Source organism: Salminus brasiliensis, chromosome 1 (assembly GCF_030463535.1).
Source record: "Salminus brasiliensis chromosome 1, fSalBra1.hap2, whole genome shotgun sequence".
In the NCBI taxonomy this organism is placed as follows: Eukaryota; Metazoa; Chordata; class Actinopteri; order Characiformes; family Bryconidae; genus Salminus; species Salminus brasiliensis.
In genome coordinates, this window is record NC_132878.1 from 79,845,120 (window position 1) to 79,989,298 (window position 144,179).

General features: G+C 41.4%; 2 protein-coding genes across 11 annotated transcripts in view; both read right to left on the reverse strand.

Annotated features, from left to right (window-relative positions):
- Nucleotides 1-366: 366 nt before the first annotated feature.
- tnikb (TRAF2 and NCK interacting kinase b) lies at nucleotides 367-90,817 on the reverse strand. Of its 9 annotated transcripts, XM_072690441.1 has the most exons (34): nucleotides 90,434-90,817; nucleotides 70,493-70,558; nucleotides 50,269-50,325; nucleotides 49,911-50,036; nucleotides 46,285-46,395; nucleotides 44,527-44,617; nucleotides 42,722-42,852; nucleotides 40,602-40,656; nucleotides 39,915-39,993; nucleotides 37,727-37,902; nucleotides 37,325-37,391; nucleotides 37,030-37,228; nucleotides 33,444-33,560; nucleotides 29,875-29,961; nucleotides 27,723-27,914; nucleotides 26,366-26,692; nucleotides 23,521-23,685; nucleotides 23,165-23,410; nucleotides 22,724-22,833; nucleotides 22,309-22,427; nucleotides 21,415-21,512; nucleotides 19,613-19,636; nucleotides 16,101-16,282; nucleotides 15,189-15,303; nucleotides 14,657-14,824; nucleotides 13,984-14,080; nucleotides 12,702-12,884; nucleotides 12,476-12,619; nucleotides 11,224-11,358; nucleotides 10,905-11,005; nucleotides 10,482-10,631; nucleotides 9,431-9,590; nucleotides 6,272-6,411; nucleotides 367-4,908 (listed from the first exon to the last, which is right to left on the reverse strand). In XM_072690441.1, the coding sequence occupies exons 1-34, from the start codon at nucleotides 90,488-90,490 to the stop codon at nucleotides 4,825-4,827; spliced, it is 4,359 nt and encodes a 1,452-aa protein (XP_072546542.1). In that variant the 5' UTR covers nucleotides 90,491-90,817; the 3' UTR covers nucleotides 367-4,824. The 9 variants fall into 9 exon arrangements, with proteins under 9 accessions (XP_072546542.1, XP_072546557.1, XP_072546582.1 ...); XM_072690456.1 differs by lacking the exon at nucleotides 29,875-29,961; XM_072690481.1 differs by lacking the exon at nucleotides 26,366-26,692.
- Nucleotides 90,818-103,082: 12,265 nt separating this feature from the next.
- pld1b (phospholipase D1b) overlaps nucleotides 103,083-144,179 on the reverse strand; it is a 57,666-nt gene continuing 16,569 nt past the window's right edge. For both annotated transcript variants that reach the window (XM_072690521.1, XM_072690513.1), the window contains exons 2-26: nucleotides 132,021-132,197; nucleotides 130,386-130,552; nucleotides 125,697-125,839; nucleotides 125,489-125,594; nucleotides 125,291-125,356; nucleotides 125,053-125,111; nucleotides 124,824-124,916; nucleotides 123,880-124,032; nucleotides 123,619-123,768; nucleotides 121,582-121,665; nucleotides 119,852-119,933; nucleotides 119,232-119,342; nucleotides 118,949-119,137; nucleotides 117,323-117,539; nucleotides 114,144-114,272; nucleotides 113,831-113,949; nucleotides 113,586-113,699; nucleotides 113,025-113,135; nucleotides 112,829-112,917; nucleotides 111,807-111,920; nucleotides 110,753-110,802; nucleotides 107,209-107,343; nucleotides 106,033-106,186; nucleotides 105,603-105,720; nucleotides 103,083-104,915 (exon numbers count right to left, since the gene is read on the reverse strand). In XM_072690521.1, the coding sequence (XP_072546622.1) occupies nucleotides 104,691-104,915; nucleotides 105,603-105,720; nucleotides 106,033-106,186; nucleotides 107,209-107,343; nucleotides 110,753-110,802; nucleotides 111,807-111,920; nucleotides 112,829-112,917; nucleotides 113,025-113,135; nucleotides 113,586-113,699; nucleotides 113,831-113,949; nucleotides 114,144-114,272; nucleotides 117,323-117,539; nucleotides 118,949-119,137; nucleotides 119,232-119,342; nucleotides 119,852-119,933; nucleotides 121,582-121,665; nucleotides 123,619-123,768; nucleotides 123,880-124,032; nucleotides 124,824-124,916; nucleotides 125,053-125,111; nucleotides 125,291-125,356; nucleotides 125,489-125,594; nucleotides 125,697-125,839; nucleotides 130,386-130,552; nucleotides 132,021-132,165 (3,123 nt within the window). In that variant the 5' untranslated portion in view covers nucleotides 132,166-132,197 and the 3' untranslated portion in view covers nucleotides 103,083-104,690. The remainder of the gene's footprint in view (nucleotides 104,916-105,602; nucleotides 105,721-106,032; nucleotides 106,187-107,208; nucleotides 107,344-110,752; nucleotides 110,803-111,806; nucleotides 111,921-112,828; nucleotides 112,918-113,024; nucleotides 113,136-113,585; nucleotides 113,700-113,830; nucleotides 113,950-114,143; nucleotides 114,273-117,322; nucleotides 117,540-118,948; nucleotides 119,138-119,231; nucleotides 119,343-119,851; nucleotides 119,934-121,581; nucleotides 121,666-123,618; nucleotides 123,769-123,879; nucleotides 124,033-124,823; nucleotides 124,917-125,052; nucleotides 125,112-125,290; nucleotides 125,357-125,488; nucleotides 125,595-125,696; nucleotides 125,840-130,385; nucleotides 130,553-132,020; nucleotides 132,198-144,179) is intronic.

A 144,179-nucleotide genomic window follows, 5' to 3' on the forward strand; every position in this document is an offset into this window, starting at 1 on the left:
ATGCAAACACTTTTCTAATTGGACAGCAGCTATGTGTTTATTTGCCAAATTTTATTAAAACATAAGCTACATGCCACATTTGACATCTTGTTTTGTTTCCCTCAGTTTGAACAATTCATGAAATAAACAGTAAACGTGTATTAAAATATGTAGAAGTGAGATCTCTATAGAAGATTTGTACTTGTAAAATGTCATTTGACCCGGGGTGCCCAAACAGTTACATACGACTGTATGGTACTCCTTCATCATGACAGCCTTCTGGCCCAACACTGTTAATAGTTTGATTTAAAACAGCGTTCCAGTACCTTTGTGGGTGGTAGGTGAAGTTTTACTCACTGATGTTGTAAATAAGAAAGACAACACAGATTTGATTTGATTTGATACATCAATTTATTAAAAAACAGCAAAGTTCCAATGCTTTATGTTACATGGAAACAAACTGTGAATGTACTCGTCAAAGTTGGAGCTCACATGTCCATTACTATGTCCGTGTCATTTAGAACCCCTGAAATCCTGCCATCCCGCCAACTTCTGGACATCAACAATTTGAACATTGTTCTACTAAATTAAGACAGAAAAAGGAAAATACCAGAAAATCTTATCAAAATCAGTAACACACTTTTTTATTGCTAATAATCCTACTGTTTGATCTAGCTTAACCATCTCTTAGGTGATCTTTTCAGTAGTTACATTTACACCGTTGTCTCCATTCAGGCTCTTCTTCAGACATAAACAGGATGGACCAGCCCCCCCCCCCTTAAACCAGACTAGGAAAATTTCACCATACAAAAAAGTATCAGTACTTCAGTTTGGCTATATTCAGCAGTGAAACGTATCTTAAGGAAAACAGAAGGAAAGCATTGAACAATACAGGGAGAAAAGGAAACATAAAAGAAATCTGAAATAGGTTAAACTGTTATTACATAAAGCACTGATATTAATCTTCTCTGACATTCTAATATAGATTTCATAGCACTTTCAGACCAACAAGCTAATCCAAAATACAGCTATAGAAAAGAATCCCTTTGCAAAACCAGTAATAATACTGTTGCTTCCAAATACAATACCAGAAATGATGTACTGTACAAACCAATAAATAGGTCGGATCAGAATATCAAGCAAGTCTGGGTTCCGCACAAATGGGCTATGTCCATAAAATACTCGTTTTATGATAAGCCGGAGCTCAGCAGTGTGTTGGAATACAACCGAAAAAGGTGCTTTACATTGAGAGAATGAAACAGGTGAGCGCATTGGAGTGGTATACTGGACTCCATGTACACTAGGCACAAATATGACAAGATCAGGACCTCATTAAAGACCTAGCTACATGTTTGTCTAGTGTTCTTTATATCAGTAAAACCCATTTCTGTTTTGGCAGCATTCAGAAACATGGCATGGTACAACAAAATAACAATGATATGATATCCTTGAAGTGAATAAACATGGGTATGTCTGATTTCAGACACAAGTGCTAGCAGCGTCAGTGTGCTCAAAAAGGGAAGGCTTCAATTACTAAACCACATACCTTATCTACTTTGTGTTTGAATATGTGTACATTGGCATGACTGTGGATATCAGGGTTTTAAAAGGCGGGACAAGGTCAATAAGGCTAGATTCTGCAGAAGCCAGGCCTTTATGGGACTTTTAGCTACTCTACTTTAGGAGTAAGTGGATCAATGTCAAAGTATCGATTCTTCCAATCCTGGTGTTTTCTTTTTGAGAAATCCATCCCTACATGGAAATACCAACAGTTTCTTCCAAATATACGGTTTGATGTTCACATTTTTACTGGTTTTCACTGCAGAACTAATTGCATTCCTTCTTACATACTCATGACTTAAAAGTACAAATCATTTTGGAAGACTTATGGTATCAGAATATCCGCCATGTTATCTTTTTTAGTATCAAAAAGAAATCGAGTAATTTCACCCATCCCTGTTATCAACCCAATAGCCAGCATCCCAGTTTACACGCTGTTTCTAAATGTGTCAGACAAACATCCCTAACTTATTATTAGTACCAGTCACTACCAAACTGAATATTAAAGGACGTACTTACAGTGCAGACCGTTTTTATTATTATAAGTCCAGATTAAGACAAAGTGAGACCAAACACACACACACACTTTTATGAGAGTTCCATAGAAATGAGAGCAGAAATACAGAAATCCACATTTGCAGGCAAGAGAGTGACACATTTCAACCCCACATCACAGTTTTATGTTTTCTTTTTGTGTGAAGGTAAAATTGACCGTAAGATCCCAAAAGGAAATAAGGGTGGCTAGTGAAACTTTCCATACATGCATTAAACACATTCACACTCACTCACAATTCACAGGTTAATGCTGTAGAAAATGCACCGGGTACATGTAAGACGTTTGGTTCCAGGTCTCATGTGTAACCACCCAAGGGTGACCAAAATCTGTAACTTGGGCCAGTGTTTTCATTGTGTAGTGCTCTCATCTCAACCGCTGTTTGCAGAATGTCTAACGGCACTCTGTTACACAAACTTCCCTTTGACCTTCCAGTTTCCATTTTCTCTGCAGCGATCCCTGGTGTTCACAGGCGCTAACAGATGTCATGGCACAGGCAGACCAAATCAGTGAAAGGTTGTTTTAGCTATCTTCTTACTGTCTGAAGTTCATTTTGAACTAGTACAAATGGCAATACTAGTAAAATATGCAATAATAGTAGTAATAGTAACATTTTCCCAATTCATTAGAATAAAAGAAACTACATTTATCAGTATGAATTAAATTTGAATGCTAATTCTCTCATTTTCATGAGTAAAAAAATCTAATTTGACATGTTGAAGTGAAAAGGAGCACATTCAGGAATCTGTGGTAAGAAATTCAAACAGTTCAAACACGTAATAAATAAAATTTCAAAATACAAATTTCTATTCTGATTTGATGTTTTGCTGTCTAATAAATTCTACATTAAAATAAATGAATTAAGCTGAATTATATTTTTAGTGAGTGCAGCAGCACTCTTGCCTAAACGAGTCTTCTCACAGCGAACACTGACAGTCTGTTACGGAAAAAGAAGTGCAAAATATTCCCTGTCATGAGAAAAAAAAAGGTGTTTTCTGTTGTCATTCCAAATTAACTGTTAAAAATTAAAAACTTAAATTACAATATGTCATATTTTAACACACAAGTAATTTAGAGGAATTATTAGGGATACAATTTCTTGCACAGAGTATGGCTGTTGATTTGTTAATTTTGGCTAATTTTTGGCACTATTTAAAAAATCACTCAGTTTTTAGTAAACAGCTCAGGTCAAAAACTGAAAGGAAATATAAAAACATCACATTTCAGAGTCTCTGATTTACACTGTGGCCCATTTTTGCATGGTAATGTAAAAATAAAGATAATGAGGCAAACTGGAGATCTGAGAAGTTTTTTTATCACCTAATGATATTAAAAACACCGGCTGGTTCAAGTTTACTAACACGTTTTTCACCTACAGTCTAAATATTGCCTTGCCTTGTGTAAAATACAGTGAAAATGTTAGCCATGACCCGAATACAAAATCGCAATGGAACTACTAGATGAAATAAATGAGGTAGGTTTAGAGGAAGCTCGACTCACAAAACTCACCCTCCCCTCCCAAAACTAAGACCAACAAAGAAAAAAAATCACATTGGTGAATTACTGTAGTTTTGCAGGTGGATTGCTTGAAGAACCACGTACATTGTAAAAACACTGCTCTCACAGAGTCACAGTTTCAGGGTGTTTTGGTGGTCAGACGCTTTGTTCAGAAACCGAGGCGTGAGCATTTACAGGATGAGCAGGAACACAGAGGGTGGCGGAGAATATCACTCTAACTCACGGTTAGAAGCGATGGATCCATCTGCGGGAGAGCTGAGCACCTTACTTCCAGTGGTCTCCTCTGGCCTTTATTGCACTTTGCGAAGAGCACTAAATGTCCAAACTAAAATACAAAACTACAGCATAGTCTTATTACAATGTGAAACGGACCTTTATTTTCCCAGAATCCAAATAAAAAAAATAATAAAAGGACTGGAACGGCTCGTAATTCTGACGTGTCGTAAAAACAAACAAACAAAAAAACATCCAGGCATTCCTTTCAAGATTTGTCTTAACTATTATTTTTTGTTCTTATGGATGGTAAGCCTTTTATTTTCCAACATACAAAACACTCGACCGTACACACAGATAGGACATACGTACAGTACGCACTCTTGCACAGCTACAGTGTAACTGTAAAAAACAAAGTGGTGATGAAATGTGTTCCACGAGAGTTTGGAGTGTAAAACATACAAGGCTGAGCACCCACACACAGCCCACACAGCCACACACACATACCAACCTCTACAGAGAACTGTTCGGTATTAGAGGATTTTTCCCATGTATAGCCCAACAGCAATAAATTATTGTGTTGAAAGTGTCTAAACAGTTACAATATTTTGTTCAATAGTCAACAGTCACTCTACACAGGAGAGTCTGTCCCAGTTCAGGTCCATTCCACTAATAATAACCGTCTCTGGGAACATATTTGTCAATGGGAGGGGGAAAAAAAACAACAAAACAAAACGTAAGAACCCCACAGCCATAGGAGATTCTGGATAGAGGTTGTTCTTCTCTGGCGCCCCCTGGTGGTCTGGGGAGGGGGATCGGTCACTAACTGACTGTGGACTCGTGTCTGACCATTCAGATGTCTTCGGCTTTCTGGAGCAGCATCAGGCAAGTCTTTATCGTTATCCTAAACACCCTGCTGTATTCCACGCTCCGTGATTTGCACCTCACTTTTCAAAACAGAACACGTCCACAGACACAATGGAGGGGAGGGTGTGGATGGGTTACCAGTTCATCATGGAGTTTCTGTTCAAGGTCATGAAGAAAACTTGGCTACTGCCTCCCGACCTGACTGAGGCAAAGAAGACCTGCCAAAACAAGCAGAACGTAGAGAGGCATTAGGGAAACAGAGGTATTTTCACCTACAATAGGACAAACTGTTGTGTTGTCGCCTGCTGATCAGTTGTGGGGTGAAGTTTCCACTCACCTTTACACCTGTGTAATGTGATGAGACAATAAATGTGAATAAATGTGATCAATCTGATTTGATTTGATATATTTGACAAATCACATCAACAACTTCCAATCAAATAGGAGTTTCATAATGTTGAATATATCTTATAATCCAGTCTGACTCTCCTACCTGACCAGTTCCTTTAAAACACTGCAGTCATGTCCCTTTGTGTGTGTGTGTTTGTAGGTAGTGGTAGTTTTAGATACTCTGCTATATTCTCATATTCCACTGTAAAATAGTTTCACACTGCAGACTAGAATGTCCTTACTACTGCTGCCTGGGATTAAAGTCAGTTAAGTAGTCTTGAGGACACCAGATGGTGCTCTGAACACTGTGGTTAAACAAAGACTCTGAACTGGATTTGGATTAAAATATCTGATACCCAAACCATTAAAATATGCCTGGATTGGCCCCAATCCTGAATTCCTGGAACGGATTAAGACATCTTTAGTTAAACGAATAGAAAAAAGTTAAGTCTTAGAAGCTGTTTACACCTTCACACATCAACATGTGTTTAATGTCCAGATTGTATCTGGATACACTTTAGCCAGACTCTGTTTTTACTTTTGTCTGAAATGCCTCCCAGATGTGACCTGCAGAGATCTTATTTCCTATATAAACAAAAACACATCAACACATACGTTGTTTCCATTTTACTTCCATTAGAGTGCTGAAAACGTCATTTCTCATGTTACTATTAGTGCGTTACACTCAGTCAAATCTAGATTCATAGCAAATCAAGGCTATGAATCTTCCACATCTACAAGGCTGTATCAGATAGTAGAGCTCCACTACTGTCCAGCAGTGTTTCGACATAAGAGGTTTTGCACATTAAATTAAATCTGGTGGATACAATTGTGCCTGGTTTCACTTTTGTGCCTGGCATATTTTAACGTGGAATGTTGCGCGTCTTGGGTTCGTTTAAACTTGTTTTTTCATGTGATCAAGTAAAATAAAATAAAAAAGATCTGAATAAAAGCATGAAAGGATAAACATGTATGCTGATGAAGTGTGTAAACAGCATCTGTGTGTTCAAAAATGAAACATAATGGCAGGTTTTAATGGTTATTGATTGCAACTGATCACTGATTGAAAAAGGAACTCCTTACAATTGGAAGAGGTGACACAATTTCCGTGCAGTTTGATCCTTCTTAATACCAACCAAAGCAGTTCAGCAAAATCCTGCTATTCCGAGGCATCTCGGCATGTTAACTGACCTTGTCGTTTCGCTCAGAGAGAAACTTCAGTCGCTGAGCTCGCTTGTGCATGAAAACTCCGTCGAGGTGTCCCGTTTCCACTGAACGGATCTCAATGGCTTTCTCTCCCCAGCCCATGATCTGGTTGGAGTGGATGTAGGCTGCAGAGTGGGGAAGGGGACAGGACAACAGGACATGTGACAGGAGAGCGCTGACTCTCAACGCAGTTCAAAGCATTACACGTTAGTGAGAAACACCCCATTCCTCAACGACTTCTGACGGCCAACAGCAACCCCAAACCGGCCATGACCGGAAAAAGACAGGCTTGCCCTAGGCACCCCACACCATCAGGAGGTAATTATTGCAGCAGTTTCTGAGGCTCAGAAAATAGATCCTGTTCGGAATCAGTAATGATTATGGCAGATTTTGCCATATTTTCTGTTGCTCTATTGTGCATTCAGTGAAGTGATCAAAAACACTAAAGCACTGAATATAAGGGTACCCTATCTACGACTGAATGTGTTACGGGTCCTCAGAAAACCTCCCTGAGACTTATGGAATGTCAATAGCAGAGATGCTGATAGTAAACAGATTTTCTGTAAAATGTTCTGACAAGGCAGATCACAAGAGTTTTGGCATACAAATACTGGAGGGATGTGTATTGTAGGCTACTATTATGTTCTGAGTACAGAACCACTGAACAGTAATTTAAGTTGACTAATATCACCTTTCCATGCTCTACCTATAAATGTGCTTTTTCTTTGGACAAGTTTTACAGAACGCTGTCAAACATCACATTTAGTGTAAAAGTAACTATGTGGCACAACAAACTGTCCAACAAATTAGTCAGCCCAAAGGTGTAGCTAATGAAATATTTTATATTGTTTCTTTTTCCTTTTAAAAATACTGAATATTTTATCTTAATAACTATATTCTGCACAGACTGCATGTAACACTTTTAACATACAGCAGTTCAGACAGAAACATACAGCGTATTTATTTTCCTGGCTCTCCCATATAACGCTATTATTTCCAGTGGCATTCACAGTATGTGTAGTTGATTAGTTGGTGATTTTCAGTTTGTATAATAATTTTTAGTAAGTAAGTTTTTTTTTCTATTGTATGCAATTTTAAACTAACACAGATTATAATGACTGACCAAAAAAGAAGTGAAATATAATGAAATGTCCTGTATTAATCAGCGCAATATTTAATAATGCCCAATGTTATCAAGTAATCAAGATATTTTACAATAAACTTTTACTAGCTAGCAGCTAGCACAATTTCTTCCAGTGTTCTGTAAAGCTTGTCCAATTTCATGACTGCTGTTCCAAAAGAGTGCATTTATAGGCAGAACATGGATGGGCTAAATATTTAGGAAGAGGGGCAGCTGTTCAGTCTGACTCGGGACCCTCAGCATTGGCAATAAATTACATAACTGACATAAAATAAACCAGAACATTCACATTCAAGATGAGAACAAACAAACATCAAATGCTAAAAATTAACACCGTGGACCCAAGACACGAAAATAGATCATTAAACATATGATCGTTAGTTGTACAAAGACACCCTAAACGTTAATCTAGCGCTAGGTTTAGGTTAAACACCAGAATCAGCCTTTTTCAGCTCTCTGATGGTGGTCGCTCACAGATTTAAAGTGGATCTTTAAAGATGCAGACAAGTCCACATCATTCAGGATCCATTAGGCGTTCATCCTGCTTCACTATAACGTTCTACTCTAAAAAATGCATTTCAGGGTTCAAGTACATAGAAAGACAATAAGATATGTTACAGATTCACACAAAGAATGTGAAGACAAGTCCAAATGAAACTGCATGAAACAGCAACACATGGAGTGCTGAAGCCAGTGTCAGTTAACAGAGTTAGCTACAGACTGCATGTTTCCAACAAAGAGGAAGAAAGCAAACAAAACACACAAACATGAATTAACATACACATACACACACACACACATACACACACACATACATACACACGCATCACCACCACTGCACTCTGTGCCAGGACTGGAAGGTGGACTGGAGACTGGAGGTGTGGGGGACAGTGCAAGGGCACGAGGGGGCATGGAAAGGACTCTATACTAAGTGTGCATGGTCTGGTAAAGGAAAAGAGTGGGGAGCCCTATTAATTCCAGTTAGGTAGTCGGTTTTAACCCTGATCCTGGAGTAACCCTTCTGTGCATATTTTAGTGTTTCCTCTGCTAATTACTGAGCTGTTCCTGAGGTGGAGTGGGTGTGTTAGAGCAGAGAAAACACTAAAATGTGCAGGGCAGGGCTGAGGCTGGTTGCACCAATAGGTCATGATTACTAAATAGGTCGTAGCTACGACCGATTTACTAGAAAGGGGACTAGCTTAAGCAGTGCCCATCCATGTGAAAATATCGTCGCTTCCATATCTAAACCCTGTTGCTTCATCAACACCTGTACTTTACACTGTGTCAACATCATATGATGAATGGACCGACAGAAATGGTCCGAAGTAAAATTTCTTAAAATTCAGTGACATTACAATTTGACGTTCCTCCTGAGAAGTTCATTTGGAGATACTTGGGTGCTAGCCTGTTGCTAATCAGCCTATATTAGCCTATATTAATATCTGAAATTGGTAGTTACTACATGCATACCTACTACAAGCTAGCTACCTTACTAATTTAGGCTACTGGTGTACTAACAAACAAAAAATCCCCAGGCAAACAGGTACTTGAAACAATTGCAGTGGGCAATTCTGCCTAAGGTCTAAGTCCACTGAGCTTATTGTGATTAAAACATGACCTGAGGGCAAAAGGGCTTTTACTTTTATGGAATAAAGGGATGTCCCTCATGTTAAATGTTTTACCATTAATAAATGTGATTACACATTTGAAAAGAAGTGGCAATAGCTGCAACTTAGCGCACCACTAGGTGTAAGCCCTGTTGGTGCAACCCTAGCCAGGACCACTAAGTGTCTGGACTGGATTTGAGAACATGCAGTCACAATAATGCATGTGTGTACTGATGTGTTTACTGAGACTAATATATGTTTGCTTAGGGAGTGAGGGGTTTACTTAAAGGAAGTGCTGGGCTCGGGAGGTGGGTACTCCTAGCAGCTGGGCGACAGGGTTCTGAAAGGAGAACAGGGGCGGTTTTGTGTCCAATGAAAGAAACAACCACAACCTACCAACAGAGGTGGGCATCTCTCCCCATTGTAGCACCACGTCTTTAGTGATTCTGCCGTAAGTGTTCACATAGACCCCCTCATCTTCATAACACAGAAGCATCTCCATCCCGTCGGTCTTGGGGAGCACCACAATGGCGTGGGGGGTGACACTGCCCTGAATCTGGGGGAGGGAACACGGGGGGGAGGGGGGAAGGGGTGGGGGGGCAGATGAGCCTCGGGTGACAAGTACGAGCGGCAGTGCATAACATTCCCCTCTGCAGGTGACGCTCTCCCCCTTGCTGGCCCGCCGACACTTCTCCCTGCGAGAAACTGCTGCAACAATAAAGTCCCCCGCTCTCCTCAGCACCACCAACTGATCACCCCAAACCTGCTGCGTACCATCCGCCACTTTCTGGGTGCCGCCACATTGTGGTTGCTTTGGTGCACTTTATCAGACATGTGCTTTTTGTCTTTTTTTTTTTTTTGGTTGGTCAAAGGTCGTAGATCGGGGAAATGTTTTGCTCTAAGCAAATATATCCTACTGTGGATTAGGATTTTTAGACCAGTCAAAAGTTTTAACACACATAATTCCACAATCAAAACTAGATTTTTTACAGTAGCTTCATGAGGGGCCACCAGGTGTTCTTTTCCAACAATTTTCACTCTACATTTATCAAGCATCCAGATATACGTCTTTAGATCAAAGGGCCTGAAAAACACTTTAAATTGTGTATCCAAACTTTTGACTGGTATGGTATATTTCTATTATTATAAACTTTTACAAAAGGACACAGACATTACATTACTGCAGCTTCAACAACTACTAATACTACAAACCTACTATCACAGTATCTTATCTCCACTAGATACACAGATATGGGTGTTTATTAGTGGTATTAGTAGCAGTAGTAGCACTGTATTACACTCAACATCAGAAAACACTGCTTTCAACCATATACCAACACACTTTAATACAGTGTCCTTGTGGAGGAGGAGGAGGAGGAGGTTACCCGCCCTGACCCCTGAGGCTGAGAAAGGGGAAATCTCCTCTACTCAGCCCACCGTCACTTACGTGGGATGGGATGTAGATATCATAGGGGTTCCCAGAGTCAACATCTATCACATGAAAGCCAACGCTGGAGCCATAGATAACCTTTAATCTCTGGCCCTCCTCAACAGTGAGGTCAACCAGCTGGGGCTTGTGCTGCAGATCTGTGAAAGACTTTGGAGAGGAAGAAAGAAAGAGAAAGAGAAAGAGGGAGAGAGAGAGAGAAATAGACCACACCAGCAAAGTGTTAGAGCAATATCTGTGCCTGAAAGGTTGTTCTTCCCTGCATGTCTAAGTGCATTTGATGAAGCAGCAGCTGAAATCAAATATCTTCTCAAATGATCTGACAGCTAGATCTTTGAAAGTAAACGACTCATTCTAGATGATCTGACAGCTGAGGATTCTGACAAAAATCTCACATCAGAGAGAATAAATCCTGTCTCTCACCTTGAAAGCCATGAATTTGTGGTACGGTTTGGGAGCCCAGGCGTAAATCTCCACAGAATTCTTCAAGGCAATCACCAAGAACTTGATCCGCTCATATTTCACTTTCAAACGCAAAGAGACAGATGTCGGAAATGCAGTGAGTCTTTTCCACATGAACGAAGTGATATTCACTCATCCATCATCGCTTTGTCTGTTTGTTTACATACTTTTGGCAATAGCTGGGCTTAAATATTTAACTGACGTGGAAATGATGTTCACGGCCGTTTTATCAGCGTATGAACAGTTTGAGTTACAGAACACTGTTATCCATGACACATACCAACTTTGTAATGAACACAGCCCTCCAAGTCCCCCACAGTGGTCCAGCCCTGCTTCTTCTCCACCTCAGGATCATTGTGGAGTATCCTGTTCCTGAGCCATGACAGGTAGTACACCCTCAGTTTGTTCTTTTTGCCTGAGCAAGACAAGAGAAAGGGCAGTATTAGTGCCTTCAGCATTCCCTCTACTCATCTCCAGCAATCTGGACACCTCCATAAGCTGAAAGGGTTAGTAAATCATAACTTATTGCTTTATTAACTTTAAACACAAAAGAGAAAACTTTAACTAAATGACCAAAATTGACACTGATCGGCCCTAACATTAAACAGCCTGCCTAATATTCTGTAGGTCCCCCTCATGCCACCAAAACAGCCCTACAAGACCTCTGATGGTGTCATGTGGTATCTGACACTAAGGCATTAGCAGTAGATCCTTTAAGACCAGTAAGTTGTGAGGTGGGGCCTCCATGGATCACATTAAGAAGCCTTGGGTGCCCATCACTCTGTTGCCGGTTCACCGGTTGTCCTTCTTTGGAGCACTTCATAGATACTGACCAACCCAAAGACAATATCTGTCTGGTGTTTAGGAGATGCTCTGCTCAGTCGTCTAGCCATCACAATTTAAGCTCTTTAAGCCCAGTGTCTCCGATTCTTCCGCTTGACCATTTTTCCTGTTCATGTGCCTAATATGTGTGTCTCACCACTTGACACTGTAACCAGATAATCAACCCCGTCTGCGAGCAGCCAGTAGTCGGTTCAAGTTCTCAGCCAGGTTAAACCCACGACTCTCGTTCCAGCTAGGCGGCCCTCTGCCACACAGCAGTTCCAGGTTGGGTTGGCCTAACCAAATTATATGTAAATATACTTAGTATACCACCTGTGGGCTGGCCTTTTGGTCATTAAACCTTTGATGGCTGTGAAAACATTAATACAGCCTCTCTGGCTCCGCTCCTTCAATTTTGACTTAAATGTCCAGCCCCAAACCTTTCCTTTTCTTTTCCTACTCCATGCTGAAATCAGCCTCATCCTTTCATGTTTTGACTAGTCCTGGTCCTGCTGTTGGGATTTCCTTTATTTACCTTTCTGTATTTGTCTCCTGTTATGTCTGCTAGATTCTGTGTTATTGTGTCCTTGTTCATTTATGTATACTTATACCTGCCTCTATACAGTAAAGTGTCCTTGAGTTCTGGTAAGGAGGTGCTATGCAAATGAAACACACTATTATTATGTCTCGATTGTGTGATTGTGTCTTACCAGAGATGGTGACCAGCACGTTGAGGCCCTCCAACACGTCCATCTGCTGAAAGCGGCGGCGGTTGATAAGGTTATACACCTTGCCCTGACCACTGCGGTCCAGCAACATCAGGCCGTTTTCAGTTCCGACCAAGAGGTTCACCCCTACACCACAAAGATGCAGGATTACAGGTTAGTGAAAATCCGGAGAACAGCAGTAGTGTTACGTGTCGGCGGTCAGGCTCACCCCACAGAGCGGCACACAGGATCTCGGAGTTGAAGCGCTTTTTGTATTTGCGGATCTCGGGCGTGTCGCTGTGCGGCCGGATGTTGGTGGGGTTGACGTTGACCACAGAGATTTTGCGCGCCTCATTGAGCCGAGCTTGCTCCTGCTCCTGCTCCTGCCTCAACAGCTCATCTGCAAACAGAGCTGCAGCAGGAGAGATGCAGGAACATTCCTCAATTAATGATGACTTATCAATTTGCATAGTTTCCCCTTTATACCGGAATGCAGTCATTCAGATAGGAAATGGCTGGGGTTTGATTCTTACATTTTTAAGCTTTGAGCCATAAGGTTAATGTACACAATAGGTCCAAATGTTTGTAGACACTGCTTGTAATAAATGCATTCAGCTACTTTAAGTTGCACCCATTGCACACACAGATGTGCAAATGCAGCTAGACACAGCCTGCCTAGTTCCTGTAGAGAATATTGCCAACAGAATAGGAATCTCTTGAGCAAATGAACCTATCGGCACCATGCCTAGTGCCAGGCTCGGGCCAGTTTGCTGATTAACAGGGGAGTTCTTAAACAGGAAAAGCATAAAATGGAGTTCCCCATCCCCGAACTACAGGACACTTTTGAAGGTAAAGTGTTTGCTTTCTAAATTAAAAATTTCTATGCAGTGAGAAAAATGGTTAAAGCAGCATTACGTATGAACTAGCATATTTTGCTCCAGGGCTCCCCCTACAGTCGTGACGCACTTTATTTTCAACAGCAGTCACTTCTCGTCCAAAAGTGGGCTTTCAGTCAGCTGCATTTGTTCAGTAGTAAGCAGATTGTTGTCTAATGGTAGCCAGCTTCTCTCTCCTGATTTAGAGCAGTTTAACATTAGCAGTTGTCAGACTTACAATTTAACATTTATTGAATGACAAATATAAAACTGTGCTTCTTTACTTAGTCACCCTGTGCGCAAAGTGAACTTATTGGATTCTGTATTGGATCGTTTTTTATGTGATGTTGTACAAAAGCCACATAAATGTACAACAATTTGAACTACTTGCACAACTTACAGCCCCCCGGGCCCCGGTAATACCGTATACAGTCGTAATACCTTCAGACGGTGTGCTGGTATGAAAAAAGGGGGTGGAGGGCGCCCAACCCTAACTGTAGACGTTACATATGCATCTAGATTTTTTGTCAAAGTATCAGTTTAACCCAAAATCTAATAACAACATAACCCAACAGTCAGGTACCTTCATTATTCTATATCTATTTATTATACATATCTTAACAGAGAGACACTGACCTGAGGCGGAGTTCTCGTTATCGTCTTCAGTTGGCGAGGTCTGATACACCCGCGGGTCCACGAAGGGAGTGAACGAGGCTTTGGACCCACTCCCGTACTGCCAACGAGAGACCAACATGAAAAAGACACTCCCACACCTGTCTACACAGCTAACAATCCCATATGATGGACAGCAACTTAAGGAGTAAACAGCTGTATACAGTTTGCGTTATTATATGCCAACATGCATATAACTGTCAACATGTTAAGTCAATCAACATGTGAATCCAGACGTTTTTAGATAGGTCTTATAGAAGCATACGGGTTAAAGAAAGGGCGTAGTGATAGCAAATCAAGAGATGTTTCAGAAGGCATGTAAGAGAGCATCGTACATAAATGCCATGGCCATTGGTTTTATTGGTTCATGCATTTATAGATGACTCAGAAATAAGCATTAACGTAAGAGTGAGTAAAAGAATAATTTGAAAAGCAAAACGTGCTTAGAAAGGCAAGGATGGGAGCCTGGAACTGGACAAGAGCGGGGCACCCCTGAATCTACAGCCAGAAGACACAGCCAGATAAATATGCGTATTGATTGGACTGGACTGGATGGTGATGGTTAGAGGGTTGGGTTACGTTAGAGTTAAGGTTTAAGGGTTGGGGGTGGCTCGGACAGGCCTGCACCGTCACCTACTTCAGCCACAGCGTCCAGGTCCTGCGCATGCAGACTGGAGTGGCGCCCCGGGCCTTCGCTGGGCGTGGCCAAGGGGGAGTGGCTTTGCTGCACTAGATCGGGAAGATTGGCGTTACCAGGGAAACCGTTGCTCTCGGCATGACCCGAGCGCTTTCTTTCCCCAAACATCTGCAGGAGAGGAACAGAGAGAGATGGGCTACACTAGTGCTGAGCCCCATGCACTGCCAGTGCACCACCTAGTGGAGAAAATCTGGGGAAATGCAACCCGAGTGCCCTCCCCCCTGTCAGCACGAGCAGTGAGACCCCTCCCCTCCCTCAAGAAACATAGTAAAGGTGCTGGAAAACCAAGATGGTGACTGAACTGAACTGAACAGAAACACCAACTTATAACCAAATATAAAGAGAATGACCAAATCAGACAAACTTGAGAGAAATGAAACAGTGGCACACCAAACAAATGGGTGTAGGAGGTACTGTCTGGATTTTTCTAATGAATGATCAGAGGTCAGATGCCCACCCCCCAGGTTCTTACCTCTCTCATCATTAGGGTGCTGTCTTTCAAGTTGTTTCCATAGGACTCTTCATGGCTATCCTCTTGGCCAACCATTCCACCAAATGTTTCACTGCCACCTTGGCCAGCTGATGGCCTGTTGAGAGGATGAAACAACAACAAAAAAACACGTCCTAGATTGCTCTTCTATTTTTTTTATTCATATGTGATGTTTATACAGTGGCATGCAAAAGTTTGGGCACCTCTGGTCAAAAGCTGTGAAAATTTACAAATTAACAAACAAATAAAATTCAAAAGGACGCAAAGCAAATGTTTGGACACCCTGGTAAAACACGGTCAGTACTTTTACTTCAGTAACATTTTAAATTAGTAAACATTTTTTGTAGCCGACTAAGAGTATTTTAGTTCTTGCTTTCCTGGTGTTAATTCCCCTCTATACTCCCTGTGCCAACTAGCTCCAAGGCATGACAGATCCACCCCCATGCAGCTGGACAGGTGTTCTTTTCATGAAATTCTGCTCCCTTTTTCGTCCTAGCATATCTTTGCTCGGTGCATCAAAAACGTTTCATTTCAAATTTAACCTGTCCACAGGTGAAAATGCAGGAAAAGATTTCCTCTGATGAGTGCACAACCACTCCAGAGTCTGCTAAATCTTCCTGAAGGTCTTTTGCAGTCGAGCAGGGTTTCTGATTTGTCTGTCTAGCAAACTTCATTCTTACAACGTTTTCTTAGATTTCCTTAACCTAACCGCCACTGTTCCTGTTAACTGCCATTTTTTAATTACTGCAAAATTGACTTTGAATGATATGGACCCATTAAGACTGGGACAGGAATTATTCCAAAAACATATATGAGCACACCCAGGAATCCTACATTTTGCCACAATTCCATTTGATTCCACAATCATAATGAAAGAATCCATAAAAGCCTTACATGATGCGTGGGATATCGCTGACTGGCACCGTTCCATCATGAGCTCCACCCTCTCCCTCCTCTTCCTCGCTGCTTTCTGACTCCTCACTTGACGATGAGTAGTCGGTCACTTTGACGGGTGGCCGGTTGGTCTCCTCGTTGGAGCGCAGCTCCCGGAGTTCTTTGGCCAGAGCAGTGAGGTCCTGACAGTCAGAGGCCACAGAAACGATCAATACATCAATATCGCCTTTTATTTGGGCCTAACCTAACCTCTAACAAACATTCCTCAAAGGCCTACACGAGAAATGGCTAGTAAGTAAAGAAAATGATAAATACAATTTGTACAATTAATTTGTTAGTTGAGGTAATAAAAACAGTAAGGATATTCTTGTACATTTGAAGCAGGAGGTATTGTATTAATTTCATACACAAAGAATATCACAGACAGAAACAAAGCAGTCAACAGTGCTAGCAAAATGAAGTCTTGACAAGGAGGGAGAAAAATACAGCCATCATTTCAGCAAATGATGCTAGAACGCAGAGGGCAGCATCGTGCACAAAAGAGAGAGAACGCAGAGCAAGAAGACCAGGACCATGAGGCAGAGTGGCTGATTAGGCCTCTTAATGACATGCAGGAGGGTTAGTCAGGGTCAGTCCTACCAGCCTGCACCTCTTACCAGTTCCTCCTGATGCCCAGGCAGCCAGACAAAAAGAAAAGCCACTGAGAAAACTACAGTTCCACTGAGCTCCACATACTGTGCTCCATCACACTAAGAACTGACCTATTCCATGTTCCACTCTGCTCTTCTATAGCTACTGTTGAGAGGTTAGACAAGCCTTAGAGAACCTTTTATTACTTATTTCAATAAATCTGTTACAGCCAAAAATTACACAGATCTGCTGTAACATTAACACTATCTGCAGAAAAAATGGACATTCTGTATTTAATCTTACACTACTTCCAAAAACACAAATCACAAAAAAAAACTGTAATATGACATCATTAGGCATTAATAGTCAGTTTGTTTATATATTTGTATCAGTTATTTATTTATTTAACTGATACTATATATATATATATATATATATATATATATATATATATATATATATATATATATATAATATTTTATATATATATATATATAAACCTAAGAATATGAAAATTTCTCTTTAGTTGCCATGCAAACTTATGTATGTGATTTTAACAACAATGCTACACCAATTGTTTACTGGGTTCTGCTCTCTACTGAGCTTTATATGCACAGCAGAAACAAGCAGTTACACTGTACAATTAATTTCTTACTTTGCAGTTCATCCATTTATAGACAATCTTATAAATATCACTATAAAAGAAACAAAATAAATATATATATGAAAACACAATATTATATATTATATATACATACATATATAATAATATATATATGTATATACACATGTACATGTATCTTTAGTAGAGTCTCTCCCAGAGACTCAGGATCTATACCAGCATGCTTGCCTGGTCTGGTTTACTGAATACACTGAATGATAATATAGGCAACAGACTGTGTTTTTAAAGAAATGGAAAGTACATTAGTCTAACTAGTGCTGCGCTCCATTTACCTCAGAAGTGCATTTCCAAAAGACAGTTAGTTTAAGATGAAGTTTACCACAACTAGTTTAACAATTAATTTTTTACATCATGTTTTATGACAAAGCAACTAACCAAAATATGTCCCACTTTTTAAGTCCCAATTTAGCATTGTTAGTAATACCAGTTAACAATGCATTGTGTGGAATTCGCACATCCAAACACTATGGAAACATGCCCACAGATGGCTGGATTGTACTGTGTGTATGGCTGATTTAAAGATAGCAGTGCTAATAACTAATAACTTTACTACTGTCGACGTGCGGTGTGGTGTGGCAATCTTGGATTTTAAACTTGAGGTTCTGTCAAATTTCAATGTAGGAAATCTGACTTGTGGGATGCTTCCAGGTTAACTCGTAACTACTGGAAATTCCGACATCCCAGTTCAAATGGAATAAAGCATAATCACTGCACTAAAGATTTCTGGGCAGCAAGGCTGATGGGAAAACGTGGAAGAATTAGGACAATTCCTTTCAGTTAATTCCTGTCCAGTCTTAGTTTTAGCCGTTGACATGAGACCTATTGAAGTGTAAAAATCTGTACTGAAACACATGGTACACTTTGGCATCGCTAGGCTAGGAGAGGTTTATTTACTGTGTTGTGTATTTGTGTGAAAGGATACAATGTTATGAAAGGAAATTTAGTTGTGGAACTGAGCACCAATAGCATGGTGGCTTACTTTTTACCATTGTCGTTTACAACTTGCCAATATAGTCCAGCTTGATAATGTAGTCAAAGTTATGTAGCCAGACAAATATTTAATCCATCTGTATAAGAATAATTTACATATTCTTGCAAAAAGACATATTTGGAGCCATAAGTGTCTATATTAGAATTTATGAGATTTTTTTGCTAGTGGTGTGTCTGATCCCATAACAGCAGCTTAAAAAAGAGAGCATTTGTGGGCAGGGCATGGATAGGTCAAATCTTTGCAGTACATAAGTGAGACAAGAACTGATGAAATGGACTGGAAATTAAACTAGATTCCCAGCAGCCCTACGACAAGGTTTAGTGTTTGACACATCATTGCTTTAACACATTTAAGATGAATTTGTCTAGCTCATTATGAGGTCCTTAATGAGGTAATCAGGTGTGTTAGAGCCAGGAAATCATTAAACCCTGTAGGGCTGTGGCCATCTAGGAAAGTGTACTGACCCACTTCTCCTGATATATATATGGAACCATTGCTGAATCCGGCTGCAGATACTGCCAGCTACATCTATCAATATTTGACTGCACTGTTCCAGAGCGGGGCATTTTCCCCAAACTTAAGAACACTGCATCTTCTAGTCTGGGAGGTTAGGCAAACACACTCCTCCTCCTCCTTCTCCTCTTGCCCGGGGAGCGCTGTTGCCAAGGTAACAGTCAGAACCCGGAGATAGTGTCAGGGATTTATTGAGACTGTGAAAGAGTGTGTCGAATTAGAGCGACGCCGAAATGGGCAACTAATGAAGGTGACTGACATGGTGTGTGTGTGTGTGTGAGAGAGAGTGAGAGTGTGTGCGTGTACAAGCCTGTGGAGGAGAGGAGCAGCCAGTGCATTTATTACCAGCCGAGAAAGGGGAAAGTGAAGTGAAGGAAGGACAGAGAGAGAGTGACAAGGGAGTGACGGAGTGAGAGAGCGAGTAAATGAGTGAGAAAATGGCTGTGAATAAGTGTCGAAATTTGAGGTCTGGGGAGGGTGGGAAAGTCTGAAAGAGAGGAGAGTGAGAGAAAAGGGAAAGAGGAGAGAGAGAAATAAAGAGGAGAGACAGAGAAAGACAAGAAAAAGAGAGAAATCGAGAGCGGGAAAGAGACAAAGAAAAAAGGGAAGTGGAGAGAGAAAGAAAGACAAGAGAACAGAGAGATAAAGTTAGAGGGAGAAAAAGAGAAGAAGCGAGAGGGCAAAGGTCACACTAACCTCATCTACGGCTCTCTTATAGCTCTGAGGGATCAACAACAGAGAGAGAGAGAGAGAGAGAGAATTGGAAGAGGAGTGCGGAAAGAACAGAGAGATGAATGCAAGAAAATGGAAAATGAGAAAATGGTTAGTAGCACAGAGCTGAGGCACAGAGCAGAATGCACGGAAAATCAAGATGCTCGCTCTGCACCATAAAGTAGGGCTGCAGTGATCAATCAATACTACTGATCATGAAAAAATGTTGATACGTCATACTTCACACCAAAAGGAGAGGAGCGCCTCAATGATGCACCTGTCTAAGCATTAGCTCTGTTATAGGGGGGTTGGGCACTGGATCTTTGATGCTGCCCACAGCCTTCTGTGACCATGAATCTGACAAAGCAAAACTAGCCTCACTCTCTCTGATGGTCTTCTCGCTCCCCTCATCGCTCTGCACGGGTCGCCTGTTAGCTAGGGCTGTCAACTTGGCTTAGAAATTCTGAAAATCTGAACTTCTCATTACTTATGTGTCAAATATAGCAGCATTATTACTTTAAAATATCAACTTCAAGGTACTGTTGCTACTCTAGGCTCAGAACGGAGGCTAATAGCACTATGCAACTTTGGTAAAGCAGGCAGGAGAACTATGTAACACTGTGTATCTCAAGTCATTCATATAAAATAAATAGCATATGCTTCCTTTACTCTCAGTGATAGTTTATTTTCTCTACAAATCTCAAATTACACTTCCTGACTGTAGGGGGAGCTCCATCAAGCATCCTCCAAAAGCTGTTCTAAGATGGAGGTGCTAAGCAGTTGTAGTTAATAATAGTAATTATTTATGCTTTCTACATATATATAAAAAAACATTTACATACCCCCCACAGGTCAGCGATACCAATGCATTGGCTGTGCCTGTATGATTACATGCTTTTCTAAACCTAACAAACCAGCAGCTTGTATGTATATAAACATTTAGTGAGTATACTCTGCGAATAGCAGAGAGATCACCTTACTGACTTGTGTTTAGTAGAGTCTAAACTTAGAGGTATCTTTAAATTATTAGTATATTCAAAGTTTTTCTTGGGTAAATAGCAAAGCACTTTTGTAAGTCGCTCTGGATAAGAGCGTCTCCTAAATGCTTTAAATGTAATGTAAATATTTTTAGCTCACTGTGTTACAAAGAGCCGCATTTTGTCCATTAGTTGTGAGAAATAGTCTGTGGTGTGAAGCAGACGGTAAAGAGCAGAGAAGTTGCCTGAAGTTGTCAGATATTTGGAAAACTTTTGAACTGTTTCCTATTTAAACACTCAATTAAGGCTAGACCTTGCTAGGAGATGAGTTTTGGGCAGAACAAAAAGCTGGGGTGAAATCTCTTAACATTATGGAGAACATTTTTTCTTCCTTTCCTTTTTTTCTGCTGCAATACCCAATGCAGACTGCAATACCCTACAGGAAGTCGAAGGGGGCGACATGGCTTCGGACGTTTCAGACAGCATAACAGTTCAGTCAGACGAATAATATAATAATAGTCTACAGATTAATTACTAAATAATTAGTAGTTACAGCCCTACAATAAAGTGCAGATACCGTACTACTGAACACACTGTGGTACATTTATAGTCCAGACGATTTCTTTGAGAGAAAAATGCAGGTTCCTGATGATCTGGGCCCCAATGATTATGGAAGTGCCTCTGGTAGGGGACTTAGCAACTGTTCACATTGAGAATGATGTGCTAATGGTTACAAAGACAGTAAGATACAGCCTGCTGGTCATTAAAAGAACATGTGTAGAGATGTCAAGAAAGTAACTGGTCACTCACCGCTGGTCGGCTGGGTCTGGTCACCTCCCTGCTCTCCTCTTGGGTTTTGAGTTTGGTCTCCTGGGAAATGGCTGGGGAACCCTCTGGCTTACTGGAACCTGTGGCAGGCAGACACAACAAACAAGCAGCTGAGCACTGGTAAAGATGCAAACCACAATGTCTCAAACTCGAGGGCCAGTATCCCAGACATGGATTAAGCCTAGTCCTAGACTAAATTGCAGTGCCAATAATTAATCACCATTGCACATATTTTTTAGGCCTAAGCTTAATCTGGGTGTGGAAAACCAGCCTGAATGGAGATTCTCCATTGAAAGGAAAATGTAGTGCAGGATTTGGCTTAATTTCAAGGGTCAGTTTCTTAGACACTGACTAAGCCAAGTCTTAGCCTAAACTGCAGTGTCAGCTCATATCTCTCATTTTTACTGATTAATTAAAATAATATAAAACATACACAAATAAAGAACTGAAACTACTGAAAGTCATTAGTCATCTTGCTGCTGTTCCTAACACTGTGTGATACTGATGAATGTTTTCTGCACAACTGAAACTGCTGGACCAATCTGAAAACCATAAGCCGAAAAAGTAATGTACTGATTAATTTAACTGTCAGTGTTCTTCATTTCCACATCAGTAAATAAAAGAATAACTATTGCTAACAGTAAGTAAACTGAAACAAGAAGTTGAAAAGTAGATATTTTGTTTAATGTGAATAAAAAAAAATGTTAAACTGAATAAAAGAAATTCTAACATTTGTACCCTTTGTAGATGTATTTTTGATTAGACCTGTACCTGCATAGTGACTACACAGCCTCAACTGCAGAGTTCTCGTATGAGGGGAAAGTGCCGGTTTAGCTCAACAGGGCTAATCGCTGTGGGTCTCTGAGTGCTTCTTACCTCCCACCCGGTTCCTCTCGCTGGAGCCACCCTGGGAGCTGGGCGTGCTGGAGCTGGAGGAGCTCCCACTGCTCGTCCTCGGGAGACCCGTCTCCAGGGAAACACGCAGGTCTGGGTTACTGCAGCAACGGAGAACCATGAGCCAGAGGTGATTAGAAAGATTAGCAGCCTCTTAAAGGTGCTACATGTGGGGCTGAATGAGTAATTGGCCTTCTGCATCTAGAGGCTGTGAGGCGCTGTTGATAATACAAATTAGCCTTTTCACCTTTACAGAATTTTCATCAATCTGACAAAGAGTCAGGCCAGTTGAAGAAAAGAAGAAAAGCCCATTTATAACCCAGGACAAATGTTAATCAGTGTGATAATTCAGCATACCCAGAGGAGGGTACTGGGGTTTTGAGTAATTTGTTTGTACCTGGCTCGGATGAGATGAGAACCAGGTCTTGGCCCAAGACCTCCTGGTCCATTCCCAGGAGAGTTCTTCCTTACCAGAGCAGGAGATATAGAGGTGGTCCTCTGTGGAACCTGAAAACAGAGAATGTTACAGAAACCACATATAATAAAGCCTGTACTTTGTTGTCTGCCACTTTTAGCTAGCTAACTAAACTACTGCAAGTATAGCTAGAGGGTACCACAGCTCCAAAAAAACACTGTATTCGCTTTCTGTCACTCCAAAACCAACTGTTTGATTTTCTGTTCTCCCACAGGAGTTTTTATTATCTACACTTGTGTCAGTAGAGCTCCCCTGGCAATTTATTTAACAGAGCATTACCACACATACCAATTATCAGTATTTATTAATCGTATTCAAATAGTACAGAAATATATCTTTCTATACTGTGTCACTCAGACCTACCTTGGGTGGAACTTCGTCTTCCTGTCTCAGCCATGAGCTACGATCGAACTTCTCATCCCGGCTTGTGACGCGGGGCGGTGGCATGGGCGTCTCTGAGGTGGGGTCAGAGTTCTGGCGGGGCATCGGGGGCCGGTGGGGCGAGAGGCTCTCCTGGAAGGCAGAGACGCCCTGGGAAGACTGATCATGCAGCGACTGGGAGCCTGTCATTGAGGAGCCGTGAGACTTGACCGAGACCAAGTGAGCCATCTGTAGAAGCCAGATCAGATAAAGGTCAGATCAACATCTGACTTTATAGGGGACAAACCTACGACCAGTTGACATGAGATCCCGAGATTCTCACATCGGTAAGACTGTACCTGGGGCTCGACGGAGCGGTGCATGGGTGGGGTGCGGGCCTGCTGAATGCCGCCACTGCTGAAAGACTCGGAGCGAGGGGGCAGCGAAGGGTCAGAGATTCGATTGGCCACTTTGTGCTGCAGGGCTGGAGAACTCTGTCGGTTCAGCTTGGAGCGCTCCTCCACCTGGACGACAGGCAAAATCAGCTGTAGGGTATTTGAACTGAAATGCACTGTCCTTACACCTCAGTATAAGTCCTTATACCTTACACCCAGTCCCATGTTAGTGAAAGAAAACCCTGCTTTGACTGGTCAGATGTTTCTAATTTGAGTACCTTAAGGAACTTTAAGGGGTTCCTTTTTAGGGGTTATTCAATTTAAAACTGTGGATGTGCTTTAAGGAACCTTCAAGGAACCCTTTTCTTCTAAAAACCTTTCATTGAAGGTTCTGCAAAAGCACCTGAAGAGGTTCCTCCACAGTTCCAAATTGAAGAACCCGTAAAAGTTCCTCAAGGATGCTCTTGTTCTTGGATATGTTCAGAATTAGACCTCTTTAAAATGAGTGCCTAATACAGCTAAAAGCACCATAATCTGGCTCTGTCATGTCTTTTGAAAAGGCCAAGGAAACACTCAAATGATCAGTGTCTAATTACATGACTCTGACATGAGCTTTTCTTGATGAAGGGACAAAAGTATATTTAGCTCATTAACAGGAAGACAAAGCAGACTAAAGGGCAGAGTCTTGGGCCGTACAACTTTTCATATCATTGAGGAAAACACTGACAAAGGTCAAGCTTGGACAGCGTTGTCTGTACAGAATAATGACAGTGTTTCTTGCATCTGCTGTCTGAAGGTATTAGCAAAAATGTCAATACAGGCTTCTCAATTGAGGACAGAAGAAAACAAAGGGTGCTATTATGAGGAGAGAAAAAGCAGAGTTATCGACCATTTTTCATTCCCGTTAGTCAACAGAGAAGATGTGTGTGCTATATTAAAACAGTCTGTGTGAATCTGGTGTGTATGTCTTAATAAACTGATGTACTGACAGCCATTATTAGCACATTTATAAAGACTTTTACCAAATCTGATTACTCGATTAATCTTCCAAATAAGCAATACATTACTCTATTACTAATATAATCGATAGTGACATTCCTAAACTCGAGCTAATTAAGCTCACTTCCACATTATCTTCAGCATTAATTCTCATTACACACCCGAATCCCACTCTCGTTTTGAAGCCCACACACTCAAAACCCCATTTTCATCAGACCACCAGCCTTTCGTTGGAGCATAAGAAGAGGTGAGATTACGGAGAGGAAATGATAGAAGAAGCAGCTAAAGAGTATCCGAAAACAAGCTCTGTACACACCAAACCAACACACTGTGTAGGAGTGGCTGCTATAGGCTCTGGACAGGAGGATGGTAAAGGAGGACAGGCTGTTCCCAGAGGAATCATCCAAAAGACCCCAAAATGAGCAGAGAGGGATATGGAAGAAAGTCAGAAATATCTCCCCACAGGCAGCCCATTCAAAAAAGAAGCATGATCGGGCTCGTAGAAATTCCCATCATGACCGAAGGTGTTAAGACTGTCATGACCGGCTTGCTTAGCATACAGGCTTTGTTTACACTTGGCAATAACATGATCGCTGTGATCTGAAATGATCCTCAGATCCTCACAGCACAGAATGTGTATCTGAACTTGCTGGTAAGTGATGTTCCTTATGTGCCCCTCCCACAAATGCATTCTTTTGACAGATACTGTTGCTAGGTTGGACAAGCTGAACAGAATTTAGGCAATCCTACTCCCAAAATGGATCCCTAATTTACATTTTAGGGCACTAATGAGGATGGCGACCATTTCTCTTTTGAGTGTCTGAATCGCAAAGTGGAATTCAAACTCGATTTGAGGGCACTGCAATCTCCCACAATGCACTCAGAATGCACTCAGAACAGCAGAATTCTCTATATGGGCTTAACATGTACCAAAATGCAGCACGAGTCTCACGGCAAAGACAGTGGAACAAAATTCGGCCTACAGTGTTTCCTCAAATAAGCAAGTGACAGTTATGGTGCAGTGGATGCCGTGAATTCCCCATGTTAAAGCTGTCCAAATGCTTGCAGGGAATTCCAGGGATTTTTGCTTTAAATATAAACCTTTTAAATACAGATACAGGATTTGCTGTATTCTGCATATTGAGCAGAAATCTGAAATCTAGCCTGTGGCACCTGGAGGTGCTGTAAGCCCTTTGATAGTTGGCATAGACCGTCATTATCACTTGTCTAATAGAGACAAGAGAGAAACTGTGAGATGGTTCCACATGGCCAACATGCAGTTGAACTGCCGTTGTGTAACCAAGCTAATGTTAGCATAGGGTAAACTTTTCATAGTTTTGATTAGCTACAGCACTGTAGTTCAGTTGGGAAACACAGCATTTTACACTGTAAACCTTACGTTATAAAGGGTGCTACAGTTTGTCAGTTAAATTATAACATTCTGCTGCTCAGCTTCGCAGTGCTTGCTACAAAAGAACATGTTTGTGGGTGGAGCACTGGTACGTCAACTGAAGCCCACTGCTTTCAAGTCTGCGCACTGGCATCACTTCACATAGTTTCATGCATGAGTTGTGAAGGACAGTGAATGTACTGTCCTTCGCAAAGCAACCTGCACTGTGCTCGGATTACACACAGAGCTGATCACAACATGTGTAAGTACATCCCTGAAATCAGGACAACCAGTTACAAACACAATCCGATCACATCCGATGTTGAAAATGCTGTATATGGGCAACATTCAGGCACGGGACGCTGTTTAATGCCAAGTGTAAACAATGCCACTGACAGACAAAGGCATCTGTCTCTCTACCTCACTGTCTCTTGCAAAGGAGCGGCCGGGGCTGCGGCCACGACCCTCCTGGCCTGGATACAGGTGCGCAAGCTGGGCCAGATCCGGCTCACAGGACACCCGGATCCTGGGGACATTGGAGTTTGCACCCAGCTGCCTGAGCTGGACCTCAGCCCACTCCCCCTGTTTTTGAGAGGGCACGGCAGCCGGGTAGGAGGGGGGGCGGGCCGGGACGTGGCCAGGGGTATGGTCAGAGAGGCGTGAAACATGTGCCTCCTCAGGGTGTCCAGAAGAGTGCTGGTTCTTTGGGAGCAGCAGAGGCGAGTTACCTTGAGCTCGCTTCATCACCTGTGTAGAAATTGGCATTGCAAATGTGACTTAAGTGCTAAAAGGAAGGCATTGGTGTCCTTGCAGCGTTTTCTTTGTCATTGAGGGAAAAAGGTTCACATTAAGATATTTCAGACCCTTTTTACTGCCAAAAATGTTCTATGTTAGGGCTCGATATTAAATGTTAATTGCCACTGTAATGCAGAAACCCTGTATCTCCATTGTTTTGGAGTTTTTCACTTTTTGATATAATGTGAATTTGACAGTTGTTTTTTACATGGTAGAACCCACAGAATGAATGACTTGGATGGATTTCAATGTTTTTCCACTGACTTCCACTGATAGTTAAAAAGGTATTTTTCTTCTCTTGTAAAATTGCCTTTTTGGGGCTCCGAGTGGCTCAGTCGCCCTAATGCACTGCCACTATGGCCCAGGAGTCATGAGTTTAAATCCTGAGCCATACCGCTTTGCCATCAGCGGCCGGAGTCCAGGAAAGCACAATTGGTCGGCTCTCTCTTTACGGTGGCAGTTTGAAAAGAGGCGATGGCTGACTTTCCATCAGAGGAGGAGGAGATATGTCAAGTGTCAAGTCCTTAACTTCCTTGTGTCGGGAACACTGCTAGTACCAGGGGGAGTTATGAACGAGTGGGTTTACTGGCATTACCAAGATTTTTGTGTGACAGAACTATACTTTAATTATTAAAACCCAATTTTGTCCTGTTTTTAAGCTCAACTTTTTCAGGTTTTTTACAACAGTTCCGACTGGCGAGCTGTAAGGGAAAGAAAGCCTCAACAAAAATGTTCAGACAGCTGGCCATGTAAAAATATTGAAAGGCTCAAAATATTAATCAAATTTAACATGCCGTTTTCATAGAGCTTAAGAAGTGTATATGACAATAATCAATAACAGTCAATAATGAATTGATAAGACTTAATGTAATTTTGGCAAGACTGATATTTTGACTTTCTTTTTTGATACATTGCCCAGCCCCACAGTACAGAACCACTGCATTTCATCAGCAGGTTCCTTCAGGTGCATCAACCTCCGTACCTCTTTTGCCCAGGCAGGTTTGTCGCTGGGGTTGACAGAATCTTTGTAGTGATAGAGCTGTTTCTTGTCTGCAGGTCGAGGCTCCTGCTGCTGCTGCTGCTGGAGCGACACCAGGTACGCTCTTTCCTGCTGGAGCTGCCTCTGCAGCCTCTCTGCCTGCCTCTGTTCCTCCAGCTGCTTCCGCTTATACTCCTGCACCCACAGACATGCAGACATGTTAGATAACTAAATAAACAGACAGGCATGTAGACAGGGACACTCATAGTCAGGTAGATGGATGGACAGACAAACAAAAAGGGCAGATAGAAAGACAGACAGACATAGACAGACAGAGAGATACACCAATATAAGAGTCAGACAAACAGGTAGATGGACAGATGGACATTCAGAAAAATGGACAAACACAGTCAGACAGATGGAGAAACAATCAATCGGTCCGTCAGACAGACAGACAGGCTACAAGGTGGGCAGACAGACAGACACGCAACTGAAAGAGGAAATTAGGACATTCCTGCAATGCCTCCAGAATACTTGGATACACACTGATGTTTGGGCAACTTAAAGGCAAAATCAGGGCTTTCAGAAACCAAAGGCTTCTCTGGCTAATCAAAGATGCTATCTCTTAGCACTGCTAATAGATCCCTTTGCCTTTCTCCACTGGCACTTCACAACAATGCGCTAAATCCCGGCTGGGTAGCTAGGCAGATCATCAAACTGGATGCGGACCGAGGACAGTTTCTGCGCTCCTCTCAAACTTTTTAATTGAGGCCTTTTTATCTACATCCACCGTCTATGGGGAAACAATTTTATACAAACCCATTAGCTGTGTGAGATAAATCTATTGATAGCCAATTATCTCCCAACTCTAAATCTAATTTCCCCACAGCAATGAGGCCCACGCTACAGAGCTGCTGCTAATCACCTCAGGGCTGCCGAAAATCAATCTGCCTGGTCGATAAGACTCTGCCTGCACTGCAGAGGGAACGCATGACAGTCACACACACACACACACACACACACACACACACACACACACAGGCTAAAGAACACTCAACCAAAGGACCTTACAGACCACCACAGCTGTAATGCATGATTCTTAATTTAGAGAAACCAAGTTCTCGCTAAGGACACCTACCCACTTTTACTGCAGAGATTCTACACATGTCCAGGAGTTACTTTTACATTCCATGATGGCGAACCATTTTTCTATTAGTATAGGTGTAGGGGGAACTGCCCTAATGTGCGACACTGCCTATTGTGGGACACCTAACTTAGCTTTATTCAAATAAATGAAAGTCAATAAATCTATGGGTTAACACAATCTGTGAGGGCATACGACCAAAATCATGTGACATCTCAAATCTCAAATGTCCAGTCTTACATTAGGGAGGAGCAATCTTCAAACAGAAGGCATCCCAACACCCCATAACCTCTGTAAAAGGAACATCAGTGACGAAAATAGACAGGCTGTAAATAGGGTGCATTTTTCACCCCAACCAAACTGACATTGAACGTCCAAATGTTTATGGACACCCCTTCCTAAAAGATGCATTTAGCTACTTTAAGTTGCATTGCTGACACAGATGTGCAAATTGTCCAGTCCACGTAGAGAAATATTGCCAATAGAATAAGACTCTTGGGAGCAGATAAACATAGACCTATTGGCACTATGCCTAATGCCAGGCATGGGCTAGAGGGGTATAAAGCCCCCCAGCATTGAGCTGTGGAGCAGTGGAACTGTGCTCTCTGGAATGATGATGCACCATCCAATACTTTTGGGATGGGTTAGGGATGAGGTGGGGTGGTGATACTCCAACATCTTGACCTCACTATTTAGCCCTTGTCGCTAAATGTAAGTCCTTACAGCAGTGCTCCAAAAATCTAGTAGAATCTAGTGAATGTGAACTTTTGTGTAAAATTAAAATTGCGTACATTTACGCAACCTCGCTGCAGAATACTGTGGGCAGTATTCTTTCCTTCTGCTACAAAGCTACTATTTCAAAAACACAAGGGGCTGTTCTGAAAGATGTAAGCTACGTGATCAAAAGAATAAGGGCTTCATTTACCTCGGATTGGAATAAGGCCCATGCAAAAGAAGGGGAAGGATGCAAGGTTACGGTTAGTGTTAAGGGTCAGAATGGGGTTAGTTTACCAGGAGGAGAGCCTGCTCCTGCAGGAGCTGCTGCTGCAAGATCTCCAACTGCCTCTGCTCCTCCTCCAGCTGACGACGGATATACTCCTAGCAGCGGCGTGCAGAGGAGAGCAGAACCCAGCACAGAGAGAGATAGAGAGAGAAGCATAACAAAAGAGCAAGAATGAGAGAGAGAGAGAGAGAGAGAGAGAGGGACAAATAACCAGACAGAAAGAGACAAGAAGAGAAAGGCACAAGGCAATTGAGGTGGACAGACTTTCAGGAAGGAGAAAGACTATTGTAGAGAATTAGAACCTAAAATAGAGAAGATCGCATGAATATAAAGACAGGTGGATCCTGCAAAAGCAGAGTTCATCTGTAACCTACACTGACAGAGAAGCCCAAGAGAAGCGAGCATATTGTGGATGAGGAGTATTGGAAGTGAAAGAAGAGTGCATTTGGAGAATCAGCTTTTGTACGAGGAGCATCTTGACGTGGCAGTTTGGAGAAAAGGCGTGCAGAGACGTTGTGAAAAGAGGAAGACGAGCACAAGGCATTAGTCTCAAAGAAATTAAAGGGAGAAATGAGGGCATTTAGAGAAGCTGGAGGTTTCTCCCTGAATGAGATGGTTTATGGAGGCAAGGATGTTGTGACGATCATTAACTGAGACTTTTTTACTACATCTACTTTACGGCCACTGTTCAGAGGATGAACATTTATTTCTATTGCAGATTATTTGCTCAAATGTATCCAGATACCCTCACCCTTTCTTTAAGGTGCGCTCACTGCTGACAGAGACGTTCTGTTTCACACACATATTTCATAATCCCCAGAGAAAAGCACTGCCAACGATGGGCTGATCTGGAGCAGTTATGTATGATCCAAAGGTCACCATGTCCAAAGCTGATCATGGGATAGAGGAGTAGTAAGCCCCCCAGAAATGGCAGAAACAAGCTATGGAGTAGTGCAATTGCATAAAGGCTGTTGCTGAAGCAAGTACCTTTATTGTGCAAAAATTTTACTTATATGTAAATCCTTCAATATGTAAATATTTAAATACAGTTCAATTTACATTAACATTCAAACAGAAAATGTGTACATTTTACATGTAATTTACAGTTATTCCGGTAATAAATGAATGCGTCTATAAATTATTATATTTATATTTTAAATATAATCATTCTTAAATTAATTTAATAATACACAGTTAATTAAATACTTATCCAATAGTAATAATAATAATATTAATAATTAATAATTGTTATTCTGTAAATATGCATTTTTTTGTTTGTCACTTCAAAGAAAATGAAAAAGGTATAGAATATTCCTTGTTTGTAATTAATTTAATTAATACAAAACTAACACATGCTTTTGTATGTATGTAACTGTGTCTTTAGAGGTTTAAAGCTCAGTTCTTTACCGCGTGTGTTCTTTACAGTGTTCTGGCAGCCGGACCCTGGCTCTGAGTGCTGCCTGACTGTGAAATGGTTAGTGTGTGTGCATGTGTGTGTGAGAAAATGAGACAGGGAGATGAGTGGGACGCAGAGGGGCTGATGTGTGCCTGCATTTCACACTTCGACTAAAATGACTCTCTTCATTCAACACCTCTGTGTGTGTACATGTGCACTGGAACTGAGCACTTCCTCCTATTATACACAAACAGCAGCAGAGTCACTGGGTCACCAGGGCTGTGAAAATCAATCTGAAGGTGGTGACTCAAATGCATTGATCCAGGAAGGTTCTGATTGATTATAGAGGATGGTAACGGTAGTCAATAATGTATGCACTAATTATGTGCCCATTTTCAGACATTACAGTCCAAAATCATCTGGCAAATAGCTGTTATGGTCTACATCCCACTGCAAACCTGTACAATATGATTGAAATAGTATATAGCAATTATTCTGTGATTTATGCTGTGCAACACAATGCAGAAGCATTGGCGTGGCTTAGCCAAAGATTGGCCCGCTCTGTTATTATTATGACCTTTTTTTGCATTTGTTTGTTTTTGCATTTTTTCACATTTACAACCTCATGCCAGGATGCTTGCAGCAAAAACAAACAAACAAACAAAAACTGAGGTTGTTTAGAGTCTCGTTTCCATACATTGTGCAGCCTTTCTTGTGCAGCACTGTGTGAATCCTTCCTCCAGTAACACTTATGCGTTCAGTGTATTTTTTTATTATGTTGAATCATACTAAAATACTCAAATCCAATCAGCTTGTGGTGAAATCTGAGTCATTTCCTGAAGAACTGAACTGAACAGTTAGGTCACCGATATTGCTTTCTCCTAGTCCCCTGTGTCTGGGGGGAGGGAGGGAGGCGGGTGAGGAGGTGGGGAGGTATTCTCCTGCAGTGTTCAGCTATACAGATGTAGCATGAGGGGAAGTGTGGTGGGTAGTGGAGCGGTGGGGTTGGTGGTTCCTTCAGCAACACGTTTTAAATATGCATTCCTTCCTGCGGAACATTCCCCTCCCCAGGGGGCTGTGAGTCAGATGAAGGAGAGAGGGGGGGTTTATGTAAGGAAGTGGGCCATTAACAACACTCATCTCCACGTCACAGTGGTCTGTAATGGGACAGTGCATGAGGGGGTCATCTAACTAAAAGGCTTTACTGTCATATACTTATGACAGTAAATATAGTGTGTGTATGTTTGTGTGTTTAGTTCGGTCATCCAAAAAAAAAAAAAAAAGAATAAAAAAAATAAATAAACCAACATTAAAATAAATAATAAACAATAGGGCGTGAGTGTGTTGACTGTGTGCAGCTTAATTTCCAAAGTAAAAGCTGATGATATTTTGCAGACGTGACCACAAAGTCATGCTATATACAGTACCCGTAGCCTCCATCTTAATCACCCCTTTATTCATCCTATTCAGCCTTTATTTTCTGACCGACTGTGTTTTCCGTCTGCTCTTTTTGATACTCTCCTAATGTAGTAGCAATTTTTACTACCCAGAACAAGTATACCATTGACTCTTGGGACTTGTTTAATATGTATACGTAGGCTAGTAGATTATACATATATGAGGAGTAGCACTTTTGCACACTGTATGCTTTAGAATTGCTTCAAATCAGCCACTGATTAATATATAACTGCCCACTTATTGTTGTAATCAAGGGCAACCTTCAAAGCATTCACAGACTTGCAGTGTGTGGACAACAGATAAAATACTATGAAGCAGTGTTTAGAAGGGCAAATTTCTGACGTATTTTAAATGTAAAGACTTGCTGTTTCTCCACATATTTCAGCAGCGTGGATGCTCATTTTTCACAGAATGGATGTTCCGTTTATGCAAGTGTGCACATGTCCCAGATAACATGTCCTCCTGAGTCTGTGTGAATGTGTGTATCGCTGCTTGCTTTGTGTTTTGATCTATTCATCTCTCTCTGTGCGAGTGTAACAGTGGGAGTTTGTTCGAGTGCACAGACTGTGCTTTTCTCCATTTCTCCTTTGCGATGCCCTTCGTGTGAGTAAACGTGGGTGTTGAGCAATGGCCATCTATTTACACTCCATCACTCTAATCACTGTGTCAGAGCGTGTGTGCATGTCTGTGTGTGTGTGTGTGTGTCTGTGTGTGTGTGTGTACCTGCTCCCGCTCGGCGTGTCTCCTCTCCTCCTCTCTCCGCAGCTGCTCCATCTCCTCATAGCGCCTCCTCTGCTCTCTCTCCTGCTGCTTTCGCAGCTCCCTCTCCCGACGCTGTTGCTGTGAGGACAATATGAGAACACACATTTCACACCTCAGTCTATAAACTACTGTCTAGCACAGACTGATCGTTTCCCTTCCCAAATCCATCTATTTTCACTCTGCGGTTAAAGTGATAGTTTGACAAAAAAATAAAAAAAATAAAAAAGAATAAAAAAAAAATAAAAGTATTTTCCGGTGTCTGAAGTTTGATTCTTTAGATTTATATTGGATTGTCAATTTTAGTTTTACACTGGAGCTATAACTGTACCTTTACACTGCAGCACTAAGTATAGCTTTACACTGAAGCTACGTCTGTACATTTACATTGGAGCTATAACTGTACCTTTACATGGCAGCACTGAGTATAGCTTTACACTGGAGCTTTGACTGTACCTTTACACTGGAGCTATAACTGTACCTTTACACTGTAGCTATAACTGTACCTTTACACTGGAACACTGAGTATAGCTTTACACTGAAGCTACGACTGTACATTTACACTGGAGCTATAACTGTACCTTTACACTGGAACACTGAGTATAGCTTTACACTGAAGCTACGACTGTACATTTACACTGGAGCTATAACTGTACCTTTACACTGGAACACTGAGTATAGCTTTACACTGGAGCTATGACTGTACATTTACACTGGAGGTATAACTGTACCTTTACACTGGAGCTATAACTGTACCTTTACACTGGAACACTGAGTATAGCTTTACACTTGAGCTACGACTGTACATTTACACTGAAGCTATAACTGTACCTTTACATGGCAGCACTGAGTATACCTTTACACTGGAGCTATAACTGTACCTTTACACTGGAACACTGAGTATAGCTTTACACTGGAGCTAAGCACTACCAATACCCTTGATATGCTTAGATATTCATATTTGGTATCACAATTACAAAATGTATTACGATACAATAAAAGATTGTCATCTTTGCCCAGCTCCACTATTCAGATACACCTCAATATTTAAGCTCCACAATAGCTGCTTTACACTGGAGCTATAACTGTAATATATCCACTAAAACATCAGTAGCAGCAATCGTGGAGCTTGAATATTGTTCATACATTAATAGATAACAGTGTTTTACAATGTTAGTATCAATGTCTAATTGACATTACTTAACAACTGGACATGGTTGGATCATGTACGCATTAGACTATTAATTGCAACTAATAGACGAGTCATTAACTTATGAGCCAACTAGTCAATATGCTTTCTTTTTTTTAAGAGAAGCTTGCTATTATGGGTTAACATAGAGGCAGATGCTGCAGTTTGAGGTGGGAGGTATGCACTGCAGAACAGCTTTTGTCGAACTTTAGCACTTTTCAGCCTCAGACCCTCATGCCCACAGAAGCACAGATACTGTCTGATGACAACTGGATGTTAAAATCAGCACAACTTTCCGTCATGATCTGGCTTTTGAAAATTGTCTGAAGCTGTCAGTAGCACATAAACAAGATATCTGCGGTGTGTGCTGACTGGTGTGCCACTTCATTTAATGTGAGCTTGTTTTTGTCGCAGATCCGTTGCCCTGCAGGCTCTTTCGGTGCTTGTTTTGCATGCCAGTCAAATGGTTCAGCAGTTTTTTAAACCTACCTGGCCAGGCTTACAAGCTGTCTTACACAGCGGGACTGGTTTCTAGTGTAGCATTTCCACAGTATTGAAAACCGCAGTTCTGCTCCCACACCAGCAGATGGCAGTGCGAGTGACAGAGCGACAGGGTCAGGCAGCCATGCTGAGTGGCCTTTCTCCAGCTGGGGCTCGTGACAGGCGGCGTGCTGAAGCGTGGCAGAATGACAGGCAAGCAACCGGGGGAGGTACGCCATGAGAGAAGAGCTGAGGGACAGGCCCCATTCATCCAGTCAGATTCTACACTGCCTCCCCCTGCTGAGAAACCTCTACAGCACTGAGCTGAGCAGCCACTGCGCCAACCCAACTCCCTCTAGCTGTAACCACCCTCTCCCACTGTCTCTCTCTCTTTGAAGACGTCTCTCCATTCACTTTATTTGAAGACATTAGGTAACATTCCTCTGTGATGATCGTGAAATATCTCTGACTGGGGACATTAAAGAGCCAGAGTCGCATCGTGGGACCATCACACACACACACACACATAGAGGGAGACGTCTAGCATGGTGTGTATTAGAACCCCTGCTGTGTGCCACAGAGGAATCATTTTAGAGGGGACTGTATTTTTATGAGCTGATGAGCTACGCTCCATTCATACTGCAGCACAGTGTTAAAGAAAGCCTCTACGGAAAAGGTACAGACATTTTTTCACTGGGTCCCCAGGTCTGAGATGTCTAGGCTTTGCATGTTTTGTAACCCAGCCCATGAGGGGCTTCTTAAAGGGGCTGTAGCTTTGTTATGAGTTTAGCTTTTAGTTACAGACTCCTGGAAGAAATGAGCCATCAATGGTGATCTCAATGGAAAGATTTTTGCCTGACTGTCCGAGTATAATTCTGCAGCTTTTTAGCAGCACCATGCATGTGAATTATGCCAGAATTGGTATTGTTTGCTCCTGGGCTCTCTCTACAGAGTGCTGCGGAGTGTAACACACTTTTACTGCACTGCTGTAAAGACAAATCATGCATTGAGCTTCCCCTCATGGACAGCTGTACACATGCCTTTGTTGAAAAGCTAAGAGATACACCTGGAATGACTGGATAAAAGGCAGGAATACCTCCTGGACAGGGTACCAGTTCATCGCAGGTTACCATACATACTAAATCCTCGCAAACATGAAGGAAACACATCAAAGTCCTCAGACAGAGACCGGAGCAAGGTTCGAACCCACACAACCCCTGGAGCTGTCATGCCACGTTATTAGACATCAATGTACCATTATAATGATTTTAAAGGCGTTATTTTATGGTTGAAAAAAAAGTTTTTTCTGAGAAAAACTGAAATCAGGTCTTTCGAATAGGCTGAAAACTTGCACATAGATACATTTACCTTTATGGTGTTCAGCTGATGCTCTTATACAGAGTGACTTACGTTTGATTCATGATCATCTGTACCGTGTCTTGCACACAAACTCTTAGAAGTGTAGCGTGGTGAGCTTGCCTGATCAGGACTTAAGTCTGCCTTGGGGAAGACAGTATTGTTAAGCACTAGGCTACGCAACCACTTGGATTAGCGTAGGTGCCCCATGAAGGGGGTACATGTGAAGTGACTAGTCTTTTCTACAGCTCTTGGTTCGATTCTGTTTCAGAGACTGACTAATAACGTAGCTACTTATCATAGCACTTACTGCAGTTCAACCCCTGCCAGAAAATAAAAGCCTGTTTACACTGTTATGGGTACACCACTGCTGATGCATACAGCACTCACAGTCCTGATCATGCAGAGAAGTGGTTCATTTTCTTCCCCTAAAAGTAGCAGAGAGCAAGAATCTAACTGTGCATATTGTCAATGTCTCCAGGATGGGCATGAGGAACCCCTGTCGTAGTGCCCCCTTCCACCTACCTCCTCCAGCCTCCTCCTCTGCTCCTTCTGTTCCTCAATGCGCTTCTGTCTCTCGGCCAGCAACTGGCGCTTGTGCTCTTCATTCTGCTGCTGCTCCAGTTGCTGTCGCCGCAGCGCCTCCGAGCGCTCTTTGTTGGCCAGCTGCAGCCGCAGGAAGTCCCGCCTCAGAGTGGACTCACCGGGGATGTTGATGATGGAGCTGTGGATGGGCCGCAGGTGTGTCACAACATTCACAGTCACAGTGCAGAATGTACACCCAGACACATACGAACACGTATGGGACGGTTTGCTCTACCTGGGCTCCCCGATGTCCCGTTCCTCCTCTTCTTCCTCACTGCCGCTGTACTCGTATTCTGTCTCATCTGTGAAACACAAGGCGTTTGTGAGCGTTAACTGCTCACTAGCTACATAGGAATATCATTTTGTATGAATGTGTATGCTTTGTATGAGATGCTTAGAATTTACTATAAACTATAAACACCCTCTAAGTTCTGGAAGATTTCACGCTCGTCTGTGCTGTCACGAGTTAATGGTTATGGCTAGAGTAATTTTCCACTTTTACGCAAGTGGCAACCGTTCACTGTTCATGGTTAATGCTCATGCTTTAGCAATGCTAATGCTAATGAGTAAGGAACAGCATGTCACAGAATGCTATTGCATTCTACTCAAACAGACCCTCTAAGGCCCACTCACTCACCCCTCTCTCCTCTTTTCTTCTTGGTGCGGTCAATATGGTCTTTAAGCTGAATGCGGACCTGCCGCTCGTTGGTCAGGTCCCGGATGAAGGGGTGTTTGAGCAGCTGCTCTGTGCTGGGTCTCTGCGTGTGGTTCTTCACCAGACAGCTGTCAATGAATGACTGGAACTTCTTCGACCTGTTAAGAAAGCCAATAAGACAGATAAAGCTAGATAAAATCGTCTCCTTGTAACGGTTTCCCTTTATCTATAAACATGCTGATGTCTTTCACAGGCACTTTGATTTGTTTAATCGACACCCAGGAGGGTAAATCAAGGACAACCAACTAAAACCAAAACAACAACTTCGAAGGCAGCGAGTCAAAATCCGTCAGCGGAACATCGCAACTCTAATCTACATTAGCAGGAGTCAGTTACAGACGCTTCTTCACTGACAGCGACACTAACAAGCCTACTGATAAAAGGCAAACCCTGTTACTGTCTCAGCATAAAGACAAATAAGGGGAAACATAAAGAGCAACAGAAGATCATGTGTGCGTTTTTTGGGGGCAAGAAAGCCTCATTATAATGGTATTAAACTACAGTAAGAGTAGATTTTCCACATGTGGTGTCTACAGTGAGTGACAGCTTCTCACAGGCTAACAAGAACACCTTGATCAGGAGTCATAATCCCATCAATCATCCAAACATGTCTGCTCTAAAAACAACATTCTCTACAGGAATAAGACAGCTTCTTGACTTGCTAAAACAAACAAGGTCATGGAGTAGCATGCGGTCTGTCTAAAGACTCAACTATAGCTGACCAAAATTCTGAAACCAGCTGTAGACCAGCGAAATCTGTCGGAAGCCGACTGTAGACCAGCAAAATCTGTATGAACCAGACTGTAGACCAACATAATCTGTCTGAACCATAGACCTGTCTGAACCAGACTGTAGACCAGCGAAATCTGTCTTTTAAATTCTTGCAATCCGTCTGAACCAGACTGTAGACCAGCAAAATCTGTCTGAACCAGACTGTAGACCAACATAATCTGTCTGAACCCGACTATAGACCAGCAAAATCTGTATGAACCAGACTGTAGACCAACATAATCTGTCTGAACCCGACTATAGACCAGCAAAATCTGTATGAACCCGACTGTACATCAGCAAAATCTGTCCGAACCAGACCACAGACCAACAAAATCTGTCTGAACCCGACCATAGACCAGCAAAATCTGTCTGAACCCGACCATAGACCAGCAAAATCTGTCTGAACCAGACTGCAGACCAGCAAAATCTGAACCAGACTGTAGACCAGAAAATCTGTCTGAACCCGACCAGACCAGCAAAATCTGTCTGAACCAGACTGCAGACCAGCAAAATCTGAACCAGACTGTAGACCAGCAAAATCTGTCCGAACCAGACAGCAGACCAACAAAATCTGTCCGAACCAGACCGCAAACCAAGAAAATCTGTCGGAACCCGACTGTAGACCAAAGAAATCTGTCTGAACCCGACCATAGACCAGCAAAATCTTTCTGAACCAGACTGTAGACCAACAAAATCTGTCTGAACCAGAACATAGACCAACAAAATCTGCCTGAACCCGACTGTTGACCAGCAAAATCTTTCTGAACCCGACTGTAGACCAACAAAATCTGTCTGAACCCGACTGTAGACCAGCAAAATCTGTCTGAACCAGACTGTAGTCCAACAAAATCTTTCTGAACCCGACTGTAGACCAACAAAATCTGCCTAAACCCGACTGTAGACCAACAAAATCTGTCTGAACCCGACTGTAGACCAGCAAAATCTGTCTGAACCAGACTGTAGTCCAACAAAATCTGTCTGAACCCGACTGTAGACCAGCAAAATCTGTCTGAACCAGACTGTAGTCCAACAAAATCTGTCTGAACCAGACCGTAGACCAGCAAAATCTGTCTGAACCCAACAGTAGACCAGCAAAATCTGTCTGAATCTGACTGTAGACCAGCAAAATCTGTCTGAATCCGACTGTAGACCTGTCTGAACCAGACTGTAGACCAGCGAAATCTGTCTTTTAAATTCTTGCAATCTGATCCCAGATCAGCAAATTAAATATAACCGTGGGTTCCTCACTCTCAGCATTCAAGCTAAGCTTTTTTTAAGAATGGTAAAATAGGTGAGGAGATCTCTAATATAATAAGAGATCTGGGGACGAGAGACTCACCACTTCTTTGACTTGAGTCGAGGAGCAGGGTTTCTGGGAATAAGGAACAGAGCTCGCATGGGGTGCATATCACACAGAGCTAGATATAGACAGAGAGAGATGTTGGTCAGATGATGGTTAGGTCCTTTTTTGGACAAAAAACACATTTTAAAAATATTTAATTCACTAGCCCATCATAACCAAGTCATGTTTGGTGTCTTTAGTTTTGCACTGAAACTGAAATTAAAGATGCAGCAACCTAAGAGCACAGGGCTAAATGCATGCATACATCTTCATACACTTGCCTCAAAAAAAAAGGTGATAAGCATCTTAAACCACCTTGTTTATGTGGTTTCGGACACTGCATGACATATCTTTATTTAGCAAACCTGTCTGTTGCAGAACGGTAGTAGTAAAAAAAGATTGAAGCCTAAATTTCAGAATTACTTCAGTCAGTTTTATAGATATCATGAGTTAACTGAGATCCTTGCATAGTATTGTTAGGTGGGCTACACGCTTATAGGCTTACACGATTGCTAGTTTTAGTTCATTAGCCTTGTGGCTCTAGGAAAAAACTGTACTAGCAACCTTCAGACACCAAATATGCTTTAGCCGACTGATCACATTATAGTTTGGTAGGACAACTGCACTTATTTGCTTAAACCGCCTTAAAAGTGCTTAAACACAGGTGCAATGTGGGAAACTTACGAGGAGCTCCTTCAGCCATCTCAATAGCTGTGATCCCCAGAGACCACAGATCACTCTGAAACACAGAGCAGAAATCTGATCACACAGAGAAAGAAAAAGATCTACCCATACTTACAGCTTGGCAGAACTCATGCAAGCACACCTAAACACACAAACATCCTACATCTGTCACAACTACTCAATTGCTGGCTGAACTCAAACCACTGAATAATAATTCACATTAAAGAAAGAAATCACATGATTAATGACTTACCACAAATGCAGTCAACCTGATTATCAGATAGCAAGCAACACATGAAAAGCAACTTTCATTTTAAATGGCAGATGCTAGGCTAACAAACACTGGACTTATCAAATACATGACATTTTTTTGCTTCAGAAATCTATCAGAAAAGATTTGCAAAACTATCTTTTTAAGAGTTATACATGCAGGTGAGCATTAGCAGTAATGCATGTAGCATTAAGAGTCCTGCACAAGGACTCTTATTAGAGTAGCGTAGTAAGCTTGCCTGACCGGGGAAATTGAACTAACGTATGGCATTGGGGAAAAGACGGTACTGTTAACCACAACGCTACACAACCACTGGGATACATATTGGTGTCCCATTAAGGGGGTGGGTTACTGTTGAAAAGCTTGCATGTAAAAGGTCAAAAAGGAACACGTATAAAGTGACTGGTCTTTTCTACAGCTCTTAGTTGGGTTCGGTTTTAGATACTGACTAATAACGCAGCTTCGTATCACAGCCGTTACTGCAGTCCAACCTCTAAGGCTAATGCTGCGGACAACCACTGAACTTAGACTGTCACCTCATCAACTGTCAAGCTCAACTAATACATGCCATTTTTAAATTTTTTGCTTCAGAAATATATTACAAAATATACATAAAACAAAAGAGTTAGTAAAACCTTCTTTAAGGACAGACCTTTTAAAGTGAAACTGAAACGGTTATTTGGAATGGCTGCTCCAGTTTTGTGGAGATGTTCATTTTTACATTTATAGACTAAAGTCTAAGTCAGTGTCTCTCTGGAGCACCCTGACCTGCACATGTCAGTGGATTCCCTGCTCTAACACACTTCATGCGACTCTGAAAGGGCTTGTTAATGAGCTGATTAGTTTAATCGGATGTGTTGGGAGCTGGGAAAGGTGCAGGGTAAGGTGCCTCCAGGACTAGGGTTGTGAGTTATACCGCGTTCTAAACTACACTGAACTGGGCTAAACAATCAGAGATCTGGACGTGTTTTGAGTGGGTTGAGTGACGTGTTTTTAGTTCATCAGCCTGGCCTCTCTTTTTCTAAACTACAGAAGCAAACTTCAGATACCAAACATGTCTTGGCTGATCAACTGCATCTGGGGAAAGTGGTAAATCATGTTAATTGGACTTTTTAATCTGTCTCGTGTTTAGACGAGAGTTTGTATGATGACAATTCTTGCTTTACAATTGTCTTACCGCTCCCTTTTTTTGGTGAGATCTACTGAGAACTTTCATGCAAATTAACCCACTCAGTCGCTCTCAGACAAAAACTACTTTTTTGCTGATCACTTGTCACTGACATAATGTAAATCTATTTGCAGTTGTTTTTTACAATGAGAAATGGGCCAATAGAAATGATCCAAAAAGACTTGGAATACAAATGTTTTTCCACTGAAGTTAAGAAGGTTTTTTCCATTCTCCTGTAAAGTTAACAATTTGGAGATACAAGGTTTTAATGTGACAGTGACGGAATTTGCCACCCCCACCCCCCAATTTATACTCTCGAAAAGTCTCCCTGAGAGCAGTTGAGTCAATTTAGGAAAACACAAATAGGGTTTATGGTGGCAGATAATTAAAAATTGTATAAAAAAAATCATTTTTATATAAAAAATGAAATAAAATAAAAATAAATAAAATTATAAAAAATGTAAATAAAAATTAAATGAAATCCTTAAAGAATACTTTTTTAACGTTAATTTTACATTAAATCTAATAATTTTGGAAGGTGATGCACGGTTTGTTACAGTTCAGTTATGTCGTACTAATATTACCAGCAATGTCCTACAGTCTACACACACACAACACAGGTTTGAGAGTCTCTGAAGTAACAGTGAAAGTGTAATTAAACACGGCTGTCTGTTAAAATACCTTGAAGTCATATGTGGCGTCTGGATTCTCGTCACAGGCTATGACCTCTGGAGCCATCCAGTATGGCGTCCCGATGAACGTGTTCCTCCTACCAACTGTGCGATCCAACTGCGCACTCACCCCAAAGTCCACTGTTGAGAGTTTAAATGTGCACGCACACACACACACACACACACACACACACACACACACACTCAAAGAGTTGGCCTTAATATGTCACTGTATGGTAACAAGCCGAGAGGTCTTTGATGAAGTGTACACGACCATCTGCCTCAGCGGCACTCTTTCCCTGTCACCACAGGCAGCGTCGCCATGGCAACCCATCACGAACAGCCTCAGCAACTCAAACGGAAGGCATAAAAAAGGATAACAACACTTCAACCAACTCTGGGAGGGCTATGGTTTCAGCGGTCGGTTCCGTCTGAAGGATTAAAGGTTTAGTACTGGACTGATTTGGATCAATAAGAATTTCTGATAATAAAGCAATGATCAATATTACAGTGGTCCGACAATGATAGCAATATCTGATACTTTCACACTACAATTCTCATTATATGACGAGCACTGACCGGTTAAGCCCCTAAAAGCTGATTTATACTTCTGAATAACGACACAGAGCAAGGGTTTATGGGTAGTGTAGTTTAAAGAGGGCTCAACGTGCACACCTTGAAAATTGGAACAATTCATTTTGCAAACGCAGTAGCAGTGGGGGTCGGGTGAGAGCCAAACGAAGCTCAACCAGAACCAGAACTAGTGAGAAAAACTAATGAGGAAGGTCAAGGTCTAGTTGGCAGAAATAGGTGCAACATTAGGGACATTTCTGTTTGGACACTGCACCCTAGCTCGCACGTTCACGTTACTGTAAAGTACGAGCAGTGGAGTAGGCAGAATGCAAACGCAGGCCTGAGTATTTATTCATTTCTCGGTTAACAGATGTGAATCCCTTGAGAAGAAGCGTATAACAGACTAAATTGTTTGCTCTGGTCTGAATCAGTTAAAGGTTTGTAAACTTGAAGCGCTTCCTCTTGACTTGGTTTGTTTTTACACAGCAAAAAAATCCAAGCCCACTAAAATGCGTCACAACAAACCACATGAGAACGTTCTCTGCGCTTATTGGTCAGACCTGTCTGGGACGGGAGCAAGAAAGTAAATACCGGAAGAAGGTCCTGTGTTCTGGACTAATGCACATTTTGCTCATAGCTGTAGTAATTATCTGGGCAACATACCAGGTGAACACCTGAATACGAAAGCTGTTTAGCTCATACTTGAGGAGGACGCCTGATAGTTTGGTCGGTTTGAGGTCAGATCCTGTTATCACCACAAACGAAACGCTCCAAAGTTTGCCCGGAACTGGACCAAGACCACATCTTCTTAGGGGTCTTGGTGCAGTTGTTTTATTTTGCATTCGAGTATGATTACTTTATTCACACCAGCACAAACAGATTGCCCCAGTGGTAAAGAAAAGTGTAAAATTTAACCTGACTGAAAAGTACAGTTGTTAAGAAACGTCTCCTATCTATTTTGCATAACAATAACACAGTTGCTGTACAATTCAAATTCAAGTGCTTCAATACTTCAACAATGCAAATTTCCACCTCTTAATAATGCACACAAGCTAATGTCTTACTCGTATGTAATTCCAATATCAGACTAAGAATAGTAAGTAAAATCTATTAATAATAATCCGCATTGTGAATACTGCTCTATTGTAGAATGATCAGAATAATTACACACTCACACACAGACACACACATACAGGCTTTTTTCATTTTTTGGCTTCCCCTGCTCACAGTATCTGTGCTTACCCAGTTTGACCTCTGCATTCTCTGTGAGCAAGACGTTCTGGCCTTTGATGTCACGGTGGATGACCTTATGCTGGTGCAGGTGGGTCAGACCCTACATCATGAACACAATGATGGATATGTTTAGAACGTGAGCCTGTTGAGGCAAGACGTTAATGACATTTAACCACTTCTTGAGGCATGCAGAGTGCAATCCAGGGAGAATTATGGCGAGGTGTTACTGCGATACATCACAGAAACGCTTTGTTCCCAGAGCAACTCTGAATTCGAGTTTAGATTCTCTGCTTGAGCCCGACCCAATGCCCAACCCGAACTCGGGCCGGGGCGGGCCGAGATTTCCCACCACTTTCCTCTGGCCCTGTCGGGTCGGGCTCAGGAAAATGGTCTGTGACGTAGGCCTACGTTTTTTTAATGCTATTTTTTATTTTATATAAAGCTATGGCCTTTATTATTTAAAGAACATCCAATGTTATCTTGTTTTTTTTAGCTTGTAAATGATGTTATTGTTGTTGGCCTATTGCAGTTTAATGATTGTGCAATGTATAGCCGTAATGCTGTTTTTTGTGTTTTTGCCAAGGCCAAGCTCTTAATATAAAAATGTTTGTTTGTTCAGGAAGTATTTTTTATTCTTAAACCTTGTTAAATTATATTAGAGTAGAGGAAAGTCATTCGGACATCATTCCTGTGGCCTATTTTCCCGATGGATCATTGTTGGTGTTCATCATTTGGAGTTCCATTCTTAATAAACAGTTTTTTTCAATAATTGGTCTATGCTTCTTCCCTGTAGCACTGTTCATTCACATCTTTCTGAACAAATCTTTTCAACATTTAAACAACTCTGAATTGGAGTTAAAAGGTCTGTTATACTTTCAAAAAAAAACAAAAAAACTGTTGGGTTTAAATCAGGCTCTGGCGTTTATGGGCCGGGTCGGGGAGGGCTCCGACAAAACATGCACAGGCTTGGGTAAGGTCGGGCTGGATTTTTTGGGCCTGATCTAAACTCTACTCTGAATTGAGTCGACAGTTGACAGGCTATTCTGAGTGAGTGAAGAGTGAATCTTAGTCGAGTTGTGAGTCTGTAAAAAATGCATGAGTTGCAAGTCGTGAGTCAGTAGATTGTGTGACAATCAAGTGCAAAGTGCATCTGAGTCAAGTTAAGAACGAGTCTGAGTCAAGCTCAAAAACAGTGAAGAATGAGTTTAAGGCAAGTTGCATTAATCAAATAAGAGCAAGTCTGAGTCAATTCTGAGTCAGTAAAGAACAAGTCCAAGTCAAGTCGCGAGGAAGCAACAAATGAATCTGAGGGTCACAAATCGATGACGAAAAAGTCAAGTTTTAAGTCAGTAAGGACTGATTCTGAGTCAGGTCGAGAGTCGGTACAGAATGAGTTTAAGTAGAGTCATTAATCAGTAAAGAGCAAGTCTTAGTCGAGTTGCAAGTCAGTGAAGGACTTAGGTTGGTAGAAAAGCCACTAGTCAAGTTACTAGTTAGCGAAGAGTCCAATCTCAGTTGTGACTTTGAGAAGTGAGTCGAGAGTCAGTCGCTGACTCCGATCCCCATCTCTGACAGTAACTTTTCAAGCTACACAGTAACTGGATGTCTTGCCATTAAGCCATGACCATAATTAACCACACTTTTGCAAACTGCAGAAAAACAACAGATTATCGTACATATCATTTATACATGTACAATTAAAGTCTTTAAGTATCAACATTCTGTATATTTGCGATCCTGCCCGGCTTTAGCACAGAAATAACTCACCCTGAGGATCTCTCTGCAGATGTAGGCCGTCCACTCCTCCTTCAGGGAGTTCCCTTTAGTGTTCTTTATCAGGTCTGTGACTGAGCCCGCGCCACAGAACTCCATCACCAACTACACACGGACACACACATACACATACACACACACAAATACACTGATGCTGTAATAACCGTAGCGATATGGGTTTCAATTTTTTATTAAACACGAGGCCTTGAAAACCACATGATCTCTCAAGGACATCAGGCTAATTCCACCATTACAGAAGGTAGTACTCAACAGGACACAATGCTGATGACACTTCAGATGGGACTGGCCCCTTATAATAGATATTTGAACAAAATGAACTACAATGCAGTTATTCAAGGACGCAGTACCCCATCTGAATGACCAAATGGATGTCAGAACTACCGCGCCAGAGATTTATTAGATGATATTTATACAGCCTGGCTGGCACTATTAACAAAGAGGGGCGAGAGGAGAAATCGACTGATAAATTGAAAAGATATGCTGGGCATACATCATAAAGGGCTTATCCAGTATAAGCCATGGGAGGTCATGCGTTATAAGGGATTTTACCATGCCTAAGGGTTGGTATTAGGTACAACTCAACCCAGAGGCCCTTAGTGGCTTATTACTAAATAAAATGGTCCAAAGAATACAATATGAGACCCATGTATTGAATCCATTGCTTAATAAATACATTGTTTACAACTGATCATAATACAAAATTCATACTTCTGATTGGCAATAAAAATGATGATCAAAATTATTTTAGAAATATGACAATAGGATATAGGAATGTGGTGTAATTAGGTGGAGAAGGGGTGGGCAATATGGCAATATTTTACCATTATTATATTTCAATATAATAGTATAATATTATATTGCATAATAGGGTGTGTGTGTGTTGTACATCACAGTCTCCACATCTCTATTCATATATCGTGATAATGTCTTCAAGTGATATATTTTTGCTGCAACCATTTGTACTTTTCTACAGAATCCAACTGATGTGTTTGGAACATGGTTAAGCCAATCAGATTTTAGAATCCAAACATTTACATTCAGGTCATTTAGCAGACGCTCTTATCCAGAGCGACTTACAAAGGGGCTTCACTATTTATTCAAGAATAACCTCAGCTAGTTTGAATAGTCCCCAGCCTTCCTCCAATAGCACTCCTTCTTAAATAGTTTAAAATTCAAAGATATTAATCTGAGGACTTGTTATCCATTATGTTATCAGTTAGTTCTTGCAATCTTGCATTGTGATTGGCTAAGGGGAACTGTTATATTTCACAACAATGGGACAATTATTTGTACGTATTAGCCCACCTTGTTCAGCCTAGCAACGACCAGACGTTCTTAGAAAACTAACAGGCAAGTTTAAGATGACATTTACATTTACATTTAAGGCATTTAGCCGACGCTCTTATCCAGAGTGACTTACAAAAGTGCTTTGCTATTTACTTAAAAAAACCTCAGCTAGTTAGAATAGACTAATAGTTCAAAGAAACCTCTAAGTTTAGACATTACTAAACACAAGTCAATAAGGTGACCACTCTGCTATTCGCCCAAGTATTCTCTGAAGACGTGGGTCTTCAGTCTGCGTTTGAAGACAGCGAGCTGTTATCCGGACACCCAGGGGAAGCTCGTTCGTTTCCGTGGATTTTGAGGGATGGCGGTTCGAGCCAAGCTGTACTTGAAGCTCAAAGGGACTGTGGAAAAGAACCATAATCCAACAACACTGTGTCCTTAACTCGAGTGGCACCAAAACTCCCATTACAAGCATCGAAGAGCTAACTTAGACGCTGGTGGCGGAGTATCCCTTTAAATGGATGCCCCATTGCTGTTTTTGAAGTGCTGCATCAGGATGATGTTCCAAATCAACAGAAAAACACTGCTATGGTTAAGGTTTTATCAAAATATGGCTAAACTAAACCATGAGGCAGAGAATAGAGAGCTGAACGACCCTCCCTCAGTGTTTTATGCCGATAAATGACACTTCTGCTGTTTAACACCTGTCTAGTGCGCCCCCTAGAGGCGGATAATTCAGTTCTGCCACCACGGCAAACTCCACCTCAATTAATAGTGAGGATTTTCCTCGCTACTACATAGCGGTGGGTGGCATTTCCTACTGGTCATTAGCTATCGACTGCTCGCACCTTACTAAGCCCCGCCTCCATATGCTTAAAATATTAAAAAGACCAGCTGATGTTGATGAAGTCACTTTTTATGTAATTTTTATGAATGTACTCTTTAAATGTAGCAGTGCTTTCTTACAATTCTGAGCTCATTTCCTTATGGATGTAAGTAACCCTTCTGGTTAATCAGTTTAAAAAAAAAAAATACATGTAAGCTTTCCTCTAATGGCACCCCTTCTTGTGTATTACATTACATTACCTGTGTATTACTAAGTACCTATTTACAGCTACTGATTCCATGACGGTTCAGGGGTTAAAAGCAAGCAGGAAATACTGAAAAGCAACTTGCTATATTTCCACTGAAGCCTCTTCACACTATGAACTGTGTGTCTTAACGTACTTTCACACTATACTGCAGGTTTCACTATTGGTCACAGATGCTGACAGCGGTCATGGCTTCTGAGCAAGCTGACCTTGGAGGAATGTCCTCTTCTGAGGTTTGTTTGTGTGCATATGCATAAGTGTGTGCATGTGTGTGAGTGTGTGTGTGTGTGTGTATGCTTGTGTGTGCACGTCTGTCTGTGTTGCTTGACCACAGACAGTGATAAAGCATGTAGCAGCAGTCTTGTGACACAGTGCAGCATGTCATAAGTCTGCAGCGTGTTGTGCTGAGAGCACAGAATGCTTACCACTAGGGAAGTATATCTGTCACACACACACACACACACACACACACAGAGGTTTGTTTTTATGTAATGTCAGGGCTGAAATCAGACAAGTCACACATTTAGAATGCACACTACCTACAGTACTGTGCATAAGAGAAAGAGAGAGGAGGGTTCAGGGCCCAGCTCAAGGGCTCAACAGTGGCAGCTTAGCAAACCTGGGTATTGAACCCACAGCCCTAACCACTGAGCCACCACTGCCCCCAAGCTACTTTGAAAGACAGCTTCTAGATATTGCACCTAACGGCCTTTTTTACTGGAACTTAAAAAGCGAATGGTGGTCTTTGACTTGTTCCATTATTGTACGTAACAAGAGTTTAGTCTAGGACTAACCCTAAACCCAACCCTTAACCTTAACCTTAGTATCCAAAAAGAAATGGTTTTGCCTGTCTGCTTTTTTACAGACTCCATCACTTTGCATACTGTATTTAGCCCAGACTCAATTATCATGCATAATAATTCTGACACATTTTTCTGCACAGTTCATGTGCTACAGATGTAGCAGATTAGGATTAGGGTTAACACAGTCTGCAGCATTTCATTGGTCCTGAAAAGAGTCTTTTTGTCCTACAAATGTACAGAAAACAAGCACACACACACACACACACACACACTCCCACACACAGCACGGCAAAGTGCACACTCTTCCTCTCTCTCTCTTTCACTCTCTCGCTCTCTCTCCTTCACACACACACACACACTGAAACCCTTGGGTGCATGGGGGTTTCTGGTCCGTGCAGTCGAATGCATTAGGACTGACCCATAGCTGGTCGTCTATGCCTGGCGGATTCTTCTTGACGAAGGCTCCGTAGTAGGTGGCAATGTTGCGGTGGTGGGAGTACTTTTTCAGCATGTTGATCTCCGCTTTGATTTCCTCCTCCTCATCCTGTTGAAGGAAACACACACACGCACACACCACTGAGCACAGAGTGAAGAAACCAGTGTGCGCATCCTGCTGTCTGCATGTGCACCGTAAGCTTTTCAGAATGCAGTGCCAATACAGACAAAAGAGAGAGAGAGAGAGAGAGAGAGAGAGAGAGAGATGGGTTGAGAAAGGAAGATAAAGAGACAGAAAGGGGGAGAGAGGAGCAACAAGGGTGAGGGAATATTTTGCTTACCCCTGTGACATCCATGACCTTGATTGCGGCAAGCTGCCCCGTCTTGACATGGCGGCCCTGGAGAGAGGGAAAGAGAGAGAGAGAGAAAGAAAGAGAGAGAGAGAGCAGATGTGTAAATATCTGACCTTCCAATGATTTGATTGGATTACAGATCTTTTTTAAAGAAGTTCAACATTAATTATGTTTCTTTATGATTAAAAAAAACTTTTAAGCACTATTTTTATAATACACTTAATGGGCTCTTGAGTGGCGCAGCTGTCTGGGTGTTGGCTCTGACATGAGGAAAACTGAAGGTTTGATTTCCCTCAGCCAGTCCTACAGAGCATAACTGTTTTTGCTCTTTCTGGGTGGTTGAATATGACCTAATCGTGCAGCCCCAACACTGAATTAGGGGTGGGTGATATGTTAAAAATGTTTAACCACAATATTTAAAAACCCTTTCACAGTACAATATTCACCAGTAGTTGCAGATTAAAAAAGGACTAATTACACTCTGTCATATTTCCCACCCCTACACTCTGTATCAGTCCTAACTTTCCAGTGTTCTATCCTCACATCCAGATCATGCATTTTACATCCCACAACAGTGTCACTAGTATAATATGACACCAGTATTACAGGTAGTGTAATGGGCTTTGTGCTAGATGAAGCACAATCACAGGTGGACTAAGCACATAAGCTCCTCTGGCAAACGCTGCTGTTGTGTAACAGCTGAAAAAACCCTGAACGACTGAAACGGGCCCAAAAAGCACAGTGCCTGAGCTTGGCTAGGGCCGCTGCCATTTTATGCGCGTGTCACAACGGCACCAGCTGACTGTTCTGCTCGGGTTGGACGGGCCTCCAAAAGCGTTACGTAAGCTGGAGCGCTCGGCCAGGAGGAATTTCAGGGTGGACTGCGGACAGGAATGTGGAACTGGAGAGCTCTTTTCCAGGTTGCTGCTGATTGCCTCTTATTTTTCTATTATTCTCCACCATTTCCCCAGAGTTCATATCCAGGACAAACACAGGGCCTCCAACCAAAGAAAACAAACAACAAACGGAGGAAACGGGTGCCATGGATACGGATCACCTGAGCAGCCGCCGTGCCGCTGAGAGGAAGAGAAGAGAGAAGACAGAGGAAGATCCAGTGTCACTACTGATCATATAAGAGTGAAGTCTAATGACTATGGTGATGAATCAAGGAATCAGAGCTGCAAACGACCGTGAATCCTTTATTACTTCACTGTGAAAACAGACAGACTGGACTAGACTTCAAAAGGACCTTACCGAGAACATACGCATGTGGTATAAACCCTGAACTGGCTTTACAGACCCTGCCTATGAATTAGTACTGATGTACTGAGAAGGTCCATTTTCAATCCGTGGCATTTAAATCGAGGTACTGAGCTTAATCCAGTAACCTTGACAGCCCTCGTGTGCATTCACCTCTACTGGCTCCCTCTGACTCTCTCCAGACTGAGTGAATCACTGATAACTGCCTGCTGTTCTGAATGAATTCTACACCGCATCTACACCTTCAACACAGAGAAGGGCGGGGGAGAGATAAACAGAGAGGGAGAGAACAAGGAAGAGTGACAGTAAGAGAGAGAGAGAGAGAGAAAGGGGCAGATAGAGAGGCTGACAGAAACCGAGGAAGAGATTAACCGAGACAGAGAGAGGACGAGAGAGAAAGAGAGAGAGAAAGGGGCAGATAGAGAGGCTGAAAGAAACAGAGGGAGAGATAAACCAAGAGAGAGAAAGGATGAGAGAGAAAGAGAGAGAGAAAGAGGAGAAAAAGAGAGAGAACGAGAGAGAACGAGAGAGAGGGACAAATAGTGAGAATGCCAGAGACGCTGACAGAAATAGTGGGAGAGAAACAGCGAGAGAAAGAGAGAAATAGAGAAAAAGGGAGAGAGCTGTGTAGTAGAGAGGCGGACAAAAATAGAGGAAGAAATACATAGAGCGAGAGAGAGAGAGAGAGAATGAGAAAGACGGAGAGAGAGAGAGAAAGAAAGAGAGAGAGAGAGAGAGAGAGAGAGAGAGAGAGAGAGAGAGAGAGAGAGAGGGAGAGAGAGGGGATAAGAAAGTGTGTCAGAGAGAGAGGGGTAAGAGAGAGAGGGGGGCTGACATAAGGGGGAGAGATATACAGAAAGGGAGAGAACAAGGAAGAGTGACAGTAAGAGAGAGAGAGAGAGAGAGAGAGAAAGAGAAGATAAAAATGTGTGTCTGAGATAGAGAAAGGGGTAAGAAAGAGAGAGAGAGCGAGAGAGAGAAAAGGGTAAGAGAGAGATAGAAAGGGGGAGAGATAGAAAACCTGATCGAAATAGGGGGAAGACAGTGAGGGAGAGAGAGAGAGAGAGAGAGAGAGAGAGAGAGAGAGAGAGTAAGAAAAGGGTAAGAGAGAGAGAGAAAGGGGATAGAAAACCTGATCAAAATAGGGGGAAAACAGAAAGAGAGACAGAGAAAGAGAGAGAGAGGGAAAGGGAGAGAGAGACAGAAAGAGAGAGAGAGAGAGAGAGAGAGAGAGTAAGAAAAGGGTAAGAGAGAGAGAGAAAGGGGATAGAAAACCTGATCAAAATAGGGGGAAAACAGAAAGAGAGACAGAGAAAGAGAGAGAGAGGGAAAGGGAGAGAGAGACAGAAAGAGAGAGAGAGAGAGAGAGAGAGAGAGAGAGAGAGGGAAAGGGAGAGAGAGACAGAAAGAGAGAGAGAGAGAGAGAGAGAGAGAGAGAGAGGGAAAGGGAGAGAGAGACACTTGTGAGTCACAGGCTCACACCAGTCCCATCAGTCCTCATTAATGATTTTTCCACTGTCGGAAAGTATTAACGAACAGAGCAGCTTTAATTCACCACACAGCGGCGCAGTCACCATGACCACGTGAGCGAACTGGACAGGATCCTAATTACACTCCGATCGTAAAACACAGCCAAGCATGCACCTCGCCGGGCACTCAGGAACTTCTGCCCTGAGAACGACATGCCATAGCATCTGTCCATTACTCACACCCTGCTCCTCAGACCCTGAGGAGTGAGTCATCAGATTCCGCACTTCTCTACGCGGCGGAAAACACGTAACACCACCACGATGTTTTTATTGACCTCAAAGACCTCAAATCTAACCGATCAGCCAAGATAAGCAGTAATTTCACTCATCAAAAGAGCGGCTGCTGCTGTTTTTAGCTACGTGACATACGATATGATTTTTTATAGATGACAGAGTGTCGCGCTGTGTCAGACGCCACATCAGCAAGACTGGTTAAGGTTGCTCAAAAACTTGACCCGGTTTTGGGGAAGTGTGTGATTGTTTAGGAATGCAGTTTGCACAAAGCTAACAAATGGGTATAAGCCTTCACTGCTTGTTAGCTAGATTAGCCTTAAAGATCCAGAGAGAAACGAAAGCAGCAAAGTTCAGACACCAATCACGTCTTACATTCAGTGTATTTAGGGTAAACTGTGTACATATGATTTGGTCTTCAGGAGGCTACATGATGACAGAGTGATACTACTGTAAGACTGATGAGGGAGGTGGGGAACACCAGGTCATAGGGACAGTGTCACGCCCGCGCCGCCGCGCCTGCCCCAGGAGGGCATTTAAGGAGGGCTAGCGCAAGCAGCCAGGGCCGAGAATTGACTTTAGTCGACTCTTAGTAGCTCTGGTTATCTCAGGTCAACACTGGGTTGGATCTGGTGTCTTGTAGTGCTGGCATTATCCGTTGGGCTCTCCAACGGCCTCTGCTAATGTCAGCTAAACCTCCTCTGTCTAGGGACTCAAGTGTGGCTGCCGAACCGCTACTGCCTGCTCACCTTCGGTCACAGAGCACCGTAAGGAGTATCAGGGGCTTGTTCATGGGAGTGCGCTGAACTCTCCTCGCTTCGGTTGTGAAGCTCTCGTCTAGGAAGTCAGCTCTGGTGTGCGCTCTAGTTATCGCCTGTGCTCTGGTAAGCTAGCCCCGTCATTGTATCGGTTCTGTTGTTTGGGTTCGGCAGCGGATCCCTCAGCTCCGGAGGTCCAGTAAGTCTCGGAAGCGCCTGACCCGCGCTGTCTTTCTGTTTCACGGTTTTCCCCAGGCACTGCCTGTAGGTTTAGGTTTTCTGTATCGTTCTGGCTCAGCCCTGGCATGCTAGCCTAGCCCTCGTCCCTCACCAGCCACAGGTGTGCTCTTTTGTTTGCCCAGTTTGGTTGTCACATTTGTCTTTTGTTTATCGTTAACCCTGTTAATCTGTTGCTGCTTTTTCCTTGTTTTCTGCCCTGTTTGAGTTAATAAACTCTCTCGCCTTGGTCCATCCCCTGCGAGTGTTCTCCCTCATTGTCTGACCCAGTGGATCATGACAGACAGCAGCTATCCACATCATTTGACTTCATGGATGGTCTAAGCAGGCATGTCCACCATCAGCTACACAATATGCATTAAAGAGACAAAACGGCAGAACTTATCATTGCTGTCCAAGGAATAACACAGATCTGTAAGATGGTGACTTTACACACGAAGGCATGATGCTCTTAACTCTGAATGGAAGTCAATGTAAAATAAAGAGTCACTTAACTCCTTTCTATTGGTCTACTCATCCGGAATTACTTACACAGTGTACAGAGCAGCTACCGGGTTCAAACCATGGAGAAAACTAGAAATGCCTGTGTTATTTTGTTATTGAATAATGTCCAAATATTTGTGGACACCCTTTCTAATGAAAGCATTCAGCTACTTTAAGTTGCACCCATTGCTGACACAGATGCAAATGCACACACATCTTATCTAGTCCCTGTAGAGAGGTATTGCCAATAGAATAGAACTCTTTGGAGCAGATAAACATGAACTTACTGGCAACACGCTTAATGCCAAGCATGAGTTAGAGGGGTCAGAAGACCCCCAGCATTGAGCTGTGGAGCAGTGGAACCTTGTTCTCTGGAATGATGGTTGGTCATCCAACATTCTGACCTCACTAACGCTCTTTTCACTGACTGCAATCAAATCACACCCCACCTCACAGCAATGCTCCACAATCTAGTAGAATGCTTTTCCTGGACAGTAGAGACAGTCCTCCAACAATAGCAGGATAAACCCCTTTTACAATACCCTGTTGTAATGTTGAAAGAAATGGCGAATGAGCAGGTGTCCCAATACTTTTGTCCATATAGTGTATAGTGGAGTTTTTAACTCTAGAAGCGCACAATGTTTAGGCAACACTGGACTCCCTCATCAACCATCTACATTTTACGGCATCTGTAACCCTATAGAAGTAAGTGTTGTTCGATGACTTTTCGGTGATGCTAATAAAATGAAAGCACACAGAGAAGTGGTGCAGCTGTCTAAGCGTTGGTCTTTAGCATAGAAAATTTGTCAGTTTATTTTACAGTGAAGCTACAGCCATCTGTGGCCAAGCTGGCCTATCTCTCTTATTGGGCAGGCAGGATAGCCCTCCCTCTCACAATGGGATGCTAGCCAACATGGATGTCTGTTAGCTGGAGCAACAGTATAAGCAGTCAGCGCTCTAGTTTCCAATGTTGCTGCATTAGCGGCAATCTGAAAAGATATGGCCTGCAGGTGGAATTGGTGGGAATTGGTAATGACGAAGTAAGGGACACAACAGGGCATAAAACACAACAAAGAAACACTGAGTGACTGTAGGTTTGATCCTGCTGGTGCCATCCATGGCCAGGCCTCCAAGAGAGCAGAACTGGCCTTACGCTTTCCGGACTGGTAAGATGGCCTGCCATAATACAGCCAATGTGGGCTTCAGTTAGCTGTCTGTTAAACAGTGTAAGTGTCAGTTCTAAACATGCAGTGGTATTTCACATGACTCGGAAGGTAGCTTCCCTCTCCCAGCTTTTATGATGGGTGGTGGAACTGAAGGGAATTCATTGGGTAATAAAAACTGATTGGTTCAGACGGCTTATTTGCATGTTGCAGCCTTCGCTGATATCAGTAATGCCAAAGGTTTGTGATGACAATTTACAAATGACAGCCTATGCAGCCCTGTTCCACAGACATGTGGATCTGCACCTCTCCGAACCGTTTCACGAACCAATTGTCTATCGGCCGCGGCATGCAAACCCATTTGATATCCAGCAGCTATTGCTGTGTCCTGTGTGGGAAGAGGACGATGACCAAATTCCAGAAACAATTGAGCAGAATATTATTCAGAGCACACGCTCTTCTTCTATTTGCCAATGGCATTCTCTTTTACCGACTTCACTGGAGTAAAGCAAGACCATGTACAGTCACACCAAATTTGGATCCTACATGTGATTACATATGATCTGGAAGAAACATCAGTTCTGGCAAAGTGTTTAATACTTTCTCTAAAAATGTGAAAATACAACACACTGCTCTCCTTATGCTGCGTTATTCGTCTGTAGAAGGATCCTCATCCCCTTACTTACTCTCAATGGATCAATAAGGTTACGCAATGTCTTAAACTAGAGAAGACTCCCCCTTCAAAAGTCCATTCAGCTATTTTGTCACCCTGCAATAGTATTTCTTTTAAATTATAGTGTGTCTTGAATATGTCAAACATCCTGTTGCAGGTTTGTGGGGTGGGTGGAGTGGGTGGGTGTAATGCAGTGGGACTGTTTGTACTTTATCAAAAGGGCCATGACAAAAAAAAAAATGACAGCATCCCGTGAGAACATCTAGAGAAAACGAGGCACTGAAATGGTGATGAAACGGATTACTGTAGAGGGTCAGTGATGAGAGAAGTTCACTCCACAGCTGCCACAGATTCCTCAAGCTAGCTATTCCTTAAAAGAGCTAGAGAGAGGCAGAGTGAGTGTAGATGCACACAGTGTACCCTGTCGAGCTGAAGTACAGCTGCAGGGTTGCATGCCGTTACATAACAACAACAACAAAAAATTGCCGCCGCCGTCCTTGCCTTCATTACAGTCTTAACCGAATGTGCTGCTTTTCACAGGAAAGCTTCCGATCGCTTGTCCTCCTGTGAATGTGCGACCCATTTGCTACTGAGTGGAAAAGTATTCATTAAAGATGCCCAGTGCAGCCAATGCTAGCCTCTATCCTCTATTTCTCTTCAGAATAAGAGCTGGAATATTACAGCTACACCATATATTGCTCGCAAAACGTTATCGCATCACAGACCTTTGTAGTGCTAATATTGCTGAAGTGTGCAATGTGCAAACAAGCCTCTACCTCCACGGGTTTTGTTTAGCCTAATCTTTACTATGATATTGTCAGGCCCTAACTTGTACCTTCACTTGTGGCAAAATATTGGTGATGTTCATTCTTATGTAAACAAACAATCAAGTAAACACAATATGCAATAATGAAGGACAGCAAAAACTACTGAGGTCATCTCTATATACTGTGCAATAAGTGGGTCAGGTTACTATGGTGACAGGTTACAATATTTCTATTAATGATGCAAGCCACACCTTAAACATGTTTTTCAATATACTGAAGTGGAACAAAATATGGAACAAAATAATTGCGTATTTTCTCCATACTGCACAACCCTAATCAGTATATCAGATCAGTACCTTAATCAGGACTCCGCCCACAGTTCCAAATAAGGGCTTTCTCCTCATTGCTCACGATTCACGGACTGGGGTTTCTTAAGCCCAGTCCACAGACTGGAAGGTGCCGTGAATTAGCCTTGTCGTAACTACGTTGTTCAGTGTGTTCCATGGTTTCTGCCAGAATGTCAGATATGAGCAAAAAGAAATAGGATGTGGCATGCACCACAACGTCACTGCGCTTATCACCTGTTAAATCAACTACACGCTGAACTAACCTTCAAGTTCAATGAGACTACATCAGTGACAGTACACAGAACTGTAATCTGTCTCAGGGGTGTAGCAAATGAGGCCATGAAGCTAGCTGTCCAATGTGGTGCTACAAGCTGAAAGCTACACCACTGGAGAAGAGCTTGAAATGAGCCATGAAATAAACATGAACTTAAAACCACTGGATTGGTAAAATAAGTGCATAGGGGTCTACCGATCCCTGATTGAGAGCAGACTGTTTGAGAGCCCCTGTTCTTACTAACCACAGATATGCAGATGTTGAGGGTTTGGATGAACTAAAGGCATTCCCACAATTCATAAAACTGAATTCAAAGATCCAAGATGACATTTCGGTATGAGTGGGTATCAGTATTGGGCTGATATCAGCAGAAAATGCCGGATGGAATACTGAAGGGAAAAAACAATAAATCCGATCCAATTCAGCCTGAAAGAGCACACGCTCACAATGTGTGACATGATGCTGTTAGCTGTGTGTTTCCTCCTGTGCAATAGTAGACTGATCATAATAGACTACTTTCAGAGGCATATCTAAAGTGAAGTTCTTCAATAAAAAAAATCATTTTAGTCATTATATGCTTCCCTGGACCACCAGTGATCTTTAAAATTCATCACTGCTACAAGTCAGGAGTTAGGCCTGGGACAATAACAGTTTTTTTGGACACTTTATTGTCCCATAATTGCATTATTACACTATTGTTTGTATTGTCATGTTAAAAACAGTTTATGCCACTGATATAATGGTCCCACATAGGAGCTGTGGAAACCAAGTCCATTTGGACTTTGGCCATTTTCACTAGCATACTTTTTTAACAGCCCCAGGAGCACTGGCTCTGAGAGTCTGGTACGTTTGGTCAAGGGTGAAAGCTGTTTTCGAGCCCCAGAGAATCAATCTCTGGTCTTCCTGAAATCGTTCTCCTACAGAAACGATTCCTTGTTTGCAGGGGATCCTGCACGGTAAAATGCCATGACTCCATAACATTTGAGTGTTTGCATCCACGGAAAATAATAAATGGGTGAACCTGAATCCTACCATTTAGCAAGAATGTGCACAGGAAAGTGATATGTAATACTGCACACGTTCGAATGGAATTCTTTGGTGTGGAAGCAAACCAGTAATAACGAGCCCAGGTATCGGTCCTGGGTGCAGACTTGTGCATTCAGGACTATCTTCCAATCGTTCTGGCTGGAATTATGCAGTCTTTGGGGAGAAAAAACTATTAGCCACAAGTAACTTGTACCTTTACTAAATATTGCAAAATATTGGTGATGTTCATTCTTATGTAAACAAACAATCAAGTAAACACAATATGCAATAATCAAGGACAGCAAAAACTATTGAGGTCATCTCTATATACTGTGCAATAAGTGGGTAGCGTTACTATGGTGACAGGCCAAGGTATCGTACGATATTTCTATTAATGATGCAGGCCACACCTTAAACATGTTTTTCAATATACTGAAGGGTGTATTTGGGTGTAATATGTATATTGTGTATTTGGGTGTAATCACAATATGGAGCAACATAATTGCACAGCCCTAACCAGTATATCAGATCACTACCTTAAATTCCCACCCTTCCAACACACTGTTCGTTATTTCCATTAGAGAATCATTCATCTGGTTTAATATTCAACTCTTTTTTTATTTTTCAATTATGCCAAACACATATTTATCCCAAAAAACACAGATTTCACCATGTGTCTTTTTCTCTATTGTTTTTCAAGCCTACCAAACGTTAACAAAAGCTCCACTCCTGATGTCTGAAGTGTCTGGAAATGGCTCTCAGCAGGGTGTGTGAGTAGCCACTCTGCATTAGTGCCTGTTGAGGTACTACTGCTCTCGGAGTGATGTTAGCAGGCATTGCTGTGGTGTTTCATCACCAGTCCTGCAATCGGCTGTAGTCCCATTGACCTGGGAAAAGCACAGAGGGCCGGATGAATAACTCACAGAGCTTCCGTCCCGCAGTCGTGGCAGTTATGTATTTCCATGCTCATCTACGTGCGGCAATACCCAAACTGAAACACCGAAAGCATGAATTGTTTAGAAATCAGGAAGTTATTATGGTCTGTTCTTTTTTTGTTCCTTTTCTTTCAATGCTGCTCTCAGTCAGAACAACGACAAAAAAAAAAAAACACTACTTCCTCCACCGTAGCCTAGCAACAGGCCTGGCAGGCGGAGGAGGTTGAACATTTTCACACTTTTGGCCAGACAAGCTCATCTCTTTGCTGAGACATGCGACCTACCATGACCCTCTCAGATCCATCTCTACAGTACGGAGAGAGGTGAGAGGTTTTACAGTCTCTCAGCTCCCCTCCACACACAGATGACTCAATCAACAGAACAAATGTACTGAATGACTTTGTGGAACGAGACAGAACGGGTTGTTCCTTCTGTGCAGTAAACCGACTAGCGCCGTCACAACACAAGAAATCTGACTTCGGCACTGATATCAAGTGTAGGATCACAATGTTCAATATCAAAACCCCTGTAATTACAACCATGAAAACAGCTGTTCGTCTGAACGCTGTGCACCGGCATGGACGAGATGGCTGGGCCAATGTTAGCGGAAAATGCTGGATCAGATATTGGAGGAAAAAATATCGAATGAATCGGATCCAATCCTGTTACATATGTAGCCTCAATGTGACGCTGTTAGCAGTGTATTTTCTTGCAGTGTGTTTGAGTGAGTAGTTTTAGATGCTCTTCTCAACACTGTGTAGCATTTTTAATAACATGCTGATGCTCCACTGGCGTGTAATAAGGATAATAGCGTCTATATTAAAACAAATGTATTACATTTGCATCTCCAAAGGTATGGCAGGCATTTTATTCCATGCCATTTCATCACACAAATTTCAGCAATATTTTTTGAGCAGTTGTCATTTCTTTAAGTAAATGCTCTAAATAGAAAATATTTGTATTCGGAATTTAGGGGAAATGTTGTCCATGGTTAATAAAATGCATTGCAAAAGTTAAATTCTCCTAAACACATTTCCTATAAATAGTAAAATCAGAGAAACTGGTCTCTTATTTTTTTTCCCATAACCATATATTTGTGAGTCATATTTGTGTAAAACCCTGTAAAAATGCTTTCAGTGAAAATTCTGTATCTCGCAGTTTGTCCAGAAATGCATGTGTAAAGACTAAGGGGAGATCAGGGGCAAAACTTATTTTTAGGAGCTAAAAAATCTGATAACTAATAATATCAGCAGCTAAACACCTAAAATGTCACACTGCAGGTCTTTTGAGGTTTTGGGGTCTGCTTAGAACGTCTTTAGATCTTATTCATTTGCGTGTCATGACATTACACCCATGTCGAAGCGTGGATTTAGATTTAGACATTTTAGCATGATGGATTCACTGGTTCTGCCTCTACCACTATCATAATAGAATAGAACAAATATGGAGTTCCCCAGTGATAAAGCCACTGCAATCCCGGTAATGTCACATCCAAAGCATGCTAACTGTATAATGTCTGAATAGGCAGAATACAAGGTCATGTAGTGCCAGGGAATTAGCCTGCTTAAATAATTACTGAAGGTACACACAGTTAAAACGCTGAATCATTTACCCACTTATGGTTTTGAAAAATCATGTTCAATACACAGATTAAATCCTTCTCGGCTGACCCTGAGCCTCACAGCGGACTGCAGAGAGAGAGGGAGCACCAAGGCAAGTCCAAGGACCAGCATGCTTTGAGTAACCACTGCTTAAAGGCCTGGAGCACAGAATAAAAACACAAAGGCAGCCGAGCACCATTGACAAATGGCCTTTCTGTCTCAGGGCTACAGCACAGAGTTTGTCGTGGTGCGAAAAAAAATTAACAATCTTTGAAAGCATTCGTGGTGAAAAGAAATGGAAGTTGAGTGCGGGGAGAGCAGGCTGTCACCTCCTTTTTATCTGCTAGTATTTCTTTCTACCTTCCTTCCTTTCTTCCTTTCTTTCCTTCACAGCGGCTCACTTTCAAATTGCGCCACATGTGAGCTGGAGACATGCGGCCCTGACGCAGCACACTCTGACCCAGAATCCATTTCTACCTCGCACGGGGCACCTTTTTAATGGCTCGCCTTAGTCTCCCAAGATGGCGCTCCATCAGTAAAAGAGCCACAAGGGATTCAGCGCAAGGACACAAGGAGCAAATCAAAAGCTGCCTTGCTGCCCGTTGTGGTCAGCCAAATATAGCTGACAGCACAGCTTGGTGGAGATTCTGGTCCGTCGGTAGAGCATGACCTGCCCCGGCCGTCCCGTAACTGCCTACGCTGGCTTGTAGAAGTGCAGTTCAAATCAAGTGACCGACTGATGATGTCAGAAATGATGACAAATACTACACACTCATAAGTGCTGTGCAAATGTTCATGTTATCATATTACAGTTATACAAATATTGGTCCAGTGTTAATTATCAGTTATCAGTTTTACTAGTATTGATAACGAACAGTTAACTGCAGTGTATGTAATTTGCTGGGTGCTCCCTATTGTGTATTATAAGAGTGTCCGAATACTGTAATACGGTCCAAAATACATAATATACTGTAATAATAGCTAAAATGACCAGTGACCTAAATACAAAGTTCTGAGCATTATGCTGATTTTGCATTATAAAAAACACATTTCAGGACAAAACCTTCCCTCAAATCATCTGTACAACAGAGTCTTAGGCTTTAGGGCAGCCATGCGTGCTGAGAGCTGCCATGAAGGAATTGTCAGAAGCAGCAGAAAGATTTAGTCAGTGGTTCTGGCTAAGAAGGGCTGAGGTCAGGTGGGGAAGGGCAGCGTGAGACTGACGGTGCAGTATGGTGGGAAATATAGGCAAGCTTGGGGGGGGGAGTGGGCCTGGGACACCAGACTTCACTGTTGAGCCTTGGTGGGCTTAATTCAGCGAAACTCTGACGAAGGGAGGTTTCTACCTGATGACCCCTGTGAGGAGCTTGCAATGTGTACTGGTGAAGGGACTATTAGGTGTGGGATCTTGTCATCTTCCTTGCCCCATTTAAAGCATTGCTGGTTGGATCATGAATGGTCACAGCAACCTTTATTGATGTAGGATCTTGTCATCATTTTGGTGTAGTTAAATATGTAATGATATGTGAAAGTGTTGCTGGTCAGATCATAAACAGCCATAGGAACATACTTGATAGAGCCTGAGATATAGTGGGTGAGTAGGGTATAGGGGAAAAGAATGGGCTGAGCCCTATGTGCTAATTATGCAGAAAACATGACATATGGAATTAGCTATGCTGACTATCATTTTTCTTAGATGAATTAGATGAATTAGATGAATGTCATCCGATGTTATTGAGTACTGTCTTGCTCTAGTGGTCAGTCAGATTGCTTGTGTTTGCCGGGCTAAAGGACTAGGTGACGTGAACAAAAGCATGATCTGACCGGGGTAGTCCTACAGTAAGAAGCAGCCATGCTCAGATTAACCTATTTCTGAGGCTGACTTCAGCAGACGCCACTAGTGCACGGAGCTGTTCCCGTTACGCAACAGCAGAGTGAAGCTGGGTCAGGCAAAGTAGCCCACTCTGTTTAACGACCCAGTCTCAGCACAGATAGCCATCACGCTTGACCAGGGAAGCACAATAGGACATCCCCCTAAACCGTCCATGCACGGCACAAAGCACACAACCTAACACATTATGCTTATTCTGCCCTTTATCTTAGTTACAGTTCGTACACTATGCAGACAAAAGTATTGGGACACCTTCTCGTCCACTGCTCGTTCGTTTCTTCTGAAATCAATTGTATTAAAAAGAGTTTATTCTGCATTTGTGTGTTGGAGTAACTGTATCTTCTGTCCAGGGAAAGCTTTCTTGACTAGATTATGGACTGAATGCGGTCAGCCTCATTCCCACCTCATCCCCACCTCATCCCAAAAATGATTAAATGAAGCACCATCGTTACAGAGAACTCAATGCTGGGGGGCTGTATACTCCTCTAGTTCACAAACATTAGACCATGTAATGTAGCTGTCAATTCTGATATTGGGACCAAAATAAATCTGATTAAGATTCACAGTGTGAGTCATCTTCCTCCAAAAGCAGGTGACAGTTACATGCTGGCAACTGTGAAAAAAAAACCTGGATTGTGGCAGATTCTAATTCACACCACTGGCTTCAGAAAACAAGTCGGCGCACAGCAAGAAAGGGCTTAAAAGTGTCCTAGAATGGAAAACTGTATTTATGATTTTTTGTTGAGTTTGGTACCCGGAACTGCCATTGCCTGTAAAGAACCACAAACAGAGCTGTAAAACAGGGCAATTCCAAAACCCCAGGACTGTTACCTAAGGGTCTTGAGTTATTCACCCCTGCCCCCTCTTCCCACATGGGAAGGCTAAAAGCCTGTGAAGCAGTTAGATAGGCTAAAAGCTAACGCTAGGCCGACCAGAGAAGGAACACTAGCTGACCAGAAGCACCACTGCGATTACTGCGATGCTCGCAAGCCTGTGGAGCCACTAAATAGGCTAAAATTCAACCAGGCCGACTGCGTACAATCTCTTCAGCTAGCTTCAACTGTACACCACTCCGACTGGACACCAAGAGGACAGACACACTATCTGATAAAACATGGTTGAGGTGTAAACAAAGTCATGTAAAGTGATACTATGTGAAATGGTGCATTGCAGAGAAATGTCCAGACTTGGTTAGAACCAGGGGTCATGATATCTACAGTTGAACATACACCCATTTTATTCACTATATAAAACCATCAGTGACCCTACACTTGTGATCTGGGTTTATATGTACTGTTGTTGATGGCAAACTAGCAGTAAATCTGAAAAATTGAACTTTCTTTGAGGACTTCACCAGACCACAGTATGAGCGTGGTCTTCAAATAAAATGGGTGACTGATCTCACAGATCTAACCGAGTTTGCAGCCCATATATATATATACTGTAGATGCAAGCTCCCACATTCCTCCCATCCAGCGCCTGTCACCTTTCTGCTTCTCCGCTTTGGCGCTGTGCTGGCAGTTCAGGGTACCGGTGGGCGATACAGAGCGCATATCCCCGGCTACAGTGCTTTATTGGGACACCCCTTCTATTTCGGCACCCAGTTGCTAAAAATTCCGAGGTGGCGCGGAGAGGTGCTGGGACGATGGGGCACGCAGGGGGCAGCTGCTCCATCAGTCGTGGCTTGAGCTTTAGCTCACCGGGTTTAGCTGTAGCTTCAGCTCACCAGGTTGCTCATACTCAAAGAGAGGCAGAGCCTTGTGATTGGTGAGGGGAATGCTGACGTGTACCTGTCCCACTTTTAGGACTGCCTGTTCTACATCGAGAGGAGATCAATACTGGTGAAATGCAGCAGACACTGGAGGCCCTGAGGAGCCAGATTAACTTAATTACATAGAAAACCTAAAACGTAGGTTCCAGGGGCTTTAGGAGAAGAAACCAGATACCAGAAAACTACTAGCTATGCCAGGTGTGTAAACCTTTAGATAGCATGGGCTAGTCCACTCTGACTTTCTTTCCGTCTTACAATGATCAAATTTAGCACAAATGCAGAAACACTGATGGAATTTCCTTTAATCCGTGTCATTTGGCAATTTGCTTCAGCTCGAAAGCTCTAACCTAATTAGGAGTGAATTAAAAAAAGGGGAGAAAAGGGGCAAGAAACATCTCGCCGGAGCCAATTAAAGACCTTTCATACCGTCATTATTGTTGTTTTAAAAACATCATTCATCATTTAGCACACCCGCTTCACCCTGATTCTCGATTTCGGAGCCTGTTTTTTCTCAAGCATGCTACGGATTCAGCTAGAAATGACCAGCTGCAGCTTAAATGCACCAGCGTAACAAAAAAAACACTAAAAGAACTAAAAAAGCAAATCTCCAATTTCAAAATTAGCCTATTTATCACTGCACGCAACCTCACACTGCACACTGTTCTCCAGAATCTCTCATGCTGCCGCAATCTGCATGTGGAACAACATCCACTTATGAATGAGCAAGTCTGTTTTATGTCTTTTTTTTATTTGGGCTGATTAGCCCACGGCGCAGAGCACAGCGCTAGCTCGGCTGCTCTTTCTTGTTAGAATACTCTGAGAATTAAAGACGCAGCTCTCCTTTCAGTGGTTCAGGGCACTAAAAATAAGGCCGGGTTCTCTAAAGGGAAAGCTCGCGCAGCATCTGAATTCAGAGGAGCATGCAGAGCACAAAAATGCCATGAGATGGAGGAGCAGGGGGAATAGACAAGGTCTGCTTCAGCTGCCATGTTGACATCAATTTATACATTCCACCGCCTGCTGATCCCCTCTCTCCAGCCATTCCTCTCCCCCTTCTCCTCTCTCGCTTGGTTTAGAGAAGGACATGCATGTATGGGCCTGCCAGTCCCTTCACATCAGCTGGTAAATAGGTATCCCTACAGTTCTGCTATGCCTCTCATGCTTACTGCAGTTTTCCATTGTGCATCCAGAACCTCTAATTCATGGAGCATTGCCCATATTTAAATTTTGTCCAAAATATTCTCAGAATGTAGAATTGTATATCATGAGTTCATCGTTTCACCGCTGTGTATAATAGCACTTATTAATACCTGCAAAGTGTTCTTCTGCTCTTTGTCTTGCATGTTAAAATAATACTGGTGGATATTGACAACTCACAGTTTTACTGAGGATGTCCTAAACTGTACACAGTGCCATACAGACGTCTCTTCCTACAAGCGTGAAATCCATCTTCGGGAAAAGGCTTAAATTTAACCAGAACAGCTGTATGGTGTTACATAGGATATCCATTTACCCAACATGTAAAACAGTTGTAATAGGTTCATGTGTGTGAATAATAGGGTTAATGTCTTGCTATTCAGACCTCATATGTCTTGCTAGTCCAGACCTCCACATCACTAAATGTGAACCTCTAAGACAGTTCAAATCAGGAGGAGGGTATGTCCTACACTAATCTGTGTCCGGTTCCTCTAAACAGTTGCCTCCAGATCTCTCTGGACTCTCTTTCAAATTTGAGTTTGAATGATATTAACACTAAAATGCTTTCAGAAACCGAGCTCTGACTAAGCTCCGATATTCCAGGGCCCACAGATCCGCAAGGCACTGAGAAGGAGACAGATGGAGGGAGGCTGCGCTCCTCCTCAGCACACAGCCTTAAGAGGTGGGCTGGAGGATCCTCAAAGAGAAACACTAACACTTGTTATAGTTCAATTAAACCCTCCATCCTGCTGCCTTCGTTTCGTAATCCTGCTGGTGCTCGGGGACAGCTGATGTTCTCTGGGGTGTCACTGTTAACAGAAATAGGTCAATGTCATCTGAAATAACTTCTGAAAACCGCCAGGCTCTTGACTGACTGCTTTGCTCATGTTGAAGTCTCAGCGGCAATCCCATCGCCTTTCATTCTCTGTTCATACATCTTATGGCCTGAACTTTGCCTGCCGAGCTCCACGCATCTACAGTATCATAAGAGACGAAATGATGGTGGATGACACTGAGAGGGTACGCAGTCTGCGGCCGCAGTGACCCGCTGAATGACTTTCTCTTAAGGTTTACATTACAGCAGTCTACAGCTAACCAGTTAAACAGTCTGCCCCTCGATACAAAGCCTTCAACACCTAATCTTAGCACTTTAATCAATGTAGGACAGTGAGAAAACCTCATTACTGACAGTGGGAGAGGGCACAAGGGGTCATGATAAACCACATATACTTTTCATTGACTTTTCATTAAAGACCTGGAAGAAAACGGAGAATGGCTGTGGATATACAGCTTCCTGGGGTGCATGCATGCTTGAATATTCAATTAGAGGTGCCAGTATTAAAATACTCAAAGCACTACTGGGGTATTTATTACGTCTTGGGCCAAATGGCCAGTCTATTGGCTTTTTTTATTTTTAAAAAACAAAATCTTTAAAATGTGTGTGTTAGATTTTGCAACCACGAAGCATGAGTGCCTTTATATTAGCGTGCTGTCATTGATCTGTTATTATGGATATGAATAGCACAGGTGCTGCGTTTCTTTCACTAATTAGGCTACTAACTAACTATTCTAGCTGGGGCTCTAAGGCGGTCTAAGGTGCTACTATTATGGCCCGGGGGTTGCGAGTTCAAATCCCCAACCATGACGCTTTGCCATCAGCAGCTGGAGTCCAAGACAGCACAATTTGCCATGGGTAGAACTCCTCTAGCTAATGTTCGCTATGCCTGTATTTTTACAATGTTGCAACATTATCTACTCAGGAAAAAAAGACCTTGTGTAGAATAGGATAAGTCCTCACTAGCACTTAACATTTCTAGAATAGCTCTGTTAGCACATTAGCTAAACTAAAGAGTAGTTAACCAAATAAGCATTTAGTAGTTATTTCAATTGTTGTAAAGTTCTAAATTGTTTGTAGTATTTCAGTACTGAAACTGTCCTGAATTTTATGAGAGGTGTGCAGTTTTACTAGAGTGGATATTTGGCTTGAATTAGTGTAGAGCTGTTGGGTTATTTTTCGGAGGGGATAACGCAGGTGGTAGGAGGCTAAAACAGAGGAATCCATCAGAAGATTATTTTTTCAAGAACTGCTGAGGAATTGATTTTCTTACATTTTCAGACCAGCTATTGAGCTAACAGAGCTACATGAGCTAACCAATATCCTAATCGCTAACGGGGATCAGTCATGGCATTTTCTCGCTAGTTTGCCAGAGAAATACATTTTCATTGCGTCTGATCTGTAGCAATTACGTTTTTTTCTCAGTTATGTAAGAAACAAAGTCCACAATTTCAAAATTATATTTGTATTCAATTTAATTTCAGTATGGAAGTTTACTTTTTTCCTTAAAAGTGTACTGTACGACTGTATGCTCAATACTTTTTCGTCACTTTACCTAGAAACTGAAAGTTCCAGAATTCCTCTGCTTGTTTCAACGAGCTACATTAACATTTAGTTAACATTTTAATCCGTAAAACATTCATGACAGCCTTAAGCCAAATACCCGCTTCCAAACCCTATCTAGTCTCATACTGCGGCAAGAAATTCAGGGAAAATGTCTCAACAAACATTCTGGGTGCATCTGTTGGTGTGACACAGGTTTGCCCGTGTGTGAGAGGATAATAGAGTGGGTGAAGGATCGCTCTTAGAAACGCCTTGAAGCGTAAGAAAACACATGGGTCCTGACACGCTGCGGCATTCCAGGCATTCAGAGCAACTGCGCAGGCACTGCTCTGACAGGTAAGTACGAATCTGACAGCAGAACTTCTGAAGCTAAAAGCAAACAGGGACACTACACTTCTTCTCTTAACCCTCTAATGTTGAGGCAAAAAGCAGCGGTTTCTGCCTTTTTATCGGCTCTTCTCCTTTAAAACAGTGATTTCATAATGCTTTTGTAGCTGTCGTTTGATTTTATGAAGAAACGTAATAAACACGATCTAAAAAGCTTTTCATTTTCATCATTGTGAACCTTCTGAAGCTTTATTACTCTCATTAAGGGATAGTAAATGGTATAAAAACACACTGTTCTAGGGAATCATACTGAGACAGAGCTATCCACAGTGGGAGACTGACCCGAAATCAGGTGTTAAAAGTGCTTAATACTTCTAAAGGCAGCATCACAGAAAGCTATTACACTAAATACGCTGCCTGGTGCCTTATTGTAGGTATTGTTGTACTATGAGTTTAAGGTAAGATTTCAGATTTAATTTTCTTTAAATTCATTACATAAACCGTACAGTACATGCAGGGTGTTGTAAGGTGTGGCGCAACAGATAACACCACCACCTACCATTGCGTTACAACAACACCATGTGGGAGACCAGGGTTTGATTCCCGGTCTGGGTGACTATGCTGCGCTACACCAATAAGAGCCCCTGGGCAAGACTCCTAACACTACATTGGCCCACCTCTGTAATACGAGTAACCTTGTAAGTCGCTCTGGATAAGAGCATCTGCTAAATGCCATAAATGTAAATGTAAGGCAAGTAGCCCCCAATCTTTTGGATTTACAACTAATTAATCAGTAAAATCTGGCAGGTTCAGGTCCATTGGTTATTTTGGATAACAAATAAACTGGCTGTTGTTGCACTGTAGGCATAGTGAGCCCTGGTTCCTATCACCACCACTGTAAAGAAATCTGTACGATTCTCCAAAATGACACATTCTTCCTCAAAACACCCTGTTTTCGTATCTATATAATCAAGCTGTGAAGTTTTTGATGCTACTTGAACTTGAAAAAAAGGAATTAAGTTTTTTCAAGCATTTTCATGTGTGTGCACTCACTGAAACTAGCACAGTGCATCCAACAATAAAGGAAGCATTGAATACCAATTCCACATAACTATCCAACCTGGACAAACACGCAGCAGCCCAACTACTCGGGGGGCAGATTTTAAAGAAGTTAACTGGACAGAGACAAAGTTTCTTAGTGTATCGGAATGATGACAGGCTAGGCAACGCAATGTAAACCGGTAATGTGTGACTGAGTGTGAAGCGGTTGTAATCATATGGTACTAATCATGCAAACAGCACGGTCTTAAAGACAGCTAAATCAGGCCTGGTAAAAGCACTTACCTTGTACACTTGTCCATATGTCCCATTTCCTACAAGCTCCACTAGCTCAAAAATGCCCGCAGGGTCCTGAGGGGAGAAAATGAAAAAACAAAAACAAGATTAGCCACCATTATCTTCCTCACACAAGCATCGAGGAGATTTGCTAGATAATCCACAGCATGAAGATGCTGCTGTATGTGCGCTCTTTTTGCATACAAGGAAGGAAATGCACATTTAATTACACTTCAACACGTTCTACTGTGATTACAATTACAATGCTGGTAGATAGGCCTAATTAAGAGCCCTTAAGCTTGTCTGGATTCCTATGATTAGTCTACTTAAGGCTGAATTATAAGAGTCAGAAGAGTCATTATCACACTAGAACATGTTCATCTTATGAATTTCAGTTTTTTAGATTTCCTTTATACCCCAAATATGTTTTGTGGTTTATTAATAATATACTAATTATATGAGTAATTAGGGTATAAATAAACTGAATGACACCATTCAATTATAGGGATGTCCCCTTTCAGGTTTTAGCTTTACAATGCAATATAGTTATCTGTGTGTTTCCAAAATATAGTTCAAGTCACACAATTTAGGTAAGGTATGATGGTTATTAATGCTGAAGTAAACTTTGTTTTTTGAGTAATAATTAATGTAAATATAATAATATCAGATATATGTTTGTTTTTTGTCGACTAGTGAAATAACTGTGTCCAGTGGATCGGATTGGGACATTCCAATTCCACACATTTTTAACACTATTTTTGTTGTTAGTATAAGTTGTTATATAATTCAACCTCTTTCAAAAACTGTAAACAGACATTTTATTACACTGCATCAGACAGTACAGGAACTATATGATAAGAGAAATACTCCAGTCCTTTTTACCCAGATCTATATTTGCTATATTACCACTATATTACCATCATTTCCATGTGTTTCCCTATATTCAAAACCCACTGACCCAACAACACCGTACTGTAAGTCAACGTGCAGTTACAGAACACTCCACAGTATGATACCAATGCAGCAAATAGGTTGGAAAATGAAGGAGGTTGTAAAATTCTGAAATACTCCTTTAGGCAAAACAGGAGCCATGTGTTTTACTGTGACTTGGCATCAAAACTGACACCACACTTCCCCTAGTCTCTTTTTACTAACCACACAAATTGGCGTAATGAGTCAGCTCAGGCTTTAAGACCACAAACATGGGACCTGAACGACTACTGATCTGAAAGAAAGGTAAAGTTGACAGCACTCCAATCTTTCACTGACCGATTCCATTCGTCAATACACTGTAATGGGAGTCAATGGTTCCCTTCAAGCAGATGGGAGAAAAAAATATGACATCAGGGCCTCTTGTCAAAAGGGAGCTCGAGTAAAAAATAGTCAGCAGCATTTGCATCGGCACGCACCGAAGCAGTTATCACAGCTGACAGAGCAGCGACGTGCATCAGCGAGCATGAGGCTCATGAAAAATCAGTAAATAAATAATGCAGCAAACCTCTAACAATGAGTATGAAAAGACAAGTTGCCATGGCAACCCAACAATAGCTGCCATTCACGTCACCGGAGGGGGAATCTTTTTAAAACTTGGCATGCTGCACCTATTCGAGACCATTCACTCAGGGAGGAGGAAGATGATGACAGTGATAGAACCCAATGCAAACTAAAGCTAGAAGCTGGAAGATAGCTAATAGAGTAAGCCTGCAGGACAGCTCGTCTAATGTGTGGGTTGCCCAATATTGAGGTTCCGCAAGTGTGATGATATCGTTAACAAATCTGTTGATAAAAACACTATTTGAAATAATAAATAAAGTGATTTACTTAAATAAATGTCCAATATCTGTAATGAAAATAAAAACTCCTTTACATAAAATATTCACATATTAATTAACATTATTAATCTTAACTTCCCCATACATGATGATATGGTAAAGTAATGATATCCCCATAATGATATGGTAAAAAATATATATAATTACAACATTTCAAGACATTTTTCATGATACACATTATGTATCACGATAAATGTGACCACAGACTAAATACATCAGCAGCAACAGATTCTTAAAAACTACCATTCAGACACTCTCCTGTACTGATTACAGCCATTTTCATAAAAAATTGCTTCACTTCATCTAATTAAACCAGTCTAGTTATCGTGTTGGTAATGAAACCTGTTGATCAGTCAGCTGATCAGTCGATATTAAGAACTAACAATATCCTCCATATGCTTAGAAAAGCAATATTGTGTACCATGATACACTAAAATATTGTCATACTGCCCAGGCCTACTCTGCCTATAACTGAAGAGTTTACTTGTCTTGTCCACATTAGCCTTCATTTATCCATTAGCCCTAGCTTAGCTTAGCCACAGCCATGTCTGTTAGCTAAAGCTATATGTACACATTCACATTCAGTCCACATCACACCTCATCACGCACCCCTAGTGATTAATAATGTGCCATTCTCTGCCATTGTTAGACTAAAGAAATGTAATGTTCAATTGTTTTAAATGAGGTTATTATTGCAGTATATATATATATATGTTTTAGTGTCTGTTCCAAGAAATCAAATCTCAGAAACTTAAACACTGTGATGTGATGTCTATACGAGGAAGTTGTGCCTCAGCGATTAGAGATCTGGGCTACTGATGACAAGGTCATGGGTCCACTGCTCCACTGTTGGGCCCTTGAGCAAGGCCCTTCACCCTCTCTGCTTCCCGGACACTGGCGTTGGGTGTCCACCGCTCTGGGTGTGTGTGTTTACTACCACAGATGGGTAAAAAGTGGTACCTTTTACCACCCACTCGATCCACACATAACCCTTATAGCATAAGCATATACAGAACATGATAGGGCATGAACTTTCTCCTACATCCCCCCTCAGGAGCTCAAGATCATGCTTAACCGTGAGGGCTTCTGGACACAAATGAGAAAAGCATGAGCTCTCCTTCTGCTCTGATAGACTGCTGAAAGATCTCAGAGATGTAGGAGACAGATTTATAAGAAATGAGATGATGAATTTTATTCAGCTGAGACAGAGGTGAGATCAGTCGGACCCAAACATAATTAAGCAGTCTGTGAAGACACTATTCTGATCAGCGTAAGAAACCTGGGGTTGTTTCTCAGGAGCCGGAGTCTCACATTGACCTCAAACATTAGACTTAACCATGTCTAGGAGAAATAATGAGACTAAGAGGAGATCTTATCTAGAATATGACTTTCCTCTGGGCACTGAGAACCATAATTTCCACAAGGAGCCAACCCTGCCTATATATCTATCTATCTATCTATCTATATATGAAATGATCATTTCTGCTGCTCTTTTTAGTGTAAGAAAGTTGGCAGTCAATATCTGTCCATCAAATATATCAGCACTGCTCAACTAAAACCAACTAAGTCTGTTTCATGTTTGACTATATTTAATCATAACAGCCCATATCGACTATCTGTATTTTAGCTCCTTGAAATTAGTTTCAGTAGTGCTCACAAAATGTATATATTTTCAGCCTTACTCTCCAGGTTTACCATGAAGGAGGTCTGCAATATCATTACATTAGACAGACGGGTCTTTCTTCTCTTTCTCTTATTCTGTGGACAGCTGACAGGTGCCTCATGAATTTCAACCGTGAGCAAAGATGCTGACTTGGAGAAAGACCCTTGAAGATGCTTCCTCTGAAATAAACATGAGTTTACAGCAGGGAGACATTAAGCAAATCTCTGATGTGTGGAGTGTTGCCTACCAAAGCAGGGGGTGGACAGACTGGAATAAGCTCAGCCAGATTCTTTAAAACCGAGCATGACTTCTAACACCCAGCCACTAAGTATGTGTGGGAAAACTAGGTCAAGCGGACCACTAGGCTCTGTTTGGGTTCCCTCACAACAGCGTGAGCTGCGGCCTACATCAGGACGGCCAGAGGCCTGGGTCGCTGTGGTGGGAGACATAGTGGGAGTGTAACTTGTCCCTCATCTGTCCAGTGTTAAACCAAGTGACATTCCAAAGCAATAAAAAAAGACAAATACAAAGTTAATATTTTAAACATATAGATGTTCTAAAATACAAATGATAGTTATATTAATTATGACATGGTAGCCTGTTTCTTTACATACTGTGCATGGAGGAGAGTCTGGCCACTTTAGCATTTGCTACAATCAAAGTTAAAATCATCTGGTGTTACATGAGATTACAGGGGTGGGCGATACGGCATCAATACAATATTCCAATATGTCAGTATGTCTTATATCTTTATTTTTTCCTGACATATCTGACATTTTTCTTATTGTGTGGGTGGTGGTTTGTTGGGAGGGTGGTGGATGATTCTATAGACACACAATACCTTTACTTTCAGGTGTGTGTATGAGGACGTATGCTAGCTTCAGCAGAAGCTCCAGCACAGCCCCTCTGCCTTCCCTGCTAACATCACTGGTTGGCAGAGACTAGGAACTGTAGAAAATCTCCAAAAAAGAAGAGAGAAAGAGAGAATTCACCTGAATCCACACAGGGTCAGTAAAGCGAGAGAATGGCTGCGCCTCCCACGGCCAGCCGTTAACAGGCTGATTTCCCAGGGCAGTCTGGAGCTGCATTCAGCAGCTTTAAATTACACACCATTACTGCTGTTCCTTCCTCCATTACAGGGAAATAACACCATAACTCAGCCTCTTTTAAAGGAGAGCAGCTCTGGGCTTAGAACAAACGCAAGCTCGCCTCTCCCTGGGTGGTTACACTTCAGGCCTTGCCGAGCATCAGTAACTGCGGAAAGACCAGTGCTAGCTTGTTAACTCTTAGAAGTCCAGAACTATCGTCTTATTGCAAGAAGCAGAATGTGAAGTCAGAGCATTTGGTGGAGGAGGCAAGTACATGTAAATAAATGTATTTTTAAGAGAATGTATATAAGAGTTATAACTTGGTGCTTTTAAGTTGATGCCAGTTTAGTTGTTCAAACATTGTTAGGCTGTATGACAGCAGAACGAGTCAGCCTTTCTGATATTTTCACATCTTAGAGAAATCTACGTTTGCTTCAATACACATGCTTTTGTGCAACTGTAATGAATTGTTAGGAAGCAAGAGAGCTAATGAGCCAATTTGGTGACTTTAGCTACATTAAATGAATAAACTAAATAAACTAAATAAAACTAATGCCATGAATAAAAAATATTAGTGATTTATTACACATGCATATATGTAATTATGTAATTACATATTTAATTATACTGTATGTTGTGCAATGATTTACACTTAAATTCACACATACGTGGCCAAAATTGTTAGTTGTTTTCCAACTAATTCCAACCAATGCCAACTACTTTAATTTAGGCTTAATTAATGAAAAAACAACATATTCAAATAATAAAATACATATGGTTCTGCTTACACCTTGGATTAATTGAAGGTTCTTAATTCACACTTTCAATGAGCTCTGAGTGAGAAATAACAGGCAAAAAAGTGGCTAATTTTGCCATTCAGTCTGCATTTCTACTTTAATAATTTAATTGATTTCTCATTGAGTGATTTCTCAATGCTGTATATATATATATATATATATATATATATATATATATATATATATATATATATGAATGAAGAACAAGATCGGTGAGTAAAAAAGAATTTTTGTCACTCAAAACTGCAACCTCTAAGATTTAATCATTACCGCAATATTGGCCTTTGCATTAATGAGAATGCAGAATGACACAATATTCGTATGAGCCTCTAACCAATCACTCTTATTTGTGTGTTGTTAGCATCCTGACCAATCAGAGGTTCTTTAACAAAATTCACATCATCACAAGTGAACAAGTGTCAATAATTATTTGTCCAAATTAAATAAAGTGTACGTGTACAAAAGAATGTAAATATATACTGTAATATCCAGGGCAGCTTACATTTGAATTACGTTACACAACCATTGACCAAAATCTCCTATTGGTGTAGTGTGGTGTTCTTGCCCAGCTGAGAAATCAAACCCTGGTCTGCCACAGAGAAGGTGGTGTTGTTACTTACCACACTACACCAACTGCAACAGTGACATGTAGAAACAGAACTGCAGCGTGGTATTTTGTCTCTAACACGCAGACCTGAGCAGGACAGTGTACAGCATGATGGACAGGCTGTCATTATGTGGGACTCAACCTTGAAAATGGTTTAATTACGACAGTGAACTGTGACGATCAGAGCATTAGGCAGGGTCAATCACTTAGCCACCATGGAAAACGCTTCAGAGACATTAACCTGACCTCATGCTACCAAAAAATACTGTACTGCAGACTGACCTCAGTAGTCCAATACTGACTAATGCAATATTGCATTAAAGTCAAACGACACAATGTAATGGGCTTCAGCTAAGAGTAGAGAAGCCAGTGTCAGCCATTTAAATGCATAACCTAATGAAGCATAATAAAAAATGAAATAAACAGCTAGAAAACAATCTGTTTCTGTGTTCTTCCACAGCTTAGACGCATATCAATTACTGTGCTATGATTCCACATTGCAGTTTAGAAACGAGAAGCAGAGATGACCAATATAATGATATTAATGCTTATTGTGACAAATGACTTCACGCTACATCACCATAAACTGCTGCATCAAAATCAATGTATTCTTTGTTTTTATAGTGTTGTGTTTTTTAAAAATGTATAATCTTTAAACAAATAAGAATTATTGTCAGGCTCCGCCCCTACGTCTGCCCCGTCTTCGGCCTTCCTGTGTCAGTCATTCCCAACCTGCCTGTCAGTGTTTGTTCTGGTCTATCATGTGCCTTCCTGGAACATGAAAATGTTTTGAAAGACTGTGGTTCCAATGTGAAGCAACTGAAGCTCTGAAATATTATATAAAACAAAACAATAATTTTTTTCCATGACCAGTTTTGAGCGTTCTGTAACGTAACTTTTTGGGCTCACATTGTGTCAAAATCATACAGTCCTGATAAAATCATAGAAACTTCTGTTCACGTCATAGATGTTCCCACCACAGACTTGCTGTGCGTGTTCTGACAAACCATCGCATTCATGCAGCCTGACAAACAGTCAAAACAGTTTTTATGAGTGCCATCTTTAGCCATGTCACATGGAAATGTAAATTATGCAGAATATTAAACACAGCGCAGTCTGCATGTAATTAGTCAATGACGCAATCAACCTGTATTGCAGCTCAATAACTATGCCTTGATTTAATCTGAACAGATAAGCTGCTTCTGTAGAATTCACTCCGCTGCTGTCTGCAGGCACATCATCCATTAAGGCAAGTGACTCAACTTCACCAGTAACCATGTCTGCAAGATTTGCTTGATCATGAGCAGCTCCTTTGAAATTTCCACACTTTTCTCACTCCCTCATGCTGGCACACCCTTTACCCTAACCACTGGCAATAACAAAAGCCTGGTGTAATCCCATATTAATAACTGCAAAAGTTTGGCAAATGACATGTTTTGCTGATTTTTTTATGTATTACTTGAGTTTAAAAATACAGATCTCTACAGAGAGTCATGCTCATCCATTTGGTTAACTTACATTTCATGTGTATTGTTTATGATTTTCCCAATATGTTCAATTCAGTGATTAAGTAGAAACTGAATTATTAAAAAAACACTAATTTAAATCAATACCACATACAAAAATAACATTTGCATAGAATATACTGTGTTAAGGTCTTAATTTGACCTCATTTTGTGTGTCTTGATTTGTGACAGAATTCAATCTTTTTTTTGTTACATATTATCAAATCTTTTTTGTATATTTGTATAGCGTGGTGTGAAAAGGGCTTGAAATTAGAGCTGGGCAATATGGCAATATTTTATCGTATCGTGATAAATGTTGTTATTGTGGTACACAATATGCTTTTATGAGTATATTGTGGATATTGCCTGTGCTTAAAAACACTGATCGACTGCACATTTCATTACAAAGAGTGTAATCAGTCTTATTGAATTGAACAGAGTGCAGCATATTTTGAGTAGAACTCATGGTGACCAGTATGGGAGAGTACTTGGAGGGCAATTGTTTTAAATGTTATGCTGTTGGTGCATTTTGTCTACATGACAAAATATAGTGATAAATATTGTAAAAAATGTCTTTAAATATTGTGATATAAATGTATATAGTATGTATATAGTTTTGCCATATGTACAGCATATCAAGAGGCTCAAAACTATTTCTAAAAATGAAATAATAATTTTTAATGAGTGGGTTGATGCATATTAATTCCTTAAAAACTGTTGCGATCACATTGTGATCCTAATAAAATCACATGACACATAACTCACTGTGTGGTTGAATATGTAATCAGTGTAAGAACACCGTAGAGCATGTGAACTCTGATATGTCTGAAGTAATATATATATATTTTTATGTACTGTTCAGCACACTGGCCTGTCTGTTCTTGTTGCTTAGAAGCGGTTTACTTCCTGTGGTGAACCACTGACACCACTACTGTATCAGGATGACTGCTTCTTCTCTTTAAGGCAATCTTGGCTGCATCTATGTTTACATGCTTGATAGTACTCCTCAGCTGATCAACATCTTTCTCCATCACTAAAACAACATTCTTCAGTCATTCCCCTTTGTCATCTTGGCTAGTGCTAAGCTGGCTGGTATTTTCTTGCTTATCAGCAGGCAGTTTATCAGTTATTGAGCCAGTGTCTTGGATCATGGTGGCCTGCTGTATGGAACCTTATTTCTTTATACTTTACACAAATGCCACTCTAAACCATTTGTTAGCTCCCTTGGGCATATACGTATATATGACATATAAGTGTCCAATTATTTATAGTTATAATTGGAATTTCCCTGTAAACTGCCATTTCAACCATTGCCAAGTTCAACAAGGCTGTAAGGGCCGAACTTCTAGCCATGGAGATAAACATACTAGTCATCTTTTTGGATGCAGCCGAGTACAGAGAGTTTCACCATCCCATTCAGGGAATACCTTATGAGCAATTTCACACACAGCTCAGATGTCTGTTAGCCCAGTTCCAGACGGCTTTGGGCTGCTTTTGAAGAACTAAGCATGACAAAATCCTTTTGATGTTTGTTAAAATGTTCTAGTTGCTGGAACACAGCCAATCCCTCAGGTTGCCATGTCAGTGCCAAAGACAGATTTGATTGGTCAAGTAAGCTCAAGTAACAGGTGAACATTCAAAGCCATTCCACGTTTTCACTGTGTGAACAGTCATATTTGGTATGCAGAATATTCAGTTCAATAAAGCTTTACTGTCATTATACAAATGTGGGATTCTACAGTACAGCGAAGCCCTGTAAGGCTACTTCTCCCTGGTCCAATCATAGAAACAGATAAAAACATGTTTGAATTTAATTGATTGACGTCGACATCTCATAAATGAACTGCACTCTGTGTGTAAAGACCTGTAGTGTTAAGAGAATTCACTCATCTGAAAAGGCAGCCTTCATTTCTAAAGCCTCATTGCTCCACAGGAAAACCTAACATTGGATTTAGTCATTTAGTGTAATTAGTAGAGGCCTGACTTGTTTTTTTGCCATTTTTTTTGCTTTCCAGCAGTAGGGCACCAGTGTACCCTGCTTGTGCTGAATATAATTCATTAACAACCTGCCTATGTCTGTGCCCTTGCTGCCTACCCTGAGGAAAACATCTGTTAGTTAATGTCAAAATAACTCAGAACCCCCAATACATGATTCTAAAGCAATCGCATAGAAATATAATTCAATTACGCTACGTCTTCTACATTATACCACTCTACTGTGGCGGCTGTGTGATGTAAGAAATTGTGTTTAAAGCCCCTGGGAACCTAAATCTGAGTTTTTGTTTCTAATTAAATTAATCTGGCTCCTCCGGGCCCCCAGTGTAAATGTATCAAGTATGAGGTATGAAAATCTTGTATCGCAAAAAAGTCTTTAAATATTGTGATATACTATTTTTACCATATAGCCCCACCCTAATTCCACCAGTATTGCTCTCCTCTCAATGTAGATTGGGGGGTCCAAAAAGTGGTCAGGCTTGCTTAATCACAACTCTAACATAGCTCCACCCTCTTTCCGAGTCTGAGCAACCTGGCGAGCTAAAGCGAACTTAGAAAGCATATTAGAATCCAGCCATCTGTGTGTTTGGTAGCTACGTCACCCAGTTACGCCAGCATTCAATGTGTGTGCATTCCCTGAATGTATACCCAACAGGAACGTGGAAAAAAGCCTTAAATCCATCAAGTTTTAAGTTTGTCATGGACTCAGTGGTGTCATCTACACCCAGCCAGGTGCCTGGCCTGCCTGGCTAAACTCTTGACTCTCTCCTTTATTTTGAATGGTCCTCACCTTATGGACAGAGGGTGAGTATGCGTAGCAGAGCTAGGTTTGCGTAGCACTAAGAGAGGGAGCCGGGTTGTGTAACCAGGCTGTACTTCTTGGTGGAGGAGCTCTAGGAGGTCAAGTTCAAGTTTGTACATGTATGGCAGTATAATCCTGATTCTCCCTGCATGCGCCATGACACTGTGCATCTACAAACGCTAAAAAAGCTACATTTCCTGTCTCAAGGCTTATTTGCCTGTCAGTCACCCACAATTATTTTAACATTAAGACCATGCCCAGACTGTTCTCAGCGAGGTATGTTGAGTTAACACCTAAGTTTAGTATTATACAAAAATAAATCTATATATAAAAATGTATTCGCAGTGGCTTTAAGGTGCAAATCGAGTGTCAAACTCCTCACTGTCACTGCACAACTGAAACCATTCCTCACAGACATATGAATCACACACCACAAGTCAATACTACTGATGGGAAAAGGCATCTGAGCTCATGAAACACTACGCACCTCTAGGCCCTGAATTTGAAAGTGTGATGAGAGGTAAGGGAACATGAAGTATCCTTTGGAGACAATAGGCAGCCAAGAAAGCAAAGCAGGAATTCTGCAGATACTGAGGATTCGAACAATGCAGCCCTGGCTCACTAACACATATTATCCTTAGTCAGTATACCTGCAGGACTGCCTACATACACCCCCTGAGCTATTATCATTCAAACACCCATTTTTACTGCTAGTATATAGGCCTCCAATAAAGCACCTTGGAAGATGATTATTACCCTGCTATATCTTAAATCACTCTGACCACTTACCCTAGTATATAAGTTCATTAAGACAGCACTCACTGGCCACTTATATCTTATAACATATATCTTTGTTAGTCAGAGATTGTACCTCAGTTTCTAACAGCAGTTGAAACTGCTGTGTGTAAAAAGCATTGCTGCTATGCCTAATACACTCATAAAAGTGTAACACACACTACCATGTTTTAGTGTCACTAGCACCCAGACAACATCAGTAGTCAGTGGTGGTCTTATGGTGGTCATGCATACAGTCAGCAACTGCGAAATCTAAAATGTTTACCTGTGATCAAATGGCCAATGACTATAGTATATAGTGTATAGTGAAAAGTTCGGAGACCACCCTTCACTTATTTAACGTCCAGCCATTTAGAACAGGCCACTTCCAAAACCCTATTTCGAAGTTCTGAAAATTGTTCACAGATACAAAGAAAATGGGATGCCTAACAATCATGCAAGGCCACCTAAACTGCACTTTATGCTTTCATCTTTGAGACAGAGAGGAGAAAATCAAGTACTGAAGAACTCCACAGGTGCTTGTGTTGATTTTGAGCTGATGTCTTGGCTAATGATGGCCTGCTGAATGGGAGATGACTGTTTTTTGCAAACTCTCTAGCCTGCTTGTTAGCTTTCTTGTGCATGCTGAAGAAGAGCCACTTGCATTAAGGAGGAGAAAGAACATGGAAAAGGAGTTACCATTAAAAGATACAAAGAAAAGGGGACAAAATCAAGCCCCACTCTCACATCAGATCTGAAAACATCTACAGGTATTCCAACCATCTTTCCACTGTTAGAAGATGACTCAACAGGAAAGGAAGTGAAACTGATCAAGACGCTCCTACTGAGAAGAGCAAACAGACAAAAGCAAGTCTATTAACACTAGAACCCTGAAACAAATCTGAGATGTGGAGTAAGGTTTTAGGGGTTGAGGAGTCTACATGCTGATGCTGAAAGCTAAGTAATAACGTGTACTGAAACCTTTCACTGGAAACGAAATGAAGGGTGGTCTCTGACTTCTGCACAGGTATGTAGGTGTACCTAATACCTGGGAACTCAGTGTACACTGCTGCACCACTCGAAAATGAACGTTCACATATAAACCTCTACAGTGGAGGTGCATTGCATCATCCATCCCAGTAGCACACAAACCCTTCAAGAGCTGTCTTCTGAAAGAAAGGTTCTGACAAACACTTGCTCAGACATGCTGGGAAGAGCTTTGCAGCTACAGGCCTACAATATAACGAAGACCTATACAGACTACCGACCAGTAGCCTATATTTTGACCTACTTACATGGGACATGACAGCGATTACAGTGAAGCACATTCCTGCTCTAAAAGCAAACCCTGCGTTGGTCTGGTCAATTAGCAAAGAGGGGACGAACTGAGCCAGAGCTAAAAGGGCCTTTCTAACAGAAGGCACAAGTTATTATCTTCATCTTTTCTTAATGTCCAGAATAATCATTAAACCCTTCCAAGCAGCACTCCACCTCTCCGCATGTAGCCTCCATTCAGTATACGGTCCACAAACTCCACTAAAAGCCTTGAGTAAGAGATGCGAGCAGTAAGGTTTTTGAAGAGAGCAGCTGTCTTCCACGCGTGCAAAGGGAAACAGATTGCCCTTCGCTGAGTCATACGCCCAAACGCGGCTCCCTAAACCGCTAGGCCTTAAATAAATCAAATGATCCGGCAGGAGCTCTAATTCAGGGCCTATTACGGCAGCACATTAGCGCATTACACCTCTACGCCTCCGCTGTCAATGCTTCGTTACCGCTCTTTTGACAGGCTCGGCTCACGCAGGCACTGGGTCATCGTAAATCAGATCCGCCACGCCCCGTCACAAATGGCACATTTCGCCTCGTCGCACAGCCTGGCCACACTGTCCAGAAGCATCAGCGGGAGCACTGATGGTGGGGTTTCCACTCATTCAAACGTTTTGCAAAGCTGAAAAAAAAAGTGAATTTCCAAAAAGTTGGTAAATGCAAATGAGTGCGCTGTTATGTATTAAAGGAGGGTTGAACTTGCCATATCACTTCCCTGCCACCTATCAAACCTCTGCAAACGTCCCCTGCAGCAAATAGTCCTGAGTGGATGTAGTCCCGAACACTTTCGGCAGCGCTACATCATCACATACTCCAAAATCTGTTTCCATCAATAATTCAAATGTATGGCTTTTTCATCCTGGGTTTTAATTTCAAATTTGCATAAAAAGGCTGGATGGAAAACCCTTTAACGTTGGTGATGAGAGTGATAACATGCCGACTCATCATCAAGAGCTCTAGATCTAAAGGCAAGCGTTCCTTCAAGTTGTAATTATGGATACAGACTTTTTTCAGACTTGTTACTGACCCTAACCTTTCCATTATCGCAGAAGAAAGCAAGGTTGCATAGTGGACGCTGGGTAATACTTAATAATACTTTGGACCATACCATCAGCATATGATGATTTCAGGGGGAGACTGAAGAGAGGGCAGAGAACTGGTAGGAAGCCAGTCCTCCTTCTCTCCTGATAAGTGGAGGCAGGAATGAGATATACCAGAGTTAAAAGGGAGGTGACAGGGTGGTGAATGGTAGTGAAGACTTGCCATAGAGACGTGAACAAGGTAGAGATAGAATGAATAGATCCTCAAAATGTAGTTATTTGTGGGTAGGTATTTGTGTTATTTCATAACATCATGTAGTAATCACAGATTAGGAGACCCACATTTGCTTACATCTGTAGCCATAAGTAACAGCTATTTATGAAGGACTCAGCATGAGTGGAAATGTTACAACTTACCCCATATTTCTAACAGTGGCTAAAGAATAAAGTGATTCAAACAGCAAACATAAGCACAAGCAAACTGAAATACACACCAATCCGGAGAAGCAAAAAACACTGATTATCCTCATCTACAGTGGAGTCTGTCAAAGGGTAGATATATTAGGCAGCAAGTGAACAGTCAGTTCTTGATGACGATGAGTTAAAAGCAGGACAAACGGTCAAACATAAGAATGTGAGACACTCTGACAAGATCCAGATTTTGATGGCTAGACAACTGGGTCACAACATCTCCAAAACATCAGGCAGGTCTTGTGGGGGTTTTCAGACTTGCAGTGGTCAGTACCTACTAAAAGTGATCCAAAAAAGGACAGCTGGTGAACCGGCGACAGGATCATGGGCACCTATGGGAATGGAGGTCACACCTCGCAACTGACAGGACCTAAAGGATCTGACGCTAACGACTTAGTGCCAGATTCAGAGATACAGATTCAGAGGTCTTATGGAGTCCATGCCTCAAATGGTCACAAGGAGGACCGACTTAATATTAGGAGCTGCTGCTCTGGCTGATGGATGTATTTTATTGATGCATCTACAGTGCGTATCTGGACTTTTCCTCTTTATTTACTCAAGCAAACTTTCGTTGGTAACAATGTGCTGAAACTAACCCCACCCTGTGAAGGCCATACTTCAGCCTGGCTTGCTGTCAGTGTGAGTTGTTTACAGGCCTCCCCAACACAAATGAAATGATATAAGGTGTGAATACAGTGGCTGATACGCAAACCTCTTACGGTCCAAAACAGGAATCTCGAGGAATATCTTATGAAATATCTTAGGATACATTTGTAGAATTTGCATGATAACTTGCAGATAACTTTGCAATGCAAAGTTGAGATATGAGCTTATGCCTAAATGTGCTATTGTTGAACCTGTTCAACTACATACTCATGTATCACTTTACCCTGTGTTGGTCTGTGCCCAACTCTCACCTACATTTTCACAATGGGCAAAGATGCCATTTAGCTAACTAGGAGCATGCACTCGCTAGGCCCAGCTAGCAAATCCCTCACGTTTCAGACAACAAAGCACTTGAATGCTAAGACTTTGTAATTACAACTTAGCCAGTGGGGGAACGGCACCATCCGACAAGGATGTGAAGGCACTAATAGCCCAGAGAGGAGCTGGACGCTAAGTGGCTGTAGTCTAGGTCTGACAGCCACCCACGTACCACTCAGCGCAGGAATGTTTCGCCTCCCTAGCACAAAGCCCAGACCTACTCGGAGCTGCTCAGTGCTTCTTGAGTAACGTTGCCCCCAGGGCCCAAGGCTTCGGAGCCACCAACCGGAATGAAACATGCCAGGCGAATATGGCCGACGCTCCACTTTCTAGTGCTCGGCTTGATGCGTCCCTGGGACAAACGCTCCATTCTGCATTAATTATTGACGGAGCAAAACACCAGGCTGGCCTTCAGTGTTCTTTCTACCATGTCATCCTCCAAACACGTCGAACACGCTCATGGCTCAGAGTATGTGTTCAAGCTAAAAAAGACACATTCTCATCGACCAGGCTTTACGCCTTTGTGCACGAGCTACATTACCGTAGCATGCCCAGCGATGTCATTGTACCGTCCCAGCTGGGAACTGCAGAAAGAGCACCACAGCCCTCCTTTGGGATTAGCCCCGAAGCTCATGATTAGATAGCATTGCCAACGCCGTGTGTGTTTTTAGCAGGTGCAGTCTTGTTGCGGTGTTGTTGCTCGAAAGCCTTTGTTGTTGGCATAAGCTGGGTAAACCTGGCTTCCAAAATGACTACCACCCTTAGGTCGATGACTTCATGCGGAGGTGCTTCACAGTGAGAAAGGAAGTCTGTCTGTGTTCCTAAGGCAAATCCTAAATTATGTAATTTGAGGTGGGATTTCGTATTCACATGCAGGAGGACCAGCTGAACCTCCACCAAAAGAACCTCCCCCAGCGAAGTAAGACATTTCCAGTGCACCAGTGGGTAGGGTAAGGCGTATCAGCGCCTGTGCTCAGAACTGTGCAAGTAAAACATACAGCACAGACATGCTTCCCCAGCGAGGCAAGACCGTGCACACGGCACTGGGTGACCTAATTTCAGGCACGAGGGACCCTGAGAAAGCAAGGAGCTCGTGGCTAGGCACAAGGAGGATGGTTTTGCCCATGGGTGTGGTGATGGTGACGGAGGGACTACAGCATCCAAACACCTGAACCACAGCGAGGACCAACATAAGCACGGTCAATGAAATACAGTTTCACATTCAGTGTCAGGGCTGGTCTTCAGAGCTGAACCATTGTGCTGCTTTTATAATAATGCTGTAATAATATGCTGATCCTCAGAAGTTGTTGAAGACCAGCCTGCAATATTTGTTCTGTAAATCATCTATTTTGTTGAACTAAATGTATACTTTGATTCGTTCAAACGCATGGAAACAGAACACTGTGATTGCTTAGACAGCTTATTTGCACACTGAAGCCTTCTGCAACATCAGTTACCACTACAAAGCCCAACACTTTGATAATGATAGCAAAGTATTGTGCTGTCCAAGTATCTAGACAGCTGCTCTCAAACCAGACATGCAAAACACTGAAGCCTGGTCATTTAAATTGGGCATCCACGGTTCAGACAACGACAAAGGCCTGACCTCTGTCTTCCTATATCAAGAATAAGTAGGAGAAGACAGAAGAAGGACATGGTTCGTTCCAAGCATGACCCAAATTCATTTTATAGGCTATGGATCGTCCACTGTCTTTGCTGTTATGGGCTCAGCTATTAAACCTTACATGCCCAATGCTTTTTTAGTGCTAACTGTTAAGTGTGTTTTTCGAGGTTTAGCAGAGTTTTCTAGACAGAGAGAGAAAGAGCAAGTATCAGCACCATCAAGGAAACCTGATCTTTGATCAGATCTTTGAATTTTTGCAATTTATCATAGATTTCATGTTCAACGGTTGTTGTAGGCTAACCTAGACTTAAACCCTTGTTTTATTTGCTATAAAAGCTTATGGACGGGTTAAGGCTCTATCTAATGCTTAAGGACTGGCAGTCTAGGGGTTCCAGACAGCAAAGGAACAGCTGTTGTTTTGCTAACAAAGCCTATGGATAGGCTTTCTTTTAATATTTAGGACTGACTGTTTTGAGGATTTCTGCTTGGTCTTCAAGAGAGTATCATCACCATGAAGACAATCCTATTAGATCTTTGATCCTGACATGCTATCAGATCTTTCACTGTTCTCTGCGCTATTAAAAAAAGTCTGTGACGGGGTTTTCTGTATTTTCACTTCTGACTGTTTTGGTTTTTGGTTTTCTCCAGGATTAGCTGATGCACTCATAAACACAGAGACACAGAGCCGGTTTCAGTAATGGTTTCAATACAGCAGTGGTGGTCAACCTTGTTCCTGGAGGGCCGGTGTCCAGCACAGTCGACTGATTTTCCTGCTCAAACACAGCTGATTCAACTCATCTCGTAATTGTCGAGTTTAGTTGGAGTGTGTGTGCAGGCGAATTTCTGTGCTGAACAGCAGCGCTAAAACACCATTGGGATCCGACAGGGAAACATAGAATCTGAGAAGATGAGCCTGAGTCATATCGCAGAATGTACACTGAAGTTTACTACTGTCGGCTACACACTGATATGACCCTCAGGCCTTTTCTGCAGGTCACTCATTCAGCATCCACTAATATTGATCAGAGCTGTGTTCGAAACGGTGCCCTGCTCACTATCCCCTATGTGTGCAAATCCAGCTCACTATACAGAACCCTATATTGTAGGACAATGTTACGTGTGTGAGCTCAACTGCTTGAACGGTTTAAACCTTGTGCTTCTTTAGAGAAGCTGTGCACACATTTTTAAACCAAACAACGTGAGGCATTATGGGTATTCCATGTCCGCTTGGTGTACATAATTTTTACGCTATATATATTTAGGTGTATTGTATTGCTAGAGTGCATTAAAAAGTCAGCACTACAAAATGACGGGACACCAAAGTAGTGCGCTATATACAGAACAGGGCACAGTTTCGGACACAGCTTCGCTATCTGGGTGCAGCCTATCAATGTAAAGTGGGCGGCAGTGTGGTGTGTGTGTGTGTGGGGGGGGGGGGTCATTCAAACACATTTGCAGACATGAAGTACTGAAAAATGTGAAACATTATAATCTAAAATTCAGAACCTGAAACATGCCTAAATTGCTACTCTCTCACATATGGAAACAAATGTAAATAAGCAAATCAGGAAACTAATACTGGATTGCTCACACACACATTTGTTACTTATAGGGGCTGCCATTTTCGGGTGGGCTCATTTTGGCACCACCAGTTTTGAGAAAGTTGTACTGGGAGACTTTGAATTATCTAAGCCAAACCTACCCGTGCTGCAAGGTTTCTCTGAATGTAGATTAAGGAGTCTTGTCCAGGGACCCTTACTGGTGTAGCATGGTGTGTCAGCCACTGGGAAGGCAGTGGTGTTATCCCCTACGCTACAGCTGCTGCTAATATGTTGAAAATAGGAACTGATCTTGATATTATAACGAAGAAAACGATCTAATCTCAGTATATGTGCATCATTAAACCCCAATCACGTCACAGATGCTTCATGGGAGCAGTTATTGTGTCACTTCTTGTGTGAGATCAATTCTATTGAGCATGGTCTTCCTGTCTATGAGGTGTAAGCTGTAACAAACAGGGAAGCCCTGGATTAGTCAGCACCATTCATAAAGGTCATCTATCCGAACATGCACAACACACCAATGTGAGTAGCCTACGTGCCTGAATGTCTCTCTCTCTCTCTCTCTCTCTCTCTCTCTCTCTCTCTCTCCCTCTCTCTCTCTCTCTCTCTCTCTCTCTCCCTCCCTCTCTCTCTCTCTCTCTCTCCCTCTCTCTCTCTCTCTCTCTCTCTCTCCCTCTCTCTCTCCCTCTCTCTCTCTCTCTCTCTCTCACTCTCACTCTCTCCCTCCCTCTCTCTCTCTCTCTCTCTCTCCCTCTCTCTCTCTCTCTCTCTCTCTCTCACTCTCACTCTCTCCCTCCCTCTCTCTCCCTCTCTCTCTCCCTCTCTCTCTCTCCCTCCCTCTCCCTCTCTCTCTCCCTCCCTCTCTCTCTCTCTCTCTCTCTCTCTCTCTCAGGCCTGCTCAATGAGCCTGGCTAATCAGTACGGCTCACTTCATGTCCGGGCTTGACTGAGGCGTTGCAGGTTACCTCACGTTGCTTGTGCTTTTTTTGTTTTTTTTGGAATGCAGACCCACAATGTTACCATAAATACGCGAAATGGCGGAGTTCGCCGACTGTGTGTGTGTGTGTGTGTGTGCATACACACACACTCAGACTCGGAGCACAGAAAAAGGGCAGAGAATGCCACACGGTGGATCTAGCTACTGAGGACACGAACGGTGACGACCAAACCAGCAGTGCTGCGAAAAGCCACAGCCAAAAATGGACAAGCCTGCATTCACCCCCATCACTACAATACTCGGTCGATTGAACGAGGCTCACATTTTAAGCCGTATTTCAGTGGGCTCGGTTATTACCAGCGCGCTCGTGAGATAGATTTCATTGTTCTAAAGGGGGCTGCTGAAGCCCACACTGCAAGAGAACGAGCCATAATAATCCCCCCCCCCCTCTTATTCGGTTCCCTTTCTGGCCATATTGGTCAATGCATTAGCAGACAAATGAGAGATTTGAGGATTAGCACTGCAGTGTGAAAGCATCACACCCTCGGAGACAATTGCAGGCCCGTGCACGAGCGTTATGCACGAGCCCGGGTCATGATTTATGGCGATTCTGAAGGACTATCTATGCAATGGGCATTCATTTGTGCATGCAGTAATATTACAATGAGCTGTAGTGTTTGCATGGATACGTATAATGTAACATATTCGTCCCCCTTATATCCTAATATCCCTGCACTACACTGTTCCACTGAGTGCAACCTATAGGACGATATGAACGATATACGCGGCTCAATGTAGTATAATATCCTGTATTACTGCAATAAATCCTTTTCAAAACGTCTTTTAGCTGCTGCTCGGTCAGGTGCACAGCTCTGGACATCATCAGCCCCCCCATTTTGGCTCCCCCCTCGCACCCTTTCTTTCCCCCTTGCGCCTCCGTACTCACCCGCAGCGCGGACAGGTCGATTTCGTCCAGGCTCCTGGCCGGAGAGTCGCTCGCCATGATGAGCTCGCAGAATCTGAGCCCCCCACAAAATCAGAGCAGCTACAGGGTCCGCAAGCGCATGTATACAGACTCGGCGCGCGCTCCGTCTGCTTCTCGCTCTCAGTTTCCCGGATGAGGATGATGATGCTGCTGCTTGCTGCTGCTGCTGCTGATGAAGATGATGATGGTGGTAGTAGTGGTGTTAGATCAAAGCCGCTCGCGCTCACTTTTCCGCACTCCCGGTTCCACCGGACGCTCCTCGCGCCGTTTGCATGGTGCCGCTACCGCACAACTCGCGCCGAAGGCAGCAAAAAGCAGCAGCCGCGAGAGCAGCGAGTACACAGAGCGCACGGGCGCGCGCGTCACGCCTCGGTCGGCGCGAGGGTGTCAATCAGGGACGTTTCTTAGGGAGGGGCGAGGGAGAGGAGGCGGGGCTGGCAGAGACGCGCACGCGCCACCGTGGCGTGTTGTAGCTGAGCAGGGCGCGCGCTCACACTCACACTCACACACACACACGCACACTCTTAAGCTATATGTCCAAATGTTTGTGGACACACCTTCCAACGAATGCATTCAGATACTTTAAGTTGCACCAATTGCTCACACAGCTGTGCAAATGCACACACACAGCTTATCTAGTCCCTGTACAGAAGTACTGGCAATAGAATGGGACTCTCTGGGGTAGATCAACATGAACCCATTGGCACTATGCCTAATGCCTTGTCGTGGGCAAGAGGGGTATAAAGCCCCCCAGCATGGAGCTGTGGAGCAGTGGAGCTAACTGTGTTCTCTGGAATGATGGCTGGTACTCCATCCGATACTTTTAGGATAAGTTGGGGAATTGGGAGATGAGGTTGGGTGGTGATCATGCAGCATCCTGACCTCACTAACTCTTGTCGATGAATGCAATCAATAATCAATATCAGGATAAACTGATTTCAGAACAAGCAATGAATGAGCAGGTGTCCCAATACTTTTGTCCATATAGTGTGCAAAAATGTATACAGTCTTAATATAAATGCACACACAGTATAGCGTACAGTGACAGTTTCTAGCATGCCACTGTGCATACTGTACTGTGTGTTCTGCACTGTGTTTGTATATGTGTGAATGTGTGTGTGTGTGTGTGTGTGTGTGTAACTAACACTCATAAGTGTGTGTATTGGAGTTCAGTGGTACAGTCATCTGTTCTTTTCTCGTCCTGATGTATAAATATCTGCTCTGCGTTAGAAACGGCTGCTGCGCCTCAGTGTGTCATTACTGTGTGTCTGTGGCTCTTTCAGAGATGATCTTTAAAGTGGGACACTTCTGAAAAACATCTTTTGCAAAACTTCTTTGGCCAAGGCAAGGACACACATCATCCAAGAGAGCGCTCATCAAAATCCACGAGCACTGATGGGAAAAACATTTGATTTAAAATGAAGCAGGAATCTCCAGCACCAGCCTGACCACTGTAAACATCTGACTAAACCTGCAATATATGCCCTGACCCACAAACGACCCAGCAGGATTTCACAGGAGGAGGGGCTTACGCTGTGAACACACCCACGCTCAGATGAGGGTTTTTTTTCTGGGGCTTTTCATAAACAGGGATTGCAATTTGTGGGGCTTATTTTTTAAATATGTGCACTGAAGCCATATTGCAAAAGAAAAATCCCACTGAATTGAACTAAAGTAAATAGTCAGGATGAAAACAAAGCCATTCAGAGTTGTGAATGCCTCCAAAAGCTCCATCACAGAAAGTAATTTTTACTCCTGTAAAAACAGTGTACACAAGTAAATCAGTGCATTACTAAGTGTAGTGTGTGTTAAAACTCGTGCTCTGTGCAAGCAGCAAAAAGAGGAAGGTTCCTTTGTAGCAGCAAACACATGGTTCCACTGGCAGCACACTTCCTTTCACCTTCCTTTATGTAAGCACGACACCCCCCCCCCCCATTACCCCCCTTCCTCTGAGCATCTGCAGTGGCAGGAAACATCCCCTCTGCTACATTCACTTCTTCCATGAGGACAGTGCGGATGAAGGCAGGACACTGCACTGCCGGATATTTTCGCATGGCCATTTTAAGGCTTTTCATTTGGGCAGACTGCCAGCTGCTTTGAACTCTTTGCTCGGATCAAGGATCTGGAGAAGAAAAAAGAAAAAAAAAACACACACACACACACACACATACACACACACACACACACACACACACACACACACACACACAGTTCAACCCCCAACCTGGGATAAGGAAAAGCCTGTTACATCGCTGCTGGTGGAAAGCAGCGCTCCCATTCATTCAGAAATTTGATTCTAGTCACCACACTGCTTCTCAAGCCAAGCAATAAGTAATGGCCTGTCAGAGATGAATGGCAAACACTGAGGATAATTAGTGTGCCATCTAGTGGCGCAGTCTAGACAGCAGTCGCCACAGTTTCACTACACCCTTAGAAAATATGGGAGCTAGTGTGAATAGGCAAGAGTATGAAGATAGCTCTAAGATTAGATACTGCCTAATAGAAAAGTCAGTATGGGTAATAATAAGGTATCTGTATTGCTGTTATACTTGTAAAGTACGATGATTCCTGAGGTATTCCTGGAGCAGAGAGGGTTAAGGGCCTTGCTGAAAAGCCTAACCGTGGCAGCTCAGTGAACCAGGGTATCAAACCCACAACCCTGTGATCAATAACCCAGCACTCTACTGAGCCACCACTGCCCTAGATACCTAAATACAAAGGCTGCACAATACTTAACACTAGATACATACACTACCTTATGCCTGAGTGTCAAAGAAATCAAAGGAAGACATGAGTGCAATCACAGGCCTTTAATAACTAGAGGAGGTCAGAGATGTTACCCACCATGCTACACCAACAATGAACAGACCACCCTTCTTTTTTTTTTAACTAATCTCTATCTGCTGCTGAAGCAACTGTGTAGCCCCCTGTTTTCTATTCTAAGTAAAAACTGTGTGTATGATCAAGTCAAGGGTAATCAGCTGTACGACACAGATGCAGCAGGCTCTGCTAAAAAAAGCTGAAGTGTCCCTTTAAGTGAGGAAAAGAAGGAGAGGAGAGATTTATAAAATGAGACATCTGGCAGTTTTAAGAGCACAGCTTGCACCGAACGACACAGGCAAACTGTTCTAACTGGCAAATGGGCAGATTCAGGGGAGTTCCTCTGTCAAGAGTGTTAGTGATTGATGCGGAATGTGGAGACTGGCAAGCTGAAGAGAAATGAATAATAGCTAAATAAATGATAGATTGTTAATTTATGACAACAACAACAATCAATTTTTTAAGATGTTACGAAATATGATTCATACTTAAAAGTGCCACTGACTGCATTTATGCAGTATTTTATGTTGATCTTTTATATATAAATAGCAAGTACATGACATTAGCAGGTGCCGAAAATGCTCAGATTTAACAAGCCCAATTGCGCCCCAATTACTAACACTAGCTAGTTAGATAAAAGTGTCAAGGTTGAGTATACTCAGACCGTACGGATTTGGGCCTCAGAGTAAAACCAGCTGATTTATGGTGGGGTCATTGAAGACAAATGATGTGCTCTGCTTTTACTGGCTGGTTTACAACACTGAGACAGCCCTCAGTCACACTGCCTAGCACAGCTTAGCCTAGCATTGATTTTTGTGTAATTAGAGTCTTGCTGAATAGTGTTGCTGGATTAAGCTTTTAGCCAATCTGTGAGGCTTCCCTGGCTGTGTTTTTTCTGGCTGTCGGATGTGGTTCACCAAGGGGTGTTAGTCTTGGCTGTCGGCTGTGGTTCACTGAGGGGTGTTAGTCCTGGCTGTCGGCTGTGGTTCACCAAAGGGTGTTTTCCACAGCTAAGCTTCTTTGAATAGACATCTTCACAAGTTGAGGTTAGCTTTTAGCCTAGCACCTGCTAACCTCTCAGGCTTTAGCTTCCTGGCTCTCCGAATTTGAGCTCCCCTTCTGTGGACACTGGTCCACAAAGTCGTGATCACAACAACTAGCAGAGCTTTAGCTTGTGACCTGTAATATGTAATAATATAGTAATACTTTATGGATTCCTTGTAGTTTGTCATCAGATGAGCTTTAAACCAGAAAACCTTGCTTTAGAGACTACGGTGGCGTCACCATACCTCTCAGGCCACCATATGTTTTTGGTTGCAGTTGTAATTTGCAACTGTAATCAGCAACTGAACAATGTACAGTCATTTACAGTTGTGCTTCAGACATCAGTAGCAAGCAGAAGTAGAAGATGATCTGGGTCAAGTAGTGAGGTTTAACATTCACCTCCTCGGAACAGCCTCCCGAGTGTGTGCGCTACATTACTCTGTTGCCTTCCTGCCCTCAGCTCGGCCACTGACTGTAAGCCCCACTGTTATGCTACTGTGCCACATTCACCTGTGAAAACAGGTCGCATGCCACTCTCACCGTCAACTTTAGGTTCTCTGTGTGGTGCAACATTGACCTCACGTTCTTAGAATCGTGGCTTTGAGTCTGAGAAACCTGAGGCTTAGACTCGAACAGCAGTCTGTTGGTAAGGCGCCAGTGCTGTCTTCAGAGTAGGATGTCCACTGTTTATTAAAAAGATCATGTAGCATATTGTATTTTTAAAAAGAGGAATGTGTGCATATAAATGAAGTAATGAGAGTGTCTTGTCCTGTTTCTTATGCAGTCACCTTTTAAACGGCCAACTATGCCTTTTTCTGTAAATTTAAATCCATGCGTTTTAACTTCCCATTGAAGATAAGGCCAACGTTTATGACATTATCCTGTCATAATGAGATAAACTATAACCATATCATTTAATGGATACCTTATGTACAGTATTTTGTTTGACCATTTTTGCCAGTGTCTGTTTCTAATATATATATATATACATATATATATCTAACATTATATATATATATATATATATATATATATATATATGTTTATATGTTACATATATCTATATATCTACATATATACATATTTATATATCTCTTATACCTTCCATATTGTCCATATAAACTGGGAGTGAATCAAAACAATCAAATCTATTGCAGCGAAAAAGTGAAAAATCAAATAGCTGACAAGGTGTTGGGGTAATTAGATAAGATAGAATAATGCAATATTTTGTAAAAAAACTAACAATAAAAAGAATATTAGTAATTAGTTTTAATATTCTTAGAGATTCTAAAAGAAAGTCTTACTGTTTGGGGGTATAACACTTCGGTCACAGTTAGGAAATGTTGCTAAAAATCAATTTAAAAGCAATATTAAAGCATTTAGATGTATTTTTATTAGTAGGCATTATTACATTATTTACACACTAATATTTGTTTAGGTTGCTCATGTGAAGGAGTTCATTAAAATGTGTTATTTGTGCAGTGGAGTAGTCAGGTTTAATCTAACAATCCGAATAATCCTGACAGTCCTACTTTTGAGACATTTTGTTTTTGTTGAGGAGCAGCAGTATTAGATGAATCATGACCTGATTAAATAATTATCATCACAGTTTCCATCTTCTAATGAGTAATATTTTTAGCATCGCAAATAATTACCATCCCTCCTCCCCCCAGTACCTTCTGGAGCCCAGGGTGAACTGTGGTGTGTGTATCATCCCTGTCTATTAAAACCCAATGTAAACCTCATTTTAATAGAAGCAGGCAAACCTTGTGCTGACACAAGCTGTTCATTCTGGAAGACGTTATTAGAGATGTAGCCCGTGTTATGCAATGCCTTCCGCATGAATTCATGTGCTGCGTGATTCATACGCTAATCAGGGCAAGGGAAACCATATCTGAGGCTCTTCCGATAACAACGGAAAGTCACAAACAAAAAGAAACAGGGCAGCTATGAGGAAGAGGAACGCTTTTATTGGAAAAGCAGGAGGTAGAAGGCGAGACAGGAGGCTGTAGATTAGGATTTAGTGTTTACTGACTGTTAGTCATATGGTGGTTTGATAAGAGGAAGGACCAACCTTTTTTATATATATATAAATATATAAATTTTTCTAGAATGGAACACGTCCTGGGAGGCTGTGACAAAGATTTTTTTAGAAGCCCATATCCTACATTTTCCTTGTGTTACTAATTACTAGTCATCAAAGCTGTTATCATCAACTGTAAAGCATGGGGGTGGCAGTATCATGTTTTAGGGCTGCTCTGATGCAATGGACGTGTGAATTCTATAGGAGCATTTCAGGGTATTGGTCTGTGAACTGAAACCTAACCATAAAGTAAGGCATGCAGCAAGACACACTGTCTCTAAGCACACTGGTAAGAATGTAATGAAATGGTTAAGGCTGGAGAAATGTTTGCAAAGTGCAGACACAATTAAAATGTTATGGCAGGACCTACAAGGAAGATCACCCGCATCTGACGCAGGCAAAGAGCTGAAATTCCTCCAACCTGTTGTGCAGGATTAATCACCAGTTACCTAAAACATCTGGCTGATGTTATTACTGGCACAGAAAAAAATTGAATGTCAGTTTTCTAAATGTAGAAACTATCAGAAGAAATGAACACTGCAGTTCATAGCATTTTTTGTTAAATACTACTAATACTACTAATAATCTCAAAAACAATAACTTCCCAGCCAACATGCTCATGTGGGGCTCACATGAGTGGAACAATGGGCTTTGATTGAGTTTGTACCCGTGTTGTTACTGGGACCCAGTTGGACTTTCCAAATGGCCTCCAATCTTAATGTCACATGAGTCCCATCTAGGCCCCAAATGTAGTGTACAGCCCAGACGAGACCAATATTGAACCCATCCTGGCCCCATTACTGATCCTGGTGGGCATCCATATGTGGTGCCACATTGGAACCTGAGGACCAAATGTTCTTGTTCCCAGTTGGGCTACCCATACCAGGCCCCACATGGACATGTTAGCTGGGTTCATTGGAGAAGGGACCAAACTTTTTTAACTTCAATGTTTAATGTTTTGGTAGAATGCACTTTTGACCTTGGGAGTTTGGCATGGCTTTGTGGTAGGAGCATGAGGGAAAGCCCTTAATGGCTTGGAGTGAGCCTTGAAGAAAAAAAGGGGAGATAGGGGTGCAAAGTTGTTTGTCACAGAGGTGAAGTGTAGAGGGGAGGATGTATATAGAGCCTGGCAAAGGAGGAGGTTACATAACTCTTCAGTTCTCTTCAGTTTAGTCATTTCCAGTCATTGGACAGCTCTTTGTGCTTGGAGGAGAGCACTAACCAACAGACGCCTGCACTGACTGATGGGGAGAAAGAGGGAGGGCCAATTATGCTATCTGTGACTCCTGGCCACGGATAGCTGTGGTATTTATTATTATTATTGAACAAGAACATAAAGTATTAACCACAAAGTATTAACCACATGTCTCATTTCTTCACTAATGCTTGTTTACAGCATAACTGCGTCTATCCTGTCAGGTATTACACCTCTCTCTGAGACCCTGTCTATTTAAGCCACTCTTGCACTAACTTTGCTTTTGCTTTATGTCCAAGCTGAACACAACACTGCTTCTCCCACATTCCAGGATGACCCCTGTAGGGTACATTGGTCCAAATCTGTGTGTGACCGCTTCAGCAGACGCGCTGGAACACTGGGACACTGTGACTGACCAGCCCTCAATTCCAATTCACAGTCTGGAACAGTAGGTGAACTGTGAACTCCAGCTGAAATGTGCAGTCACATAATGGAAGGGTCTTCACTCACGATGGAGCTAGAAAACCATTTAGGCCCTGAAGCCTCTTTTGCTGACCCTGCAGGAAGTACCTTCAGCTTCAAACACTTTTCACAAGTTTCACGACTGCCACTCACCCAAGTGTGAACACTCTGTCAAGCCAAAGAGCTGCAGGCCCAGAGCCGACACACAAACGCGAGTCAATACAGTCAAAAGCACACAAACAAACCAGACACACCAGACACTGGGGGAACTCTCAGCACGCAGCAGGGCCTTCGACACCACCCCACTCCTGCTGCTCCGTTTCAGACTTGAGAAGAGAAACACACACACGGCTCAGTTCAGGGCGTGTTCAGACGTGACAAACGGAAAACTAAACACTGAAGCTCGCAGCACTCACTTCACCCACCCTTCAACTAACCTTTCTCAGGGCCGCCAAAATCGATTGTTTGGATCGGAATTGCTAATTATTCAAACAGTGATTAGTCATGTAATTCAAGCATTTTTACAGCCTAGTGCTCGACTCAAATAAACAAATAAATAAATGTAGAATATTACGACCACCTGTCTTTTTACCTTCTCAGAGTAAATGGCCACCCAGCCCGACCTGCTGGAAGATTGCCCGCTGAGGTCCCCTCTACCTGCGTCAGACCAGCTGCCACCTACCAGCCCAACCCATCAGGCCCAACCCATCAGGCCCCCCACCCACCACCACCCATACCAGACCAGCGGCACACCCCCCTACCACTGCTACCTGTTTACTGACCATGTAAAAACCTAAATGGACTATTAATTATCTGCCACTATTAATATCACCACTATTAACTATCTGTTGTATCTGGTTTGGTCATTTTTATCAATAATTAATAAATAGTTCTGACCAGAGGAGGATGGGTCGGGTCCCCCTTGTGAGTCTTGGTTCCACCCAAGGTTTCTTCCTCCAGCTCTGAGGGAGTTTTTCCTTGCCACTGTCGCCGTTGGCTGCTCACTGGAGGTCTTTGATCCTTCATGTCTTATGTTATTTCTTTTTTTGTCTCTGTCTTTTACTAAGTACTAATTAATTAATTAAATGTAAAGCTGCTTTGTGACGGTTGTAAAAAGTTCTATACAAATAAATCTGACTTGGCTTTGGAATGAACTCTGCCCATTATATCAGCTCCACTGACCACATGGGAGCACTTTGTAGGTCTGTAGTTAGACTGTAGTCCTTCTCTTTCTCTGCATACTTTGTTGCTCTGACTTCTCTCACCCTGTTCCTCAATGGTCAGGTGCTCACAGGACCTCCAGAGCAGGTAGTATTTGGGTGGTGGGTTATTCTCAGCACTGCAGTGACACAGACATGGTGGTGGTGTAATAGTGTGTGTTGTGCTGGTAAGAGTGGATCAGACATCGTAGAGCTGCTGGAGTTTTATAACACCTCAGACTTCAGACACATCCATGACACACCACCACCATATCAGTGGTCACTGCAATGCTCGGAATGACCCATCATTACCAAATAATACCTGCTCTGAGGTGGTCCTGTAGGGTCCTGACCATTGAGAAACAAGGTGAAAGGAGGCTAATAAAGTATGCATTGTCCATAAGCATATCCATTATTAAAATGACTTGTGTGTGTGTGTTAAGAAAGTACTGGTGGCGTTTAGACAAGTGGAAAACCGAGGCACTGGAACTTGCAGCACTTCACCCTTTATTTTATCCTCCTTTCCTTTATCAGATCTAAAGAGAAAGTCTTTTTTTAAACCCCTCAGGGCTAGAATTGCTCCAACCACACAGCACTCCACCAGCAGCTGATTTCACTCAGATTACAGATGGAAAGCTGATAAGATCTTGCTTGGATTGTGTGGCACCTGGCCTGCTCTGAAAAGACACTACTGCTCAGTAATTCCTCGCATTTTCTCCCTCGAGATGCCTGAGGCCTCTGTACTGACCCTTTAATGAGAGTGAAGAAGCCAAAGGTCATCCTCTGGTCCTACTCCTGCCCAAGTGTGTGCACCACTGACTGCAGTCCATGGGGAATGTAGCACCTTTCCACATACACCTCCCTCTTAAAGCAGAACAGTGAGAGAGCGACAGCCACAGCATCAGTACGGTTATACTCACACTAGGGCTGCATGATATGAACAAAATAGTGTATTCTGAATATATTGCTGAATATTGCAAATGCGGGTGTGAGATTATAGTGTAAGAATACTACAGACAATAACTTCCTTCTGCAGAAGCCCGTTGGTTTCTACTAGAGCACACTATCCACAATTGAATTCAATATATTGCAGTAGTGCTTTGATGCAATCCATGCTTGATGCAGCAAAAACGAGGAGCGTCACCTCACCAGCCACCTCAGAATGAGGAAGGATGCTGGGAGGAAAAAAAACAAACAAACATATGGGCAAGACTCGGGATTCATCTGTCCAAAGCACATTGTTCCTGAAGCTGCTTTATTGACAGCAAGGGTTTCTCCTAGCACACCCCAGATGAAAATCAACGGTGTATGGTCTCTTTCTGATGGTAGATGCCATATGTTGACTTCAGCTGTGGCAGGAGCTACCTGTAGATTAGGATTGTTGGAGACTTCTTTATGCAGCTTGCGTTCTGCTCTTGGGATGAACTTGCTAGGATGGTCTGACCCGGACATGTTGGCAGTTACTTCACTTGTGAATTATTATTAAGACAGTGGATTTTTAAACCCTTTGCCAGACTCATCTGCATCTACACCCTTCTTTCTGAAGGCCTCCGAGAGCTCACTGGATCTCACCATGGTGAAACAACTCACTTCAACAACCAAGAGTAAACGAAATGTCTGAGGTTTAAATAAGACCGGCTCCTCCAAACTCCCCTCTAATGATGTTCTAATCATCTGCAGCTGATTCTTATTTTAGGCATTGGAAGTAGTAATAGATGTGGGGGTGTCCTAACTTTCTTCTCACACGAGAATAGTAGAGAATTTTATTAATTACATTATTGCTTACATCTATTACCTGGGCTGTCTCAGATTTTTCACAAGACTGTGGTATAATTTTCACACCACATCATCTTTATCTCACCATACTGTCCACCTCCAATTAAAACACACTCAGTATCTAAGCTGTTAATGGGTCAGACATTTCATATTTACTATAGTTTATTTATTAGTATGGCACTACTGTCCTTTTATCCATTTCTGTCACTGAAATGAAAAGAAGCCTAACTGTGTTTTGTTGCACAAGCATTGTTTTGGAACAAAGAGAATAAAGTTGAATTGAATTGAATTGAACTGAAGTTCTCTGCAAAGACTTAAACCATCAGTCAATTGTCTCAAACACTACACTCCCTAGCCTCTACCGTAAGCATGTTTTGAGTCAACAGTTGGAAACACACTAAAGCCAGGTTAAAAAATATCTGAATATTCCTTTAACAAATCATTAACCTGGATATGACGGGATTAAAGATTAGCCTACACTGTTACTGATTAAAATTCCATTCATTCAGTTCTTTGATTCATCCAAACATCCAGTGAACATCTGTGATCAGTCAGGAAGCCCAGTGCAGAGTGTTGTCAAGAACAACACCATGATAACTATTACCAATGACAAGTGCAGTCCTCATATACACACATATGGTGCACTACACAAAAAGGATCCTTTGGCAGGAGAAATAGTTTTAAATCTGATCAATAGTTCTAGCACTTCTCATTCTGAGATTGTGACAACACAGGAGAGTGTATAATGTATTATCTGGACGTTTCTGAAGAAACAGTGGTGTGGTGCTTAACGATTTTCCATCAGCAATGGAATAAGACACTTTCACTACACTTAAAGCTACATAGTCGTATAATCTTAAAATGAGAAATATTAGATATTTAGACTATATTTAGGATGTATTTCTTGCCTATATTTGGTTCAGAGCAGAAATCACTTCTACACATGACTAAATCCACTGTTTTAGTAAACTCAGGCAGTAACTGGAAACCTAACCTCAGCAGAGGTGTCAAATAAAGTAATACTTCATTACCTTACTTAAGTAGAAATTTTAGAAGGTTTACTACACTTTACTGGAGTAATTATTTTTCAGCGACTTTTAACTTCTTACATTTTCACACAATTATCTGTACTTTCTACTCCTTACATTTTAAAAATAGCCTCTTTACTTTACCTATTTCATTTGGGTTTGTTTTTATTCTGGCATGTCATCGTTCAAAACAAATAAACCATATCCCGATAAATTGTGCCATCCAGAAAGTGCGAATTTGATTGTGGTTGGATGAGAAGTATAAACATAAACCATCCTGACCCCCTATTGGTTTGTAAGCGATCCATCGACCTGCACATCACATCACATCACACACAGCAAGGACACAGCAGATGTAGCTGTGTAGAAGTATGAAGATGTCCGTAGAAGAGACTCAAGAGAACTCGAGTGAAATGTCCCAACTAAGACCCGCAATTACATTCCAGTAAAGCTTACTGATAACACGCCTCTCAAGTTTGACTTTATACATTATTACAATCCTTATAGACAACTACTCATCATATTCTCCGCTCCACAACACACTCAGTAGTACATACAGAAGGTCCTTTAATATATTCAATATTACTAAAATGCTTTCATTTTCAATGGGCAGATATGCAGCTGAAAGCGGTAGCCTAGTGCATCCCAAACATTTTCAACATTAACATCTTAATATAGCATTATAGTCATTATAGCTTTTAGAAAATGTGTTTTTGGGGAGGTGGGGTAGTGCACTATAGACCCCTGTGGCGCGGTCTAAGCTTTTGGCATTTGTTTTCCTTACATTACTTTTACTTTAGGTAGTTTTGAAACCAGTACTTTTATACTTTTACTTGAGTAAAAAGCTAAAGTTGATACTTTAACTTCTATAGAAGTCTTTTTAAACCATAGTATCTCCACTTCTACCTGAGGAATGAATGTGAATACTTTTAACACCTTGAACCTCACCAACAAAATGTACAAGATGTGAAAAGGCTGTGAAAATATTAATACGCTAAAGGAGTTTTGATGATCACATGAAAATCATAGTTTAATTACATTAATGCATGTAAAGTGCATGTGTACATTGTCAATAAAGCTCATTGCTGTTTAGGTTTGACAACTTATCTGATGGTGCACAAAAAAAAAAAGATATCAGACAGGGCAGAAAAAGAAGGGGAAAGATCAGTCAAAGGTCACACAGAGCGCACGTACACTTATCATCATGCTGCTCAGATTGTTTTGCTAGCAGTGCCCATTTCTGCTTTTTTTCAAGATCACACAAACACAGGCTTCAAAAAAGCAACATTCAGACTGCTGTACTAACATTGTTCTTTCATTGCACATATAATTAATCTGCTCCACAGGCGGACTCAGTAATAGTTAAAGGCAAAGTTAAAGTCGACCACCTAAAGTGTGAGGAAACGGCACTTGTTGTTGATTCTCGTGCTGTGGCTGTGAAGCTGTGAGCACGTTTTCATATCTACAAACAACATCAGTGACTGGATATTCACACTGTTTGGACTGTGTAATGCTGTTTCTGCAAATCCTTCCCCGAGGCACTTCAACAGACTGCGTTCCAAAGAGAACTCCTTTTGATGGCTTTAAAAGGTCGAAGTTGTGTAGGATCCAGCAGGAAAAGGAGAAAAGAATAGAGCCACTGTCTGCTGGACAGCTTTGAGTAAACTGTCCCTTTAAGTAGATGGCCTACTGTATGCCCGGTACAGTAATTGTCCTTAAAATCTGTAATACAAGGCAAAATACAAAGACCCCATATACGAAAGCAGTGTTACAACTGATGTAATGCATACAGTGGATGCTTACAATTGGCACTTCGATGCAAAGTAGAACAAAAGGATCTGCATTGCGTTTAATGCATTAGAGGCCACAACACTGTTGAGCTGAAAAAAAGGCATGCAATAGAAACCACCTCACAACAATGCACGTTCGCACAGTTTTACACACTGCAGCAGTTCATGGAATGTCTGAAGACACCAAGGACGTTAAAAATGATTTTAAATCAGTGTGTACGAAAGGGGTGTATAAATGTGTCTAAAGGTGTTAAAACGGTCTCCACTTTGGAATGTTAGAATTAATCATGAATGATCATAGTAATAAAGCATTTTGGCTTAAATAAAAAAAAAAATATGATCTGGCTATTTTTATACATAAAAATCCCCAAAAATGAGCTTTGTGTGTTTTTTCCATATCTTTAACTAGCGTTTAAATGGGTAAGTAGTTATCGTACCAAATTATGGACAAGTTTGATATTTCATGATGCACTAAACCTCAACCTGAATCAAAACTGAATCAAATTATGAGGTTAGAGATTTATCCCCTGTGTGAAAACAGTGTAATGTTTTTTGTCCTCCAGTTTGCATAGTGTTAGAAATGATATTAAACAGTAAGTAATATTGATCACATCCACACAGGGGACGACACAAATCAGTCTGGCTAGTATCATCAGTGCCAAGCGATTAACTGATTAGTAGTCAAGACTCCTTTCTCCTTTGGTTTCTCACTTCTGTAGTAAAACCCACCGAGTCAGAACGGTCTCTGGGAACAGTGTCCTGGGCTGATAAACACCATGTTGTGAAGATTCCTGGTCCCACAGGAACACGCTTTCCGCCTCTCAGGTCCATACATCCATGGGCACCATGGCTTCCTTTGAGCCGATGGGCGGCAGGAGGTTCTGCTCGCTGAGGAAGTAGAGGGGAAACTGGACCAGGAAGCCACGGATTTTCTTCAACTCCTCTTGAGCCCGGACGGGGTCATCCTTATCCAGACCTGGCTTGGCCAGGTAGCTCTCCAGCTCCAGGATGGTCCTCACATCACTGGAGGGCAAGCAACGAAACACCTGCAGGAGAGAAGGAGGCGTGTTAAAAAGGGAAAAAGATCCATCATATCTTCACTGTCATCTTAAAAAAACACTATATGGAGTCTTTACAGGGGAGAAGGAAAACTAGTATCTATTTAATTTAGATATAATAATGGACTGGGACACCTGCTGATTTAACTTCCGAAACTTAAGAGTATTTAAAAAGAGTTAATCCTGCTTTTGTTGGAGTAACTGTTTCTACCATCCAGGAAAGGCTTTCTACTAGATTTTGGATATTTGCTTTGATCACCACACCATCCCACCTCATCCAGAGAACACTATTTCATTGCTCCACAGCTTAATGCTGGGGGGCCCGAACCCCTTCTAGCCCAAGCCTGGTATTAGGCACGATGCCAATAGGTTCATATTTATCTGTTCTAACGAGTCCTATTCTATTGGCAATTCCTCCCTACAGGCAGTAGACACGATGTGTGTGTGTTACTGAAGATATGTCTAAATGAGGTATACAGTCTCTATCCTTGTAACATCATGTGCTAGGGATATTTTGACCCAGCTAAATATAGATCAAATGGGAGGCAATTCAGGCACAATTTGACCAAGTGCTAATTTTGTCATTTGTGTTTAATGCAAGATGCTTGTCATGGTACTATATCTACAAAAATGGAACAACACTTTAGAAAAGATGCAACAAGGCAAATGTCTGACCTTTTGGTAGATGGATGCATTACGAGCAGCAGTGGTCATCCACACCTCCTTGTAGAACTGGTCACTGATTGGGTCGGTGACATCTATGCTAGGGTCGGTGTTAGCTCCCAAAATCATCCTGTTTAAGGGGGAAATTTTATTTATTTACACTGAGAAAGAGCCTGGCTGAGTCTGAATGATGTAACGAGAACGGTCTGTAAGCAACACTGTAATGATGAGAGTTTAAGGATAAACATCAGCAAAATGTCCACGGAACAGCATCAGAGCTGACTGATAACTAATTCTAAAAGCATTAGTGTATAATAAGAATGTATTAATGATCTACCAATATAATGTACATTATTGTTCATGTCTTTGAAAGTATGTGTATAGGTTTAGACCCCCAAAAAATGTATTCGCAGGGGAGTCTGGGGGCTGGACATGTCACTACCTGAAGCATTCCAGACGGAGGTGCAGTCCGAATTGCCCTGCCTGATACTCCTGTCCATCCATTACAGATGTCTCTGTCTCTGTGTCCTCATAGATGACTGCAACCTCACTGTCCCTCTTTCCCAGCATACTGCGGTCATTGATGTTAGCCGAGCCTGAAAGAGCAAAGAGCAAGAGAAAGAAGCTTTTATCAGCAAGAGTGAAACCCGAGTGGGTGATGTGCCTGGGTGCCAAGAGGATCACAGAGAACAAGATGTAAATATGTGGAGGGGCATTCACTAATGAAAATTAATATTCTAACCACGAAGAGACCTTTATATCCGCAGACTGATTCATTACACGTGCCACAGCTGAGTTACTTCTAGATAGCCCTGTCATTCACAGTCAGTTGGTGTTGCGGATGTCCATGTAATATAATATCAAAGGAATAGGTGGCGCCATTTCACCATTTATTACCCAAAGCTCTACATTCAGTGCCCAAAAACACTCTGCAGTGTTTTTTTTTTTTATTGTAGTCAATACTTAACTTAAATCCATATATGAAGTGAAGTGAAGTGAATGTAAGACAGGCTACAACTCAGGCTACAATATTAGATTTTTCATAGGCATTATAAGCAACGTCATTTACATCATAAAGCCCTTAACAACAGTAAGTGAAGTTAGCATCTTTCTGCAGGCCGACAAGTGCCTGTCAGGTCTGCTGTTTCAGCTACTTCACTGGTGTTGTTGCATCTACTTACAGGTAATTTGATATGTAATGAATGCGATCTAACAAAGCTCAAAATGCACTGATTTTCATTTTGTTAGTGTTAGTAACTCTTAATTTTGACAAGAAAACATTAGAAATACAAGTAACATATCACGAATGTTCACTAATACCTTGTTTAACAATAACAGCAGTAATTGCTTATTACTTGCATGCTCATGGAAAAACAGAGAACATCCAACAAGAACAAAAAATGGTACTACACTAACAGCAGATGCCAACATATATGCAAGTTTCAAGGCACTTTGCTATTAGTTAGAATTATCAGTCATAATTTTAAGATTGGGCCAATCATTTTATTATTAATACGCAAATAATACAACATTTTTATCACAGTAACCTATATATAAAACACACATCCAACAAAAGTAATTAAAGTTCCATTACAACTGCGGAGAGTCTTCCACTTACCAATGATGACAGTATTGTCATCTGCAATAAGCATTTTGCTGTGGACATAGATCAGCTCTGTAACCAGCTTGCCCTCCAACTCCGAATGAGTCCTCAGGCCTCCAAACGAGATGTAATTCATCCACTGATCTCCCACTGCAGAAACAGGGAAAAAGAGAGAGAGAACTGAGGAATCCAGTGTTACTGTCATCACTGTAAAAACATTTATTACATTACTTATATTTAACTTGAACTCTGTTAGAGAAGATGCTAAAACTTGTTTTCAATCCATCATTTTCTGCTGATTTCAGCCTGACATTATTCCTGAAGGAAAGCTTATAGCACACGTTGCTCAGTAATCTCAAACAGCATACCTAAAGAGTAGCAGCCACCATCCTCAAGCTTCATTTTGTCTGTACTTCTTTCATTGTTTCATCAAGCTGTTTTCCCTTCACACTGCCCCGTTTTCATTAAACTGCAGTATGAATGAGGCCTAGCTCATTAGCTATTCCCAAATATAGCCATTAGTTCTACCGAAGTTCCTAATTGCTCTGGCACACAGCAGGGATTCTAATGAACGCAGGGCTACACTGTGGCACACACTCGCATTCACATTTCTGTATGTGAGCAGGGGTTCTACAGCTCATTATTGTCACCACCAGAGATCGCAGTATGTCATACAATGTAAAACAAACAAGCCTATTTGAGTTTTCTTCACATACGCCACACAATTTGTGCATCACAGTGGATAACAACACCTACTTCCGGGAAAGCACACTATGCTACACCGATAAGAGTTCTTGGGGGGAACTTCATTCACTTTTCTGTGTAACATGATTCAACTGCAAGTTGCTCTTGATAACAGAGCCAGACAAACGCCATAAATGTAATTTGTGAATTATGTATGTGGTGGCTATAAACCTCCATCTGTATCGGCCATGTAGAGCAAAGTACCAAACCTGTCTTGTTTGATCACCAGCATTTAGTATAAGTAGGAAAACTGTGTAAACATGACATTTGGCTGAACTACTGCTGTAATGCATGCAGCTCATTTTGTATACAGACCACTTTAAAACACAGAGGAAGACTCCTGTGCTCCAGCAGCGGTGCAACAAAACACCAAAAAGCTGCTGGATAATTCACACATGCAGAGAAACTCCACTCCAGCATCTCTCCCACAGTCAATGGATGCATATCTCTTGCTGGCTAACGTACAACCAAAACCACAACCGCAGAAGAGATGCGCAGGCAGGTAATATGCAAAAATGGAATGTGGGGAAAAAATAAAAGAAAATAAAAAGACAGAAACTTCAAAGCTTAAACGGCCAAAATGAGTCTCTGTAGCTTTGCCCTACCACTTCTATTTTCAATGGTAATAACGCAAAAAAAAAGGATTTATCGATAAAACATAGATTAGTGCAGCTGTGCAGAAAACCTGCCCAACCTGCTAATGTCCATTTAAGGTCATCTTAAGCACGAAGCCACAGTTGCAGTTGAGTAACAGAGCAGGTTACATAACAGGAAGTTCTTGTTTCTCTACTGTTGCCTATAGTGTGTTTGCCACATAGGCAGACAGCTTGCTCTAAAAAGAACAAAACCATATTACACACATATATTCATGTCTGAAATATTACATTTGTGCCTGATCCCCAGTTTGAAGTATTTTCCCATCAGTCAAACCATGTAGCTACGGAGCAGTTTCTAATCATGTCATATCAGTTCTCGTATTTAATCCAGTCTTTAATCCAGAGTTTAATGAATCAACTGGCATATAACGTTTTAAGTAGTATTTCAAACGTAGATATAATATACAAAGAATATGTTATAAATTATAAACACTGTACAAATCTTATTTGCAGCTACAGGAAACGACTAATGAAGGTGATTGCTGCTATCTAAAAATGCTTTTTAGAATTATAGTTCATTTCTCTGAATAAATGAAAATGTTTCGCGCCACAATTGCGACAAAAGTGGGACCTTTCTGGTGATGTCACCATGCAGCCTGGTTAGACTGTTCCATTTGCATGACCAACAGGCTACTAAGAAATAGTTTTCAAAAGACAGTCCTACCAAGGACCAGCCCTACCTTGGCTGCAGTCTAGGCTTTGGAATACAGTTAACAAATTCTGAGGTGTTTAGGAACATCTCATCTGTTTAACCTCCAGTAAATGCCTCCAAACTCCTTTGGGCAGCACATCATCCTTCATCAAGATAATGATCCCAAACATACTGCTAAGGTAAAGTGAGTAAAAAATTTAAAGTACTTGCCAGTCCACAAATTTAAATTCAATCGAGCATGTGTTCCATATGCTGAAGAGAAAACTTACAAAACAAGCAAGAACTGAAGATGGCTGCATTAAAGGGTTGGCAAAGTATCACTAGAGAAGATCCTCAGCACCATGGACGTGTCTATTAATCACAGACTTCAAGCAGTCATTTCATGCAGGAGATATGCATATCTTAAATTCACCTTGATAAGGGATTACCTTCTTAAATACGCCTTGCATATAGGCTTATCTTCTTAAATTTGCATATAGCCACTTGCATATTAGATAATACCCAAATGATTTATATCAAACTGTTCAGAACAATCACAGCTCTGAGACCTAATGTGACCTAGAGCACTGAATAAAGAGATACTCTGACCCTAAACTTGAAAAATTAAAGTCTAGATATTCTTCATATTTCCTGGGAAAAAAACATACCTTTACTCATCTGGATGAAACATGTGAAACGTGAAATTTGTGGTTTTGCCAGAGTCTTTAACTGGCTTTAGAAAAGTAGTGGAATGTATAAATAAAATAGTTTATAAATGGTGAGATGGTCAGTAGAGGATGGACACACATATCCACCAGTTAGACAGGGAAAGAGCCAGATACAAGTATATCCACTCATATTCACAGCCTCGTAACTCCGGATGTGAGTCACGTACGATCTGGCAACGAGATGCAATGGAAATGGTGTAGTGTCCAGAACGTTAAGGAAGGGTCATTGCTATGCACAAATTCACGGCATGGCAGCGGAGATAATCTCCAGGTTTTATGAAATTTAAAAACATGCACGTGTACTAAAGGGCTACAGCCACTAGCAGTAGTGTTTTTACTCAACATCTCACATCTACATTACACAAGTGGACACTCACAGCAGGAAGAGGAGGGGGAAGAGGAGCAGACTTTTCAATCAGATGTAACGTAGCAAAATACTGTGTGCCAGCAGCTACTGCAGCCTAGAAATATACATGGTTATGAGGGCCAAACTAGCAAAAAAAAAATAGCACAAAGAAAGTGGTCTCAATGATTTTACTTTGATCATAAGTGGATACATTTAGTAGAATTATTAGTGGAGTTACATAGTACACATAGTACACATTCTGTGGCTATTTTTCTCCTCATACTAAATGTATTTGTTGGACATAAATGGGTTAAAAAATGGATTATTCAGTTCACCCAAAAAAAAAAAGGAATTCAAGCGTGGAAACACTACTGGGTTTGTGAAGCTTAAGAAGTTGACATGACTTCAGTAAACAGGCAAAGTAAAAATCATTAAGCACTGGCGACTGACTTACTCTCTTTCCTCAGCTGGGATATGATGGAATATTCTCCTCGAACCATTGTCCTGAGGAAAAAGCAAAAAAAATAAATAAATAAATTAAGAGTTAGACCAATAAACCTCAAATCCCTGAAGTCTACCAAAGTTCCTGGAACCGCATATCATGGAACTGTTTAACCCTCTGAGCCCCAAGCCATGGCTGGATGCGGTTTTCTACTTTCACAGTTAAGCTCACAGTAGAGCTGCAGACTCATACTTCAGTCTAGAGATGCAAAACACATTTATTCATTGAATAATATAAAAAACGCAAAGCTCTTATGGACTTAAACAGCAACACATCATAGAATTAACTGGTCTAGAGAAGGTTGCGGAGCGAATAGAGTTAGAGTATAGACATGATTTCCACAATTTACAACATGCAGTACACTGTCTGTATTTGCATAGTTCTTCTAGATGTTTTTTACAGGCACCTAAAGAGGGCAGCAGAAGCTGCATTCTGCTCACTGCAGTCTGTTACGGGATGTTTTGCAGGATTAGATCATTTGAAAATGAAATATTTGTAATTGGATCCAAAGCGAAGATACTGATTAAATGAATGCCAACTAAGTGGCACAGAAACTAGAATGTGTTTGAATCTGAGTGAGCCTGTGTTGCAGAGTCCTCTTAGCAGCAGAGGTTAGCCCCTTCACTGACCCTAGTGGGCGTCCATATGCGGGGCCCAACTTGGAATCCAAAGACAAAATGTTCTGGTTCACAGTTGTTCCACTGGACATGTTAGCTGGGAACTACCTTTGCTTTAATAGGACAATGCACGTCTAAATATCCTGCTGACTGGGAAAATTCATCTGGTTTATCTAACACTGTAAACACTTTCAGATCTGACCTGACTGGAATTCTGCTGAGAGACTGAATTTCCCTAGTGTTCTGTAACTCAGTGCATTTACGTTATCTATGGGCAATGGATGCTTGATCCAAAAGCCACGGTATAGTTCTCTCAGAGTCAGGAAGTTTGTACATACTTCAGCCTGTCTACTGCACTAATGAATAAATGACCCTTGGCCTTCATCTACCTGTAGTTGAAGTGCATGACAGCCTGGAGGGCACTCCCTCCTCCCGTGTTAATGTCCCCCTCAAAGCCAGGCAGGAGAGGAGTGACTACATACACACGATACTTCTTGCCCTCCCTGTTGATTTGAAGGAAAATAAGAAACAGGGTTAAAGAAGGAGTTTTGGCATTTTATGTGAAAGCAGTGCTGTTTTATTGCTTTCATTTCAATACGGCCTTCGAATTTACAGGCAGTTGTTCTCACTAGGCTGAACATTATGTCCTCAATGTGGAATGGAAACTAGGGTCTTGGAGCCAAAAACAACTGTGGTAGTCCACACACACACACACACACACACACACACTCTGTTTAAAAAGTGTGAGATCACTGTATGCATATATGTGTGTTTGTGTGAGTTTGTTTTCATATATTTTAAGGACAAAATTCTTCTGACTTTGTAGGAAATCCTGGTTAAGGTTAGGTACAGAAAAGCTGTATTATGACTAATATTAGAATATATAAAAATAACATTATTACCATAAGTAGTGGGTTTACATTTATGTGTTCATTAAAGCATTTCCAAAGCTCTCCTCATGGGAGTCAAGTATTATTTCTAGTTATCATCGAACACCTTGTTCGGTAAATCAGTTCTTATTGGTGTTAAAGTAGGTAAGCTGGTGATGAAATTAAAGAAATCTATGTGCTGACTGGAAGCATCCAGGAGAAATCTGGAAGCAAACTTTGCTTCCAAAAACTTTGAACAAAATGAGAAATTCATATTACTTTATACTGTATTTATATTTAGTTGCATCTGTGATCTGAGGTTTTTATAAGCAAAAATACTGTTGGGATAAATGGTTTTCAATAATGTGGCTAAATGGCTTTAGGTGCCTACAGCCTCTGCACAGTATTGATTTATTGTTTATGTGTGTGTGAGTATATATCACACAAATATATATATGTAGATGCATACACATCAGAATGTTCCTATTGCTTCAAGACTAAACAAGGCTAAAGGTGAAAGACAGGTTTGACACTCAGCTAACCGGTGTGCTTTGATTATCCGCTGGGTGATGGCGTCACCAATCTTGTTGTGGACAAGCTTGTTGTCAGCACAGCTTATAAAGAACTGGTTCTGAAAAAGGAAAGTGATCAACATCAATAAACTGCATGTTATGAAGTCAAATCATGTTAACTATTCATTCTCGGAAATATAAATCAGCCAGATAGATTACTGCTCACCTCTATGTAGATGTAGTGTTTGCTGTTTTCAATCACATGGACGTATGCATTATGGATGGACTCCTCATGGTACTTTATACCAGCTGACCAGTCTGCGGCAGACCGCAAAACCTAAGGGTAGGGCAGACAGTAAGGCCAGAGTTTATAAATACATGCATAACATGCAGTACTAAACTCCAAGTCTAAACTCTAAATTCTTTAAGACATGACAATATGAAATAAGGATAATGTTTCCCCTAGTGCTCCTCCACCCATTTCTTGTCTGGGTGTTACGGTTGCCCTGTGTTTATTTTGTAGATCCTCCTGCTCAATGTTTATATGGACCCTTGTTCTCATTTGTTCTCTGACTGATGTTGCCCATCTTTTGACCCCATTGTTTCAAGCTTTATTTTTCTAGCTCTAGTGTTTCTAGTTTTTCTAGTGTTTCTGGCTTTGTTATTTTTCTAGCTACTACTATGAAAAATATACCTTCATTCAGGAGTTAATGCTGAACTAAGACTATTTATCAATTTAAAAAATATGAATCGGCAGGTGCAGAACACTTGTGACAACCCATGTTACCTGAACTTTAGTGGGGATGCAGCCTGGGACCTGGCGTTTGATCTCACTTGCAGTAGACTGGGATTTTGGGAGGAGGTATGGGTACGAGAGGGACCTGTACTTCGGCTTCATAATCTAAGAGTGAAGAAAACAGTTAAACATAGTCAAAACAACATCTTAGACTTGTTTGCGGTTTAGAAATGTGTTAAGCATGTGTATGCGGAAAAGGTAGTGGCACACGTGATACAATAGTTTTGGATCGTAACCTTGGTAAAATTCCAGCGCTGAATGAAGTGCCGTGCGACATCTCTGGCAGCCTTCCCATGAACTACTGAGGCAATGTCATGCCAAGGCATTCTGGGAGTTATATGCCTATCAATGAAGTCTGAAAAAATTAAGCATTTAAGATAAAAGAACACTCTACTTATAGATGTAAGAAAAAGTTGGAATTACCATGGTTTCGGTATTGATTATTAATAAAATGTGGTCTGAGTTTCAATTATAGATCAACACAAACTAACCAACTGTTGTGGAACATACAGTAAAATAGAGTGGGTAGGCTTAAATAGAGTGATTTACCGTCAAATGGTTTGTCCAACTGGATCCAATCTTTATGGACAAAATTGCAGTAGTCTTTGCCATGCCAGAACCGTGTATTTCCCATCAGGCCGATGACATCGGCCTGCAGATCCGGCGCTGATTCTGCCTCTATAAAAGAAAAAAAAAAAGTCATCAAAACATTCAGTTAATAAACAGAAACCGATAAAGACAGATTATCCACAAACACAAAAAAGCAAACTTTTATCTTGGAGATAAAATGCTCAGGCAACCCATGCAATACAGAACCAAGCAAAAACACCATCAATCAGTTTTTACAGCCTGTGGCTCAGCTCTAGAAGACAGTAGAGTAAGATGGATCACAAAGGCAGACTAAGAACAAAAAACAAAACACAATGGGGCAGTGTCGCCTTTGAAGAAGAAAAAGAAGTGACTCATAAATCTTCCTTTGGAGCTTGGAAGCAACAGGACTGACAGGAACACCACACCTCATACGTGTCTCAGTCAACTAGGAGAAAAAAACTACATTTATTTCTTAATAGTTAAAGGAATACTTCAGTGTTTTTCAACCGGATCCATGTCTGCAGCACACAGCTGATGCACTACAAGGAATCATTTGAACACATTTCCTTGTAACTGAAATGTCACCGACATCAACATTATTGTCTGTGTGCTATAGATGCAACAGATTAGGTTGAAAAAGCTCTTCACCTTTTAAAGACTGACAGCACATCACACAGTACTGAAGTCATGTGAAGAAAGAGACTCCTGTTGTGCTGATCAGGGATCAAGTTCTGAATTTGAATGGTATATTAACTAGGATTTTAAGTAGTAAATATTGTTTTTATTGCATTCATTACAAAGGCATTCTCCTGGATCAGCAGTGAGGGCAGGGCTCATGCGAAACACACGGAAGCTCTTAGACCAGCCGTGAGCATCACTCACCGGCCTGGCAAAGACAAGAGGGAATGGCCACCTTTAACTCCATCCATTTAAGTGGAATCAAATTCTGTTGGCTGCAAATACTGTTAGAATAACCTGCAGAAAAGGGCAGCCAGAACATCAATATTGGGCATTCAAATCAATGCATTATAAAAGTTTAAGCTATCATTCTTCTATTAGTTAAAATAAAGTGTGCAGTCTAAAAATACATTTCTAAAAAGTACTAATATAAAAAGCCCTGCCAGGAAAGACTGCTTTTTAAAAACATCTTTGCATAAGTCACAATTTACATAAACTCTAAAGATTGTACCCATCGGATGACCAATAACACAGCTACTTGGAAACGTCGGTCTTTCATGGTAATGTTTTTCTTATCATATCATTAAGGAACCAACCCATAAACAGCCATTCATGCATGCAGGCTAGCGGTGAAGTCAGCTGTAACCTGTCAAAGACTCGCCTTCCTTGTTTGTGTTAACAGTCCAGTAAATTTCCTGAAAAGCCACACAGCCTGTATGCGTTATGGATACATAAATGTATTGTATCCTGTGTGTGGTAGTACTATAGGGAAGATTTGTTTCCAGAGTAGCTGAATACATATATACAACTGTGTCACAATTAGGGATGTATAAATAATATAACCTAACATTTCAGATAAGACGTGCTGCTAATTAATACTAAAGTAAAATCACTATGTTTAGTAACAGGTTCAATAATGAGACTTAAAAAATGTAACCATTTTATAGTGTGTTTCATTTCTTATTTCTTATAACACAGCCTGACTGACCTTCTTGACCCAACCCCCCCACCCCACACCAAGTTACTTTAAAACACTGCAGTTAAATCACTTAATGTGTGACATGTGAGTGATAGTGGTCCATGTTGGTTTTTAGTGGTGTGGTTTGGTTTCTATAATGATTGTGTATATCTCTACGAGCGTCCTGCCCACTTTACTAAAGCTACAGAGTGCAGTTTCCGGCGCGCTGAGCTTCAAGTAGCAACACTAGCGGCACTGTTCTATCTGTTACAGGTCAGTGAAGCAACAACCTGAAGTTATTATTTTGAGTTGTTACATAACGTAACATAATGCGTTTCCGCAACAATTTTTTAAGAGTACACAAATGCTGTCAAAGCACTCGAACCAGGGATATTTTAGAACAATACATTTAGTAGATACCGCTGTAAAATAGTTTCAAACTTTAGATTCCAAACTGTTTTGCTAAATATGCTTGGATGGGCCCCATATCCCGGCCCACTGGATCAGATTTTGACATCCATAATCCCAATGATACATTTCTGAGGTTTAATAAGTTGGAACAAACCAGAAGTACCTCATTTAAAAAAAGATACTACCAAAAAGATGGTAAATTTAATGCTTTCTTTGTCCTGAAACATGCTGACAGGTGACAAGGTGAAGTGTCAGCTGTCATAACTACTGCTGAGGTAAAATCACAATAAATTGACCATTATGAAAACAAAATGTTGGAAATGTGATGTGTTCACTCGTCATTAAAAGTAGGTCTCGAGTAGCCATACAAATGCTGCCCTACAGTAAAGGGTTACCAGATATCTTCATAATGTACATCCTTAGCTGTCAAATAATAAAGGTTCTTGTACTTCTCCAATGTTGTGTGTCAGTCCTGAAACCTGCTGATCAGGTCTACAATTGTACTCTCACTAGGCACAGCATGGCATGCACATTTAGCATGTACTAAATTCTGTTTAATATGTACAACTGAGGTTATTACACTACAATGGTATAAATAAGGACATCAGACTAGAATACTAGGGGGTTACTCTAGACTATATCATGTTATAATATCATCTGATATTTCAGGATATATTTTGTGCACTTATTTTGTGCAAGAATATCTGCATTTGTAACCCTCTATAAATAAATACTTTATTTTGGTGTAATCAAATCCAGAAAGACTGTGCTAATTTCCACATTTGATAAATGTTCATGTATTGTCATTAATATGGGCGGATACACATGTGACAAAGATCACCCTTATTAAAATATGATGAGTAATGATAGGGTTATATTATTTTTGCAGTATTGTTTTTGCTGTGATTCATGAAAACACCCAGCAGGTACTCATCAGGACAGTCCACAATTCTAACCTCACATAATAATGTTTTTGGCATGGCAAATTCTGTTTTGTGATAATGCTGTGATAATAATTCACTGATTGACTGATTGAGCAGCCCTAATGACATTTGAAAGCTTCCAAATTTTACAATTAAGTTGAACCTACTTTCTTCTGAACTGTCTATGCTGCTCACGCTGTCTGCAGGCGCCAGGCCATGTTTCTGCAGGTGTTTGCGGATACTGAAGCGATTTCTCCTGGTCTTGCCATAGCCCTTCAGCTTGGGCAGCTCCACTGACTCTGCGCCCGAACCTTTACCATTGCTATGAGCTGGACCTGGACCGTTGGAGGGAGCAGCCATGTTAGGAGATGCCTCCCCCACATTCTGCAGTACAGAAGACATCAAAATTAGTTCGCAGTGTTCACCATGGCAAATGAATGTGCTGTACTTACAGGGAGAGAGAAATTACATAATCTTTCTCGAGAAAGTATAGGTGTAGTGAGTCAAAACGATACAAATACAATCCAGCAACTGACTACTGAGAATAAACAGGGGTGTAGAAAAAAAAAACGGAACATTAGAATTGATAATAGACTGTAATGATATCCAATAAAAGTATGTGCCCCTTTTTGTAAAGGTGAAAACTAAAGCATTCTTCTCAGGTAATGCTCTGCCAAACTTGTACTGCAGCCATCTTCAGGTCCTGCTTGTTTGTTTTGGGGGCTGATCACATACATTGATCAATGCGATTCAGGCCAGATGACTGACTTTGCGAGTCAAGAATTGTCCTGTTCTTAGCTTTGAAACACTCCTTTGTTGCCACCCCTAAATGAGTTTGGAGGCATTCTTCTATGGCTGAACTGAGAAGATTCAGAAATCATTTAGCAACAACAGTTGGTGACCTAATTTTCCACTAAACGGCTTTATTTTTTGTGTTAGAACCGCCAGTGTTGATAGATTACAACCACAGTGATAATAAACATCCAATGAGTGGTATAATATGCTCAGTTAGAGGGTGTCACAATTGGGAGAATGGTTATGAAGACAACACAAAAAGATCAGAGTGTTCTAGAGCACCATAAAGCTATCCACTGCCTTCCAAAGACAAGGACCTGCATCTACTGAAGGTGCTAAATGTATGAAATCCACCCAAATGTCCATCCACCTGCTCTTACCACTTTGTGGAGGGGAAACCAACACGAGAAAATTGGTTTGGATGAGTCAGGTGCATTTGAGACTCCTAGGCTAACGTTTTACATGACGCCTCCACTTCACCAGAGCTTTACCCGAGTTTCCCCTCCACAAAACGGTAAATTTAGCCCCTTCAACCACAGCCATAGGTCTTCTTCTTCTTTGGATATGGTGCCCCACAACACTGATCTTTTTGTGTTGTGTTGGAAAGCTAGTTAGCAATGCTCTTAATAGCTCTAAATAATGTAAAATAGCCGGCTGGAATGTTGGGTTAGCATAGCTAGTTTATGATCAGTGTCCACAACAGTAGCCTACCTTAAACTCTATTCACTGTGAATATGATACAACCATAAACCATTTAATATGAAATGACCAAAAATTCTTACACAAAGGCGAAAGGAACAAAGTCTTAAAAGTGGGTGTGGCAGGATAAGGTGAATTTCATTAAGATGAGTAAGCCAGTAGCTGTGGCACCCATACAGGCCCAGGCCAAAACAGCCCCACCACCAAGTTTTACAGATGAGGTAGTATGCTTTGGATCTTAGGCATTTCCTTTTAACCCCCGTACTTTACTCTCGTCAGTAATGGAAAATGTTCATCACCTCTGCTGAAGTGTTTAGTGTTCTGGTCACACTCCCAACATCGGTCAGACGATGCTCTCGATCATCCCAGCGTCCGTACGCCAGGTCAATGCCTCCCACGAAGGCCACTGATTGGTCAATGACCACAATCTTCTCATGATGAGCCCACAGGTAGACGGTGGATGACACGTGGTCAGGATGTCTCATTACCTACAGAACAGAGATATTTCGCTCATCATTTCCTCATCTTGTATTTCCTTTCCTTATCTCCCACTCCTAATGCTTCATGAAACCCTGACTGTACCTTGATGTTGGGGTGGAGCTGCAACAGCGTCCTCTTACTGTATTCACTGTTAATCCCGAGGGCCAGTTCCACTTCCTTATACAGCATCACAAATATCCGTACCCCTTTTTGCTGTGAAAGTGTCAGAAGAGATGTTAACACATCAGCACACACTTACAATTATAATTCACTACATCTTGTGGTAGTGGCAGTGAAAACATCCTACAACATATTATATGTCCGCTATATGTTTGTAGACACCCCTTCCAATGAATGCATTTAGCTACTTTATGTTGCACCCACTGCTGACACAGATGTGCAGATGCACGCACACAACTTGTCTAGTCTTTGTAGAGAAGTACTGCCAAATAGAAAAAGACTTTCTGGAGTAGACACTGTCCATATATACTTATATACATATGGACCTAACTATATATATTTAAAAAATTAAGTATATATCAAATGAGTTGCACCCATTGCTGACACACAGCTTGTCTAGTCCCTGTAGAGAATTATTGCCTTGAATTTAAACTCGAGTGGGTGTCCCAATACTTTTGTCCACATAGTGTAAATCAAACTTCATATATTGTTTGTTATGAGTGACAAATGCATATTGTTAAAAGTATGCTTTATTAACTCACTGCTTTGCGTTTCAGAATGCAGTCAAGGCGCCAGCGGTTGCCTTCAACAACGGGTCTCTTGAGGAAGATTTCAGGGCTCAACCTGAGGTGGCACAAGAGAACATCAACAGCAATAGGAAACGTTAGTGATGTCACATACACAAACAATACAGTATGACTGCCTTGTTTTTCACAATGTAAAACACACTAGCTGTGCTTTACCTTGTGTGAACATTTCTTGACCGATGGACAAATAGAAATGTCCAAAATGACGTAAACTCTTCTCCTATGAAGCAACTCTTTTAAATATAGAGGGCTTTATTATGACACATATGCAATATGAGCGAGAGGGAGAAGCAATGTCTGCGTTTTGTATCTGATTGCATGTCAAACTAACACATGCAGAAACACACCCTCACACACATAGGGTTTCTGACACAATGACTGACAGACTTGCAACACTGCACCCGCTGTCAGTCTGATACAGGTAACAGATCTCTCTGACCAATGTTGCCTCATGACACGGTGTTCTGTGTGTGTATAAAAGTTCAGTCATTTAGTTTTTTTTTACTGGAAAATCATAATTTTTTGGCTACTATGGATTAAAATTAGGGTACAGACCATATTTGAACTCTTATTACTTCTTATTCTTATTACATATAACACATACAAGGCATGTACACTATTTGGACAAACGTATTGGGACACCTGTTCATTCATTGTGTCTTCCAAAATCAAGGGTATTAAAACGAGCTTATTCTGATTTTGTAGGAGTAACTGTCTCTACTGTCCAGGGAAGGCCTTCTACTAGTTTTGCTGTGGAGCACTGCTGTGAGGATTTGATTGCATTCAGCAACAAGACCATTAATGAGGTCAGGTCAGATGTTGGATGATCACCATCATCATTGATGATCATTCCAGAGAAAACAGTTCCACTGCTCCACATCTCAGTGCTGGGGGGCTTTATACCCCTTTAGCCCATGCCTGGCATTAGGCATAGTGCCAATAGGTTCATGTTTATCTGCTCCAGGGAGTCCTATTCTATTGGCAATACTTCTCTACAGAGACTAGACAAGCCCAGATAGCATGTAACATGTTAAAACCTACGCAAAGTTCCATCCATGTAAGCCCCACATGAGCATGTTGGCTGGGAGCTGTGTGTGTGTGTGCGCATTTGCACATCTGTGTCACAAAAGAAGCTAAATGTATTAATCAGAAGGAGTGTCCATTAATATTTGGACATTTAGCATATATGACTGCTGATCCTGACAAAGTGTTAAAAGAAATGTAGGGGTGTGTCCATCTCTAAGGTCTAGGCCAATCATTTATTCACCCAGTAGTGTCCTCTTTTCTGTTCTGTCTTCTGGATTATGTTACATATATCTAAAATAAATAATATATAAAGCAGTTTGTAATAATTGCATGTATTTGCAGGCTTGTTCAGGCAAAATGCACCTGTTTGGATGAGCTGCAGCAAAATGTGTTCATTTTGTATTAGAGAGTGTAGTGGGTTTTAGTTTTTACATCAAGTTTCCGTATAGTCTTCTCTCCTGACCTCCTGAACTCTACAGGAGAGTAAGGGAGATGGAATGTTTGCTTAAAGTGTTCGATATCACCCTACCTGTTAAGATTCCAGTAGTTTCTTGGAAACATCCATGCTGGACATTTCCTCTAATATTGGCACAATACTGCTTTTATTTAGTCTAGTCTCAATGGCTCCAAGAAGTGCACTGTGTCTTGTTCACACTTACCACCAATCAGTGATGAAGATTTCTTCTTCTGCTTCCTCCAGTGCATTTGCCACATCTTCCATATATGTTTTACCATTCACATACCTACAACATATACCACCAGTTTAGCTCCACAAATCAAATCCTTCTGTTTTATAAATAAATGCAATACGATATCGCTTAGATTTATAGAACCTCCGGTGGGATTACCTGCCATGTTCTTGAGGGATATTGATAATTCTACAAAAACAAGGCAGGACTACTGGTGTGTCACTAGTAATGATAAACTATATGGACAAAATTATTGGGACAGCTCATTTACTGTCTTTGAAAATCAAGGTTATTAAAAAAGACTATCCCGCTTTCACTGAAGTAACAGTCTCTATAGTCCAGGGAAAGCTTTCTAGTAGACTTTGGAACACTGCTGTGAGGACTGATTGCATTCAGGGACAAGAGTGTTAGTGAGGTCAGGATACTCCTATGATCACCTCCCAAGCTTATACCAAACTCCACAACTCATCTCAGATCTACTGGAAGGAGAACCATCATTCCAGAGTTCCACCACAGTTTCATTGCTCCACAGCTCAGTGCTGGGGGGCTTTATAACCCTCTAGCCCACACTTTATACCCCTCTAGACCTCACCTAGCATTAGGCATGGTGTCAATGGGTTGATTTTTATCTGCTCCAGAGAGTCCTATTCTTATGTGCAGTACTTCTCTACAAGGAATAGACACAGTGAATGCGATCATTAAAAGGGTTGTCCACAAACATTGGGACATATGGTGTATGTCAGGCTTTCACCATAAACGGGTGGTAATCAAATAAGTTAAATTATGCCTGAAAATAAGCAACATTAGGTAGAGATACTGCATTTCCACTCTATTGATCACTGTCTACCATTTAATATCCATTTCAAATAAAAACTTATTATAATAGGCATATTAATTTAAATGCAAGTGAAACTCCTTGATAAGTTAGAGACTTATCTAAGGGACGCACTGTCTGGGTAGTGTAAAGGTTGACAGGACATTCTGCTGACAGACAGCAATGCAATGGAAGCCACTGGAAACCAGCCAAATATCACTGAATTAAACTCCTAGGTGGAATTTTCCAGGAACCATACATCCACACGGGTTTCAAGTCATCTCCTGCTTGTCTTCAAGCAGTGGACGTATTGCTTCCCCATTATACAGCTGAATTATTCAGGTAACAAGCGAGCTAATGGGGCTTAATGCTCCAATACTAAAGTCAAAATCATTCTGCTTGGCCAAGACTAACAGCTCCGCTGGCCTTGGCTGAGGAGGATGATTGGTGTTTCATTGTTGGAGCATTATCTGCAGCCTCTCACACGGACACTATCACATTCCTGTAAAGGGTCAGCAGAGGATCGTAGCTGCCGTATTACTTTCACTGTCATTCTCTCAGGTTACTCCAGTGAAACCGACCTCACCTGAAGACATTTAAGGAGTCCACGGACTACAGTCTACAACAATGCGACGTCTGTCACTAATGATGACAGAAATGCAACACTCCTAAGCAGACACAGCTACAGCACATAACATCCATACTCAACTTATTGTTACTTCAGTAAAATTATAAGTTGAGTAAAACTAAAGGTTCCTGTTCATAATAAACAATTTGAGTAGGAGTAAGGGTCCAAGGTCTACTCAAGCACTGAGTTCTCTTTAGAGCTGCCCTAGATGCATTCAGTATTTATTCACATAGGAACTGAAGTCTGAGAGATATTCTTCATCTTCTGAGGGGTCTAAAATAAAAAAAGCTTAAAGAATGAAAGCTGTAAGCAAGAGCAAAGTGGTGCAGGTGCTGAATCAAAAGAACAGAGTGAGATCCAACACAAATAATCCACAACTCTTCAAATGGCAAAGATTTTGATTCCTTTTATCATAAACATCCATGAGTACTTAGAGTAACACAGCTACTGAATGCAACTAGTTACAACCCTTCTCTGCTCTTATGGGGACTTTTCATAAGGATCTAGTCAATGTAAAACAGGGACTGTATTTGGAACTCTGCTTCATACTGAAACAAAGTGTTACCATTTGGCAGGGATGTTTTCTGCTTGTTCTGCAAAGGACCCAAAACGATGGTCCTGGAGGAAGGCACCGCCGTACTTGCGTATAAACTCATCTATAGCCTGGCCCCACCAGCGGGCGTGGCGGTAACTGGAGAACTTCAGAACCAGGTTCCTGCAGGAAATCATCAAGAACTCATGCACACTCATATCACTCAGTTCAACAGTTAACTACCAAAAGTGGAATATAACAGTGCATGTGGTCCATCAAACTGAGATCACATACCTGCACAGGCTGTCAACACGAACACCATGCTTGGTCTCAGTGTCTTTAGAGTCCATTTTGATAGAGAACTCTTTGTCCACTAGAAGAACAAATGAGATGGCCCCGGAGTCGGGCTTCATGTAGAGGAGGAAGGAGTCCTTTACCACCAGCCACCTATAGAGGGCACCATGCAAATTGTCAATTTCTAGTTTATTAGGTACATTGAACTACACGTATTGGCCTTTTTCTCAGTTACACATTTGATATAGGTGCAATTTATTGCTACAGAATTTCAGTCTTTTGCTGCACAGTTTTTAGACTCTCTACAATGGAAAAGGACCACCTAAGACATTATCTACCGGACTAGACATTGTTTTGGTGATGGACTGTTTCCAGAACACCAGTGGCACCAATGTGGTAGTGGTGTGTTTGTGTATTTTTTTGTTTTTGCCCTTGTGTTTTAATGAATGCATAAACATACAATACTGTGCACATGTTTAAGGCATCTGTGGAAATTACAATGAAAAAGCTCCTTATCTGGACAGTAAATGTTTATTTTCTCAGTAAAACACTAATATTAGAATAAATTCTAATACCATTTATACAAAAAGTAGTGTTTGTACATGACTGTGTTCTTTAAAACATCTCCTGAGCTCTCCTCATAGGAGTCTAGTAGCAAGTCAGTGCTTAAAAATGTTTAATTAGTTGAGCTGGTCACGGAATTGAACACATCCATGAGCTAGCTGAAGGACTCCAGGAGAAAGTTCTTCGAAATTATACATTCTTGTAACTCTCTGTTCTAATGTGATTTCTTTACAACCAAAACAATATTATTGTCATAATAACAGCACAAGAAGGGAATGGAAACTGTTCACCGCAGTCTCAAAACCATCCTATAATTTAGAGCACACTTATAAGATGCACACAAGCAGAAGAATTACATCCCTCTTATACAGGACACTGACCTTTTTGACCAGCGGTAGCACATTTTGCTGTGGCCGCAGCAGTTAAGTCCAGGAATACGGTGACCTCCTGACCTTTTGTAAACCATGCCCTCCCTGAACACGAAGCAGGGCAGAAGAACAAGGATCAGTAACTCAGATCTTCAGGGTCATTTAATATACATTGATTTCTCCATCAATAATGTTGTACTCTGAATATCAATAGCAGGCAACTGAAAGAAAAAGCTCTTACAAGCCTTTCGGACCCAGATCATGAATGAAGGAGAGCTGACTCACATCAATGAACTCCATCTAAAAAAACAAATGGGGGCAGAAGTTGTTTTTATATATATATATATATATATATATATATATATATATATATATATATATATATATATATATATATATATATCAAGTAGTAGAGTGTGCTGATTATTTCTTATATTTGATTCCGCGCTAAACAACCTTTATCAGAAAGGAGAACTTACAGTGGCATGGTAGTTCCTGTACATTGGCATTTTTAGCAGCTTATTCAAGTAATCTTCCAGTTGTCTCTGTTAAAGATACGGCACACATCACATTATTTACACTTTCTTAGTATAACTATGCAGCTATAAATCTACTGTACTGTCTCATATACACTCTTCATGTGTTAATGTGCCTGAGATATTAAAGAGAAACCTGACCCTCCGGCTGGACACTTGCTCCTCCCTGACCAGTTCATCCCCTCCTCCTCGTGGCAGAGTGGGCATCTGGCGAGTGTGTCTGACCGTCTGCCTCCGCTCTGTGTGGCTACATGCACCAAGATGGTAGAAAAGTGAAAGACAAAATGGGAAATAAGTGGAAAACGTAACAGTAGAAAGTAGAAGGCAGCAGAACTGCTGTTGTACTCACGTGCGGGAGGGCAGAGGAATCCTCAGTAAGGTCTTATAGGTTCGTAACTCTCTGTGCAGCTCCATGAAGTGCTTCTCCTTTCTTTTCACCACCCAGGTGAAGTTTCCATGTCTCAGCTCGATCCTGAAGACTGCAGGGAGCATCTATAGGACAGACAATGCCAAGCTGAACCACATATGACATTATAAGTACATATAATGACATTTCTCAATAATAATAATTGTAAAAATGACTGTCTGATGTGACAGAACTATGGAGTATGGGGACAGTTACGACTACTCATAATCATCATTGCTCAGTTAAAAAAGAAAATTGTGTTTTTTAACCACACTGAATTTATATGCATTTTTACTGTATTTAAATGATTTTTTAAACCATACTGTGTTTATATTAGACTTTGCCTGGTTTGTTATTCATATTGAGTTAATTTTTTTAAATGATTATGATTATTATTTTATACATTTTTTCTCCCCAATTTTGTTTTTATCATATTTTTGGGACTAGTTTTCTTTTTTGTTCTCTTTAGTTCCCAACCACGAATGGAATCAACTTTTGACTTTCCACAGCTTAGACACTTGTGCCACTCAGGAGCTCTATTTACATGGCTAGGATTTTTTTTAACAAAGGAATAAACACATTTATTGATTTGTAAAATTCTAAAAAGCAGTTTGTCTAATATACTGAATCACTGAGGCTGGAGCTTGCCCTCAAGCATTTTACAGCAAAATGGACACATTTATCAATTAGTGCTTAGAGCTAGTGATGTGGCTCAGTTTCAGCCATTTCTCACTGGGACTTTAGGGCCCTGTTTGCATGCCTCATTAACGTCCATTTTAACCTCATGGGGAGATTTGTGGTTGCACTAACTTGTTTAGTGTAGCCAGCATTTAATCATGTGTCTCTGGCAAAGGAGAGCAAGCCATCTGTGAAAATGTTAGGAACACATCAACACATCTTTTGCTTTAACTGAGATGTAGGGTTTTTGTATACTAAGATATTACACACACAATTTTATTATGGACACCGAAGAACCAGCTTTTTATTTTGATCAAAGAAGTTGCAGGGTTTTTTTTTTTTAGATATGCAGAGCAGCTCTGGTTTCAGAAGCTTCCACTGTGCTGTCTCATTGTGATCCCATGCTTTGTTTGATGTTTATACAGCTGTTTCAATGTGTTATTGGTCTGAGCACCTTCACAGCTCACAGTAAAGGTTTCAGAGCTGTGTTTATACTCATGTTCTAGAGTACCAAGGGTTCCACCAATCAACCAGAAAACAGAATATATGGAAATCAAACATATGATGTGCCTTAGGACTGTAGAAGAAACCGGAACACACAAATGAATAAGGACTGGATTACACTATTATACTAATAGCTATCAGGCATAATTGTAAAGACAAAAATCCCCCAATGTATAACCACTAACATACAAATATCACTATACATGTATTTTTCCTCAACACATTTGGTAAATGGTTATGTAATTATTGTGATATGATATATTTATACAATGATATACAGTTTTTAAGATGTAGTGAATTATTTTTTGTGTAGTATTAGATCACAGGTTGCATTTTAAGTGTAGTAAACAGGTTGGAAGGCCATGGTGCTAAACGTTTTAATGCTTGATGTCTTCTTATCAGATTGGACTTTATGAGCTGATAGCATTGTCTTTGTGTGATATGTGCTGCTGGCTGAGGTGTGTGGGTGCTGTCACTTGAAAATGTAGGGCAACACTACTGGCATGTACATCATATAAATTCAAGCTGGAATACCAGAACACATTAAAGGCGTTCAAAACCATTCGTGCAAATCTGACGCAATTACAAGAGTTCAGTATAATAAAGGTGCAGCCCAAATTGTGGGCCAGAATTTACCCACTTCATTTACCTATTTCAGGTTATGTACTTTTGAAAGGTCTGGTTAAACCTCTAACCATGAAAATCTTTCTGTCATCACTTTGTGTAGGCCTCGTTACTACTGAGCTGTTTTTTTCCTATTGCACTTATTTGATTTTTCTCATTTCTGTAATCACATACCTCATCAACCTCAGCATTAAGCTCAGCTGTCAACTAGTGTTGAATTGGAGACCATTAAAAGGACATAATCAGTGTCAAGAATGAAATTAGGAGTGTGCGAGACTAAATCAAGACCATAACCAGATTATAATTGTTTTTTTAGAATAATAGAAACAAATAATCACACAATACAATGATTTAATTCAGTATTTAGCCCGTAAACCAGTCTCACAGCAAGTCTTTTTGAGAGGTTTTCCCTAATTGTCTCTACATAATTTTGTCAGAGTTGGGCAGCTTACATTTAAAAAAAAAAATGTAGTGTGCAGACTTCCTTAAAACTGGAAGTGTATTGGATAATTGGAATAATACATTAAAAGTAGGTAAGACATTAGCAGATTGTTCTGCTAACTAACCATTAGACGTTCAACTAAACATTGTTTTTTCTTTAAGAAAAACTGCACGCCAACTGCAGTTCTTTTTAAACTGCCACTAGTGCAACACCAGAAGTCAACTGAACATAAACTGCTAATTCTGTTACGCCTGCGCTGGCTAGTATCACGCAGAGTGAAAGTTTGCAAGGTTCATCCTACACACCAGAGAAAGCGAGCACAGTCACACTTTCCTGGACTCCCAGGGATGCTCTTGGACGGTCTTGCAATGAAGTTACAAAGACCAAAAACATTCATTTACAGCCTTGCGAGAGAGACTGGGCTCAAACACCACAACACAACTGTGAAGATGGTAGTTTAGTGAGAGAGCTGTCTGCTTTCTTATGTAGGACCTTTAGATCCAAAACAGCAGTCACACACAAGCCAAAGTATTTATGTCCTTAGCTAGCCCATGTGCTGCGTTATATTACCTAATGCAAGTGCACACAATAATTACAGTGTCCCATATAGTTCTCAGAAACTCATTTTTATTTGCAAGTGTACGTACACTGCTCACAACTGTATAGCCTTTGTATTGCCAGGACACAGAGACTGGATTAACAGGGTGTTGCCGGAAAACACTTCACATACTGTCAAGGTGTTTTCACTAGAGATGATTGCTAAATATTCAACCCCTCTGAAGGAGAACAAAGGGAAATTATACTATTTGCCATGTCTGACAGCCAAAAGGATTGCTCCACCTTATCCTTGAGACACTGCTTACATGACTTGCACTTTTAATGATGCCCTAGAATGGAAAACTGTACTTTCTCTGCCATAGTTGAATTATGAGGGTTTGGCACATGGTACAATAAACATATTGTGAACCTGAACCACTGTTGTCAGTGCTTTCAAAAGAAAATCTTGCAAAAGCCAAATACTTCACAAGCAGCACATCACCACCAGACTATGTTGCAAGAACCAGACCTCGTGATCACTGCTTTACCTATGCCAGTGTCCACAGAAGAGGAGCTAGCCCTAACCCTAACCACATCCCATGAACCTAACTCTAACCCTAACCTAAACCTATTCCTAGCTAACCTTCTTCTGTGCCAGTTCTGGTAACAGTGCTGAAAACAAAGCTACGCTATGCTGCTTCTGTGTGAGCCATAAATCAGCCAATCAGCGCAAAGCTTTATTCACTAGACCACCATAAATGAACTCTGAGGCAAACTCACAGGGCTGTAAATATGTGTGTAAAACCACATCTTATTTTTTTTACCTCAACTAAAGTCACATATCTTCTATGTAGACATCAGAGAACAACTGGATTCTCAGTGTTGATACCAGCAAAACAGTTGACTTTCAACAAACCGAAAGATGGTTTTTCATTTTGCCAGCCAATATTTTGCCCCCTGCTTTTTTTCTGTCTTTAATCCTGCAGAGATCCTCAGTCCCTACGGAGGAAAAGCATCCCAATTATCTGCAACTGCGAACATCGTACTGCACTAAATGGGTGATTAGGCAGCACCACACTTGTGCCACATGTGGTGCTGTAAATTCTGGTCACAATAGAACCCTCCACTGCAGGCTGAACTAATCATAAAAAATCTGATATGATTATTTATATGGCTGCGAGCTGGGCAACCGCTCACACACTGGATGTCCAGACGCCTTCGCTTGCATAATGTGTGCTGCAGGCGGGGGACGGTGTGGCGTCAGCAGCATCAAGCCTCAGAACTCCCAGCCTCACTTTTACAGCTCCTACATTCTGACATGCAGTCAACTGTAGTTCTCTGTATGTGGGCTATGCTTAAAGCATCAATTAAAAGAAAACGTCTGATTTTTCCGATTTTTTTCACTTGTCAAGCTGTCAAATGACACATTTTGTTGATTTTCAAGATGAAAATAAGGGAACAAATCCTCTCTATGTCTCATATACGCAAACACACACACACACACACACACACACACACACACACACACACACACACATATATATACATATACATACACACTCTATGTCCAAACCAGCTACTTTGAACTGCACCCATTGCTGACACAGATGTGCAAATGCAGCTTGTCTAGTCTCTAGTCTTCTGGAGAAGTCTTACCAATAGAACAGGCAAGGAAGAACTCACTCAATGCTGGAGGGGAAACCTTGGGACCATTCATATATTACTAATAAATGGTTAAACACTAAAACTATAAGTAAATGGTATAGAATATGGCCAAATACATGCACGACTGGCCGAAGCGACACTGACATCATAGACATTGACATGTGATGCACATGGCCACTAACCTTAGAGACACTCCTCTGGTTGGTGATGTTAAAGCGATCCTGCGCAGAGGCAAAGCGCTCTACCTCCAGAATTTTGGCAGTGATGGGAAAAGATGTGAGGAAAACCCGAGCGCCTGGCTCTTTGAAGCCTGTGGTCTTATACACAGCAGAGAAGCGGATCCGGGAATCTGCAACAGAGCAATCCGGAACTAATGACTACAGTAATACAAATGCCTAAGCAAATTCTCAGCGCAGTGCTGTGGTGACATTTAAACACAGTGTTCACTAATGCAAATACATTTAAATTTGAACTAATATAAGATGACGTCAGTTTTTGTTTGTTACATGATGCCCAGAAAAAAAAAAATCATAAAAGGGTTTATTGTGCAAGCTTGAGTTTAAACTGTTGCAGCTGTGAAGCACATCTTCTTTAAAGACTGGAAGCAAGACAGTCCACATTCCTGCACAGCTCCAGCTCACAGCAAAATACCTGTAGCAGTTATTGACTTTCCAGGTTTATCAGGAGCTCTGAAGGTTGGGTGGAGCAAAATACTGGCAGTCTGACTATGTTATAGCCGTAATGCTAAATATGTCAATGACAATCTAAACCCATGGAACCCATGGGCATCAACAAATGCAGACTTTATGCTTCAAGAAGCTCTCGAGTTGCTCTGTGATATGTTTTGATCATAATTCATCCATACTGTTAAGCACCGTCCATCATTTTTGCAGCACTTGACTGAATCTGAGCAGATAGTATATATGGAGCTCATAATACACTTCATAATACATCCTGCTACTTCTACCAACACTCACATCATTACTAAACACCAGTGACCCAGTTAATTTGGCAGTCTTACATGCCATGTCTTAACAGTGCCCCCACCATGTTTGACAGATAATGCTTTAGATCTTAACCCCTCCATTGCTTCTACTTAGGTTTGGACACCTCTGCTGAAATGAAGTTGATTCCCATCAATAAGACAATAAGTTCACATCCTCTACAGACAGCACAGTTCTGTAAATAAACATAATTACTGCTCATTTGCTTATTTTTATTTGCTGAATGCAATCTCATTTGTCTTCATTGCCGTATTTTGATCCTAAAGAATATTTCATTAAAAAGCTGCATTTAAATGAAAGGGCTGAAAATTGTGGATTCTTTCATATCAACATAAAGCAAATTACCTACTGGTTAACTGGCTTTAACTGCGGTTAAAGGAAATTAGTGGTGTTAGCAATTTAAGGCATTAACAAGTAACTGATGCAATTTGATAACAGAGTTCTGGGTTCGATTCCCAGGTTAGATAAGCTGCGACTGTTGGACCCTTGAGGTAGGCACTTAACCCTCTCTGCTCCGGGCATGTGTGCTCAATGTCTCACTGTGTGTATGTGTTCACTGCATGGATGTGCAAATTCCATCTGTGTCTAACACAAATGGTGTTAGTGGTTGTCTTGTCTTGTCTGTCTAATTAACATGATAATTTTCTTAGCACAAAAACGTTATACACTTGTTTAGACACTGAATGTGATATCTGCTCTAGAAAAAGATATCGTCCATATATCCAGTTTTCAAATAACCAAATTTATGGCACTTCAGCCCTGTTAGATAAACACAGCCAGCCACATCCATATCTGCTCTACATCCTGTCTTACCTGAATTGTTGGCATCCTGCCCATCAAACACCTCCTCTCCATCTCCAATATCCAGCTCGCGCGTGTCTAAGTTCTCCATGATCTCGGTCATGTCTGTGGCCACCAGATGCAGGGTACTGGCTGTGGGGTCCTGCTGCCGCAGCATGGCTAACACTCAGCCTGCCGGCCAGGGCTGTCCTGTGATAGAGAAACAACACGTGAAGCTTTAGAAAACCTGCTTGATCTATCTCTCAATCAATTAATCAAAGCAATCAATCAATTGAGCAATCAAAATATTATTCTCTTCATATCCAAAAAAATGTGCGACTCATTGTATGACATGCTGTTATCTGATAGGATGTCACAATACCTTCTACTACTGTTTTATCTTTGTATGCACCTTGGTATATTTTTTAGTCAAGAGAATGGGTTCGATCACCTAACCAGGCAACACACCATGCCACATTGAAAAGAGTCCTTGTGCTAGACTCCGAACACTAATTTCACCCAGCTGTGTAACACGATTAAAGTGAAAGGCCCTCTGGGATAAGAGCGTCAGCCAGTTGTCGTAAGCGTAAATGCATGTAAATTTGATTTGGCCAAACCATAGCTTTAAGGCAGGTGGATGCAGCTTCTGCAGTGCCTCCTCCTGCAACTGGTTTAATATTTCATCTCATAACCACTTGGCAAAAGATAAGAGGAAGCTAATTGCAGCTGTTTTAAGAGCTGCTCTTGAGCCTCTTTTATAGTCCGTGACGGGAGGACTTGAATAGAGAACTGTTCAAAGACTCCATGACGGAGGAATGTGTGTTTAGGAATTTAGTTAAACTACAGTTCAGTGCTAAAACAGACAGTGAAGTGGACGGATTCCATGAAATTCACATTTTGTGAATTAATAAATATTATAAATATTGAAAACAAACTTCTTAACCTTCAATATAAGTCAACGTAAGCCATTTTGAAGCATTTCTATTGGCCCATTCATCACAACATTTTCACACTAAATATTTTTCAGATTCTTTCAGAACGCGAAAAACTGCAAAAATGAACATACAAGGTTTTTAAAATTGCCCAATTGGCTTGCATAGCATTGAAGATTAAGAGTGCCATCAGGACAGGCTGATGGAGCAATAACCATTCCACCACAGCATTTTACACATGACTTCAGTACCAATTACTCAATTACTAAAAAACAATCCATGTGATAATTAGCTCATGAATGTTAATAACCAGTGCTCAACCTGTATGGGTGCCACAAAATATCAGAGCTGCAGATCTTAGGAAAAAGTAGGTTGTTAAAATACAGTAACTAAACAGAAAAAAACCCAAAGTTATTTAGTCTCAGTAAAGAATCAAAAATAACTTGCATGAACTGTCAAAAGCACCTAGATTTAGCTGCATCCTTCCTTAATGTACATCTGCCTATATTTATTCTTTTTTTTTGGAGTGGCTGAGTATTGTTGTGATATTTGTTGTTATGCTCAATCTAAACAGATCAGATTTAGCCTTTAATTTTTTTTTTTTTCATGGTGGTGTTCGTGTTAGGAATCACGAATGGCCATATGCACCTGAGCGAAATGCATAGTAGTGCCCGATAACAAGCAAGCAGTAAATTGAATTAATAAACATATAAAGATGTTACCGGTTGCTGTTTGCACTTGGCGTCACAGCAAATCCACCAGTGCATTTTATCTATTTGGCCCATTTTGCTGTCCGGTGCCTCTCTACTGGACAACACATAACATATAGACCATTACCTTAAAACAGTGTTTATGAAACCTGTGGGTCATGACCTAAATTTGGGTCATGGTACGTACTGAAAGGGGTCAAGCCGACAAAAAAAGGAAAAGCAACTGCCTCTGGCTAATTTGAGTCAGCTTTAATTTGACTTAAACTGCCCAGAATCTTCTGCACTTATTAACAGTAAGCCTAGGCCTACACACCAGAGCAGTGTTCAACAACACAAAATCACACAAAGCATCCGGACAGCTGACCAACTTTGACACCTCTAAACTTTTACATACATACTGCTCTTCAGCTTCCTGCACATGTGAACTGTAGAAGTGTTAAAACTGTTTCAAGTGGTTTTGCTTCAGAAGCAATTTGCAAAGCCTTTAAAACATGGCTTTCCTTACACAATGTGTTAGTTATTTGGGATAAAGTGCTTTGTTTGTTTAAACTAAAAAAATGACTTAAAATAGAAGCAACTGAACCGGGATAATTCAACTATCAAAATCTTCTATTTGTAGTGTATGAATGCTGCCAGCAAAGAAATCTGAGAGAATTGTTCTGGGCCAAACATCCCCCACCTCTCCCAAAATGAAAAAGTCATCAAATGTGCACCATTCATTTATTCATCTTTCAAAACTGAATTTCACCAAAAGATGATGAGTCTGTATGTAAATATATAATTATGTCATTAACATCCGGCGGTGTAATGACTCACTAAATTCACAATTCTAAATATATCATTTGTCATTGTTGTGTTAAATGACATACACGACACAATAGGTCACACAATTTTTTTCTCAGCATATCACAGGAACAGTCAGGACAAAAACTACACAACACCAAGCAAATATTTAAGATATTCCAGAGGAAGCACAGTTCAGCAAGGTGTGTGAACGGTGTGCTGAATAAAAATGGCTTGTAGTGATAGTTTCCGTTTTTGCCCACTCCAATTAAATGTCCTGGACACATAAAACACATACTGTTCTTAAAGCTGACAAAATTCTACAAACTCCCCTTTTTGAATTTTTAATCAATACTTTATGTATTAGCTCAGCTACACTAAATGTACAGTTACAAATAAAGGCAGACTGAAAGATGTATTAAACATTAGGACCACTGACATATGAAGTGACACTGATTATGTTCATTTATCAACCAAGGTGTGAATATATTAGACAGGCCGTTCTTAAAGTGTGTGTTTAAAGCAGAAAATGGGCAAGTATTAGGATCTGAGCCACTTTGATAGCTAGAGACTGGGTTAGAACATCTCCAAAACATCAGGCAGGTCTTGTGGGGTGTTCCCGGTATGTAGTAGTCAAACCTACCAAAAGTTGTCCAAGAAAAGACAATCAATGAACTGGCAACAGGACTATGGGCACTCACTGATGTGATCCATGGAGGCCTCACCTCACAACTTACACACAGACGTAAAGATTCTGCTGCTAACATCCTGGTGACAGATGGCACACAGGACGCCTTCAGAGGTCTTGTGGACTCCATGCCTCGAAAGGCCAGCTCTACTGTGGCAGCACAAAGTGCTCAATATTAGGTACTAATGTTATGGCTGATTGGTGTATAATCAATAGTCAAATTAATGTTGTATCTGCCCTAGTCTGTTGAATGTATTGTTTGATACCCATTCATCATGTGTATTGAACTGAACTTCTAGGCCAGAGAATACCGACCAAACACTCATGTGCACTGTGCAAGTGAGCCAGGCTGCATTTCACTGATGTGGGTTAGGCAGCTGATTAGAACCAGTCATCAGTCAGATATCATAAACAAAAATGTTTCAAATCCGATAGCTTCTGTTCTGTGTAAAAGTTTCTCCTGAATGTCAATGGATCCTCAGAATTACTTAGGAAAAGTGAACAATGAATTTAGTCAGCTGTGAATGTGAGCCAACACTGCTGAGCACTGATTCATGTGACTGGCATCCTGATACCCCAAAATAAACCTACAAGGTTTGTTAAAGGTGTTGTTTAAGTGGCTTTGGTAGTAGTGCAGTATATGTTAAGTAGCTGTAGTTGTTATAAAATAGCCAGTGTTCTGAAAAGTTGTGCTACCCATAGATACTGCACATGCACAGACCCACAGCTTTTAATACAGATAATTCGGTATTCACTGGATGCATTTTACAATCTTAGCTTACTGTGATGGCAAATCAAAAAGAAAATTATAACCTCAGTTACTTCATTTGTATCCTCTGGTACAGTGATTTAGGCTATCCAAAATTTGTCAATACTTCTTCTGGGAACATTTTTATAAATACTCAAAATGTCCTACCACAGGTTTTATTTTGGTGGCTGTGCCTATAAACAGACACTATGGTAGAGCACTTTGACCCCGTGTATACCTGCTAGCTGGTCAGTTTATGTGACTAGTTTTACATAAAGACTGACTAGTCAAATGCGTCTCAGGTGTGTCTTTAACAATGTAGCACAAATTGACAGAACACCGGCTTACTTTTGTGCAGAACTGTTAGCATGCTTATAGCAATGCTTTAAGGACAAGCACATCCAGAGTGACAGGAGGGTAGAACATTTAACAACAGAACATTTTACAGTGTTTTAGCAATCCAGCACAGTAATGGTACACCAACTAAACGTCTGCTTGTTTGTGTCGGTTGATATTTATTTGTTCAGTGTGATCTGGCCTTAAGTCTACTTAAGTACTTTCAGGGCATGCTGTCCAGAGGACAGCTTCCACAATCCACAAGCAACACCACCAACAGCTGTCGACTCGAAACTGTAAAAGATGTGAGTGGACGGGCTGCAAGTTATTTTTCCACAATTAGCACAGCAGACCAGAGGGCCCCTCCGCTTATGGCACTCAGCAAGTGGAACATCAGCGAAGTGTATGACATAAAAATAAACTGAAAAAAAAGAGAGAAAAAAAAAAAACCCACATCTGTATACTTTACACACAGAGGTGGGATTAAGCTGCAGCTTGCATCTGATTTGATGAATGGCAGACAAGCAGAACGTCTCACTTTAATCCAAACCTGACCCTGAGCTTGTTTTCGATGCGGACCCAGGAGATTATAACATCAGAACTGGGTCGTGTTTGATTTAGAGCAAAGCTCCGGGGGCTCTTCAGGTGAGTCTGCAGCACAAAAACACTGACTAAACACAGAGAGCCTGCCAGAAGGGCCGGACAGAGCCAGAAGTGCGGTTTCAGTGGAGATAATTAGGTCAGTGGATTGTAAGGTCAAATGTGATCACAATCATGCATGCTTCCAAAAAGCCATACTAAATTAGTCTTACCACAACGCTGGTTAATTAAGCCACAGCTGAGATACAGACAATAGTGAACTATTGTGCAAGAGGCCCTGACGGATGTAGTTAAATTTACAAAGTCTTGTCTCACTTCTCTAATGTTGCTGATGAGGGCTGCAAAGCCACAGTGGAGAGGAAGCACAAGACGAGCATGTACAAAAGTAAACATGCAGACATACATAATTCTCACAGTGCTGGTTTTTAGGTTTAGGACAGAGCTCAAAAGTTAAAGGAATCCTTCATTGTTCTCTCAGGCTATGCAATCTACAGCTGACTGCTGCAGACAGTCATAAACATAAATGAATAAAAATACACACTTGCAAAAGCAGCCAATCAACTATAGGCTACAAAGAGATTAATATAGTTGCAAAAACTTTCAATAGCTTTCATTGGCACATCGCTGGTCTTCATACACAATATGTCCAAATGTTTGTGGACACCCCTTCTAATGAACGCATTCAGCTACTTTAAGTTGCACCCATTGTTGACACAGATGTGCAAATGCACACACACAGCTTGTCTAGACCCTGAAGAAAAGTATTGGCAGTAGAACAGGATTCTATGGAGCAAATATACATTAACCTCTTGGCACCATGCCTAATGCCAGGCATGGCCTAGAGGGGTACAAAGCCCCCCAGCACTGAGCTGTGGAACAGCTGGCAGTGGTCAAAAGCCGATCTGCACCAAGAGCCCTTCGAGCTTCAAGTACGGCTCCGCTTGACCCGCCATCCCTCAAGATCCACGGAAGACAAGCGTCCAGGCTTTTTTCTGTCCTGGCACTGAAGTGGTGGAACGAACTTCCCCTGGGTGTCTGAACAGCAGAGTCTAGTAGTGTCTAAACTTAGAGGTATCTTTACATTTTTTGTCTATTCAAACTAGCTGAGGTTATTTCTGAGTAAATAGTGAAACACTTTTGTAAGTCGCTCTGGATAAGAGCATCTGCTAAATGCAGTAAATGTAAATGTGTTCTGTGGAATAATGGATGATGCTCCATCCAACACTTCTGGTAATCATCTAACATTCTGACCTCACCAAAGCTCTTGCCACTAAAATCAAAGCAATCAAATCTTTACAGCAATGCTCCAAAATCAAGTAAAAGCATTCCCTGTACAGAAGAGACTCCAACAAAAGGAAGAATGTCCTTGATTTCAGAAGAAACAATATATGAGCAGGTGTCCCAATTGTTTTGTCCATATTATATACCCACATTTAGCAAAGGCAGACTCCAAAGATGACCCTATTCATTCCCTTCAAAGCAGTCTGCACTGTTTTTTCAGACATTATAAAGGTTAGCAAATCTGGATTTCCTGTGCAACAAATATTTACTTAAATGCTGCAGTTTTCAGATGAAACAACTCTTGTATTTCCATTCACTCCGTGCTGTGTGTGTTTTTCGAGGACTTTAACAAGAGTGGAATGAAAATAAATTGATTTCTGCTGGCGTAGCATCTTCAAACCACTGGAATGTAAACGGCATCTCAATCTAACAAGAGTACGGTAACACAAACCTCACTGACCAGATGGAAAAACCTACTACAAAATCATACATGAATTTTGACCTCAAATTAGGGGGTGTTCGAGCTCCTCATCCATTGAATATGTTCCAAAAAAACATTTCCCAGAAGACACCAAATGTTCTTCATGCTTGTTACTGGAAAATATTATGTCAAGCAAACCAGAAGGTACTTGAACATCATATTAACTAATCAAATACCCCTGGGAATGTAAACAGGCCAGAACTCTTAAAACTTCTCTTATTCCCCCACTTAACCACCAACAAATTGTCAGACCCACAGCTTTTAATACAGATAATTCGGTATTCACTGGATGCATTTTACAATCTTAGCTTACTGTGATTATTTTCTTGATTGTTCAAAAAGTGATGGCAAATCAAAAAGAAAATTATAACCTCAGTTACTTCATTTGTATCCTCTGGTACAGTGATTTAGGCTATCCAAAATTTGTCAATACTTCTTCTGGGAACATTTTTATAAATACTCAAAATGTCCTACCACAGGTTTTATTTTGGTGGCTGTGCCTATAAACAGACACTATGGTAGAGCACTTTGACCCCGTGTATACCTGCTAGCTGGTCATTTTATGTGACTAGTTTTACATAAAGACTGACTAATCAAATGCGTCTCAGGTGTGTCCTTAACAATGTAGCACAAATTGACAGAACACCGGCTTACTTTTGTGCAGAACTGTTAGCATGCTTATAGCAATGTTTTAAGGACAAGCACATCCAGAGTGACAGGAGGGTAGAACATTTAACAACAGAACATTTACAGTGTTTTAGCAATCCAGCACAGTAATGGTACACCAACTAAACGTCTGCTTGTTTGTGTCGGTTGATATTTATTTGTTCAGTGTGATTTCTGCTGGCGTAGCATCAAACTCCAGACTGCTATTATCATCTCTATTTTTATAATGAAATTTCATGAATCTGTCATTGATACATTTCTTCAATATTTAAACAAATAAAGAAAATTTTGCTTCAGAATTAAACATGCTGACTTTCCCTTTATGTTGGGCTCAAGAAAAAAAATTATGCTCTCTGCTTTTACTGGCTTTTACGTCACTGTGTGAATAAAAGTAGCTATGTAGCATAGCATAGCACAGCCTAGCAAAACATTGTAGCAAGAACAAATTGTTTTTTTTTGTAATTATTCCCAAGTATTAACAACTAGTTTTGCTGTTCTCTCTGTCCTCCAGATGCATTACCTTTATCTTTTAGCCATTCAGCCACTGCTCCCCAGACGTCCCAACAACACGCAGCCTCCCCGTGTGCAGATACCTGCAGCAACACTTCCTCCCGTCACCCCTGTTCCAATTTCAGGTTGTCCTAGCATTAGCTTTTAGTCTTTTTAGCCACGCAACCATGTTCTCTAAAAGTAGCGGTTACATATAGCTTCTAAGGGCTTGGGCAAGTGGGTTAGGTGTGTGTAAAGTTTTATTGTAAATAAAATAAGTCACACTGTTATGTAAGAGTACTGGAGTTTTGGAATGCACTCGTTTTACAGCTCTGTTTTGGTTCAAAAGTGCTTTCTCTCTTTACTGGACACCTATCTTAGTGGAAAATGTCTATACTGTATTTACACAATACTCACATTTACACAACAAACACTATTGGTGTGTTCACATTCTTAGTGATTCACTTGTTAACAGACTCGCTATACACTGCACAGTGGTGGTTATGTAGTGAACTGAGTGGAGAATAAGCATGGACTGACCTGAGAGATTTATTGTTGAGAATTTAAATTTCAGCTTCAACTTCACTCAATTCAACTTGGATCAATTTAAACTTGGAATACAATGAATTTACAATTTATAATGCCGCTGAGGCGATAGATAAAATATAGATTGAAAAGGAAAACAAGACATTTGTATAGTAAAACAAGCAAGATCTAAAACAAAATTATATTATAATAGGTAAATCTATGTCAAGTAAGTTAAGCAAGTTAAACAAATGATTAAAAATGATTAAAAAGTCAAAGAGCAAACACATTTGTATTACATAAGTAATGAAGACTGTTACGCAGGAACTAAAAATAATAATTAGGGAAAATAAAAACGGTCAAAGAAAGTTAAACAACTCAGCACTACAACATGACCTGCCAGCCTTGTGTAAACAAACATTGAAAGGCCCTGTAGTTCAGTGATCTCTCAAAGTGTTTATCATGGAAGTAATTAGTTTTCAGGACAAGGCTGGAGAAAAATGTCATCATTTTTGCGATCCATAATCCCTTTCACACATAATCTTTTTTGGTACAGACAAAATGCACCATCAAAACCAGTGTGCAAAAAAAAAGGAAAATATAAATAAAGTATAAATAAATAAAGTAGAAATTATTTTAGGATTCTTAGGTCCTATACACATTTTGCAAAACTAACTATTTTAAAGATCTAAGCACTTTATACAGTTATTGAACTTTGTTGTGATACATAAAGTGGTTCAGTATTCTGAAGGTGGCCACAATATCCTCAGTAATATGGACATTTTCATGTATCCCAATATCTAGGTTCTGGTGCACATCCTTCCTGCAGACCCCACCAGCAAGTGTGAAACTAACCCAGGCCAGGCATCTCGTAATTAATGTATAGAAGCTCACTGTGAGGAGACACCGGGTAGTTTGTGGCTGAATGAAAGAGTGGAATGTAGTGATAGGTTGGAAAGGGATGGCGCGATCCATAAGTAAAACTATGCAAACACAAAACAAAACCGAATTAAAAGGTTGACCTGACTTGTTGAAAGTAGAGGTAAGTAGCAAGCGTCTTAGGCCACAAGGCCATAGGTCTGTACTCTAAGCTCTACTCCTTTCAGTCTCCAAGCACTAAACCATCCCCTTACCTCTTATAGGGTTAGCCCAACCCCCGCATCACCTGAGCCAAACCATTACCCTCTGCAGGGGTGTTGCTGTCCTATAAGAGGTGGATTAAAACAAGAATAAATAAAATCAATCCTAATCATCAGGCCTTTGTCTCTAATATTACCAGGATTGTTATTGAATACAGTGCACACATTTATTAATCTGTCTCATTCTGGTTCTGGTTCTAACAGTGTCCAAAAAAAGACATCACCTCTCTCATGAGCTAGCTGTGAGCTTGGTCTGCTCTGCTCTCCCTTTTACTAAATGTACACGAACATAAAGCATTCAGGTAAGTATTACAAACACACATACATAGTCCTCAAGTGATGGGCAACACGTTTGCCTCAGCACACTCACTCTACTGAAAGGAATGCTCTCTGTTTAGATTAGAGGGCTGGTGCTTCATCATTGTTTGCATCATCTGAAGGGTTGTGTTAGGGAATCCAGTTTACAGTGTGTTTTGCAATCCTTTTGCAACCAAGATGGAAGTTTGCATAAAAAGACAAGCTGGACCAGAAGCCTTACTGTACGAGCTTGTGAGCACAAGTATAACTTTAGGTTTGTTGTCATGGTGATGATCCATTCATCTTGGTTATAACTCCCACTGCATTACTGGGAGTAACTGGCTGAAAGTGCAGATTCAGTGCATATCGCTGTTCATCTCTGCCTCATCCTTATTGCCTCTTATTGCCTCTGAGAATATGCATTTGTTGTGTTCATGTAAATCCATCTGGATTAGCGTAATAGCATTTTTTTAATATATAGATTTTGTCAGATAATTGTTATTATCCCACCTGTTTGTAGCCCCCCTAGCACTAGAAATGCTCCCGAGTTAGGAGGGCAAGATCTTAACACATACAAAGTCAGCCACCTCCTCTTGTTTGGACAGCCGACACGCTCAGAGACAAGAGCCAGGTCAATAGCTTTGCCGCACCAGCTAACAGACGTCTGTGCCAGCCAACATCGCTTTAAGAGTGATGAGGGGAGAGAGCACGGCCAATTGTGCTCTCTTGGGCTCTGGCTGTTGATGGCGAGTGGCATGGCACAAGATTCAAACTCACACCCCTCTGGCCCTAGTGGCACAAATATCTATTTAATTATTTTTCAACAGGAGACTAGCATTGGCCTAAACATTGAAAACACTCCTAATGTGATGTTGGTCAGGCGGCTGTAGTATCGGAGCTGGGGAGCTGCCCTGTCCTCTGAACGCGCCGACTATCTAGCAATGCTGCATCAGCAACAGTTTGAAAAGAGGCGGTGGCTGCCTTCACACGTCGAAGGAGACGTGCCAGTCTTCCCCCTCCGAGTCAGGGCATTGGTAGTGATAGGGGGGAGTTCACATAAACAGTGATAGGGTATTTGGCCATCCAGACTGGGTAGAAAATGATGTAAAATATGAAAGAATGATTGTGTGACTGAGAGTCTACATGAAGGAATCTGCACTTAACCATCTAAACTCTAGACTCTAAAAGAAGTCTAAAAGAAGACCCATGTCACTAAGACTGCCTGCCTGACAGGCCTGCCAAGGCTTCACACCACTGGAGAGGGCAGCGTATTTGCAAACGTGAGCATGCTCTCACGGGAAAAGGCAGAAGTGTGTTTCTCACATTTGTTCTGTCCACACAACACCAGACACACCATCTATTAGCAGGGGCAACTTAACAGTGCCCTTGATGTACTTTGTGTTGTCTAGAAAAAAAAATGACTATTACTAAAACATAGAATACATAATTAAATCCAGTCTTAACAATATCTTAGGGTCTTTTGCAAATGCAGAGAGAGAGGCAGAGAAAGGACCATTATTCTGAGCAGTTTGGGTGAAGTGAGAAGGAAACTGATGGAGCATGTGCCTCAAACCTCACAATGTTCCCACCAGATAGTACAATAAGTCTAGTCAATGCCATTGCTGCCCAGCTCCCAGTCATGCTCCACACAACCATATGCACAACATACAGCCACAGGGCAAAAACCATTCTCAGATACACAATCTCTGATCATAAAACTTGCATTCTAGATAAACAAGAGAGTGGAAAAAGATAAGGTCAGTTAAAAAGAGGGTCGGTTAAACAGCAAAACCAACTCACCTAATCTCATAAAGCTGTTTACTTCAGTCTGTCTGAGGTTTCGGACACTAGTTCTCAGAATAATTCTGGGCCAATATGCCTCCATATTATTTGCCATGTAGGGATGCAGAGGTATTTGAAGTTTAAGCAGATACTGATATTTAAGATTTTTTACAGTATCTGCTAATGCCAATACATGAACACTAATAATATGTAAAAAAAAAAAATGCAGTATAATGCAGATATGTAATACAACAGCTTGACTGCATAGGGTCAACTCATTCTTGAGCTCCTTGAAATTCTTCCATTGCCACCTGCACTCGACTAACAACTTAAGGTACGCCCAACGGTTTGTAGATCAATTACATTTATTTAAGGTGCTCCAACTGCAGAAACACACATCTTGTATAATTTCCATAGGAAAGCACTGCTAATTTAGTGCAATGCTTAGGAGCAGCCAAACAAGATCAGCATGCTAACCAAATGACAGGCGTTGGTTAGAGGGGTCACTTAAGTCACTTAACACTGGGCTGTGGAGCAGAGATACTGTGTTGTCTGGAGTGATGGAGCTCCATCCAGTCCCTTTGTGATTAGTTCTGGCTATAAATGCCACTCTCATGTGCAACAGCATGGCAGAATACAATCAAATCCTTGCAGCAATTTTCTATATCTAATGTAATGCCTTTGCAGATACATACAGGGTGCTTAACTCTAGCAAAGGAGGGACAAACTCCCAAT

What these genes read in the sequence shown, in the direction of transcription:
- tnikb (XM_072690441.1), bottom strand. Translation starts at nt 90,490, where the DNA reads ATGGCGAGCGACTCTCCGGCCAGGAGCCTGGACGAAATCGACCTGTCC. An exon ending in ACGCCACATATGACTTCAAG is followed by an intron (nt 40,657 to 42,721) that starts GTATTTTAACAG and finishes TCTGTGTTTCAG; the next exon opens with AGTGATCTGTGGTCTCTGGG. An exon ending in CGAGAGGAACCGGGTGGGAG is followed by an intron (nt 21,513 to 22,308) that starts GTAAGAAGCACT and finishes TGCCTGCCACAG; the next exon opens with GTTCCAGTAAGCCAGAGGGT.